This window comes from Prionailurus viverrinus, chromosome A2 (assembly GCF_022837055.1).
Source record: "Prionailurus viverrinus isolate Anna chromosome A2, UM_Priviv_1.0, whole genome shotgun sequence".
NCBI lineage: Eukaryota > Metazoa > Chordata > Mammalia > Carnivora > Felidae > Prionailurus > Prionailurus viverrinus.
This window is the reverse complement of record NC_062562.1, coordinates 4833961-4969086: the sequence shown is the minus strand read 5'-3', so window position 1 is coordinate 4969086 and position 135126 is coordinate 4833961. Positions and strand designations below refer to the sequence as shown.

At 57.1% G+C, this 135126-nt stretch overlaps 9 protein-coding genes and 1 long non-coding RNA gene across 19 annotated transcripts; 6 read left to right on the top strand and 4 right to left on the bottom strand.

Moving 5' to 3' along the window:
- Positions 1–17623: 17623 nt before the first annotated feature.
- CD209 (CD209 molecule) lies at positions 17624–21148 on the bottom strand. Its single transcript, XM_047826695.1, has 8 exons — positions 21003–21148; positions 20770–20844; positions 20549–20635; positions 19763–19840; positions 19383–19460; positions 19015–19166; positions 18452–18564; positions 17624–18077 (listed from the first exon to the last, which is right to left on the bottom strand). The coding sequence occupies exons 1-8, from the start codon at positions 21040–21042 to the stop codon at positions 17936–17938; spliced, it is 765 nt and encodes a 254-aa protein (XP_047682651.1). The 5' UTR covers positions 21043–21148; the 3' UTR covers positions 17624–17935.
- A 20340-nt stretch (positions 21149–41488) lies between these two features.
- EVI5L (ecotropic viral integration site 5 like) lies at positions 41489–70862 on the top strand. 6 transcript variants are annotated; one of them, XM_047849878.1, is made up of 21 exons: positions 41492–41562; positions 45861–45915; positions 53645–53828; positions 54990–55179; positions 55613–55837; positions 55941–56015; positions 56625–56750; positions 58101–58244; positions 58381–58470; positions 59614–59711; positions 59793–59853; positions 62879–62932; positions 63902–63934; positions 65013–65153; positions 66711–66857; positions 68191–68331; positions 68420–68575; positions 68678–68824; positions 68920–69015; positions 69096–69191; positions 69366–70862. In XM_047849878.1, exons 3-21 carry the CDS (start codon positions 53677–53679, stop codon positions 69648–69650), a joined length of 2457 nt encoding a protein of 818 aa, XP_047705834.1. In that variant the 5' UTR covers positions 41492–41562; positions 45861–45915; positions 53645–53676; the 3' UTR covers positions 69651–70862. The 6 variants fall into 6 exon arrangements, with proteins under 6 accessions (XP_047705833.1, XP_047705834.1, XP_047705830.1 ...); XM_047849874.1 differs by lacking the exon at positions 45861–45915 and adding an exon at positions 45753–45826 and having other exon boundaries at positions 41539–41562; XM_047849875.1 differs by lacking the exon at positions 45861–45915 and adding an exon at positions 45753–45826 and having other exon boundaries at positions 41548–41562; positions 66729–66857.
- A 2872-nt stretch (positions 70863–73734) lies between these two features.
- Positions 73735–85212, bottom strand: PRR36 (proline rich 36). The gene is made up of 6 exons (XM_047851038.1): positions 85208–85212; positions 84549–84736; positions 77353–77452; positions 77037–77149; positions 74785–76932; positions 73735–74586 (listed from the first exon to the last, which is right to left on the bottom strand). Exons 1-6 carry the CDS (start codon positions 85210–85212, stop codon positions 74075–74077), a joined length of 3066 nt encoding a protein of 1021 aa, XP_047706994.1. The 3' UTR covers positions 73735–74074.
- Positions 83245–89589, top strand: LRRC8E (leucine rich repeat containing 8 VRAC subunit E). The gene is given in 5 exon segments (XM_047850365.1): positions 83245–83305; positions 84622–84744; positions 86315–86457; positions 87221–89363; positions 89366–89589. Coding segments are annotated over 3 exon segments (2379 nt in total). The 5' UTR covers positions 83245–83305; positions 84622–84744; positions 86315–86319; the 3' UTR covers positions 89464–89589.
- A 2398-nt stretch (positions 89590–91987) lies between these two features.
- MAP2K7 (mitogen-activated protein kinase kinase 7) lies at positions 91988–101551 on the top strand. 2 transcript variants are annotated; one of them, XM_047849523.1, is made up of 12 exons: positions 91988–92171; positions 93871–93918; positions 96837–96978; positions 97164–97230; positions 97345–97458; positions 97536–97655; positions 97805–97912; positions 98002–98181; positions 98284–98364; positions 98472–98614; positions 99224–99269; positions 99380–101551. In XM_047849523.1, exons 1-12 carry the CDS (start codon positions 92048–92050, stop codon positions 99512–99514), a joined length of 1308 nt encoding a protein of 435 aa, XP_047705479.1. In that variant the 5' UTR covers positions 91988–92047; the 3' UTR covers positions 99515–101551. The 2 variants fall into 2 exon arrangements, with proteins under 2 accessions (XP_047705479.1, XP_047705480.1); XM_047849524.1 differs by lacking the exon at positions 93871–93918.
- Positions 101552–102414: 863 nt separating this feature from the next.
- On the top strand, positions 102415–105519 carry TGFBR3L (transforming growth factor beta receptor 3 like). The gene is given in 7 exon segments (XM_047849528.1): positions 102415–102848; positions 102850–102997; positions 103080–103397; positions 103977–104109; positions 104213–104371; positions 104564–104631; positions 104991–105519. Coding segments are annotated over 7 exon segments (969 nt in total). The 5' UTR covers positions 102415–102726; the 3' UTR covers positions 105012–105519.
- An 810-nt stretch (positions 105520–106329) lies between these two features.
- Positions 106330–108860, top strand: SNAPC2 (small nuclear RNA activating complex polypeptide 2). Of its 2 annotated transcripts, XM_047849526.1 has the most exons (5): positions 106330–106542; positions 107131–107250; positions 107436–107504; positions 107784–108084; positions 108173–108860. In XM_047849526.1, the coding sequence occupies exons 1-5, from the start codon at positions 106360–106362 to the stop codon at positions 108502–108504; spliced, it is 1005 nt and encodes a 334-aa protein (XP_047705482.1). In that variant the 5' UTR covers positions 106330–106359; the 3' UTR covers positions 108505–108860. The 2 variants fall into 2 exon arrangements, with proteins under 2 accessions (XP_047705482.1, XP_047705483.1); XM_047849527.1 differs by lacking the exon at positions 107131–107250.
- A 1250-nt stretch (positions 108861–110110) lies between these two features.
- Positions 110111–111718, bottom strand: CTXN1 (cortexin 1). The gene is made up of 2 exons (XM_047849230.1): positions 111538–111718; positions 110111–111164 (listed from the first exon to the last, which is right to left on the bottom strand). Exon 2 carries the CDS (start codon positions 111142–111144, stop codon positions 110896–110898), a length of 249 nt encoding a protein of 82 aa, XP_047705186.1. The 5' UTR covers positions 111145–111164; positions 111538–111718; the 3' UTR covers positions 110111–110895.
- A 548-nt stretch (positions 111719–112266) lies between these two features.
- Positions 112267–126502, bottom strand: TIMM44 (translocase of inner mitochondrial membrane 44). 2 transcript variants are annotated; one of them, XM_047850361.1, is made up of 13 exons: positions 126416–126502; positions 124144–124245; positions 121564–121734; positions 120506–120586; positions 119573–119722; positions 118677–118816; positions 118279–118364; positions 117539–117631; positions 117326–117450; positions 115953–116003; positions 113877–113966; positions 113167–113277; positions 112267–112836 (listed from the first exon to the last, which is right to left on the bottom strand). In XM_047850361.1, exons 1-13 carry the CDS (start codon positions 126458–126460, stop codon positions 112717–112719), a joined length of 1365 nt encoding a protein of 454 aa, XP_047706317.1. In that variant the 5' UTR covers positions 126461–126502; the 3' UTR covers positions 112267–112716. The 2 variants fall into 2 exon arrangements, with proteins under 2 accessions (XP_047706317.1, XP_047706318.1); XM_047850362.1 differs by having other exon boundaries at positions 124144–124248; positions 126416–126472.
- A 1868-nt stretch (positions 126503–128370) lies between these two features.
- Positions 128371–132163, top strand: LOC125148173 (uncharacterized). 2 transcript variants are annotated; one of them, XR_007145446.1, is made up of 3 exons: positions 128371–128605; positions 129259–130275; positions 132029–132163. It is a non-coding gene; the product is annotated as an uncharacterized LOC125148173 (long non-coding RNA). The 2 variants fall into 2 exon arrangements; XR_007145443.1 differs by having other exon boundaries at positions 131931–132163.
- The last annotated feature ends 2963 nt before the right edge of the window (positions 132164–135126 follow it).

The following is a 135126-nucleotide window of genomic DNA, read 5'->3' as shown; positions in this document are numbered from 1 at the left end:
AGAATTCCACTTACTACATTACTAGAATAAAATGTCCCATAAATTCATTTCTTTTTCTAATTAGTGGCTTTCTCCCTTACTTATTAGCAGGCAGCTCAGATTTTCTCTCTTGTCTCTTGAGTTGTCCAAGAATTTGTAGGGGCCCGAAAAACCAAATGTCCGAGGAGAGGGAACAGAACGGCCTTTCCCCTCAAATGGAAATTGGCTTATCTGTCCCCTCCTGCACAGTTTCTCTCCAAGACATATGGTGGTGCTACTGAAGCCTGGTGCCCGTGGTCTGATCAGTGAGTGATACAGACAGCCTTTCTGGGCCCAGATACCTGCATGCCAATGCTGTGTTTCTTTGCAGGAAGAAGATTCATTCCCTCTACCAGCACGTGGCCTGCTACCCCCCCCCCCCCCATCCCTGGTACTCATCCTCGTAGGTCACACACAGCAGCCCCTCATTAATTCATTCAACAGATTTGACTGCTAGTGTGTATCATGCCCTGTTGAAGGTCCTGGCCATGGAATGGTGAATAAGACAGCCAATCCCAGCCCAGATGGCTCTAAACCTACATATTTGAAAAGCAAAACTTTGGGGGGAAAATCCAGGTAGGAAGGGTTTCTTTTTTAAAAAAAATTTTTTTCTTTTTGATGTTTTATTTATTTTTGAGAACGAGAGACCGAGCACGAGCGGGGGAGGGGCAGTGAGGGAGACCCAGAATCGGAAGCAGGCTCCAGGCTCTGAGCCATCAGCACAGAGCCCGATGCGGGCTCGAACCCATGAACCACGAGACCATGACCTGAGCCGAAGTCGGACGCTTAACCAATTGAGCCACCCAGGCACCCCAATAGAAGATACTATTCTTAAGTAATCTGTACACCCAGTGTGGGGCTTGAACCTATGACCCTGAGATCAAGAGTCGGTCAGTTACATGCTCCACCAACTGAGCCAGCCAGACCCCCCTGTCTTGTGTTTGTTTTTAAAAACTAATTTATCGGGGCGCCTGGCTGGCTCAGTTGGTTAAGTGTCTGGCTCTTGATTTCAGCTCAGGTCACGATCTCACGGTTTGTGAGTTCAAGCCCCACATCAGGCTCCGTGCTGAGAGCTGGAGACTGCTTGGGATTCTCTCTCTCTCCCTCTCTCTCTGCCCCTCCCCTGCTCGCTCTCTCTCAAAAAATAAACTTAAAAAAAAAACTGATTTATCAAGTGAAATCCTTAATTCCTTCATGTTCAGTCTCTTGTTCTCTCTCTCCCTCTTCCTTCTCTCCCCTCTGCTCCTTAGTTCAAGAAAGTCTTTAAACTTTGAGCTACTTTTACTGCTTCTCATTGAATTTCACTGTGGCTTCAGATGGTTTCCCAACTCCCGAGATTTTGAGTATCCACTGGATGTTGATACATTCTTCTGTTTTGCTTTCCTGTAAATTGTTTGTATCCTTCCTCCATTGTTTCCAGGAAGGGGTTTGTTTTTTTCTTATTCATTTATAGAAGTTCTGGGGGGGGGGCGGGGCGGTGCCTGGGTGGCTCAGTCGGTTAAGCATCTGACTTCGGCTCAGGTCATGATCCTGCGGGTTTGCGAGTTCGAGCCCCGCGTCGGGCTCTGTGTTGCCAGCTCAGAGCCTGGACCTGCTTCCAGTTCTGTGTCTCCTGCTCTCTGCCCCGCCCCCTACTCACCCTCTCTCTCAAAAGTAAACATTAAAAAAAGTTTCGTTTACAGAAGGTCTGTATGTATCACGGATAAGAGATGCGAATATCATCTCCTGGGTGATGGCTAGTGTTTCCATCTTCCTTATGGTGTCTCTGAGTGCTTGTCACTAAGTCAGACTTGGTGGCTATCTACTCTGAAGCAAACGAACGAGAAGACCTAGTCTCTGGATATCAGTAACCTAGGGTCTCGCCAGGCAGCACGTGAGACTCGCCGTCCTGTGACATCGATGTGAGTCACACACAACGACACCACGTACGGATGTTTAAGTACGTGTGTCACACACCATCACAGAGGTCGGAGTAGATGCCCACGACACAGAGCGGGGAAGAAGTCAGGCGTCAGAAGTCAGCAATGCTCAGAGGACAGTTCAGGACCGAGGAAGTCTCTTTTCCCAAAAAACGGGAGGGTCTTGCTGCTTTTCTCAGAAGTCCCCTTCTTCCGAGATGCAAGGCTCGTGCTTCCTTTCTCATCAGAAACGGAGCCCGCGTCAACAGGCACCGACAGCTGACTTAGCAGCAGGATTTCACTGTGGGGCAGAACTTTCTGGGAGGGCACACCCTCCTTCTGGGGCTCTCCAGGACAGCAGTACTCAGGAGGGGCGTGGGCTCAGTGGGAGGAAACAGGAAAAAAAAAAAAAAAAGCCGCAAAGGATTGCACAACCTCATCCGAATAAGGTTCTTGGGAAAGGGGGTAGATAGGATTGATTCATCAGCCCTTATGGAGGGAGACACAGTGAATGCTGTTTGGAGGAGCAGAGGTGGCCTTCTGGAAGTGGGCATCGAGGACACGTCCACTGGCGAGAGAAAAAGGAAGGGTCTGTCATGCAGAGGGCACGGCCAAGGCACAAGAGGCAGGAAGTTGGGTCTCTTTTGTATGTGGCTGGGGCTGAAGCTGCCTTGGGGAGCCAGGGGAAGCTGTCCAGCCCAGCGAGGCAACCAGAAGGCGACCCACCCCTGTCCCATGCCCAGAATTCACTGAAAGGGGAATTAAAAGGAAAGGGAGGTTCTTGGCATGAGGCTGGCCACAGACCTTTAACCACCCAGACCCAAAAGAGCCCTGGACCCAGAAGAGGGAAGGGAGACCCACTGGGTTGGGGTGGGGAGGCAGAACATGTGACCAGGGATTTGAAAACAATGTCATGAGTCTCAGAAGCACAGGGAATGTGAGGACCACTGGAGGCATCTGACTCAGCCTAGAGGATCTGGGAGGGCTTCCTGGAGGAGGTGGTGACATCTGGAGGAGCCAGAATTATTCTGGAGGGGATGTGTGGATGAAGGAGCATCCCCACTGTGATATTAGCACGTGCAGAGTTTGGGAGTGGGACTCTTGGAAAGGCTGAGACTAACTCAGGGGCAGTAGTCTGGGGCTGGACCACACAAGGACTCAAACAGGAGGGACCAGGGGTTTGGACTAAGCAGGGGCACCTGAGGGTGCTCAGTCGGTTGAGCATCCGACTTCGGCTCAGGTCATGATCTCGCAGTTCATGGGATCGAGCCCCGTTCCAGGCTCTATGCTGACAGCGTGGAGCCTGCTTGGGATTCTCTCCCTCTCCTGCTTCTCCCCCGCACTCACATCCGCACGTGAGCACACACACACACTCTCGGAATAAATAAACTTAAAAAAAGAAATACGTAAAAAATAAAGTGGGAAGAAGGCAGAAGTCCCAGGGTTCAGCTCCACGGCTAAGACCACTCTGTGGCTTCCATTTTCTCCGGAGACGGGAGGCTCGCCACTCCCCAGGGAACCTGGCTGAGTGCAAAGGCTGTGTTAAGCATTGGCTGTGGCTGTCAGTCTTGGCTCTGCTTTTTTATTATGAGAAAACGTGAGCACACACAAAGGTATGCAGAGAAAAAGTAGAAACACGAAAACCCGCGTGATCTCCACTAGACTTCACCAGGTTTTGACTTGGTCACATATTTCGGATCCTCTTAAAAGGAAATAAATTGTGCTCTCTCTTTCTGATCTCCGCCGTAGCGGATCAAGGTGAAAAGGGGAATCCCACGTGCGAACTTCTCATCCGCAAGTTCTTGCCTCAACCTCTGTGGTCGGAGGGGGCCGGCAGGGGGGGGGGAGTGGGGAGAGGGGAGACAGACTGACCGGGGTGGCCAGGGTGCTGGAGCAGTGCACAGGCCAGACCCCCGTGCTCTCCAGAGCTGGATATGCCGTCAGAGCCTTTGGCAGCAGGAGAAATGAAAAAAAAGATGGCCGTGCACTGCACAGTCCGTGGGGTCAAGGCTGAAGAAATCCCCGAGAAAGTTCTAAAGATGCGGGAGCATGAGTTGAGAAATACTAACTTCTCCGGCACGACAAACTTTGGTGTGGGGATCCAGGAGTGCGTCGATGTGGGGACCCAAGCACCGGTATGTATGGCCTGTGTGTGCTGAGTAGGTCGGGCTTCGGCATCGGATGAGAAAGTCCGGACGCTCTGTGTGAGGGCCAGACATGGAACGATCAAAGAGGAGGTCATGGCGTTGGTCCCAGCAGAAGGATGATGGGACCACCCTGCCCGACACGTCAATTCCTGCTTCGATCCCAAAAGGTCCGGAAAAACTTTTCAGTGGGAGCGGGGCAGTGGGGGCAGATAGTAAATAAATGGTAACCGGCAGTCCTGTGCACCTTCTCTCTTTTCTCCCCCCAGGCGACTGCCATCTCAAACTTGGTGTTTACTAGGTTAAAACCCACTTCAACTGCGCATTTATTTTTATTTTTTTTTCAACGTTTTTTATTTATTTTTGGGACAGAGCGAGACAGGGGGAGGGGCAGAGAGAGAGGGAGACACAGAATCGGAAACAGGCTCCAGGCTCTGAGCTGTCAGCACAGAGCCCGACACGGGGCTTGAACCCACAGACCGTGAGATCATGACCTGAGCCGAAGTCGGACGCTTAACCGACCAAGCCACCCAGGCGCCCCAAAACTGCGCATTTAGACAATATATTGGGTGGTTTTACACATCCAGAAGCTTTCTGTAAGTGGTGCCCTTGTTTTGTACCCTTCCACAATTTACCTTTTACCTCCTCCACACTACAAGATATATCTTTTCAACACTCACTCTTCATTAAAAAAGAAAAAAAAAAAAGCTAAGCATTTGTGCTTAGTAAACAAAGGACAGGATAAAACTTCCATAATTTGATAAGCAGCAATTTCCAGGAACCCACAGCGGTGTCTTCCTTTTTAAAAAAAATTTTTAATGTTTATTATTTATTTTCGGAGAGAGGGAGACCCAGAATCCGAAGCAGGCTCCAGGCTCTGAGCTGTCAGCACGGAGCCCGACACGGGGCTCGAACTCACGGACTGTGAGATCGTGACCCGAGCCGAAGTCGGACGCTTCACCGACTGAGCCCCCCTGGCGCCTCAGAAGTGTCTTCCTTGGGGCACCTGGGTGGCTCAGTCGGTGAAGCGTCGGACTTCGGCTCGGGTCACGATCTCACGGTCCGTGAGTTCGAGCCCCGCGTCGGGCTCCGTGCTGACAGCTCAGAGCCTGGAGCCCGTTTCAGATTCTGTGTCTCCCTCTCTCTCTGCCCCTCCCCTGTTCATGCTCTGTCTCTCTCTGTCCCAAAAATAAATAAACTTTGAAAAAAAATTTTTAAAAAGAAGTGTCTTCCTTAATTGTGAATTCTGAGGACCATTTCTGGTAACAATCAAGGAGAAAATAAAGGTGCCAATGCAATAGGAAAAAATAAGTAAAACCTGTACATATTGAAAAGGTTGACAGTATTTTGCAGCCCTGCTTACTTTTCTCAAAGGTCCTAGGGATGTAATATCTGGATTCATTATAGGGTGAAGCAAGATTGATCTATAAAGGGCGTGGCCTTCTTATGTCTGAGCAATGAGCGTTTGGAAAAGAATGAGGAAGGGAAAACATCCTTTTCCCAAGATAAGAAAAACTCTTGGATATTAATTCTTCCCAAATTAATTTATAAATCCAGCAACATCCCAATAAAAATCCCAAGTAGATTTTTAAAAACACTTTTTAATATTTCTCTCTTTTTCTGGGAGAGAGGGACGAGACAGAGCACGCGTGGCGGGGGGGGTGGGGGGCAGAGAGAGAGCGAGACACAGAATCCAAAGCAGGCGCCAGGCTCCGAGCTGTCAGCACAGAGCCTGACGGGGGGCTCGAACTCATGAACCTCGAGACCATGACCTGAGCCGAAGTCGGACGCTCAACTGACTGAGCCACCCGGGCGTCCCTAAACATCCCAAGTAGGTTTTTGACAGAGTTGTTTTATTGTGGTAAAAAACACACATACAACATAGAATTTTTCGTCTTAATCATATTTAAGCACACAGCTCAGCAGCATCAATCACATTCACGCTGTTGTGCAACCATTTGGATTTACAGATTAATTGCAAAGATAGTGCAGGAAGTTCCGTATACACTTAACTCAGCTTCCTCTCCTGTTAACATCTTAAATTACTGTCACTTGTCAAAAAGAGGAAAGGAACATTGGTGCAATACCATTAGCGAAACAAAAGGCTTCGTTTGTGTTTCACGTTTTTCCACGGGTGTCCTTTTCCCGTTCCAGGATTGAATCCAGGACCCCACGTGGCATTGAGTCCAGACCCCCCGTTAGCCTCCTAGGACTGCCGCGACAAAGGACCACACACAGGGCGGCTAACACACCGGACACGTGTTGTCTCACGGCTCTGGAGGCTGGAAGTCTGAGGTCCAGCCGTGGGCAAGTTGGTCTGGTTCCTTCCGAGGCATCTCTCGTGGGGGCATAGACGCCGTCTCCTCCCTGTGTCCTCACACGATCGTCCCTCTGTGTGCGTCTGTGTCCTAACCTCCTCTGATAAGGACCCCAGTCATACTGGGTTAGGGTCTGTCCTCATGACCTTATTAAAAAAAAAATTGTGTGTGTGTTTACTTTATTTTTGAGAGTGAGAGAGACAGAGCACGAGCGGGGGAGGGACAGAGAGACAGGGAGACGCAGAATCCGAAGCAGATTCCAGGCTCTGAGCTGTCAGCACAGAGCCCGACGCTGGGCTCGAACTCACGGGGGCCGCAAGATCATGACCTGAGGCAAAGTTGATCGCTTAACTGACTGAGCCACCCAGGCACCCCTTACTTCTTAATAGTGGATATAAGGGGGCAAGGAGGGAAAATATTTAAAAGGCTATTTGGTGGTGGCGGTGGGGGTGTGTGTGTGCAAAATTTAAAACAAGGTTGATAAACACTGCTTTATTCCTATGAGGTGAGTCCCTAAGCCGGCCCCACTCCAAGGGGAAGATAATTAATTCCCTCCTCCCACAGGAAGCACTCTTAAAAAATGTGTAAACGGGTGCCTGGGTGGCTCAGTTGGTTAAGTGTCCAACTTGATTTCAACTCAGTTCACGATCTCATGGTTCATGGGTTTAAGCCCCACATTAGGCTCTGGGCTGACTCTGGACTCTGCTTGGGATTCTCTCTCTGCCCCTCTCCTGTTAGCTCTCTCTCTCTCTCTCAAAAATAAATAAAAACTTAAAAAAAATTTTTTTACACGTGTGAACCTGTGTGTTTTTTTTTATTTTTTTTTTACATTTATTTATTTTTGAGAGACAGAGCACAAGTGGGGGGAGGGGCAGAGAGAGAGGGAGATACAGAATCTGAAGCAGGCTCCAGGCTCTGAGCCATCAGCACAGAGCCCGACGCGGGGTCGAACTCATGAACTGTGAGATCGTGACCTGAGTTGAAGTAGGATGCTCAACCGACTGAGCCACCCAGGCACCCCGTGCGAACCCATGTTAAAACCAGCACAGTAATTAATAAATATTTTTCGGGGGAGATAACACAAATTGGAAATTATGCAAATATCCTGCTTCTCTCATTAGAGTAGCACATGTTAACTATAAGCATCTGTCTGTGGGTTTTGCCTACAGTGGTTGTTACCATGGTGTTCAATGTTTTTAATGTTTATTTATTTATTTATTTATTTAAAAAATTTTTTTTCCAACGTTTATTTATTTTTGGGACAGAGAGAGACAGAGCATGAACGGGGGAGGGGCAGAGAGAGAGGGAGACACAGAATCGGAAACAGACTCCAGGCTCTGAGCTATCAGCCCAGAGCCCGACGCGGGGCTCGAACTCACGGACTGCAAGATCGTGACCTGGCTGAAGTCAGACGCTTAACCGACTGCGCCACCCAGGCGCCCCATGTTTATCTATTTTTGAGAGAGAGAGAGAGAGAGACAGAATGTCAGCAGGGGAGGGACAGAGAGAGGGAGACGCAGAATCTGAAGCAGGCTCCAGGCTCTGAGCTGTCAGCACAGACCCTGATGCGGGGCTTGAACTCACAAACCATGAGATCGTGACCTGAGCCGAAGGTGGACGCTTAGCCGACAGGGCCACCCAGGTGCCCCAATACGCTATGTTTTACAGCACTCAGGGGCACCTGGGTGGCTCAGTCAGTTAAGCGTCTGACTCTTGATTTAGGCTCAGGTCACGATCTCACGGTTCGTGGGTTCGAGCCCCACATCGGGCTCTGCGCTGACAGTGCGGGGCCTGCTTGGGATTCTCTCTCTCTTTCTCTCTCTCTCTCTCTGCCCTTACCCAGCTTGCTCTCTCTAAGTAAACAAATAAACTGAAAAAAGTTTTTTTCAAGCATTCACCTGGACTGCAAGCTCATCCTGGCTGGAGCTCTGATGGTAGAATTTGGGGCACCCGGCAACCTATCTGAGCCGGAGTATGTGAGCACCGCCTTCCTCGACTCAGTAGAAATCCCAGATTCTTAGGCCTACGGGGTCAGGGAGCCCGGGGAGGATCCCCGGGGAAAGCTCATGTCAGGGTTTCGCACCCGCACCCCCACTAGAGCGTTTCCTTCTCCCGAGACTCGCCTGGGCAGCACGGGGTGATTTGTCCATCCAGTGGCTTCTGTTCCACGTCTGAGAGCCCCTGGCAGGTGAAGCGGTTACTCTTGAAAAGTCTGCAGTGGCAGAAAGTTCTGGTGTCTAGAGAAGAGTCCGGAGGGGGCTCTGACCCCCCACTTCTTGGGCTCAGCGTCTCCCGAGGCACTTGGCAGGAAGTTCTTCTTTCAGTCTGACCCTCTGGCCTGAGCAGCTCTCCCATCACACACACTGGGTCACCAGGCGTGCGCAAGCGTCTCCCAGGCGCCCAGGACGGACTACTCGCGAATTTACTCACGACTATTCCCTGAGAGCCGGTCTCTGTTCAGCTCCGCGTGGAGGGGCATCATGTTAACAGCTTGGAATCAGCCACAGCGGCAGGATGTACACGAGGGAGACTGGTGGACGCTTCGCATCAGGACTCGCTTCCCCCCTCACCACCCACCCCGTCCCCCCTGCAGAGCGCAGGTCGTTAAACGTTCGTTCGTTCGTTTGCCTGGGGCTTGTTTCCGGTTTAGGCGTTCCCCAAACACAAGTGTTGCACCTCCTTGCCCGGTGCCTGGTTCGTTTCCTTCTCTTCCTCGCCTTTCCAAGTGGAACAAACAGCCTGTCTTCCAGAAAATCCTGTGGCCAGGTGCATGCCCCAGGGTCACAGTGTCTCCCTGGACAGGCAGACCTGCTCCCCGGCATTTTTTTTTTTAATGTTTATTTATTTTGAGAGAGAGAGTGCATGCACAAGGGGGGGGAGAGGGGCAGAGAGAGAGCAAGAGAGGGAGAGAGAATCCCAAGTCGGCTCCGCTCTGTCAGCACAGGGCCCGACGCAGGGCTCAAACCCACAAACGGTGAGATCCTGACCTGAGCCTAAATCAAGATGCCTAACCGACTGAGCCACTCAGGCAACTCCCCCCCCTCCCCCCCCCGCAGTTGCAATTACGATGAATCAAGTCCCCACTTCCTGGCAGGCAGTGACAGAATTGTGTCCGTTGTGATGGGAACTGGAGAAGTAATCGTTTCCCTGGAAGAATGTCCACTCCCAGGGCTGGACCGGCACAGGCAGGCTGTTGGGGCAGGTGGGACAGGGCTGGGACTCAGGACACCCCTATCCCTGTGTCTGCCCGGTCTTCAGTCCCTCGAGGGTTGGGGGTCTGTCCTGGATTCTACACCCCGAACGGCCCATTTCCCTCCCTACTTCCGGCCCGCCCCCCCCTCCCCCCCAGCCCAGGAGAACTCTGGAGTCCCGACCCCCATCTCTTCCAGACTGGGACAAGCAGGGAGCTCAGAACAAGAGACTGTAGTGCCTGCTGTGTGCATGCCCCACACTGGGCCCTCAGGGAGCTTGTTTCTCAGTCTAGATCTTGGTTCATCCCGTCTGAAGATGCCCGAGGAGGGCGGGGGTGGAGCCTCCTCCACCCCTCCCTCCCCGCCCCTGCACCAGAGTGGGGAGAGGCTCTGGGTGGGCCACCAGGGAGGGCAGCTGACCAGGAAAACAGCCCCATCTCTCTCTGGGAAGTGCCCCCCTCCCTGCCCAGGCAATGTCTGCCACCAAAGACCAGGCTTGGAAGCCCATGGCCCTGGGGGCCTATAGCTGACCTTGGACAAGGACAGCCACAGCAGCCCAGTAAAGAGCAGGAGAGGGAAGAACAGACACCCTGAGGGAGCGGAGGATGGGTGCTTCCAGCATACCTGTGTTCCTGCCTCCGCCTGCCCCAGGGAAGCCTGTCCCCCAGCCCCCACCTCCCGGGGCCCAAGAGCCTGGCAGTATTGGTCACCTGAGCTCCGTGCCCTAACCCTGTTGTACCTGTGAAGTTCTGGAAACCACGGATTGTCGGAATCCAAAGTCTTTGGGGACAAGTGGTTCCGCTGGTTATCAGCCCTTCCTCCTCTGAATGGGCAGAGAGGCAATCAGAGTCTGCCCAAGCCGAGACCAGAGAGGGCCAGCCCCTGCCGCCCTCCCCAAGATCCGAGTCCCAACCCAGCCTCGCCCAGGGTGCCCGGCTGCCGAGCCATCCCTGGAGTGGCGCATGTCCACCTACGGTCCCCAAACGCCTTGTCCGGGACTCCTGGGGACCCACGGCTTTTCTTTCTCGCCCCGTGGTGCTCACCTCCAAAACCTACTTTCGCTCAGGAAAAGGAACGGGGCACCGGGCTGAGACACATCACTGTAAGAGGCCGGAGGGAGAGGGCAGAGCTTCTGATGCGGAATGAGACGGGCTGGGCCTTCCAGGAATTCCAAGAGGTGGTGCAGGGTGGTCTGGGGGCAACAGCCAGGCCATGGGATGCTTTGGATGAGATCCGACAACGTGGAAAGTAGGGCTAACTTGTGATGCCTCCTTCACTGAGGGCAGCTCGGACCGTGCCCCCCTCGCCCTGGAACCATCACCTCCCTCTGACTTCCACTGTGCCCTCTTGGCTTCCTGATGGCCTCCTTGATGGCGATTTTGGGACTGACTTCGGGAGTCCGGGCTGAGTCACAACTGCTTGTTTATTTAATAGCTGCTATCGTTGGGCATTCTTCTAGCTACTTCATATACGAGTTGATTTAATCTTCCCACGTTGGGGTAGATAATGTCACCTGCAGGTTACAGATTAGAGCAAACCGCCATAGCCTGAGGGGTTCGGGTCCAGGCCCCTGACGGAGGTGGGGCTGCAAGCCAGGACTCATCTCCCTCCTCTGCGTTTCCCTGGTCAGCTGTCTGGTGGCCTCTCCCACAGTCCCTCTCACCTCTGGTGCAGGGAAGGGGGAGGGAGGACAGAGGCAGGGTGACGGGGAGGCTGCTTTTGGAATCCTTGCCCCCTGGCCCTCCAGCAGCAGCTCTCTCTGGGGGTCAGTGTCCTCATCCTCAAAGGCTACTGGCTGGACAGTCAGGAGCCTCACCGTGGCCTCTGGGTAGGGCTGGCATCACCAGGCATTTGATAGGCGATCGTATTGCAAAATATGCGAGACACTCACCACATATAATATAATTATATATATATTATATATATATAGTAATATATATAAAATATAATTGACACATAACATTGTATTAGTTTCAAGAATGCAGCACAATGATTCAATATATGTATATATTGCAAAGTGATCGCCACAATAAATCTAGTTCCATAGTTAACAGTTATACATTTTTTCCCCTCATGATGAGAATTTTGAAGATCTGCTCTTTTTAAAAAATTTTTAACATTTATTTATTTAGAGACAGAGAGAGAGAGTGCACAAGCAGGGGAGGGGCAGAGAGAGAGAGAGCAAGACACAGAATCCGAAGCGGGCTCCAGGCTCTGAGCTGTCAGCACAAAGTCAGACGCGGGGCTCGAACCCACCTGAGCCGAAGTCAGACGCTCAACCGACTGAGCCCCCCAGGCGCCCCTGCTCTCTTATGAATGTCTTCTAAGTTTCCAATTTCTGCACATCCCTGACAACATTTGCGATTATCTTTTTTATTCTAGCTGTTCTAGTGGATGTAAAGGGAGATCCCATTGTGGGTTTCATTTGCATTTCCCTGGGGGCACTTATTAAAATGCAGATCCTTGGGGTGGCCGGGTGGCTCAGTCTGTTCAGTGGCTGACTCTTGATTTCTGCTCAGGTCATGATTTCGTGGTTCATGGGATTGAGCCCCGTGTCTGGCTCCGCGTTCAGTGTGTGGAGCCTGCTTGGGATTCTCTCTCTCTCTCTCTCTCTCTCTCTGCCCCTCCCCCACCTCTCAAAATAAACTTAAAAAAAAATGCAGATTCTTAACCCACACCCAAGAGAGTCCAATTCAGTGAGTCTGGGGTGAGGCCCAGGAAAATCGGGGTGGTGGGGAGTCTTTTGTGATAACTAGATTTCACTTCCGATGCAAGCCCTGTTTTCTCCTGGCCCTTTCCTCCAAGCCTGTCATCACAATTGACCACACGTTCAGCCCATAACTTGGGACGGACACCATAGGAAGTAGAGATGGGCAGGCATGGGGTCCTCAGCAGCATCTTTGGGTTCGCTCCGAAACAGGACTTTCAGTTACCTGAGCCAGTTAGTCATTTGTTCATTTGTTTATACCTGTCTGTGTTGTTGCCTCTTGCTAACAACTTCACACATCCTAACCCATACACACCCTTACAGCTGAAAAGGACAAAGCCAGTCCTGGGCCCTGAACAGGGAGATCATTTTAAATCCGTGCTTTTAGGAATGGGGTGAGAGGCATGTGTCTTATTCGGCTCAGGCTGCTATTTTAAAAATACCATAGTCTGTGTGGCTTATAAGCAACAGGGGTCTGGAAGCTGGGAAGTCCAAGGTCAAGGTGCCTGTAGATATGGTTCCTGGTGAGAGCTCTCTTCCTCGCTGGAAGATGGCTGCCTTCTCGCTGTACCTCTCATGGAGGAGAGAGGGAGCTCTGGTGTCTCTCCCTCTTCTTTTTTAATTTTTCAAAAATGTTTATTTATTTTTAAGACAGAGAGGGATACAGAGCGTGAGCAGGGGAAGGGCAGAGAGAGAGGGAGACACAGAAGCTGAAGCAGGCTCCAGGCTCAGAGCTGTCAGCACAGAGCCCAACGTGGGGCTCGAACTCATGAACCAGGAGAACGTAAGCTGATTGCCATTTGCAACTATGTGGATGGAACTGGAGGGTATTAAGCTAAGCGAAATTAGTTAATCAGAGAAAGACAAACATCATATGACTTCACTCATATGAGGAATGTCAGATACAAAACAGATGAACATATGGGAAGGGAAGCAAAAATAATATAAAAACAGGGAGGGGGACAAACCATAAGAGACTCTTAAATATGGAGAACAAACAGAGGGTTACTGGAGAACAAACAGAGGGAGCATGGGCTAAACGGGTCAGGGGCATTAAGGAAGCTACTCCTGAAATCATTGTTGCACTATACGCTAACGTGGATGTAAATTTTTAAAAAAGTTAAAAATAAAATAAAATAAAAATAAAAAATAATAAAGTTAAACAGCTACAAAAAAAGGGGGTCTAGAAATTTCCATCTGATTTTGACAAGAAAGGATGAAGTCAAAAGAACAGATGTTTCCACATAACAAGCCAGTAGGTGATATTCATAGTTGATAACTTGAGAAGAGTCTCATAGGCCTATAACCAAGAAGCAATGGCACTGGCCACAAGATCGCCCAAGTGGCCATGAAGGTGGACAAGAGAACCACCTCCCAGCTTTTCCACATTTGCCAGGAACCTGTCATTTGGGGGATACTGAGTGACAGATCCAATCCCCTCATAGATTCAAATGGACAGAACAGAATATTTAGTGAAACATTAACTTCCTTTTCATTGGGGTAAAATACACATAACATAAAATTGACCATTTTTACCACTTTAAAGTGTACAATTCTGGGGCATTGAGCACATTCACAATGTTGCGCAACCATCCCCACTCTCTGGTTCCAGAACTTTTCATCACCCAAAAGAGGAAATCCTGGACCAATTAGCACTTACTCCCCCCTCCCCTCCCCCAGTCCCTGGCAACCACGAATCTGCTTTCTGCCTTTACGAAGATTTGCCTACTTTGGACATTCCATATATGTGACATTTTGTGTCTGGTTTCTCCCACTGAGCATAATGTTTTCAAAGTTCATCTATGTTGTAGCAGGTGTCAGTACTTAGTTCCTTTTTATGACTGAATAATATCCCATTGTATGAATATACTAGAGTTTGTTTACCCGTTCATCGGTTGATGGGCATTTGGGCTGTTTCCTCCTTTTGCCTATTGTGAATAGTGCTGAACTGTTAGCTTTCACTTGACCTTTCCTTAGTACCCTATATATCTAGTGATAGCAGTTCTGTTTACTGATGCCATAACCTCTGTTGTCCGCATCCCACCCTCCACTGAAGACCACCATCTTGGCTGTGGTTTGGCTGTGGTCAATCTTCAGTCTGGCAAATAAGGTCAACTCAATTGGGAGTCCCCTGTAAGCCTAGAAAAACAATACCAATGCCACTCATGTCTTTTGGTGTTGACAACATTATCCATTAGTATCGGAACAGTTATGAAGAATCTCAAGAGGGTCCCACCATGGGGAGATCTATCTGTTTCCCAAATATTTCTTCCCAAAACAACAGAACACAAGAGGGGGAAGCAAGGTATGGTATAGCTTGGACACAAAGAATGCCAGAATGTAAAAGGATCATGAGGAAACGTGAAGAATCATGGAATTGAAATATGAGGGCTCCACCCTTGTGCTTCATGCTTGAATCAAAGGCAATGGAGGAAAACTACAGTGGATACAAAAAAGGGAAACTAGCAAAACAATCTGAGGTTGATCTAGAACTAGCTCTGGATAGACTAAGCTCACCCTACGCCTGAAAATACTGCAGTGATGCCTGAGCAGATCAGAGAGAGTGCAAATTCTAGAAAAGGAATGAATATAAGGGACAGTCTTCAATACGCATAGCTTCCGGAGAAAGAAAGGGGAAAAAGGAAGAGAGAGGAGCTGGTTGGCAATCTGGTGGTGAAGAGGAATGGAAGGGGGAAATGTAGAGCCCTTCAAGACAAAAGAAAACTATGAATTGGAGGTCTCTCAACCTATTCCTGCCACCAACAAAGCAGAACAAAAAATACAAAAGTAAGTCCCTTTGCTGTGTTGACAGAAGAGGGCGCCATCAAGCCTCATAGCTCATGGACTGTTCCCGGTAACAAAAACCCGAACAAAAGGAACATAGTTAAGTCCACAGAGAGTAATTGCAAAAATTCAGGAAATGAAAATCCACACAAATCAACAAAGGAAAAACGACTCCCAGAAAGGAGTCAAGATGTAGAAGGAAATTGTAAGTCAGCGCTCCAAACAGAATTCAATACTGTGTAGTCAAACGGGCATTTGCCCATATGAAAAAAAAAAAAAATCTCCTTACATCAAAAATTCAAAAACTAAAATACTGACACGGACAGGGATAAATGAAGGAAATAAATAGAAGAAAAGGCAAAATTATCTCAGACCTGTAGAATAAATTATAAAGTACTCAAGAGAGAATAGACTCCAATGAAAATTTGATAAAGCATAGAAGAAAAAAGACAGGAAAACAACAACAAAAAATAATAATGACTTGAGAAAGAAGCCAAACAGGGTCAGAGAGAAATGGATTAAAATGGAAGTCCAGACTGAAAGAATAATGTGTGTATTTTTGGAGTCCCTGGAGAAGAAAGACAAAATAAAACAGAGCTAAATATTTAAACCATACTCAAAAAAATTTTTTCAGAAATAGAAAATCACCTGAATTTACACATTGAAAAGGCTCAGCAGGTACTTAGGAAAATTAACTCAGAGTGGCCGCCTCTGAAACATATTTTTTAATTATTCAATTTCAAAGATTAAATCTTTAAGTCCTCCAGATCAAACAATTTACCAAGTCAAAAGAATTCTACTGATTTAAGACTTCTCAAAACTAACATTCAAAACAAGACAACAATGAGTGTCATGTAAAAAACACAGCAAAACTGGGCACCTGGGGGGTTCAGGTGGTTAAGCAACCACCAACTGTTGATTTCAGCTCAGGTCATGATCTCACCATCTGTGAGATCAAGCCCTGCATCAGGGCCCTTAAGATTCTCTCTCTCCTTCTTTCTCTGCCCCTTCCCCATTTCTCTTTTTTAAAAAACCCAAACTTTAAAAAACAAAACAAAAACTCAATGAACAAAAGCACAAACCTAAGATTTGATACCCAGCCCAGCTGTCCTCCAATTACACACAAGATGTTAAGGAATTCTGTACCCATTAGTCTTTGCTGAAGAATCCATGAAAGGATATACTTCAACAACAGGATAATTGTTTCTCACAGAGATATGAATTATAAATTCTGAAACTACTTCCTGTGTATTCTAGGATTGAGCAAATGATTAGCAAATATATTGTGAATAATGAGAGCCAGGTCTCTCACTGTTGCTGAAAGATGTTACAAATAAGGACAGGGGAGGGGCGACTGGGTGGTTCAGTCGGGTAAGTGTCCGACTTTGGCTCAGGTCATGATCTCAAGGTTCATGGGTTTCAGCCCCACATCAGGCTCTGTGCTGACAGTTCAGAGCCTGGAGCCTGCTTTGGGTTCTGTGTCTCCCTCTCTCTCTGTCCCTCCCCCAGTTATTGTTTCTCTCTCTCAAAAATAAATAAACATTTAAAAAAATTAAGAAAAAGAAATAAAGGGCACAGATGCCATTTAAAAAATTAAAAATTAAAAAATAAAGTTAAAGAAATTAAAAATAGGGGCGCATGGGTGGCTCAGTTGGTTAAGCGTCTAACTCTTGATCTCACGGTTTGTGAGTTCGAGCCCTGTGTTAGGCTCCGCACTGACAGTGTTGGGCCTGCTTGGGATTCTCTCTCTCCCTCTCTCTCTGTCCCTTCCCCCCACCTTCAAAAGAAAATAAAAATAAACTTTAAAAAAAGGAATAATTGACTAGTATTTGTCAAAAAGGTTAAGGACACGAAGACAATTAAGACACTGAATGTCTGGAGCTGTAAGAGGTACAGTTGTGCTGTTTTAAGCCACAAAGTTTGTGGTAATTTGTTACAGCATCAATAGCATACTAACACATGCATTTAGTAATAAAGTTTTTATGAAGAAAGTCACAAAACTTTACTGAAGGACATTTAAAAGTGCCGTATAAAGACATGATGTGTTCAGGAATGAATGAACACATAGATAGATAGATGATAGATAGATAGATAGATACATTGATAGATGATAGATAAATAGATAATAGATGGATAGATAGATGGATAGAGGATAGATAGATGGATAGATAGAAAATAGATTGATAATAGATGATAGATACACTGATTGATAGATGATAGATGATAGATGGATAGATAGATACATTGGTTGATAGGTGATGGATAGATAGATGATAGATAGATAGATGATAGATAGATAGATAGATAGATAGATAGATAATAGATAGATAAATGATAGATAGATGATAGATAAATAGATAGCCAGACACATAGACATGTACATACTTATATGTATATATGTATATTCCCAACCCAAATTACAAATTAATCCAAAACTGTATCTGAGAAATAAAATACACAGTAGTAGAGAGAAACCGAGTGAAAGAAAACAATACCCTCGTTTATATCAAATATAATTTAACACTATAGTAAGTGAAACAGTGGCCAAAAAAATAGACAGAAGTTCAATGGAACACATAATGCAGTGTGTGACTTTATTAAGGGGATGTCATGGGGGGTGTTGGAGAGGGGCTGAGACCATCAACAGAAGAAGGGAGACGTCTACAGCCTACAAAGGGACAGATCTTAGAGGAGAAGGGGGTCTCGGAATCTCTCTCAGGATCTTAAAGGCCTCCATGCAGGAGAAGGATGGGAGTCCACCAGCAGGAGAAGCAGAAAGAATGAAGCCCGAGAGAAACAAGCAGCATGCATGCATGAGCTCGTTGCCTGATCTCTGGAGACGGGGGGGGGGGGGGGGCATGGGGAGCACTGGCCCTCAGAGGCCTGGGCAGGGGGACGAGGGCTTCTTACAGATCCAGAAGTTTTCTGTACTACATCTGTTGTCATTCCAGCCGTCACTGTACAATTCCACACAGTCCTCATCCCCGTGGTTGTTGGGTTCCCCTTCTTTCCAGAAGCTGTGAACACCATCAAAGCCATCGGCCCCCCTGCTCCACCCAGAGCCCACTCCCCAGCCCACCCTTGGAAGAGCTGGTCCCTGGCCTTTGGTGGCAAAAGCCCCAGGAGCAGTCAGAGAGTGGCGAGGATTCAGAGGCAGCGTTTTCAAAACGAGGGTTCAAACACCACTCCCACTGGAATCAGCGCTTGCAAAGTACAAATGCAGATTCCTGGGCCCACACCTAGATTTATAGAATCACCCTGGGATGGAGTCAGGACTCTGCATCTCCACCGAGCAAGCCCATCAGATGATGCTTTCCAATTCCAGAGTCTGAGCATCCAGGTTTGGGTTTCAGCGCCCACCCTTCCCAGGCCATTGTCTCCGGGAGATCACCTGAGTTGGAGGGGAGTGTCGTCCACCCATCTCCAAGAACCCTCATTGTGGTGGTCACTGAGGCCAATCCATGTGCGCTGGCTATTTTTCGTATTCCAAGACTTCAGAAATTTCTGGGGCGGGGGAGGACGGGCAGTGAGACATCACCCTTCCCCATGTCTGCCCACATTCCCATGGTCCCCTGCCCCCCCCGCCCCATGGAAGACCTGTGGTCCAGCCGATAGCCCTCACTCAAGTTGTATGTGTTCACACGCGCGCGTGTCGTGGCTGTGTTAATGTGCGTACACATGTGGAAACGTGTTTACTTGAGCCTCGGCTTCATGTCTGGGGAGAGATTCTGCACAGTCTCGAGAGGGCTCTGAGTTCCCTTTCTGTTCACACATGGGTTCCTCTTGGGCATGTTCTTCTCTCACATGACCTTCCCAAGGCCACCTCTTCCAGGAAGCCTTTCCTGCCATCTCCCCGCCCCAAGCCTCCATCTTGGGGAGGGCAGAAGAGGGACAGAAGGCTTTTCGCTGGCCTTCCCGAGGTCCCGCCCCAGTCGGGCGCTCTGCTCAGCTCACCTGCTCCTCAGTGCTGTTGATGACCACCAGCTGGGCCCTCATGTTCTGACACGCGGCGATGGACTCTTTCCAGGTGTTCTGGGTCAGGGAGAAGAAGTAGCAGCTTCCCTGGAAAAGTTCCCATTTCCAGGGGCAGTGGCGGCACAGGCCAGCTGGGGAGGAGAGTGGGGTTGGGACAGACAGGCCCCCAGCAGGTGCATCAGATCTTGGGAACCCAGGGCCGGGCCCCTGTGTTCAGCTGTCGGCTCAGTCCCCAGGAAATCCGTGTGATGGACCCCAGCCTGAGGAAGCCAGGAGCCATAGAAGGTGGGCTCCAGCCCCACCTGGGATCCCCAAACTCCCTCCCAACCTTGGCGTCTGACGCTTACCCAGGGTGGCATTCATCCAGGTCAGCTGCTGGAGTATCTCCTCCAGGGATGATTGTTTCTGGGTCTGAGAAACATCCCCTGGGAAAAGAAGACTTCAATTATTAAGCACCTAGGGTGTGCTTGGTGTGGAGAGGGCCCCGTGACAACATTATCAGTAGATTTCACAATGGACCCCGAGTCCATTATGCACACAACAAAACTGAGGCTCTGAAAATGACTTGCCTGACATCGTCCCCAGGGTCTCACCCGGGGATCCAGTCTCCTCCCCCACCTCTACCCTCCCTCCTTCACCCCTGCGGGGAGGGGTATGCGGTGGCTCATCCAAAGTCACACAGCCTCTGAGCCCTCTCCTGCCCCAAACCCAGCATCTAGCCCTTCACCGAGGCCGGGGCTCTCCTGATGGTTCCTCTCCTGATGGTCCCCTGTGTCTCTCTGCAGGGATTGGTGGATCCTGGAGACTGCAACAGACCAGAGGATTCCCCTTTATTTATTTTTTATTTAAAAAAAAATTTAAATATTTATTTTTGAGAGAGGAAGATAGAGACAGAGTGTGAGCAGGGGAGGGGCAGAGAGAGGGAGACACAGAATCCGAAGCAGGCTCCAGGCTCCGAGCTGTCCGTACAGAGCCCGACGCGGGGCTCGAACCCACCAACCAAGAGATTATGACCCCAGCTGAAGTCAGATGCTTAACCGACTGAGCCACCCAGGCGCCCCAATTTTTTTTTAATGTTTATTTATTTTTGAGCGAGAGGGAGAAACAGCAAGTGGGGGAGGGATAGAAAGAGAGGGGGTCGGAGGATCCAAAGCAGGCTCTGTGCCGACAGCAGGGAGCCCAATGCGGGCCTCAAACTCATGAACCATGAGATCATGACCTGAGCCGAAGTAGGACGCTCAACCAACTGACCCACCCAGGAGCCCCGAGAATTGCCCTGCATCAGCACCAGCTTCAGGCCTGACCTGGTGTCAAATCTGGTTTCAAGGTCTCTGGGAGCCTAGGTCCCGTGTGGAGGAAGACGAGCTACACTTCACAGATGAAGAAACAGGCTCAGAGAGGGGTAGTGACCAGCCCCCAGCCACACAGAAGGCGATGCGGAATAGCACCGAGACCTTCCCGGAGGGACAACCTAAAGCGACCCAAGACTCCGAGCCCCCAGCCTCCGACTCACCTTGAACCAGAGTGGTCACCAGGAGCATGAAGAAGCCCAGAGAGACGAGAAGCAGCAGCAGAGGCAGGTGGGCCTGGGTCAGACACCCTGAAGGACCAGCAGACAGGCAGAGCTGAGGTCCGCAGGGACGGACCCTGCCCCACCCCACCCTCATGCTGGAGCGGAGGCCTCTCGGCTGCCCCTTGCCCGGATGCCCGCTCTAGACACGCCCACCTCGGTACCTGGCAGGCTCCGTGAGCTCCTGAGCAGGCCGGTGTATTTCTTAGCCAGTCTCTGGTTCCCAAACACCTCCACCTCTGAACGGGACAGAACACACTTAGCCGAGCTTTGAAGCCGAGCCTGCCCGAGCCCCGCCGTCAGGACTGCAAGCCAGAGGCCAGACCTGACTCCCCCGGGAGCCTGGAGGGAGCCCGGCCCTCCCTGCCGTCACCCCAGGGTGGGGGCTCAGCCTCACCGGGGTCATCCGGCTCCTTGGGGTCACACATCTCCGCCATCCTCCTCTTCTCTCCGGCTCCCCTCCACGCGGTGGTTTTTATAACCCCACGTGCTGCCCCAGCAGCCCCTCCTCAGGAACATTCCTCCCCGATTCAGGAAGAAGAACACAAAACAGGACACTGCTTCCTCTCGGAAAAGAGGGTGGAGGAATGAAGTGCTGACACAAGTAGGAGAGAAGGCACGGAGGGTGGGGGCAGGAGCCGCACGGTCAACCCCGGGGTCACAAGGCGCTGTTCCAACCCTATCCAGTCCTGCGAGCGCTGGCCCGGCCTGGTCGGAGTCTCAGCTTCCTCGGGTGGGAAGCGGGACAAGCGCCCTGCCTCGAACTGTTTCTGTGAGGTTTACCACGGGGTGCTAGTGCTGGGTATATACATCGCCTATTCTAATAATAGGTGCTCAGTAGCAATAGCGTTTGGCACGTGCCTCGCAGTTCCCCAGGGTGTGTGTTCCCCCTCGTGGAACAAGCAATAAATCTGGATCTGTTCGACCGCGAGTGAGTTCCTGGTGGTCTTTGGCTGCGGGGTGGGGGCGTGCCCTGAGAGATCTCACATTTGCCCTATGAGGAAGACACGGTGTTTCCGCTGCTTTACAGATGAGGAAACTGAGAAACAGAGAGGGAAAGGAACTGCCTGAGGTCACACAGCTTGTAAGTGGCGGTACTCGGAATAGGACCCTGGCAGGTGGGCCTCTGGGTCCCTGCTTAACCACTACTTAACGTTCCCTTGATTAACCAACTATTAAGCAATTACTCTTTTCCTCTTTTTGATTATGAAGCATTTTGCAGAGTCACTCTGAAACGTGTATATCAAACTCTCCTTTTGCATATGTATGGACCCCTGGTTTCCAACCTGATTCAATTGGTTGTACGTTACTATCTCTCTCTCTCTCTCTCTCTCTCTCTCTCTTTTTTAATCTAAAGTGAGTCTCTTGGGGTGCCTGGGTGGCTCAGTTAGTTTTAATTAAGCGTCTGACTTCCCCTCTGGTCATGAACTCCACGTTCATGAGTTAGAGCCCCAGGTCAAGCTCGAGGTTGTCAGCAAGAAGCCCGCTTCAGATCCTGTCTCTCTCTCTCTCTCCCTCTCCCTCTCCCTCTCCCCCTCTCTCTCTTTCTCTCAAAAATAAACAAACATTAAAAATAAGCAAAGTCTCTTGTAGACAGCATACAATTGCATCATCTTTTTTAGGCCATTCTGTCAATCTCTACATTTTATTTATATTTATTTATTTTTAATTTACACCTTAGTATATAGTGCAATAATGATTTCAGGAGTAGATTCCAGTGACTCATCCCCTATGTATAAACACTCAGTGCTCGTCCAAACAAGTGTCTTCCTTAATGCCCCTTATCCATTTAGCCCATCTTCACTCCCACAACCCCTCCAGCAACGCTCAGTTTGTTCTCTGTATTTAAGGGTCTCTTATGTTTTGTCCCCCTCCTTGTTTTTATATTATTTTGTTTCCCTTCCCTATGTTCATCTGTTTTGTATCTTAAATTCCTCATATGAGTGAAGTCATATGATATTTGTCTCTCTCTGACTAATTTCACTTAGCATAATACCCTCTAGTTCCATCCACATTGTTGCAAATGGCAAGATTTCGTTCCTTTTGATTGCCGAGTAATACTCCATTATCTATATATATACACCACATCTTCTTTATCGACTCGTCCATCAATGGACATTGGGCTCTTTCCATACTTTGGTTATTGTTGATAGTACTGCTGTAAATATTCGGGTGCGTGTGCCCCTTCGAAACAGCACACCTGTATCCCTTGGATAAATACCTAGTAGTGCAATTGCTGGGTTGTAGGGTAGTTCTATTTTTAATTTTTTGCCAATCTCTATATTTTAATTGGAGAGTTTAGTTCATTTATATTTAATGTAATTACTGGTAATGTAGGAGTTACATCTCCCATTTTGCTATTTGTTTTTTATATGTCTTAGGTGTTTCTTGGTTATTAGTTTCATTTACTATATATTTTTGAATTATTTTTTGGTTGCCCTGGGGATTACTATTAACATATTAATTTATCACAATCTAGGTAGGATCAATACCAATTTAGTTAAAATCACTGATTTAGAATCATTGCCTAGTAATTCCAACATCTGTGCTCTCTCAGAAACAGTTTTTAGTCACTTTTTCTGCCCCACCCCTGCCTCCCTGCCCGTGTATGGGTAATATTTCATTGTTTCTTCGTATGGCCCATAATCTTTTTGTTGAAAAATGGACACTTTAAATAATACGGCAGCTATGGAAATCAGAGTTTTCCTCCTCCTAAAGGTTTGTTGTCACTGTTGTTTGTTGTTTTTTGCTTATTTAATTACTTTTCTGAACTAATTCTGTAAAGTCTCTGTCATGTAAGCCCACTAAAATCTCTACTCAATTAGCTTAGAAGTTAGCTGATGGCTGGACAGAGATTTCCTTGAATGCCTCTAAAAGTCTCCCAGTCTCTGCTGAGGGACTTTGTGTGTTCAGACACACCTTCAACACACAGCCAGAAAGTTTGAAGCTCTGTCTTAGCCTTCACTTCCTGCTTTCCCAGAGCCTTAAAGCCAGCCAGAACTGAGAGCTTAGGGCTTTCTCAGATCTTTCCTGGGTGTGCACAAACCCCTGTGCGTACAGGTGACCTTTCAGATCCCAAGAATATATCAGAACTTTTCAAAGCCCCAAGGACATCTCTCATTCCTTAACTTTTCCTTTTGAGACTTTTGATTAGGCTGGTATTTGCCTCATTGCCTCAGGCAGCTGTCCTGTTAAAACGTTTGAGGAGTGTCCCCTGGAGAAAGGCTTTTAGCACTGGGCAAGTTCAAGCAGGGTCAGTTGAAGACTAGCCTTTCAAGTGTGGGCTTCCAGGGAAATCAGACAGATCAAATGATGACTCCTGCTCGGCAGTGAGGATTTTTAAGAGCTCCAGCTACGTTCTTCTTCCTCCAGAACCAGCTATCCAGACTGTTACTTTTCAGGGCTACTTCTGAGTTGGAGGGTGGGGAATCGAACCAGAGTAAGTTAAGATTCTCCTGAGCTCACTGTTCTTTACTGAGATTCAGCTCTTTTTCTTGACTACATGCTCCCTGGATTATTGTGAGATTTTGGTTGATTTCCAGAGTTCTAAAAATGCTGATTCTGACAAATTTTGCAGTTTATTCCATCGCTTTCCTAGAAGGACAAAACTTACTGTGGCATTTTTGCTGATGTTGCTTCTTCCTCCCATATTTTTGATGCTTAAATTGTCTTTGATTTGGCCAGTGGAAGCCTTTCAAACCGGCTTCTGTGTCCTCTTGACATCTGCTTATCCGTTTTCTTGCCAATCAGTTTTCCTTCCTGTTGGTCTGCAACCTCAGGACTTTCCCTGGGTGAAATCTGAAACTAGTCCCCATACATATAGGGCAGGAAGAAAGAAGAAGGCCACTCCAGATCGGTAGGTGGCACTTTTAATAAGCAAAGGAATGACATTCGAGGCTTGTCTTGGGTGTCTGCAAGACGAGTAGATCTCCACACCTGCCCACCAGAATCTTAAAAGTTTATGTAGAGACCTTAATGGGACCCATTCGGGGCTCCTGGGTGGCTCAGTCAGTTGAGCGTCCGACTTCGGCTCAGGTCATGACCTCGCAGTCTGTGAGTTCGAGCCCCATGTCAGGCTCTATGCTGACAGCTCAGAGCCCGGAGTCTGCTTCGGATTCTGTGTCTCCCTCTCTCTCTGTCCTTCCCCTGCTCATGCTCTTTCTCTCTCTCTCTGTCAAAAATAAATAAACATTAAAAAAAATTTTTTTAAAGGGACATTCATATATACCATCCAGATGGTATATCTCAGCACCACATTGCTAGCTCAAGGCTATGTCCTTGGGGCAGCCTCTGGGAATAGAAAAGGCAAATAGAACCCACATTCCAAAGATTGAGGAATGGGAGAGGAGCCTCTGAGTGCCCAGGTCCGGCTCACAGGTCAACCAGTGGTCCTCCTGATGACCTACTCCAACACTTCCTTTCTATTCTAACTGGATGTTCCAGGCTTTCCCTGTCCCAACTCTGGAGTCAGCCATTTCCCAAAGAGGCTGGGTTGCTTTTAAGCGGAGAATGGCATTTCAGAAACCAGGACCTGGGTGTTAAGTGTGGTCATTTCTTTGAAGTATCACTGGTCCCAAGACCTCTCAGTAGACAAATGGGAACACACACGTGTGCACTTCTCTAAATATTTTGAAAGCCATGATTTTATACCAACACCTCCAATTAAGTACAATAGGGTTCATTCTAGTTTTCTTTCTGTCCAACTTGGCAGCACCCTGATATCAGGTGCTGATGTCTGATATCGGGAAACCTGATTCCCATTATCCTGAATGAATGAATGCCCCGCTATATAATCAGTCTCCCTTTCTGACACCATTCCTCTACCTGTATGGATGTCTTCCTTACTTTGCTTGGACATTGACTCCTCCCACCAGGCAGACTGACCACCGTGTTGCCCTTACCTCGCCTGGGTTCTGGCCCCCCCATACCAGTACAACCCTCCATGTGGATGTCCCCCTCACCAGGTTTGGACTCCAACACTCTAGTGGCCGCCACTTGAAACATTAACTCTCGTCTTCCAGTAACTGGCTGATTTCCTCTGTCCCTGAAACATGTCCTTATCTCTGCAAGCCTTCCCATACCCAGAACTGGCGTCCGCCTGCCCCTGGGTATAGAAGATGCCACTGCTCTTGACTCACCTACAAAGGGCTCATTTTATCTCTGAAAACCAGCTCATCAAAACTCCCTTTCATCCACCACTCTGAACTAGCTCCATCGGAAAGAATGGGTTTTTCTAGTTGTCGCCATGATAGCGAGGGTCTTTTGGGTTGTTCTACATTTTTTAAATTTTTATTTTTTTAGTGTTTTATTTATTTTTGAGAGAGAGAGAGAGAGAGAGAGAGCACAAGTGGGGGGTGGGCAGAGAGAGAGGGAGACACAGAATCCGAAGCAGGCTCCGGGCTCCGAGCTGTCAGCACAGAGCCCGACGCGGGGCTCGAACTCCCGAACCGCGAGATCATGACCTGAGCCGAAGTCGGACGCTCAACTGACGGAGCCACCCAGGCGGCCCCGGTCCTTCTGCATTGTAACCAGAAGTGAAAATCCTACCAGCATTCCTTGAACACTTAGTGCTAAATGCTTTTTTGGACGTGATCTCAGTCAATTCCCATTTCGCAGCCACTGTTGTTCCCACTTTACCTGGGAGTAAAAACAGGACTGTGTCACCTGCCCATGAATGCTGGAACTGCAGGACAGACCTCCTCTTCATTCGGCTCTGTGCCCCAAACTCCGGCCAGCTGAAAAAAGCGGGAGGCGGGATTTGATAGCGCTCTCAGACTCAGGAAGTCTGAGGGAAGGAGGAAGGCAGGGGGAGGGGAGGCGGCAGATTCAGCCTCCAAACTTGTGTATCTGTCAACTACCTGTCTCCCCCAGAACGGAACTTTCTAGACCAAGGGGGCACCTCGTAAATACTTGCTGGCTTTGCAAGGCATACGGTCTCTGCCACAACCGCTCAGCTCTGCTGCTATGACGTGGAGGCCCCGCTGACAATATGTCAGCGAATGGAGGCGGGGGGGGGGGGGGGCTGTCTTTCGCCAAAGGATTTATAACAACAGCGGGGGGCTGGCTGTTCAGGGGGAGGAGACTGAGTCTGTTTTCTTCACTGCTCTGTCCCCAGGGTCAAGAACTCTCATTCCATCCGTGGCTGTTAAAGGTCTGCCTAAATGAATTATTATCGCTTGTACATTTCACACATGGGGACGGCCGGAGGCTCAGAGAGTGGAGGAGACCTGCCCGTGGCTGCACAGCAGGAGAGGCAGGGCTGGGGTCCAGGTCTGCCTCGGTTAGCATCTTCTTGGTGCCCAGCTGGACTTTCAGAGGAGACGCTGACTTCCCATCTGCAGACACACGAGCGGAGCCGTGACATCAACCCCTCGTCCGAACGCCAGACAAGATGCTCTCTCTTGGGCGGGCCAAGTCCTACCACCTTTGTGATTAACCCTTCCGTCTGCGGCTGAACACCTTGTGATGGATCCCAGACTGGCCATCCAGTTTTCCCTCCTGGGACTTGGAGTCCTGCTGAAAGACTTTCAGTTCCCCTGGGAAGTCACATTCTGCCTCACTTCCTGATCTTTGCGTGTGCCAGTCGCCCTGACGACACTCCTCCTCCCACCTCCCCATTCCGTCTCTGCGCAAGCAGTTCGCCCTTCAGAGTGTAGCCTTTCCCCCAAAGCACAACCGCCTTCTCTCTGGAAGTTCTGCGTGTGCTCCAGCGTCACCAAACTGTGTTCTAAGTCTCAGCTGACACCAACTGGACGTCCCACAAATTTCACTCCGTGATGACATTATCAACCTGGAGGTAGCATCGGATCTGATTAAAAAAAAAAAAAAATTCAACTGAAGACCTTATTGCCTTTATCCAATTAGTCATGAATTGAGCAGCATCTAATATGGGGGATAGAAAGGAGTTTTGAGGAGCTTAAAGGGCAAGAGACTTTATAGGCAGAAGAGGGAAGAACAAGGAAATTGTGCCAGGCCAAAAAGCAGGTTGATTAGGGGCAGCTGGGTGGTTCAGTCGGTTAAGCATCCGACTCTTGATTTCAGCTCAGGGCATGATCTCACAGCTCATGGGTTCGAGCCCCGCATTGGGTGCTGGGTACTGACAGTGCAGAGCCCGCTTGAGCTTCTCTCTCCCTCTCTCTCTGCCCCTCCCTCACACACTCTCTGTCTCTCAAAATAAATAAATCCACTTAAAACAACAACAACAACAACAACAACAGCAGGTTGGTTGCTGCAAGTTTCCTTGCCGTGTAGGGGACAGCAGGGGTCCATGAAGCAGGTCACCTAACTAGTGCTGATCAGGTGATTCCGGACTGGCTGGTTAAGATTCCACTTCTGAGATGGGGCGCCTGGGTGGCTCAGTTAGTTGGGCGTCTGACTTCCGCTCAGGTCATGGTCTCACGGGTCGTAAGTTTGAGTACCGCTTTGGACTCACTGCTGTCAGTGTGCAGCTTTCTTGGGCTTCTCGCTCTCAATCTCTCTCTCTCTCTCTCTGCCCCTCCCCTGGTGGATCTCTCTCTCTCTCTCAAAAATAAAATTAACATTATAAAATTTTCCACTTCTGAGAGAGCAAAACAGTGATTAAGTTAAGCTTCCATCCCGTGCCATGGGGCTTGGCGTGTGTGGGGCCTGTTGCCTTGTTTTTAACAGATCCCACGGGTTAAGGGCTCAGTGTCACTGGACTGTCCCCAACTTCAGACACCAATTGTAAGCCCAGGCCACCCATACCTCTGAGCCAGTGGCTATAAATCAGGGGTTCCTATGACCCCTTCCTCAGGACTCTTCAAATAACTTGCCAGAATGACTCATAAAACTTATGGGGAAACTTACATATACTTCCTGGTTTATTATAAAGTATGTTATAAAGGACACAGATGAGCAGGCAAATGAAGGGGTGTCCAGAATGAGTCCAGAGGGTCCCCATGGAACTGAGCTGCACAGCCACATGCGGACACCTCACTAACCAGGAAGCTAACCAAGTCTTGTTGTTCAAGGATTGTTGTAGAGCTCAACCTCCAGCCCCTAGAAGCTCCAACCTTCAAATCCCTTGACCTTCATGGGGACCAGGCCCATCCAGGCCCTCTGCTGAGTCATCTTGTTAACATAAACTCAGGTATGATGCAAAGGGGCGCCTTATAAATAACACATGATCCTTTTATCACTCAGAGAATTACAAAGGTCTTAGGAGTTTTCTGCCAGGAGCCAAACACAAAGACTAACTATATTTCTTGTTCTATCGGAGAAGCCATCTTAGATGCCCACCAGGCTGGGGCAGGTGCGTCCTCCAGGCTCTTCCTGGGTCTGTCTTTCAGATCTGCCTCCCCCCTGCAGACCGAGTTCCCTGTAGAGAAGCTGGCTCAGAAGAGGTGTTCCGTAAATGACAAACGGAATGAGCAAACGTTGGCTCTCTCCACTGCCCAGTTCAACTTCAACACCTCACGTGGCTGCTCAGTCCTACATCCCCACCCACATTCTCACCACTCTTCCACTAACGAATCTCATCACCTTTCAATTCCACCTCTTCCAGGAAGTCTTCCTTCCCTACCTACTTGCAGCCCATTCCCAAACTAACTGGGCTGCACGGACTCTGACACACCCTGTAAGCTTTGACTTGATACAAAATCTTCCCCCCAAGATCTACCCCAGGTCAGAGCCCACTTAACCTCTCATGGCTCAGACAAGTGACACCTGTGCTTTTAGAGATGTCATTCTCTCCTTCTTTGAAATGTTGGCCAGGCTGGGGCTGGCCTCTCAGGAACTTGCCAGCAGCAGAATTCCGTGAACCTCAGCTAACAGCCACAGACCAGAAGGAGACCACCGAGGGCTGTGGTCAGGAATCAAGAAATGGGCAGCCCGCTGGGTGTCTCACCAGGCTGGACAGTGCCACCCAGCGCCCAAGGCGGCTTCAGCGCTGGTTTACAGAAGGCATGACACACGTTCCTGCCTCCTTGCCTTCGCACTGGCTGGGACCCCTGCTTCCTCCGCGTCTCCTATGTTTGCAAGTTCTTGAGAGTGACGTCACAGTCCTCTGGGTCTGCTCATTTTCCATGGGTGTTAGTCCTTCCTGGGCACTGCTGCCCGTGACAGCACCAGGAAGAAGGGCGTGGCCCCACCGCAGAGCTCTGCCCTGCAGGGAAGCCAACGCCTGGGTCCATTCTTGCTTCTGTCCTGAAAACTCGTTCCTGGGGATGCGGATGATCTGTGCCTCACGTCTTGGAACAGAGAGACTTCCAGGAACATAGGCCTGGCTTCTCTCATCACCTTTAGTCCTCTAGGTGTCACCAAACTTCTTGGGAAAGGGTTTTCTTCACTGCTGCCTCCCCCCACTCCGTGAACGCGACCAATGATGGTATCTACGTTTGCCTAGGGAAAACCGACAGACCCATTGTTGTCGTGGTCCCACCCCCTAAGAAGAGCTTCTTCCTTCCTGCTTGAAACTCCACTCTTCCAGGACTTCCCTCCCTGGTCACGTCCTCTCTGGGGTCTCCTCAATCTCCCCAGCCCCTCCTCCATCCCCTTCACAGGCTCCTCTTCTTCTGCCTGACCTTGAAATGCGCCTGGCATTCATGAGTCTTTGCTCTCCAAATCCCCTTCTGCTGTTGGGAGGTTGAGGACAAAAGGCAGCCAGAAACTGGTCCGGTTTCCAGAAACTCCAGTTTCTCTAGACTGAAGTCAGCCTGGGTCTACGGGGACAGCAAAGTCAGAGGGAGGCACCAAGGCCATTACTGAAGGAGAAACTCTCCAAGATCCAACAGGTTGAGAATGAAAGTACAAACTGGTCATAGGAATCAAATGGTCAAGCTAGGGTATAGGGAGACCAAGGTGAGGCTATAGAACCACCTTGGCCCAGTGCTATTTCTCATATGAAATCTTCAATTACCTTCCTTTCCAATGTTTCCTGTGATGTTTAGTCTGTTCAGGTTTCCCCACTTCTTGGGTCCTTTGTTTTGTTTTTAAGTTTATTGATTTATTTTGAGAGAGAGAGAGAGAGAGAGAGAGAGAGCGAGCAGGAGGGGCAAAAAGAGAGGGAGAGAGAGAGAGAGTCCCAAGCAGCCTCTGTCAGCGCAGAGCCCAAGGCAGGGCTTGGACTCACGAACCACGAGATCATGACCTGAACTGAAACCAAGAGCCAGATGTTCACCTGACTGGGCCACCCAGGCACCCCATTCTTGTATCCTTTGGATAGCTTGTATCACTCTGTGATTTATTTCTGAATTGTTCATTTATTTATCCCAACTCCCCTCACATTGTCCATTACTGTAAAAGAGATTGCTACAAACCAAATGGATTAAAACAACACACATTTATCATCCCAGGTTTTTGTGGGTTGGGAATCTAGACATGACTTTGTGGATCCTTTGCCTGGGGTGTTTCATGAGGCTGAGATCAAGGGAATGGCCACGATTAGGATCTGATCAGAAGGCTCACCTGGGGAATGATTTATTTCCAAGCTCACTCACATGGTTTTTGGTTGCATTCAGTTCTTGTTGCACTAAGGGCCTCAGCTCCTAGCTGACTGTTGGCCAAAGGATGCCTTCAGGTTTTTTTTTTTTTTTTGCCACATGAATTGTTCCAACGTGGCAACTTGCTTCATGAAAGCCAACAAGGGAGAAAATGTGCCAGAGAGATAGAAGTCAGAATCTTTTGTAACCTAGTCACAAAAATGACATTTCTTTCAATGATGAGGTATTATATCAGTTAGAAGCAAATCACTCCTTGGAAGAAGATTACACAAGGCCATGAATACCAGGAGGTGGAGACCTCTGGGAACAATTTTAGAAATTGCTTACCATATCCCACCAGAATACAAATTCTATTACAGAAGCAACACTTTTTTCATGTTAACTATCACTTCTCCAGTATTTTGAAGGGTGAATGGCCTGTTGTAGATGCTCCTTTAATATTTGTAAAACGAAATACTGAATGGAGCAAGCTGTATGGATCAAGAGTAGAATAGTTAGGGATTGTTCAATTCAACGTGTCTTTTATTATGTTCAGGGGTTCTGTTCAAAGGATATTGAAATGAATCAAAGAACAGTGGGATGGATGGACCTTTTATAGCAGTTAAACCAGGGGTGGCAGACTGTAGGGTGAACACAGACAGGGAGGAGCCACTGGCCTACAGAAGCCATGGGTCTGCTCACCTGCATCACCTTGTAGGGCTCCAGGAAGTGATCAGCTGATATTAGGCTTGATGAGTGTGCTTTACCTGCCAAGATGTGTCAGTTAGCTATTGCTGCCTAACAAACCACCCCCCAAATCAATAGTTCAAAATAAAAACTATTTGTTTCACATTGTGTGGTTCAGAAATTTGGGTCAGGCTCAGATGGAAAGTTCTGCTGAGCATAGCAGGGCTCATTCACACATCTGTAGGTTAGCTAAGTTTGTTTACTTAGCCAGTGAAGTTTTTTTTTTTTTTAACTTTTATTTATTTTTGAGAGACAGAGAGAGATAGAGCATGAATGGGGAAGGAGCAGACAGAGCGGGAGACACAGAACTTGAAGCAGGCTCCAGGCTCTGAGCTGTCAGCACAGAGCCTGATGCGAGGCTTGAACCCACAAACTGTGAGATCATGACCTGAGCAGAAGTCAGACGCTCAACTGACTGAGCCACCCAGGTGCCCCGCCGGTGAAGTTTTAAAACATAACTGAAAATACTTTAACCACGAAAATACTTAGACAATCAAGAGAAGAGGTCACCTTGAATCTGAGTGTGGTTGGACTTCTTCAACCAACAGGTATATCAAAAGCAATACTATGACTTCCAATGCTATATCATTAAAAACCATGCAAGCGTCTCCCTTGTTTGCTGGAAGATTCACTTTCAGAGGCTTGGGGCATCATGTAATAAGTCCAACTACCCCAAGGCTGCCATGCTATAGATGTCATGTGGGGAGACCGCATGGAGGTTCCTGAAACTACAGAGAGAGTAGTACAATGAGACCCCAACCATTTGAGCAGTCCCAGCCAGGAACCAGACATGTGAATAAAGATGACCCCCAAATAATTTCAGCCCCAAACCACTCAGGAATGCCAGCCCTTTGAGTCTTCCCAGCTTAAGCCCTAGATGCCATGGAGCCAAATAAACCAGCCCCCGCCCCCCACCCCCCACGGAATTCTGTCCACAGAATCCACAAACATATTTAAAAGAAAAATGGCTACTGTTTTCTACTGAGTTCGGGGGTGGTTTGTTACACAGCCATAAAATATTGGAATAGATGGCCTCATTCATAGCTGGAGGTTGACTGGCTGGTGATTGAGGCCATAGAAGTGATGGAGTCATATATCTTTCACGACCCAGGCTAGCTTGGGCTAAATCAGAGTAGGCAGCCTTCATCCATCCCCAATAGAAACAGCAAAAAACAAGTATAAATTGTCATCACCAAATTTTCAGAACTCTGGAAAACAGTCAAAGATTTAGAGCAACCAAGTAAATCCTGAATTAATAATAATAATAATAATCATAATCATAAGGGCAACTCCAAAATGGTAAAAGGCTTTGTGGCATTTTTATTTGCCCTTGTCCCACCCTCTCCCTGGTATGGCATTGTCTTAAAAAGGGAAGCCCATATTCCCAGTGTGAGACCCTTGTCCCTGGTTCTGGAGGGAACAGAGGAGGCTTTATTCAAAAATTATAATGAGTGCCTGTTCTAACCTGTCTGGAAACTACCTGAAAGACTGACACAAAGTACACATCTCTGTTTTACTTACTTGGCATTCAAGTAAACTTGGCTTAACAACCTGTAGACATCTGAGGCAAAGATTATGGTCAAACCATACACTACATTGCCTGGGGCTCAGGATCAAAAGCTGGGGAGAGTGTTTTTGGAAAACTGGGATATTCAGAAACACCTGTGTATCAACTGGGATGTAGAAAGTCTGGTGCATGCCCAAGGCAAAATACATGCTCAGAAAAGACCTGAGAAGACCCCAAGGTTTACTTCAGGCTGATTCTAGGCTCAGTGCAAGCCTGGCTAAGTGTTGAAGGAGTGCTCTGGCACAGAAGCCATTTGTGAAGACAGAAAGGTGGGGTTTTTGTTTTATTTGCTTGCTTTTTTAGCTCCTGGTGTTTAAAACAAATCTCTGCAAAAACACCAGCTGAACCACAAACTAAGCAACAGAGACTTCAGTGACCATGCACATGAAGGAATATGGTATTTGCAAGAATTGTCAGAGGAAGTCACTTACTTAAAAAATGCATTACTGGAGCTCTCACCAATCAAAACACAAAAACAATAACATCCAACATCAAATTCGGGAGCCAAGGGAGAATCTGATATCCAAAGTTATCACATTATAAACATGCAAATGTCCAGTTTTCGACAAAAAAAAAAAAAAATCAAAGGCATACAAACATAAAAGTATGGCCCATTCAAAGGAAAAAAACAAATTGACAGAAACCATCCCTGAAGAAGTCCAAACACTGGACTTACTAGAAAAAGATTTCTAAACAACCGTCTTAACTGGTCTCAACAAGCGAAAAGAAAATATGGACAAAGATTTAAAAGAAATGGGGAAAACACTGTATGAATAGAATGAGCATGTCAATAAAGAGATAGGAATTATAAAAAAGGAACCAAACAAAAATCATAGAATTGAAAAGTTCAAGACTGAAAATTAAAGATCACTAGTAGTGTTCAACAGTATATTTAAGCAGGCAGAAGAAAGAATCAGAAAAGTTGAAGATAGCACAATTGAGATTATCAAACCTGAGGAGCAGAAGGAAAAAAGAATGAAGAAAAATAAACAGAGTCTAAGGGACCTTTGGGATACAATCAAATGGACCAATACACACATTATGGGATTCCCAGGAGGAGAAGAGAGAGAGAGAGGTAGAAATACCATTTGAAAACAAAAACAAAAAGAAAGCAACAACAAAAAACAAACAAACAAAAATACACAATGATTGAAACTCCCCAAATTTGGTAAAAAACATGGATCTACAAATCCATGAACTTCAACGAGCTCTAAATAAGATGAAACTCAAAGAGACTGAGACCCATCGTAATCAAACGGTCAGAAGACAAAGTGAAAATCTTGAGAGCAGCAAGAGAAGTCATTCATCATCTCCAAGGGATCCTCAATACTAAGAGCTGACTTCTCACCAGAAGTCATGGCAATCAGAAGAGACTGTGGTGACATATTTAAAGTGCTGAAAGGAAAAAAAAAAAAACTATCCACCAAGAATTCTATATCTGGCGAAACTATCCTTCAAAGATAAAGAAGAAATCAAAATATTCTCAGACAAACAAAAGCTGAGAGAGTTCATGACCACTAGACTTGCCCTGCAAGAAATGCTAAAGGAAGTCTCTAGGGACTGAATCTACCACTACCTTGATTTAATTTCCAGCCTCCAGAACAAAAGAGATAAATTTCTGTTGTTTATAAGCCACCCATTCTATGGTATTTTGTTATGAAAGCCTAAAGGGACCACAACAATTCTCAACGGTGAGAGACCAAAAACTTTCCCCCTAAGATCAAGAAAAGGAGGGGCGCCTGGGTGGCTCCATCGGTTAAGCACCCGACTTCGGCTCAGGGCATGATCTCACAGTCCATGAGTTCGATACCCACGTCAGGCTCTGTGCTGACAGCTCAGAGCCTGGAGCCTGCTTTGGATTCTGTGTCTCCCTCTCTCTCTGCCTCTCCCCAGCTTACGCTCTGTCTCTGTCTCTCTCAAAAATAAACATTAAAAAAAGTGTTTTAAATAAAAGAGTAAAATACCTGAGAATAAATTTAACCATGGAGGTGGAAAGTTGTACATTGAAAAAACTACAAAATATTGCTGAAAGAAGTTAAAGAATACATAACAGGTGGAAAGATACCCTGTGTTCAAGGATAGGCAAACTTAATATTCTTTTTTTTTTAATGTTTATTTATTTTTGAGAGAGACAGAGACAGAATGTGACTGGGTTAGGGGCAGAGAGAAAGGGAGGCACAGAATCCGAAGCAGGCTCCAGGCTTCGAGCTGTCAGCACAAAGCCCCATGCAGGGCTTGAACACACGAGCTGTGGGATCATGACCTGAGCCAAAGTTGGACGCTCAACTGACTGAGCCCCTCAAGCACCCCAGCAAACTTAATATTCTTAAGATATCAATACTACCTGGGCTCAGTTGGCTAAGTGTCCAACTCTTGATTTCGGCTCAGGTCATGATCTCACGGTTGTGATCACACTGAGCGTGGTGGAGCCTGCTTAAGATCTCTCTCTCCATCTGCCTCTCTCCTTTCCGGCTTGTGCATTCTCTCTCTCTCTCTCTCTTAAAAAAAAAAAAAAGTCATTCTTTCCCAAAGCTATCAGCAGATTAAAAAATACCAAACTTCCAACAAGTCCTTTTAGCAGACTAGAGATGCCAATTCTCAAATTCATATGAAATTGCAAGGGGCCCCAGAAAGCCAAAACAATCTTTAAAAAAAGAGACACAAAGTTAGAAGACTCACATTTTCAGATTTCAAAACTTAATACAAAGCTACAGTAAGCAAAACACTGTGTCCTGACATAGGGATAGACATATAATCAATGGAATTGAAATAAAAGCCCAGAGACAAACCCATACATCTATGTTCGGTTGAGTTTTTGCAATGGTACCAAGTCCATTCAATGGGGAAAAATAGTGTCCTCAATAACTGGGTGGGACAACTGGATCTCCAAATGCACAAGAATGAAATTGGGCCCCTACTTCACACCAGATATAAAAATTAACTGCAAATTGATCAACAACTTAAATATAAGAACAAAAACCAAACAACTTGTAGAAGAAAATGTAAGGTTAAATCTTTATGATGCTGGATTTGGCAATGGATTCTAAGATATGATCTCAGAAGCACAGACAACAAAAAAGAAACAGATTAATTGGACTTCATCAAAAATTAAGATCCTTGTGCATCAAAGGACGTTCTCAAGAAGGTAAAAAGACAACTGACTGAATGGGAGAAAATATTTGTAAATGATATATCTCATAGGGGCTTAATATCCAGAATATATAAAGAGCTTCTGCAGCTCAACAACAACAAAAAGACATACAACTCAGTTTAAAAAATGGGGAAAAGACTTGAACAACATATCTGCCAAGATGCTGTACGAATGACCAATAAGCACATGAAAAGATGCTCTCTCCCTGTTAGTCACTAGGTAAACACGAATTAAAACCACAATGAGATAACATTTCACACCTACTAAAACAGCTATAAATTTTTTTCAATGAAAAAAAAAGCAAGTACTGGCCAGGATGTGCGGAAATAGGAACCTTTGTGCATTGCTGGAGGGAATGTAAAATGATGCAGCCACTGTGGAAAACACCCTTTGGTAGTTCCTCAAAGAGCCAAACACAGAATTACCATATGATCCAGCAATTCCACTCCTAGGTAGATAGCAAAAGAATTGAAAGCAGGAACTCAAGGAGATATTGGCATGTCCATGTTCGAGGCAACATTATTCACAAAAGCCAAAAAATATGGGAATGCAAGCTGGTGCAGCCACTCTGGGAAACAGTATGGAGGTTCCTCAAAAAACTAAAAATAGAACTACCCTACGACCCAGCAATTGCACTACAAGGCATTTATCTACAGGATACAGGTGTCCTGTTTCGAAGGGACACTTGCACCCCCATGTTTCTAGCAGCCCTATCGGCAATAGCCAAAGTATGCAAAGAGCCCAAATGTCCATCGATGGATGAATGGATAGAGAAAATGTGGTCTATATACACAATGGAGTATTACTCGGCAATCAAAAAGAATGCAATCTTTCCATTTGCAAGTACGGGGATGGAACTGGAGGGGATTATGCGAAGTGAAATTAGTCAGTCAGAGAAAGACAAAAATCCTATGACTTCACTCCTATGAGGACTTTAAGAGACAAAACAGATGGACATAAGGGAAAGGAAACAAAAATAATCTAAAAACAGGGAGGGGGACAAAACAGAAGAGACTCATAAATATGGAAAACAAACTGAGGGTTACGGGAGGGGCTGCGGGAGGGGGGATGAGCTAAATGGGTCAGGGGCACTAAGGAATCTACTCCTGAAATCACTGTTGCACTATATGCTAACTAATTTGGATGTAAATTTTTAAAAATAAAAAAATTAAAAGCCAAAAGATGGAAACAACCCAAGTGCCCATCAACAGGGGAGTGAATAAACAGCACGTCGTGCACACACACAATGGAATATTACTCAGCCATAAAAAAGGAATGGAGTTCTGACACATTCTACAACATGGATGAATCTTGAAAACATTATGCTAAGTGAAAGAAGTCAGGCACAAAAGGGCAAATATTGGGTAATTCCACTTATATGAGGTAACTAGGAGAGCCAAATTCATAGAGACAGAAAGTAGAATCGAGGTAACCAGGGGGCTAGGGATGGGGGGGATGGGGAGTTAGTGTTTAATGGGGACAGAGTTTCCATTTGGGAATGATGAAAACATTTTGGAATGATTTGCAATGATTGCACAACATTGTGAATGTACTTGATGCATCGAACTATAGTCTTAAAAAGGGCAAGTGTTGGGGTGTCTGGGTGGCTCAGTCGGCTGAGCGTCTGACTTCGGCTCAGGTCATGATCTCTGTTTGTGAGTTCAAGCCCCGCGTCGGGCTCTGTGCTGACAGCTCGGAGCCTGGAGCCTGCTTTGGATTCTGTCTCCTTCTCTCTCTGCCCCTCCCCACTTGTGCTCTCTCTGTCTCTCAAAAATAAATAAATGAAAAAAATTAAAATTACAATTAAAAAAAGGGCATGTCGTATTATATATATATATATATATATATATATATATATATATAATCACAATTAACATTTTTCAAAAAAGAAAAAGAAGTCACAACGCCTGTTAAGGTCTAGGCTTAGAATTACCCCAGGCTTATTTCTGATGCATTCTGTTGGTCAGAGCAAGTGACAAAGCTAGGTCAGATTCAAGTGATAAGAAAACACACTTCACCTCTTCATAAGAGGAGCTACAGATACTGTGGCTTTCTCGGCTCTCTTTGAGACAAATAAATTCTAGGCTCCCATGGTCAGTATTCACAACAAATGAATTTTGAGTCCAAAGTTTAACCCAGAAAAAAATTTTTATTGTGCTAAAACTGGTTATCAGAAAAATACTGAGCGAAGAGTCTTTTAATAAACTTGAATGTGCAAAAATCGACTCTGAAGATATGACAGCCACACACCAAAAAAATCACAGTGGTAGAATTGACAGTTGGTAAAAATTGGACAAAATGAGCCTCATTAATGAATCGAATGTTTCCAAAAATCACATGGTAAAAAATGTTCCCGATAAAGATGATTTCAATCAAGTAAAAATGAGCATAGAAAAAAAAAATTGGGAACGGTTTAGCTCCACTAAATAGAAAAAGGATCCAGGAATCTAATTGGCTAAATGCAGTTTGTGATTCAAAAGTATTTTCCAACAGAAATGTGTTGGATTTTTTTCCACTGTGCTTATAAAAATGGAATCAAAGTGTCCCCAGAATAAAACCATCCTTTGTGAGAAAATGGCCATGTGAGGACAAGAGGGTCAAATATCCTGTGCATCCTTCTTGTATTTGACTTTATTCACCAGACACCAGATGCTGCTAATCTCCCAGGAAAGACCCCAGAAATGAGCTGGTCATGACTCCTTTCCGGGGTACCCCGGACTCCACCCTGACATGTGCCTCCGCAGACCTTTTTGTTTCTCACATCCTGGCTACCTGTCCAGGTTTTTCTGTCCCTCGGAAGGTATGGCTCACACCAAACTGTTCTTTTCTGAGGGGATCACTAGTGGGGAAGATCTCTGGAAACCGGGGCAAATCCCAAGACTTTGGCCCTTATGATGGCTCCTCAATCCTCCTCCCCCCCGCCCCCACCCACTGAGGTACCATGGACAGCCAACATAAGGATTGTCCCTTGCTGGTCAATTGATCCTTATCATGTCCTGGCATTACTCTTATCCTCCTGACTTAACATCCTGTATCACATTTCTAACCATGTTCATGCAGGTCTGTGGCCCCCTCTCAAGCCCACCCAGGAAATCAGGGGACAGTGTCGATGAGATTCATTTCAGCTTCGTACCCTGCAAGTCCAAAGTCACCTTATAACTTTCTCAAGACTATGAAATGCCCAGCACATAAGCTGACTTTAAACGAAGGGAGGTAAAGATCTGTTCTTAAAAAAAATTAAAAATTGGGAAAGGGGATATGGGCATGTGGGGAGAAGGAATGCATTATATTTATTTTTACCACCAGAGTTTTTAGAAATATGTTTTGGGGCTTTTCTTACAGTTCCAGAATTTTAATAGATGTAATGTAGATAGTAAGAGAGAGAGAGAGAGAGAGAGAGACAGACAAAGACGGTGTGGACAGAATCAGAGTGTTAGGCAGGGACAGAGAGAATACACAGTGGCAGGGAGAATGCAGGCAGAAGCAAAATGTAGATAGAACAGAGCGTAGACAGAGGCAAAGAGAGATGACCAGGGGCATGGAGCGAACAGATGTCAGTCATGGCTCCCAAAACCGGATAGAAGCCCCTGGTATTTAGAAGGTTGAAACCTCAGATCTTAGAAAGTCCTGATAACGGCCCACTCTCCATCCCAAGCCCCCCCATACCCATTTCTGTCTCCCCATTTTCAGCCCCCATTCGGAACCTACAATGTCACCCTCTCTTTGGTGACAGGGTCTTTCCCTACCCCACCCCCTCCAGGGTCCATCCCTTGGGGTGGGAACGTGTCCTTCTTGCTAAGTCTTGCCTGCCATCAGTGACTGTCCCTACATGCTCCTCTTCAGCCTGAGTGACACTCCCCCACCGTTTTTCGTCCTTGTTGAGAGTCTGGGGGCTACCATTCATTCATCCCTTCATTCATCAAGCATTTATACTTAGTTTCCAGGAGCCAGGCCCCTTGCCTACGCCCTGCATCATCCACTCACGCCCACACCCCACGTGGGGCGTGGGAGGGCCGTATAAGCAGCGGTAACAGCCTGATCAGAGTTTTGATGGGTGAACATAAAGCACGGTGAGCCCCAGAGAAGATACTTAACCCGGCCTAGACCAGGTTCGGGAACCGGCTGGAGCCTTGGATGTGACCCCACCCCCAACAGTCCCGCCCCCCAGCCTAAAGCCGGTCTCAAAGGTGCGGTCCCATCACCGCCCCCTCAGCCTGCCAACGCCCCTTCTCAGACCCAACCCATTAGCCTCTCCCTTACTGGCCCCGCCCCATTGTTGGTCCAGGTCACGCCCCTCTCAGCCCCTCCCCTATTTCATTCAATCCAGGCCTCAAGCCCCACCGCCCGGGAGACCAACCTCAAACCAACCTCACGATCCCATTGGCCAGAGAATGTTAGTGCACCGCCTTCCATCGGTCTTATTGGGTCCCGAGGTGTCAATCTTCTTTATAGAGTCCCAACAGTTGCCATGGCCGAGATTTGAGGGGCAGATAATAATGGACGTCTCAAGACGTCTCGTTATTGGGCAGAAAGCCCGGCTCTGGGCGGGGCTTAGAGCCAAACGCTTGGCTGCCTCTGCCTGGGGTTCTTCAAGGCTGCAGCCTTTCCTCGGAGACACACCCCTCCCTCCTTGTTATTGGTGCCGCCAGGTGTTGCTCAACAGGATTCCACATGTCGATAGGAAAAACTGCCCGTCCTTCACAGCTTTCCTAATTTCAATTTGCTTCTCTCCTTAGAGGCGGCAACCTTCTGGCCGTAGCCAGGGCCCTCCTCACGGAATGGCCACGGATTGGCCCGGCATCCCGTCACTCCTGGACCGTGGGCGGAGCCAGGGTGCCTGGGGGCGGCGAATTGGCTGACTGGGCCTCGGGGGCGGGGCAGCCGCTCCTGTCAGCGGGTGAAATGGCAGCGGCAGAACCGGCGGCGGCCGCGGTCCCGGGGGGCGGCTGAGGGGGCCGGGCCGGGGCTGCGGGGCGAGCGGCGCGGCGGGGATCCAGCGGCGCGGCCCGGGACGGTGAGGCTCGGCACGGCGATGGCGGCGCGCTCGGCGCAGGTAGGCAGGCGGCGCGGGCCGGGCCTCCCGGGCGCCTTCTCAGGCCGCCGGCTCCGCGCTGCGGCCCGCGGGGGGCCCGGCAAGACCGGGGCTCGGGCCGTCTCGCCGCGGAGCCCGCGCCGGGGGCCCTCGGCACTCCCGGCACGGACCCCGGCCGTCGGCCTTGGGCCCCGGCCCCCGCCCACCCTCGTTCCCGGTGCCTCCGGACCCCTCGGGGCCCCTCCCCGGGCCCTTCCGGGCGCCCCCTCCCCCATCCCGCCCCCTCCCCAAGAGCCTGCCCCCCTCGGCCGCGAACTCCCGCCCACCCTTTCCACAGACGCGCAGGACTCCTCCCGGACCCTTCAGGGCTCCCCCAGCCCCCACCCCGCAGACCCGCCCCCCACAGGCGCCCCCCCCCCCCACTCCCTGCAGGCCCAGGACCCCCGCCCTCCCTCTGTCCGGATCCCTCAGGACCCCTCCCATCTGCAGACCCCTTGCCACCCCTCCCTCCCCTCACTTGGCATCCTATCTCAGGGCCCAGGCCTGCCCCCAGCCCCAAGGGTGTTAGCCTCAGAGCCCTACCCCTCCCTTCCGACCCCACAGGACCCCTCCCCTAGCCTCTGTGAATCAGGATTCGTACCCACAGGCCTGCCCTCGGCCTGCTGGCCCATCTCCCACCCCCAGCAACCCCATGCCCAAGGGCACCCGGAAAAATCACTCCTCAGGCTCCTCCCAGCGCGCTCCAGCAGCTGCACACACACCCCTGAGCCTGCTTCCTGAGCATCCACCCTCCCCTCGTGCTCAGGACCTCCCAACAGATAGATATTCGGAGCCCTCCTCCCCTCCCAGAGACACATCTTTCTGAGAGCCCCACACGCGCCCGTGCGCGTGCACACACGCACATCTGGGAGCCAACAGTTCTCTCGCGCAGAGAGATGACCACGAACCCTCCACAACGCGTCCGGACAGACGTCCTGCCCCCCAACACACAGGCATCCAGGAGCCCCCTGGTACGCGGGCGTGCGCGCTCTCGCACACGCGCGCGCACACACACACACACACACACACACACACACACACACACACACAGAGCTAGACGCTCGGATCCCCTACGCACACAGAAAAACTTAGGACCTCCAACACAGACGCAGACAATTGGTACCTCCCCCCACACACTCGCACACGCAGGACTCCTTAGCACTTTCACACGCCTCCGTAGACGCCACCTGCCCGGGTTCTCCCGTAGTGCCCAAAGCTCCCAGCGCAGGCAGACTTGGAGACATGAGCTGTTTGCCCTGCCCCAGGCAGCCAGCCTGCCCGGCGTCCCCGTTGGGGCCCTGAAGGGTGGCAGGGTGACCCAGAATCTCCCAGCACCCCTGTGGACACCTGCCCCGGGCCTCTCTCCCCGTACCCGTCTCTCCCTGCTTTGCCCTTCTTCAGAGGGAAGGACACTCACGCTCCCTCCTACACTGAAGTCTCCCAAAGGGAAGCCCCCCCCCCACGGCCTGCCCCCTGATTTATGCCACCCCCTGGTGGGGAGGGGGAGTTCAGGCTGCTCCTGAAGTCTGACCAGACCGGCAGGACCAGCTTCCGGACCCCATCATGCACGCGCCAGGGGCAGCCCCTCATAGCCCGCGTGAGTTCCTTCACCCACCACCCGCGTGTCATGCCGAAATGAAACGGCTCCCTTCTCCCCTGGCATTTGGGACCCGGTGGGGCCAGGCTGGGGCCTGCCAGAAGCACACAGCTCTTTGTTAAGGAATATTTTCAGAAGGGAAGAATGTGCTGAAGAGGCTCGGGTAGAACACAAGTGAGTAGTCAGCTTGGTTTGTCCCAGGGCCGGGCTTGGGTCAAGCTAGAGGCCCCAGCATCCACGCGTCTTCCCGGGTCGTGTTGGTTCCCTCCACCCGTCCTGCCGCCCTACAGCTGTCACCCTCAGGTCCAACCTGTGGGCGCCCCTGGGCTTTTGTGGTCGCCCCTGTGGGCGGTTTGGAAGGAGCCGCAGGTGGCTTGGCCCTGGCACAGAGATGAGGAAAGGAGATCACAGAGCGGGCACAATGGTGTGGCCAGGACTGCAGGGGTGAGGAGGAGTCTGGGTCCGGCCCGCGCCGAATCCAGATCAGTCCAGGCCCCGCACTGCCTGTCTGGACTCCTTTGAGCGACATTAGCCTGGAAAGCCCCAGAGAAACAAGCCCAGGCTTCTTTGTGGGTATTCACCAGTGGACTCTGGACGGCCCTGAGAAGGAGCCCATATTGGCTCGGGGCGTCAACTTCTCCATCTGGAAAATGGGGGGGAAAGATCCTTAGATCCTCGCTTTGTACTGCAGGGGAGCCAATGAGGTTAGGATGTAGTCCTGAGTGTCCCCCTGGGCGCCATGTGGAAGGGGCCGGTGGGGTCCAGCAGGGCAGTCATCCATCCATGGGCGCTGGCAGGATCACTGGCCGCCCTCGTCCCCTGGTTGTAATTCGTTGGCACCTCTCTGGATGATGGCCATCTCTCTGTGGCCCAGCTGCATCTCAGGAAGCCGGCTCAGGTGGGGGTTGAGAGATGGTCTGTTGTGGGATTTGTGGCCACACAGAAGCCTCCCGTGGGGACGGAGGGTAGGAGGGGGACGGCTTGCTGGCAATGCCTCTGGCCCGCGTACACCTCTGATGCATAGACCCGGGTGGGGAGAGGTTTGCTCTGCCCACTTGCTGAAGGGAGGGGTGGTGAAGACTCCTGAAGGTCACGAGGTACACAGGAAACAGTCTCCACCTCCCCAGGGTGGGACCTTGTGCAGATCCAGTGGGGTCAGAAGGCTCCTCAGAAGAGGCTGGGTACGAACTCCTCGGGAAAACACGAGAAAGCTGCCAGGGAGGGCTTGTGAACAGCATCGGTGCACTTTTACCCCCGCTTGGGATACAGGCCTGTGTCTTTGTGTCTGTGTGCTTTGGCAGGTGCAGGGGGGCAAGGAGGAACGTGATCTCAATTTCCTCTTGCAAAATAGAGGCGCTGATTGTTCTAGGTGAAGCCCTACCAAGTATTAGGCACCGAGTCAGCTGCTGGGGTATGAAAGAATGTCACATGTGGTCCCTGCCCCGCAGCTAAAGACCCTCCTGGCATCGGGAGGCAAGAGCTGAAACCAGCGGTGTGCCCTGCGATCAGGCCCGTGCCACATGCTAGGCCCTGTGCCAAGCACCATTTACATACTATCTCATTTAATCTTCCGAACAACCTGGAGGAACCTAGATTCCAGTGTGTGCCCTTCCCACCACGTCCTGCTGCTTGCCGTGTGGAAGCATGAGATGGAATTATGCACAGCGTGCGGCGGGAGCACAGAAAGGGTCCATCGCATCCCTGGGGCGTCAGGGAGGGTGGAGCAAGGATGACGTAGAGGCCCAGAGAAGAGCTCACCGGGCAGGCATGGCAGGGAAGGGCGTGCCAGGCAGGCAGAGTGCTTGGACAGAGGCCCACCAAGCAGGAGCCAGCGTGGTGCATTCAGGAAATCGTGCCTTGTTTGGTGGGCCTCATCCTGCAAGCCCTGTGTCCCAGATGCTATCCACGGGGCACACCCTGTGTGCTGCTCCCTGGGAAAAGGGACCCGTAGCTGGAAGAACTTGGACAGGCAGCAAGCCCCACCTTGCCCAGGGGAGTCTGTAGCACATGGGCTCCGGTAGCCAAACAGGGGCAGTGAAAGGAGTGAGCACGAACTCACCAGACCCAGGGAAGCGATGTATCCCTTCCAGGGAGATTTCGAAGGCCCCATCCGCACAGCACAGCTCGCCTGCACTTTTCCTGCATGGCTCAGCGTGCTGTGATGTGTTGTGAGATGGTTTCATTGAGGTCTGCCTCCCACAGGAGACCACTAGTCCCACGAGGGCAGGGTGCCTCTCTGTTCATGGCTGAGTCTCAGGCAACTGGATGCTCGGTAAATACTTGCATCGTTTCAGGATCTGACAGTCTTCCCTACTCAACCCACTTACGAAAGAGCACCTAAATCTCTTCCCCAGAAAGAAGTCGACCTGTTGGCCTTGGAGAGCCCCCAAAGGCAGGGCGCACCCACCTTGCCCCTGCCCCCTGGCCCAGAGAGCCTGTGCAGCTGACACGGGCACCAGAAAAGCTATCATCTTGGCTTTGAAGAGCCAAGTGCCTTGCAAGATGCCACTTGTCTTATTCATGGATCCCTGGAAGGCTCATAAGGGCTTTAAATGTTCCCCTTTGTCATCCTCAGGGACCTAGAGGAACGAGGGGTTTGCAGGAATGAAGCTGTTTTGGTGGCAGTAGGAAAGTTGGAGATGATACAGGGTAGTAAACATTTTATTATTTTTTTTTTTTTTAGGTCAGAAGGGATTCCACAGGTCATACTCTTCCACCTCTCAGATTTTAATCTGAAGGTATTTGCTGCTGCTATTATTACCAATAATGATAATGATAGTTTTACTGCGTTTAACTTTTAAAGAGGGCCACCACACTGGGGGTGGGCCTGCTGAGGAGGGGAGGTTTGTTTATTCATCCCACAAATATTGGATGCGTGATGCTGTGATGGAACTCTGGGGATCCAGGGGTGGGCTAGACAGCCCCTGCCCTCATAGAACTTTCCATCCCGCAGGGAACAAATACTATGGGCCGGCTCCTGTCCTAAGCACTTGACAGGTTTAGCTCAGGTGTTCCTCGCAACAAAACCTGGGAGGCAGGTACTGTTTAACAGTTAACCCTGTTTTCAGATGACAAGACTGAGGCAAAGTGTATCTCAAAGATAGAAAGGGATGTAGGAGGGATTTGAACGCAGGCTTCTGGCTCTGAAGTTCTCCCAGGAGGCCAAGAGATCTGGGAACAGTTATACACACACCCACAGAGCCATGGAAGAAGAGACACGGATATGGAAACATCTAGAGCAGCATGGAGTTGCAGCGAAAACTGGGGAAAAGAGGAGGATAGACAGTAAGCCCTGAATTCCAACTGCTGTTCTTGTTATCCAAGGTTACAGATCGGTTGCCCGCCCCTCGCCAAGGGAAAGGGCCCAGACACCAGGCCATTTCCCCAGGAGCTGGAGCCAGCCAGGACCATGGCGGTCTGCGGGCCCACAATGACCGTCCTGGCAGGCTGGGCATCTAGGGTCACATGGCATCTCCTGAGGCATCAGATTCAGAAGTGATTCTGTGTCCCCCATAACCATTCCAAGAAGAGGATCAGAAGCCGGCGGGGGGAGGGGAAGTGGGGAACCAAACTGGAAGGAAACTTGGGGTCTTTATTCTTGCCTCTGAAAATGCCAGGCTCTGAGAGAGGGCGCATACACACTCACCCCCTCTCCCCATTGAAAACCAATGACTACACTTTCCTCAGTGCCCAGTAAATTGGGCATTCGAGTTTTATGTGTATTATTCCTAAAGTGAAAGGAAGCAGAAAGAAGGCAGAGGTTCTGGAGTCAGAAATCCAAGCACAAGTCCTGCCTCCCCCCCGCGTCCTCGTCGGGGGCCCTGGCACCTGTCCCACTTGCTATGGCACCTGGCATGTGTTACAACTGTGCTTTACTTTTCTGTCCACGCTGATATGGCATCTTTTTTTCAAATTATCTTTCAAATAGGGTTTACTTTTTCGAACAGTTTCAGCGTTACAGAAGAACTGAGGACAGTGGAGCATCTTGTTGGCTCAGTCAGAGCATGTAACTCTTGATCTCGGGGTCATGAGTTCAAGCCCCACATTGGGCATGGAGCCTACTTTATTATTATTTTTTTAATGTTTAATTAGTTTTGAGAGAGAGAGAGAGAGCACGCTCCAGCAGGGGAGGGGCAGGGAGAGAGGGGGACAGAGGATCCAAAGCGGGCTCTGCACTGACAGCGGGTGAGCCCCATGTGGGGCTCAGACTCACGAACCATAAGATCATGAGTCAGACCCTCAACTGACTGAACCACCCAGGCTCCCCAAAGCCTACTTTATTTATTTATTTAAAAAAATTTTTTTAATGTTTATTTTTTCGAGAGAGAGACAGAGACAGAATGCGAGTGGGTTAGGGGTAGAGAGAGAGGGAGACACAGAATCCAAAGCAGGCTCCAGGCTCCGAGCTGTCAGCACAGAGCCCGACGCGGGGCTCAAACTCACGAGCTGCGAGATCATGACCTGAGCCAAACTGGGACGCTCAACCGACTGAGCCACCCAGGCGCCCCTCCCCAAAGCCTACTTTAAAAAAAAAATTGAGACAATTGTACAGAGAGTTCCTGTAGACCCCACACCCAGTTTCCCCTATTAGTAAGTCTGCCACATTTGTTATGATTAACAGACAGATGTTGATACATTAACTACAGTCCACGCTTTATTCAGGTTCCCTAATTTCCTTGTCCTCTTCCAGGATCCCATCCTGGATCCCACGTGACATTTTGTTGTCAAATCTCCTTAGGTTCCTCATGGCTGGGACAGTTTCTTAGGCTTATCCCTACTGCTGATGACCTTGACAGTTTTGAGGACTGGTCAGGAATTTTCTAAAATGTCCCCTCGTCTGGCTTTGTCACATGTTTTTCTCGTAGTTAAACTGGGGTGATGTGTTCTGGGAGGAAAGACACAGAGGTGACCATGCCCTTGTCGTCTCATCACGGGCCCAAGCTCTCAGTATGACTTATCACTGTCCGTGTTGACCTTGATCACTTGGCTGAACAGCACAGAGATTTTTGTCTTCGTTTGGCAAATGTTTACCGACCACCTGCTAAATTCCAGATGTGTTAGGATCTTGGAGTAGAAAATTAAAGAAGTTAGGCCCAGGGCTCCTGGGTGACTCAGTCAGTTGGGAGTCCAACTTCGGCTCAGGTCATGATCTCACGGTACGTGAGCCCGAGCCCCATGTCGGGCTCTCTGCTGACAGCTCAGAGCCTGGAGCCTGCTTCAGATTCTGTGTCTCCCTCTCTCTCTGACCCTAACCCACTCGCATTCTGTCTCTGTCTCTCTCTCGAAAAAATAAACATTAAAAAAAATTAAAAAAAAAAAAAAAAGAAGTTAGGCCCTTGCCCTCAGCACGTTCATGACCCAGTAGGGCAGGCAGGCACGTATAGAAGTAATTGCCATAGACTGTGCCTTGGGCTGGGTTGTAGGAGATATTTGCAGAGAGGAGAGAAGTGAGCCAGCGTGCTGGAGGTGGAGGTTGACAGGAACAATTTCACAGGAAAAAAAATATTCAAAATGTTGGAGAATGCCTTTCCAGCAAGAGGGAACAGCATGTGCAAAGACACAGGCAGAAAGAAGCAGGTGGTCACAGAGGGCTGAGCCTGGTGGGGCTTGGATAACAGAGAAAGGGAGGCCGGCAGGGCTGTGCACACCGGGCAAAAACATTTGGTCTCCATCTCCAAGTAGGGAGTGGCTGAAGGGTCTGGGCAAGTGCAGAGGGCTAGCAAGTGCAGAGTGCTCAGGCTTGGCCTGAGCAGGTGGGTGGAGGGCAGCACCACAGACCCAGCGAGGCCCCTCTGCATCAGGAAGAGCAGCTGGCTTTAGGGAAGGTCTTCCTAAAATGCAAGGCCAGCCAGGCTCCTGCCTTGGTCCACAGGACCCAGTGGGGGTCTGGCCTCTACAGAACTCTCCAGTCTCCTCTAGAGTAGCATGCCTCCCTCCTGCTTCTGCCCTGTGGTCCCTCTGCCATCCCACCCCACCCCATCCCATCCCTATCATCATTTTCTCTGAGCAATCATTCACATAACATAAAAGTCACCCTTTCAAAGCGAATGGTTCAATGGGTTTCAGTATATTCACAACGCTGTGCAACTCTCCTCACTGTCTAATTCCAGAACAGTTCCTTGCTCCAAAAAGAAATCCCCCATTCCCCCGTTCACCCTAAGCCCTGGCCCCCGGCCACCACTATAGATATGCCTCCTCTGGACATTTCGTATAAATGGAACCATGTCACTTGTGGTCATTTGTGTCTGACTTCTTGCACTGAGCATAATGTCTTCCGGGTCCGTCCACGTTGTAGCAGGTGTCAGAGCCTCCTTCCTTTTTTATGGCTGAGTAATATTCCATTGTATGGATGGACCACATTTTGTTTGTCTGTTCATCCATCAACGGACATTGGGTTGTTTCCACTTTTTGTCTGTTGCGAATAACACCGCTGTGAAGAGTCATGTGCAAGTTCACGTGTGGCCGTGCGGTTTCCATTCTTTTGGGTAGATATCTAGGAGCGGAATTGCTGGGTCATAGGGTAACTCCGTGTTTAACTTTTGAGGGAACTGCCAGATTGTTTTCCGGGCTATCTGTTCTTCCAGGCGTGCCTCTCAATCTGTAATAGAAAGTTTGGATGGTCGTTTCTTATTCTCTATGCTCTGTACGCTCCGGGAGGGCCGCGACTGCGTCGGTGTTTGCCCAGTATGGTGCCCAGCACCTCGCAGGCATTCAGCAAATATGGGTGGGTGGGCAGGTGGGTTCAATTTCTCAACTCCTATGTTGTAGGCTCAGTGCAGGGCACCACACTGGCAGGGACCCAGACAGTGGCGATTTTTACCCTGGTGGGTAATATTCAGGAGCCAGTTGGCAATCTTGGCTGGTGCTCAGGAGAAAGGGAAAGCTGGGGAAAGGAGAGTGTCCCAATTGGTGGCATTTATTTGATCATTTAAGCCTCGACAGTGAGACCACCAGGGGCATGAAGGGACAGGGGCCGAGGCAAGGCCCGTGGAGGAAGAGGTGCCGTGTAGGACACTGAGAAGCCCAGGAAGAGAGGTGGGAGAGAAGCCAGGAGCCTGACCTGTCTGAAGCTGGGTGGAAAAGGACTTCAAGAAGGAGGGCGCATGGCTGGCAGTGTCTAAACAGCCCGGAGAGGGGGAGGGAAGTAGAAAATGCCCAGCATCTGGGCCCTTCTGCCCCCGCGCCCCCTGCCCCCAGCACACTGGCAGTCTCTTCCCACCCCTCTAGGTTGGCTCAGCCATGGGCTCAGCCTCATAAGCCATGGGCCACCCTGTGGGCGTGTGGAGGGTGGGAGTGCCAGCAGGCAAAGGGGTAGGCGGCCCACTGCCTGCTCTGCAGGGTCCAGGACCCCATTCAAGTGGCTGAGGTGGGGTAGAGGCAAAGGGGCTTGAAGTGAAGGATGCTGAGAGACTGGCACGTCAGACCCACTGGACCTGCATGTACATCTCAGGCTGGTGGCCCCTCAGCCCTCAAAGGGACTGCCCCATCTGTGGGTCTCTGTACCCATCAGGCAGGGGAGGCGGTGCCTCATCCGCCTATTTCCCCCCATTTCCCTGTGCCCAGAACAGTGCCTGGCCCTCAGACGGCCCTCAGTGAGCATCAGGGAAGGACAGTGAGCCGGGAAGAGTTGGGCCTCTCTGGAGGGGAGGCAGGGCCACCCGCAGAGCTAGGAGGGTGGCGGGCCGGTGTCCGTCCCAACCTACTCAGTCCCAAGAGTGGCAAGATCTGGTCCGTGCAGGAAGTGCGTGCATGTGTGTGTGTGTGTGCACACGTGAGAATGCGTGGGTGTGAGACGGACTGTAGATCGTGTGAGTGGGCCCTGTGTCCGAGTGTGTACACATGGGTGTGGGTGCAAGATCGTGTGTGTCGCCGTGAGTGCAGGGGGTGTGAGGTAGTGTGTGAGTGTATGTAAGTATGTGTGGGTGTGTGCGGGTCAATTACATGAGTGTGTTAGTGTGTATGGTGTGTGTGTGTGTGTGTGTGTGTGTGTGCATCAGGAGGATGGCTTCCAGCGCCAGGCAGTGTTTAGAGAATCTGGCGACGAGTCAAGAGAAAGTTCCTGAGGGATCAGAAGGTTCTGCCTCTCGGACTGCAAATTTCAGCCGTGTGTATTGAATCAATTTTACTTCCTGTGTGAAGTCCTCGTTAATATGTGATAAATATCTGGACAAGCCCTGCCGGTGGCTGGTTTTGTTTTGAAATCAGAAGGGCAGAGTTGAAGCAGTCCCTCGGGTCCTTTGGGGGTGGCATCGTGGACACCAGGGCACTCCAGGCCTCCTGAGATGGCGGGCCCGGACCACCACCCTGGCCACGTGTGGTCTCTTGCTCCAGGGCTCCCACTGCTCCCCCACCCCAGCAGTGCTTAGGAGGCTCCTGTGCTCGCCTCCCCCACCTCTCTCCCACCTCCCAAGCCTGCCTTCCCAGCTCCTCCCCTCCCAGAGAGATCCTTCCAGGTCAGGGCTTCCTGTGCCACAGCCTGCCTCTGCCCTGGCCGGTCACAGACTTTGACTCGGTGGTAGGCCCGGAGCGGGCCCCACCTCTCTCCGGAGAGGTTAACTCCTGGCTAGACGGTGCAGAGTGGCCCGTTTTCTGGGGCAGTTGTCACTGGCCAGCGAGGCCATAGGAGGCAGAGATCTTCCAGTTCTGCTGGGGTTCGCCACCCAGAGTTTGTACCGCCCACCCAAGCCAGAGCCCTCGGCACCCAACAGAATCGGAGAGCCTTGGGGAGCCAGAGGCAGAACCAGGGGCCCTGAGGAGCCACAGAGACCTGGGAAGGGAGGGTTCTGGGCCCCCTACAAGGTGAAAAAAGAATGATGCCCCCTCGCTCCCACCCCGTGACAGGGCAGCACAGGGCAAGGAGGCTGGAATCAAGTGTATGGCCAGGGTCAAGCCCAGCCACCCAGTGGGCCCTCAGGTGTCGGTTGGGGTCTGAGTTTAGGCTGCAAGTAGGCGCCCAGTGACCTGATGGCAGGTGTGAAATGGTCTACTCTTGTCCTGTCATTGTCCTTCTGCTGCCTAGGGGACCAGATGCCCCCTCTCTGGGGCCTGGCCAAGGACCCCTCCGGGGGGAGCTGTCAGAGCCAGGTCACGTGGGGTCCAAGGGCAATAGTGGATTCCTGTCACAGACAATGCAGGAGAGTAGGGGAGCGTGAAGGAGCCGTCCAAAGCGACAGGGAGGGGAGGAGCACTTTCTTCCCGCCTCCATGGCCCTGGAGATCCCCATCCTCTCAGACCGTTGATGCTTGGGCTTACCAGAAACATGCCTGAGTGGAAAGAACACCGCCCCCAGCCCCTGCCTTCGCTCCCCTAGCCATCCCCCACCCCTAAAACCTCCCACCAGGGTGATGGCAGCTCCTGCCAGCAGTTCCCACACCAGGCATAGCAGAACCCTGGAGGTCAGCTAGACGTTGGCCCTGGCCCTGGAACGAATGATCAAGGCCACCGTCTAGAGAGCAGTCATTAAGTGTCAGGCGCCGTTCTCCCACGTTCCATGCGGTGGCACACTCAGGTTCACCGCCACCTTCTGGAGCAGGTCCTGTATGATCCTCAGTCTTTGGAGACTCAAAGAGGCCAGGGGACTGGCCCAAGGCCACCCAGCTGGTTGAGGGGGAACCACGGTTCAGACACAGATTCGTCTGAGTCCAGAGCCCTCGCTTTCGGCACGGTGCTGAGCTGCCTCTCCTGAAGCCGGCAGAAAGCAAGAGGCTAGTGTTCTGGAAGCCGCCAGGAGGGCGGGGCCAGATCCTCCCCAAGAAAAATCAGACAAATGGGCCTGGCACCCGCCCGGCCAAGATCGGGGTACTGATGAGAGCCTGTGGCTCTCGCTCTGCATCCACCGGGCCACACATTCCCAGCACTTTGACGCGTCCATCCCTGGCTTCCCAGCCCAAGGGGAGTCGACTCTTCCGGCCGTTGGCAACACCAGCCAATCAATGGTAGAGAATAATTGTTTCTGGCTGTGCCAGCCACCCACTTTGGTTGATGAGACGGGGAAGGTCGGATGCTGAGGCAGGGCTCCCAGGACAGGATCTAGCCAGAGACAGGGACCAAGGCCGTCAGGAAGGGCCACTGGAGCAGGGGCTTCTGTGCCTCCAAGGCCTGAGTGACAGGGAGCCTTTGCCCCTGGTCCTGCTGAGGACTCAGGGATGTCAAGTTGAGACCTGGCCTTTATGCCCGGGGACAGAAGGGCAGCTCGGGCCCTGGCTGCGGTCCTTCTGTCTCCGTCCATGCATCTGGACCCAGGCAGGGATCATGGTAGCTGGTGTCTCGCATAGAAGGAGCCAGCATGGCCGTCCGCTGGGCTGGAGTACGTGGGGTTGGGGGGTGCACCGAGCGGACAGACCAGAGATGGGCAGCCCGAGGTGAGGAAATGTCCGCAGGCGAGCAGCAGGCTCAGCCGGCCCAGAGCCAGCCAGACAGGGTAGGCGCCCCCACCCAGTGCTGACCATACATGTCTCCGGCCCCCAGACAGAGCTGTGACCTGGCCCTGCTCGCAGCAGATGAGCCTGCCCACCATGGCGAGCCCCACTCTGAGCCCCGACTCCTCATCCCAGGAGGCCCTGTCGGCCCCCACCTGCTCCCCCACCTCTGACTCCGAGAACCTCAGCCCCGATGAGCTGGAGCTGTTGGCCAAGCTTGAAGAGCAGAACCGGTGAGTTGGGGCCTGGGGGGCGGGGAGTGGCCTCAGGGGTGCAGCCTGGGCCCCACACAGAAGTTCCCGGGGGCCCCCCCTCACACTAAGAGCTGGGCCCGGCCCTCGGCAAAGTAACAGCGCCCACCGGAGACTTGACAAGGGACGTCTTCTGCCGTCCTCCAACCCCGGATGATCGGTTTCCCCATTCCGATGAGACCAAGGTTTCAAGAGGGCCAGTGAACCTGGCCTTCGCTGGCTGAGCCTCTGTTGGAGGGAAGAACAAATCTTCTGACTCTGGAGCCAGGCCTTCCCACCTTTCTCCTCTGGCCCTTCCCCTGGTTTCAAAATGTAGGCGGTATTATTATTCGGATACAACGAGGCCAATGGACAGAGAGTTTGTGAGTCACCGCCTCTAAGAGGAGGGGGCCCGGCACACCATGTGGGGCTAACCAGGAACGCACCAGGGTCGGTGAGGGAATGAGGCAGGACGTGAGCAAGAGCCTTCGTTGTGGTTCCTGTAGGAAGGAACAGCGAGGCCGACTGGCTAGCTCGAGTAATCTCAGCGGGCTCGGGGGTGCAGGGCCAAGCCTAGTTGGCCTGGCAACTGGCCCGGGGTGATCAGAGCAGGGGAGGGGGTTGGTTTGGGGGTTCTAGATTGGTTGGTCTGCATAGGAAAACTGCGCTTGGCAGGCAAGTCCTTACCCATCTCTAGGAACCTGCTAGGCTGCCAGAGGGTGGTCCCCCCCGGGGTCAGCAAGGCCCCAGATGGCAGAGTAGCAGAAACACACGGCCACACAGCTGCTTGCCAGCTGGCTGAGTGGCTCGCCCTCCCTGCACCTGGTGCATAGAGCGTAGATCTTAACCAACCCTGCCCTGCGGTGCTGGTACGCGACTGAGTCCGCCAATGCACGGGCTTCTCAGCGCCGTGCTGGACACAAACGGGACACAAAGATGTTAGCCTCTCTGGGGACCCGGGAATGAGGACCATGGCCCAGAGAGGGTAGAGCACCGGCTAAGGCCCCCCAGTGAGAACAACTTAGACCCAGTCTGGGACTCCTGAGAGGAGGGGCCGGGCTCCCCCGGGGGTGCCCTGTCCCCAGAGAGTCACTAGAGCCCAGGGGCGGGGGCAGGAGTTGGCCGCAGCCGGGGCCCCGCCCCCACCAGCCCCTCTCTGCCCAGGCTCCTGGAAGCCGACTCCAAGTCGATGCGCTCCATGAACGGCTCCCGGCGGAACAGCGGCTCCTCGCTGGTGTCCAGCTCCTCGGCCTCCTCCAACCTGAGCCACCTGGAGGAGGACACGTGGATCCTGTGGGGCCGGATCGCCAACGAGTGGGAGGAGTGGAGGCGCAGGAAAGAGAAGCTGCTCAAGGTGGCGGGGCCTGTGGGGCTGGGCGGGGCCGGCCGGGTCACTGGGCCACCGGAGGGCAGCACCAGGGTCCCAGGGCCGTCCGGGGGGGCCCCCGCGGGCAGAGAGCGGAAGTGGAGATGAGCCTTGCCAGGACACGGGAGGGCCAGGGCCACGGTGCAGGGTGGGGCCGGCCAAGCTAGTGGCTGTCACGCCGGTGTCTCAGGTACCCGTTTGTTTCCCGCCCGCTCTGTTCCGTGACGGACTGGGGACCGCGCATTAAGCAGCATGGCTTCTGTCCGCAGCACGGGGGCTCGGCCAGCTCTGGGCCGCAACCGAGCCACAGGCCAGCCCCAACTCAGGGCTGGACCGGTGGCCGTGGGGAGGCCGCCCTGGGACAGGGTCCAGCCCGGCCTCCCGCCCCCCCCCTCGCCCCCCCTCCCCCCCCCGTTGGCAGGAGCTGATCCGCAAGGGCATCCCCCACCACTTCCGGGCCATCGTGTGGCAACTCCTGTGCAGCGCCACAGACATGCCCGTCAAGAACCAGTACTCGGAGCTGCTCAAGATGTCCTCGCCCTGTGAGAAGCTGATCCGCAGGGACATCGCCCGCACCTACCCAGAGCACGAGTTCTTCAAGGGCCAGGACAGCCTGGGCCAGGAGGTCCTCTTCAACGTCATGAAGGTGAGGCCCGGGGCCGGCAGGTCTCCACCGCCCAGACCCCGGCCTGTGAGGGCCTGCCGGCCCGGAGGGCCCCTGCGGTAATGAGCATGTGTCCCCTTTGCAGGCGTACTCCCTGGTGGACAGGGAGGTGGGCTACTGCCAGGGCAGCGCCTTCATCGTGGGTCTGCTCCTCATGCAGGTAGGCCAGGCACCAGCCACAAGCCCGGGAGGTGGGCCAAAGCAGAGCGTGCCCCCGTCCAGGGTCCTCCTGGGGTCAGACCTCCCTCCCCACCCACCTACGGCCCCCGCCAGGCCCCAGGCCAAGCCCCCCGTGGGTGGGCTCGGAGGGGCTGGCTGCCTGTCCTGGTCCACCGTCCCCTCCGGGAGCTGCCCGGTCACCGCCCAGGGCTGGCACTCAGGCGGAGGGCTTAGGTCAGCCAGTGCGGTGTTAGCTGGGCCAAGGGTTTCCTCCAGAGAACCCAGCAGACCTAGGAGGGGAGAATGGAGACAGCTGGGGCTAAACCAGAGGGTGTCTCACCTTGGGCGCTGGGGGTGGCCAGCCCTGGGCTTCAAGTCCCAGCTCCCTGTTTCCTGCCAGGAGGCCTGTGGTCTCAGCCTCAGGAGTTTTCCCATCAATGAAACCGGGATGATGATATTTACCAGGGGTTTGTTATGAGGGTCCAGGCAGCCTACGCAGTCCGCGTTCTGTAAGTCTAAACGTAACAGAGGCAGGCGAAGCACCACGCCCCAGGGCCATAAGAAGAGCCGCGAGCGCACCCTCCCACCCTGCCTGTCCCCACCCACCCAGATGCCCGAGGAGGAGGCCTTCTGTGTCTTCGTGCGGCTGATGCAGGAGTACCGCCTGAGGGAGCTCTTCAAGCCCAGCATGGCCGAGCTGGGGCTCTGCATCTATCAGTTCGAGTCCATGCTACAGGTAAGCGGAGGCCTGGTGGTCTGCACCCACTCACCCCACGCCCGTGGGTGCTAACCTAGACCTGCCCCGTTCCAGTCTCTTTAGCTGAAAGTTCCAGGGCTGGGAAATCGCACACAGAGGTTCCAGCTCAGAAGGGGGTCCTGTGCTGCGACAGGGCCGGGGCGGGGGGCGGGGGGCGGATGGGTACTGCCCCAAAGGGTGCTTCAAGCAACGGGGCAAGGGCCAACCATTGATGGTGGGCACCCCTGAGAACATGGGACTCCCAGAGCCACCAGGGCGAGAGGGGTCGGGTTGGCTCCTGTCAGGTACACCCGCAGCCCCTCCTTGTCTGCTCCCCAGTGTGGCGGAAGGAGGGAAAGTGTTGTCTGCCTGCCTTTGCCGATACTGGAGAGCAGCCGCCTCTGTTTATAAATAGCAGCCCCCGCAGGGCCCGCCCCTGGCTGGCAGACAGAGACTGGGCGTGCGTGTATGTGTGCGTGTACACACACACACACACACACACACACACACACACGGCCTGCTTCAGAAGCTGGTCACAGGTGGGGCTGTGTAGCTCTGCATAGCAGATGGCAGGGAGGTGCTGTCGCTTGAGGGGACCGGGTCGTGTTGGCAAGCAGGTGGCCCGGGGCCACGGAGAAGAAGTGACCCCACCCTGGCCTGGGTGGCCAAGGCCTTCCCGGGTGAAGTAGCTGGACAGCACCAGAGAACCCCCAGCTGCAGAGGAAGCCCCAGGGCAGGTGGGGAGACAGCCCCAGAGTCTGTTTTGTCTTGGCGAAGGACATCCAGGGGGTCCTAACACCTGGTCCAGCCCCAGTTTCCCCGGGTCCTGTCACTTGCCAGCTGCCTGAAATTCAGGCCAGGCAGACAGGCATCCCCTGAGCGTTGCTGGGCACAAGTACCACGCAGGGGGCGGTGGGTGGACACAGCAACCGGCGGGTCACAGAATATGGGGCTCACGCCACAGCCCACCTCTCGCTCTCTGGGTGAACTTGGGGAGTTGTGTAACCACCCACCTCCCCCGAGCCCCAGAAGCTCCCTCTTGAGGCAGCGGTGAGGACCCCACGGGTGGTTGTGCCAGTGCGGCCCCCCGTGCATCCCCAACACCCAGTAGCTGCTGCTGCACCTGCCGCCCCTGCCGGTGTCCCCACCTCGTGCTGCTCAGAGCCCTGGGGTACCTCAGCCTCCCCCAGACACAGTGCCACGGGTTGTCAAGGGCAGGCGGGTAAGACCCCCTGGAGGCCGGGGCGCCGAAGCCCGGCCCTGGCTGGTGGAGGGGGCCCTGGGGGGCACGGACAGCCATTCCTGGCGGCCTCCTCACGGGGCCTGGCCTCCCCCCCACCCCCACCCCAGGAGCAGCTCCCGGATCTGAACACCCACTTCCGCTCCCAGAGCTTCCACACATCTATGTATGCCTCGTCCTGGTTCCTCACACTCTTCCTGACCACCTTCCCGCTCCCCGTTGCCACTCGTGTCTTTGACATCTTCATGTACGAGGTGAGGACGCCAAACACCCCTTCCTCTCCCAGATCCCCAGCCAGGCCCCGGCTGAGGGAGGGCCGGGACTCGGGGAGGGGTCGGAGACCCCTGGGACGACAGGACCTGAGATGCACCGCCACCATCACCTTTGCAGGGCCTGGAGATTGTGTTCCGGGTCGGCCTCGCCCTGCTGCAGGTGAACCAGACGGAGCTAATGCAGCTGGACATGGAGGGGATGTCCCAGGTGGGCCAGAGGGGCAGGGTGGGCGGGATTCCCTTACACTAGGGGCACCAGGGCAGGTGAAGGCCTCCTGAGAGATGGCGGGGGGGGGGGGGACAGTTGCAAGGGCGGAAGGTGTCCTGAGCATCCTGACCCTTTGCCATGACCTCTGTTCCCCGAGGCCTTCCTGGAGGACCCAGACAGGCTCTGAGGAGCAGCCTGGGGGAAATGACGGAAGGTCTAGGCTTAAGCCAAGCCCTGGGCGGTCCTCCTAACCCCCCCCCCCCCCCCCCGCCCCACCGCCCCGACCTCCTGCTCCCAGCCCTGGGTCCTCCAAAGTCTAACCCGGCAAATAGTAATACCAGCCAAACTACAAGGTCTTGGGTGTGGTTTTGGTCCCGGCACGGCACGTGGGCCAGGCGAGGGCCCGGGAGGGAAGGAGGGGTCCGGGCAGCTTCACACCCGCCCTGGCCGTCCCGCCTGCTGGAGAAGAGGCCAGCCTGCTTTTCCGCCATGTCCCCATCATGCAGGCCCCTGCCCCTCCCCGCGTCTTCCAGCTGGTGCTTCGGGGAAGAATGCACAAAGGCCACGGCTGTGTCCACGAACACGGGCATCCATTGTGCGCAGCTGCCAGAGGGGGCCAGCTGGGCTGGGGAGCGGGAGCCAGCCTGGCCCCGAACCGCAGCAAGCTGTGTGCTCCGTCGGGGCTTACGCTTAACCCTTTGCCCGGGCTCCCGGGCGCAGGCGTGCGGGCCGACCAGCGAGGGGGTCTTCCCTCCAGGCTGCTCCCGCCGCCCTGATTCCTCACACTCTTCGGCCTCCTCTCACTGCCCCCCGGGGGCAGCGACATGCCTGCCCCTTCCCCTGCGGAGGTCCCTGTGCTCAGACCCCTCTACCGCCCGGCCTTTGCCGGCAAGAGCTCCCGAAGCCCTGCTTTTTCCCTTCGAACTGAGGTCCGGGCTGTGGATGCTGCTTCCCCGGCCCCGCTTCTCACACTCACTCGCTCGCTCCACACACCCTGACAGAGCGCCCCCAACAGGCTGCACCCTGAGCTGGGCCGTGGCCGTGCCCCTGGCAGACCAGCTCCTCCTGCGGGGAAGCAGCATATAGCTCTGGCGGCCCCCGCACTCGGGGCCTCTGTGTCAGTGACCGCCTGTGCCCCCACAGTACTTCCAGAGGGTGATCCCCCACCAGTTCGACAGCTGCCCGGACAAGCTGATCCTCAAGGCCTACCAGGTCAAGTACAACCCCAAGAAGATGAAGAGGTCAGTGCCGGGCGGCCAGGGGACTGGCACAGAGGGGGTCCCCGAGAGTGGGACGTGGCCTCATCTGACTCCCCTCTGCAGGCTGGAGAAGGAGTACGCAGCCATGAAGAGCAAGGAAATGGAGGAGCAGATCGAGATCAAAGTGAGTCGCGGGAGTGGGGGCAGGGACAGGGTGCCCTTGGGAGGGCAGCCTTGCCCAAGCCGCACACAGCCTGTGCTTCGAATCCGAGGCGTCTGCCTCCACACACCTGCCCTTCCTTCACCAGCGGGCTGGCATGTTAGCGAGGGCCCACCCCACTGTCAGAGACCGGTGGCAGATAAGGTGGATAGGTCCCCACCCTCATGGGACGCCCTCCTCATTATCGTGGGGAGATGGTCGGGGAACAAATGGTACAGACTATGGACTCCAGAAAGTACTCTGGATAAAAACGCGCAGAAGAGAGGCAGAGCTGACCCAGGGAAGATTGCTCTGGGCCCAGGGAGTCAGTGCAAAAAGGCCGAGCAACAGCAGGCCTGATGGACCGGAGGAATATCAGGAAAGCTGGCCCTGATGGGCGGAGCCCTGAGGTCAGGGGCAGGCACGGAGGACCGAGGACGGTGCCCACTGCGGCCCCTCAGACCCAGACTCGCCTCTCTCTCCTTCCTTCTGCTTTCATCCTTCTGCATGTGATTTTAGTTATTCATGCAACAAGCATTTTTTGAGCATCTACTGCGTGCCAGAGTCACAGCAGAGACTGAGGGTCTCCCCAGTCCAGTGAGAGGGACAGACACAAACCCAAACCCCAACACACCTGGCTTTGTCCTCTTCAGAATTCACTTCCCAGCTCTGCCGTGGACCAGCTGTATGACCTAGGAAGGTGGATTCACCTTTCTGAGCCTCTGCTCAGTGTCCCCTTCTGCAAAATGGGAATAACATTTGCTCTGCTGTTCAAATTATTATCATTATTGTTAATTTTAGTTTTATTATCATCACCACTATCAATGTCTCTACCCCCTTTAGAGAGGCAGAGGCAGAGGCAGAATCTAGATTAGAAGCCAGGTCACCTGCCACCCATACCTGAAGGGGAAAGAGGGCATCGGTGTCCTGGTCCTGTTTGTTGGTTTTCCAGAAAGTTTTGTGTCCCGAGTTTGCAAGCATCCCCCTTTCTCAAGAATGGCAGCTTGACTGATGCACCAGTCCCAACGTGTGTGCCTGTCTTGCTCATACACGGTCATGGGCCTGCACCCATCTGGTGACTGTGAGGGCCCAGTGGTAGGTACGTAGGGACACAGCAGACACTCAGACTACATGCCCAACCTGGAAATTTCCAGGAGAGGAACCTGAGAGCCCACAGACCTTAAAGGATCCAGGCAGACACCTTCTTTCATGGATGGCCCTGCCCTTGGTGCTTTCACTTTTAGCCTGTTTCAAAATGTACCTGAAATTTGTTTTAATCAGGTGGTCAAGTGACAGACACAGAGACGACACTGCCCTTGAAAGAAGAATTTATTACTCCTAGTTGCCAAAAGGAGGGGGCACGCCCCACCACACCTGGCCACGTGGGGAAGCACCCGAGTGGGTCAGAGTGGGTCAGGATGCAGAGGGTGAGAGAGGGTAAGCGTGGGCCAGCTCCTTTATTGGGCATCCCCAGGAAGGAATGGGCAAGGCAGGCAGTCAAGTTTGAGTTCAGGATTGGTTGTCTGAACAATTTCAGCAGAAGCTGTGGGCTACAGGAGAGTCCTCGGCTGCCCTGGGACAATTTGGGGCAGGGAGAACGCTGGCTGGGTGTGCGAGTGCTATAGGGAAGGTGGGTGGCTGTGGGCTCTGTATTGGCTGGTTTGCATATGAAAGGCTAGTTGAGGGCCAGGCATTCTCTCCAAGATTAGCAAGGTGGCTGGATATCAAAGCATCAAAAATACAGAAAATTTAAAAGAAAAAAAAAAAAAAGCCCAGCGTGTGCATTGACCCTGTAGTCCCTGTTCACTCCCTGTCTCTTATTTTCCCTTTGGGGTAAGCAGGAGAGAGGGGAGTTGTCAGTCGGGCACATGCGGCTTCTCAGGGATCTCTGCGATTCTGCAATTCTGCGGTGGTGGGTCGTGGCCGGAGAGAAGACAGAGCAGTGCAGGGGCCGGGGGCGAGGATCAGGACCCTGGAGCGCAGATATGGGGCAGAGAGCCTGCCCGAAACAGATCGAACCCAGGCCAGCTGGGAGGCCGGGCAAGCCACCACCCCCTTGGGACTCAGTTTCCCCACCCGTGACATCAGTGAATGACCCTCAGTCGAGTCTATGATTCTCTCTGACCGCAGTTGCCTCCTGGGAGTGTTCTGTTTCCATCACCTTTTTCTCCCGGGAAGAAACGAGGAAAGGTTCTTTGTGATCCACAGGGAGACGGGGCCCTCATTAATAACGGATGAATGTGGGGCCTGGGGGTTCAGGAAGACGCAGGATCTGGTCGGTGTTCATTCAGCACACACTCTGGGTCCAACTATCTGTACCCGCTTCGTAAGGGGTGCCTAGCAGAGGCTACGATGCAAGGCATATATAAAGCTCACCTGCTTCCCAAAAGGCCACGGGGAACTTAAAACCACAAATATCTAACCCAAATCCATCAGTGCAGGAGAGAAGGCGGAAAGCGAGGGAAACTGCCTCCAGAACCGCCCCGCTGGAGGGAAGTGACAGCTTTTGAGCACAGCTGATTTTTGGTGGCTCACAGAAATGTAGCTGTCCCGCTGAAGGAAGCGTGTGTGTTCAGCAAGACCCCCTCCCCTGGACCCAGACTCTGAGAACAGTTCGTTCTGGTGCCCGAAGCAGAGCCATGAGGGGCGGGGACTGACAGACCCAGAGGAAGGGTCTGCCCAGTGATAGGTGTCACATTGGCCTTTGGCAGGCCCCCGTGTGGGGTGGAAACAGACTCCAGAGAAAGTGGGTGTGGGTGCTGACTGCTGACCCCTGAAAGCGATCACATTGTTTTAAGTGAACCAAGGATTCTTTAAAAAAAAAAAAAAAATCTAATGGGCCATTCTGAACAGGGATTGGCCCTGACTGTTTTCTGGAATCACTGACCCAGAACATCTGACCACGACTCCATCTTGCCCGGAGGCGACCTGGCCCTTAAGGGGACAGACCTCTGTGTGTATGGGGAACGGGGTGGGGTTCTGACACACTCCCCCCCCTCTCCCCACATAGAGGCTTCGGACGGAGAACCGGCTCCTGAAACAACGGATTGAGACCCTGGAGAAGGTTAGGAGCGTGGCCACCAGCCTGTGGCACCAACTCCTCCAGGCCCCAAGCAGGACCCAGCAGCCAGAGGGCCGGCCAGCCCCCCACCCGGGCCAGGGCCAGGGCCCAGGCCCCACCCTGAGCCAGCAGGCCCCGAGGAGCATGGTGTAAATCTCACGGGGCCCCCACCCCCAGCCCCACCGAGATGGGGGCTGCCATATACTCAGGGGTTCTAGGGCTGCTTCGCTTGGGATCGGGTGTGAGGTTACAACCCAGTTCACTGCACACACTGGTCCCTCCTGGGCGGCCTGCATGGGGCGGAAAGAGGCAGAACCGCAGCTTTGACTGAGGTGCCCCGAATTAGGCCGCAGGCTCCCAACCGTGGAATTTGGAAGCCTCCCCCTCAAAAGAAAGGAGAGGAGAGGGGAGGCCTTACCACTGGCGCCGTGGTGGGATGCCACAACCTTGACCCTGGCCCCCAGCCTGCTTTTAAGGACAGGAGTAAAGGCGGGGGGTCCCACCTTCCTGCTCCTCTCCCCCCCTCACTTGGCCCTCCACTGCCCACAGAGAGTAGCCCCCCACCAGATTTTACTGCCCTTGGCCCAAAGTCTCAATTCTTGCTTAGACTCCACGGGAAAACACTTCGTCCTGGCCCAGCGCTGCCACCCCGCCCCTCACCCTCCGGGGATGGCACCGCCTCCCACGCTGAGTTTTCTGGGCCCTGGAGGGTGTAGCCGTGGGCACCCCCACGTCCCCACCCACACACAGACCCCTCTCCAGGACGGAGCTAGCTCTGGCTTTGGTCTTCCTCCGGGTCCTCTCCTGCTGGTTCTTTGGTTCTCTGGTCTCACTCCTCTCTCCCCTGCTTCTAGAGATAGTCCACTGCATTAGTGACAAGTCGTTCTTGTCTGTCTCTCCCCCTCTCCTGTCCCTGCGCGCCTTCCGCTCTGCCTCCTCCCCCTGTTGCTCGGAACCCCCTCCGCCGGGTAGGAGAGCGCTGCTCTGGCTGATAGGTTAATCCAGGTACCGTAGCTCTTCTTCGTCTCCCTCTCCCGCTTCCTTCCCCGTCCCTGCACACCACAGCCAGGGACGGCCTGTTCCTCGGCCACTGCCATGGTTGGGGGGGGGGGCATCTGGGGCGGGGTGGGGGCAGGCCTGGCACCGTGCATGGGGGTGGCTGGGGCTCGCTTCCAGGGGAAACAAAGGTTTCCCTAGGGGGGAAGAGGGGTGTGCGCGTGACAGCACAGTGTGTGTGGGTGCGTGTGAGCGTGTCTGAGTGTAAGCCCATGCACGTGTGCAGAAAGCCTCCGCCCTCCGGGGGACACAGGTGGGGGCCCTGAGGCTATATCAGCAACAGGCCCTGGTGTGTGCACTGCACTGAGCCTCTCTACCACACACACACCACCACCACCACCACCACCACCCCCACCACCCCCCTTCTGACCCCTCACGCTCCTCTCCGCTCCTACCTGCAAGGCCTACCATCTCTCACCTGCTTCTGCTGCTGCCTCACCTTGAATGGCTTTATCTGGAAGCTTCTGCCCACCACCTGATGGCTCCGAGCCTGGAATGGGGGGCAGCCCGAATTGGTTGGGGTGGGGGGGATCAGGCTGGGGGCGGTTCTTCGCCCTGGGTAGATGGGGGCCCCAGATGCCAGGACCGGAGAGTTGTAGGAGAGCTACGTCCCACCTCCCAGCCCTGCCCTGAGGGGCTGTCCCTGAGTCCCTGGGGCCCTGGCTGCCTCCAGACCCCCACCTTCACCAGTGGGGCCCAGACTCTGCTGTGCCATCGGCCTAAGTAAGGATCCTTTCTCCCCACCTGGGGCAGGGGCCGAGAGCCAGGAGCTGGCAGGGGAAGGGGCTGCCATTTGGGCTTTCTCCAGGCGCCACAAAGCCTGGGCCCCGGGGTGGCTCTCCCCCTCCAGGCTCCTCCCTGTGCCCTTCCGCACGTGCCCAGGCCCGGCGGGGCTCCCCATCCCAGGCTCTGAGTGCGGGAGACCTCGTCCCCTTCCTTCCCTCTCTGGGCCGCCCCCTGGGGTGGGCCCGAGGGGGGGGCCATATGTGAGCGGAGGGCCACAGCATCCGGTCCTCGCTGTGCTCAGGGCCAGGTGACGCGGGCGCAGGAGGCCGAGGAGAACTACGTCATCAAGCGGGAGCTGGCAGTGGTGCGGCAGCAGTGTAGCTCAGCGGCCGAGGACCTACAGAAGGCACGGAGCACCATCCGGCAGCTTCAGGAGCAGCAGGTACCCGGCCGGGTGGGGCCCCGCACCACAGCCGCCCGGCCTTCTGGACCCGCCCGGTTACTTCCTAGCAGGCAGGGTAGGGGGGACGGAGAAAGCCAGGGGGGACGGAGAAAGCCGGAGGGGACGCGGCTCCCCCCACAGCCCCACACCCACGTCCCACCCGCCGGTGAGGCATCTGGCCTGCCACACTGAGCACGAGGCGGCCTTGGCGCAAGGGCCCCTGGGAACCAGGCTGCACCTGCAGTGCCCCCTCCCTCAGCTGATGTGGCTGTGATTCCCTAGGGGAATGTCCAGCATGTCCCTGAGGTCTGAAGGGCTGTGGGCTTCCCCGGGGGCCAGCCATGCGGGATGGGAGCTAGGACGAGAGACAGAGAGGGTTCCCCGCTCCAGTGCCCAGCACTTTGTCCTCAGAAGAGGGTCCGGTCTGTGCTCACCGCTCTGAGCTGGCGGAGTCGGGGTGAGGGGGCAGCCCGACTCTGTTGTGGGTCATGAACTCTGGGTCAGTGGCGGGAGTGGGGGGTGCTCAAGCGAGAGCACCGTGAAGAGTTCACTTCTCCAGGAGGTGGCTTTTCGGGTTTTCCTTTGGCTCTGCCCAGGCCACCTTCCTTTTGCCATGACCTGCCAGCGGCACCGTAGCCCTGGCGGCAGCAAGGCCGATGGGGAAACAAAGGCTGGGCTCATCCCGGCCTTGGCACGATGACCCCTTTCAGGCCAGAGAGACCGCCACCTGCCACCCCTGAGCTGCAGAGGCGGGTGAGGCAGGGAGATAGCTGCTGGGGCTGGAGCTGAGGCTCAGCGTGGGGCCCGGGGCCCACGCGAGCCAAGGGAGGGCCCCTCGAACCCGTGGATCTCGGAGACCTGCGGTAGCCAAGGGCGGCGAGCGGGCCCTCCCCTGGGAAGGGGCCAGCAGCCAGGAGAGGCTGGGACCACCTCCTGGAGAACCACCCTCCCGGGCCTCCAGGCATCGAGATGGGGCCATGGCTCCAGCCCCAGGGCTTGCTTCCCTCACCCACCAGGCGGGTATCCACTCCCCTGGGGCTCACCCTGGGGTACGTGCGTTGAGAAGCCTTCTGGGCCCTGAGCGAGAGCCTGATCCCAGCAGTCTCCCCACCCCTTTCTGTTTTGAAACGAGGGTGCGGCGAGAGGAGGGAGGTGGAGGAGGGGCAAGAATGCCCCAGCCCCACTTTGTGCTTAGGCGCCGACTTCACCTTGGGGAACGTGCCTGGGAGAACCCGTCCTCCACCCAACCCCAGCAAGCCTGGGAGCCAGCCTGAGGCCCTGGAAAGAGCCCTGCAGAAGGTCCCCACTTTGTGGCTTTCCCAGCAAAGAGGCTAAGCCAGGCGGGCTCCATCCCTAGGCACCGAGCATCAGAAGCCCCATGATGGTGTTCAGCTCCCTCCCCACGGGGGCAGAAGGCACAGGGAAGGGGATCCAGGGCTTCTCCTCACCACCGCAGCCGCGGCCCCCTCTGCCAGCCCAGGGGCTCTGAGGAGGGGGGGCGGGCAGAGCCCAGGCCTGCGGCCAGCTGGCAGGAAGGCTACTGACCCCCAGCTGCAGCCCTCTGCCTGCCCCCAGGACAACCCGCGCCTCACCGAGGACTTTGTGGCCCACCTGGAGACTGAGCTGGAGCAGTCACGGCTGCGGGAGACAGAGACGCTGGGGGCCCTGCGGGAGATGCAGGACAAGGTTCTAGACATGGAGAAGGTGCGACTGGGCCGGCAAGTGGGCAGGTGTTGGGGAGACCGTGGAGGAGGGGAGGTGGAGGGACCAGACGTGCTTCTGGAGGTGCATGAGCAGGCCCTAGTTGAGAAGGGGTGACCAGACAGACCCAGTGGGGCATGTCAAGCCCCCCTGCCCTGGATATCTACACACACACACACACACACACACACACACACACACATCAGGGCACACACAAAGCAGCGTGACTCCTCAAGGGACAGCAGTGTGGTGGCTTTCACAGGCTTCCTGGATAGCCAGTCCCACCTGCCTGTGTCTCCACAGGCCCTGGGGTCCGGGATGGAGGTGGGAAGGAAGGCCAGGGCCCCTGGGGGTTGCTCTCCCCCTCCCCACCTCCATACAGAGATCACCTGCTCCCACCTGCTACTCTGAAGGGCGCCCCAGACCTCCTGGGCCCTCCTCAACTGCTGTCACCCTGACTCCATGTTGACTCAACTCCCACAAAGCCCTGGGAAAGAGGTGCCCCAGCCAGCAGGGGGCAGCAGAACGCACTCACACCAGGCAGAAGCCATGTCCCACCTCCCTCAAGCCTGCACTATTTGGGGTACCCTCCCAAGTGGGGTGTCTCCACCCCCCCATGGGCCTCTCAGGCTCCACCAGCTGGCCCAGAACAGGGCTTCCCTCCCACCTCCCTCCACATCAGAGGGAAATGTGCACACCAGGAGACCCTGCCACCCTCCCCCCAGCTCCCAGACTCAAACTGGGGGCGGTGAGGACCTCTAGCAGCAAGCTGGATTTTGACCCAAGGGACTGGAGCCCTTGGAACCGCCAGGCCTAGGCCTAGGCCTAGACTGTCCCTCGGCCTGTTCCAAGGAAAGGGGCTGCCTGTCCTGGTCTGGGGGAGAGAGGAACAGGGACAGGGAGCTGTGACCCACACCTTCTCGGCTGTTGCTGGGGCAGGTTCCAGGTCTGACCACGGGCCCCAGGGGGTGATCTCGGGTTCCCACGTGGCGGGGCACCCGCCCTATCCCAGCCTACCTGGTGTTATTAGCAGTAACATTTATGGAAGACCCACGCATTAGGGGGTCACCCTGAGACAGTCCAGTGAGAGCGGGTGCCGTTTCGCCGGCAGGATTTCTGCGGATCTAGGCCCGGGGCCACGTGGGGTCGGGTCTGCTCCCCAGGGGCCTGGGCCGCCTTCCCAGTGTATCCCGGGGTCTGGGGGCGAACCCCTCCTCGCCGGGGTGCCCGGGGTGGAGCTCAGAAGACCGCGAGGGAGGGGTGTTGGTCCCGCAGGCAGGGCCGCCCGACGCGCGGCTTCCCCCGCCCCGGGCGCTGACCACCTCTCGCCCCGCAGCGGAACAGCTCGCTGCCCGACGAGAACAACGTGGCGCGGCTGCAGGAGGAGCTGAAGGCGCTCAAGGTGCGGGAGGGCGAGGCCGTGGCCTCGGCGCGGGAGCTGAAGCTACAGCTGCAGGAGCTCTCGGACACCTGGCAGGTGAGGGCCCCAGCCCGACGCGCGCGGAGCGGCCCGCGCGACCCTCGGGGCTGGAGACGCACCGCCCGCCTCTCCCCGCCCCCTCCAGGCCCATCTGTCCCGCGGCGGCCGCTGGAAGGAGTCCCCGCGGAAGCTGGTGCTGGGCGAGCTGCAGGACGAGCTGATGAGCGTGCGTCTGCGCGAGGCCCAGGCTCTGGCCGAGGGGCGCGAGCTGCGGCAGCGCGTGGTGGAGCTCGAGACGCAGGTGGGCCCGAGCGCCCGCGCCGCGGCGGGGGCCGGGGAAGGGGGTGGGTGGCGGGGTGGGCCCCGCCGCTGGGCCGTGACCCCGCCCCCCGGCCGCCCTCAGGACCACATCCACCGCAACCTGCTGAACCGCGTGGAGGCGGAGCGCGCGGCGCTGCAGGAGAAGCTGCAGTACCTGGCGGCGCAGAACAAGGGGCTGCAGACGCAGCTGAGCGAAAGCCGCCGGAAGCAGGCGGAGGCCGAGTGCAAGGTGCGCCCCCGCCCGCCGCCCCGGCCCGGCCCGGCCCCCGCCTCGCCGCGCGCCTTGACGCGCCCTCGCCCCCTCTGCCCCCCCCCCCCCCCCAGAGCAAGGAGGAGGTGATGGCCGTGCGCCTGCGGGAGGCGGACAGCATGGCTGCGGTGGCCGAGATGCGGCAGCGCATCGCCGAGCTGGAGATCCAGGTGAGCGGCGGGGCGGCGGCGGGGGACGGGCCCCGGGGCGGGCCCGGCCCTGACCCCCCGTGACCTGGCCCGCCCCGCAGAGGGAGGAGGGCCGCATCCAGGGCCAGCTGAACCACTCCGACTCGTCGCAGTACATCCGCGAGCTCAAGGACCAGATCGAGGAGCTGAAGGCCGAGGTGAGCGCGGGGCCGCCCCGGCTGGCGCGGGACGGGCGGAAGCCCCGCGTGTCCTCGGCGGGTGACGCTCGGGCGTCGGCGCCCGGGAGGGCGCGGGAGGAGCGGCCTGGCGGGCCGGGCTCCGTCCGTGGGCGCGTCCGTCCGCGCCTTCAGCGCGCCGGTTCCCCGCCCCAGGTGAGGCTGCTGAAGGGCCCGCCGCCCTTCGAGGACCCGCTGGCCTTCGACGGGCTGGGCCTGGCGCGGCACCTGGACGAGGACTCGCTGCCGTCGTCCGACGAGGAGCTGCTCGGCGTGGGCGTGGGCGTGGGCGCGGCGCTGCAGGACGCGCTCTACCCGCTGTCCCCGCGCGACGCGCGCTTCTTCCGCCGTCTGGAGCGGCCGGCCAAGGACAGCGAGGGCAGCTCAGACAGCGACGCCGACGAGCTGGCCGCGCCCTACAGCCAGGGCCTGGACAACTGAGGCCGAGCCCCGCGTGCCGGAGCCAGGGGGCCACCACCCGCTCCGCCGCCGCCTGGGGCCACACCTGATAAACTCCGTGCGCTCCGTGGTCCCGCCCACCCGGGGGCTAGGCCCAGAGCGGCGCGGCGCAGAGGGTAGGGCCGCGGGCTGAGGATCCTCAGGGTCCCCCGACAGGCCCACTCTCCACAGCAGTGTTTACCCATCTTGGTCTGTACCCCTCCGGGTCCAGTTCCCGGGAGGGTCTGCCCCTCTTAACAGCCAGGGCAGGGGACGACCCGGAGGTCCCAGGACTGGACGCGCAGGAAGCTCCCTCCTCCCAGCAGTCCCTCTTCTGGGACACGGGTGGCCCTGCTGGGAAGGGCCCAGGGGCTAAAGGAGGCCTGAAGAAGAAGGGGGGCGGCTCTGGGCTGGACATTACCAACCCACGATGCCCCTGGGGACCCTTGGCGGCTGGGCACAGATGGCCAGGCTGGCCTTTCCTGCCTGGTGCAGGCATCATGGCCCCTGCAGCAGAAACCAAAGTCCCCCCTACTGTGTGCAGGGCCACCTGGGGTGTGAGCGGACAGCGGAAACCAGCCCGGGCGTGGGCAGTGACTGTCCCTGCTTCTTGGGGGCCAGAGCAGCTGCAAGGAAGTGAAGAGACCCCCCTCGCCCCAGCGCCCCCCCATATTCCTGTGTGAGACACTCCCATCACCTTGTCTTGGCCAACGAGGGAGAGGCTCCCCCACCCAAGCTAGCCTGCTCTCCAAGGGGGTCCCCAGCCTCTTCATCCCTTCCTTCCCTGTGGCCCCAGCCCCACCCTCCCCAGGGGAGGACTCTTCCCAGTGGTTACCTCCCCTCCGCTGCTCATGGTGGTCCCGTGGTCTTTGCAGAGTCGGAGCTGAGAACGGTGCCAAAGTCCAACGATGCCCCCAGCCCCTTGCCCCCAGGGCCTTGCGACCCTCGGGCCTGACCCTGTCGGTGCTCCTGGAGCCCGGAGCAGCATCAAAAGCAATCTCCCTGGCGCTTCCTGGGGTGGGGACCCATGGTCAGTTCCCCCGTCCCGGTTGCCCACTCCTCAGTGTTACAAAAGCCTGGGGACCAGGGTGGGCGCCCACGGGGCTCTCCCACGCGCCCCCCACACTGCCCACCACCATTTTGCACACTGCCTGTTCACACTCCACACGTCGCCCAGGCGGGAAAGATGGAAAATAAAGTGTATTTACACAGTCACAGACAAGGTGCGACAGGCCTGGGGGGCTTGCAAGCAGCCGTGAGCCCCTTGTCCTGAAAAGCAGTGTAGAGGACATCAGACTGCCCCACAGTTTAAGAGAATCAGGGGTAGGGGACCAGCAGGGGTGCCAAAGAGGCTGCCCGGGTTGGGGGACAGCAAGGGAGAGGAAAGGTCACTCGTTGGCTCAGTGTGAACAAAAGTGTGGGGGCTGGGAGAGATAGTACGGTGGGGGGGGGGTGGACAAGTTGCAAAGGACTTCAGGTGTCAGGCTGACAGATGGATGCTTATGTCATGCTATTTTCAGAAGGGTGGCTCTGGAGACGGTGACAGGGGGGAGGTATTGGATGGGGGGCCTGATTTTCCACCTGGACAATATGCTTGGGCCTCCCAGGAGAGACGTGGAGGCATGTGGGGCCCCAGGGCTTCAGGAAGATACAGGACCTGGTTGGGGTTTGTTCAACCTCACACCCTTCCTCAGGCCTTCCACGTGCTCTGCCTTGTGCCCAGCTCTGCGGGGTCCCCAGTGTGGCGGAGACAGACAAGGGGGTGGGGGTGGGGGGCTGAGCCTGCCTACCAGTGGGGTGAGTACCCAAAAGAATCCAGGAAGACTTCCTGGAAGGGGCGGGGTGGGGGATGGAGTTCTCTCCAAAGGCAAAAGCAGAAAGCGAGACTTGGCGAGGTCAGAGGAGGCACATGATGCCTATGAGGAAGGAACTGGAGAGAGCGGGCATGGCCAGACTGAGAAATGCTTCTCCAGTCGGGAGCCAGAATTTGTGCTTTGAACTGAGGGCACTGAGGAGCCATGGAGGGCTTAGGTAGGGGAGGGGGCACCATCAGATGGACCACAGTGTTGGGGGTCAATCAGGAGGCCAGGGCAGAACCCAAACAGCTGGACAGTAGGGACAGTGAGTAGGCAGGAGCTCTCCTGGGGGAAGGAGGCCTGGAGAGGCAGAGTCCGTAGGGGGGTTCCGCACGGAGCTGAGGCAGGTTCCTGGGGCGGGGGTGGGGGTGGGAGCGGCAGAGCCAGGGATGGCAAAGGGAGGCTTCCCAGGGAGAGAATCTTAATTGAGTCCAGGCAGATGCCAACCAGGCCCTGCCCTCTGCACCCAAAGTGCCCCTACCCACTGCCACCTGGTACCCGCCAGGGAGCAAGGCGTGACACCGGTTATGCACCAGGACAGCCAAGTCCCACATATTGACCCATGGCTCAACAATGGTGTCTCCACGCACCATTCCCAGCCTACAGATTTAACATTGAGACACCCTCCCCCCAATGGCTGCCACCCCTCCTGCTCCCACAGGGTCATCCACCCCAGCTGGCTCCGGGGGTGGGGCAGGGCCCTGGGGGAAGTGTCTGAGGTTCTGCCCTGCTCCATCTTAGAGGCGTGGTCTTGATGCCCTGGCTGCCCAACATGTCAGGATTCAGCCCCTACCCTTGACTTTGTCCTAGCATCTGGAAGCAAGGACACCTGGGTCCTTGCAGGGCCCAGCTAGAAAGGGAATCTCTGTGGCTTGCCACTGAACCGAGCTTGAGTGGGGGAGCGTGGCCCCTAGGGGTGGAGGTGCCCGGTCCCACTGGGAGAAGGCCGACTTTCTCCCAGGACTCCAGACTGACATGAGGGGTGGGGACAGGCAGGGCTTCGGGATTAGGTCTGACAGGAACGTGGCTATAGGGTGGACTACAGGGACTGGGTCTAGGGACAGAGACAGGGCTAAGGGTCCGACACAGGGTCCCACTCTGTCCTTTTACCTGCTCTGCGGATTGTGGTCCCCCCCACCAGGGAGGACCCTCAGGGAGAAAAGGCCTAGGGGCCTTTTTCTGGGCATTTTCTGGAGTGACACTGGGGAGGACGGGTCTGGGTGGGGCTAAAGGGGTCCAGGGTCGAGGTGACTCAGTTGCAGGAGGAAGGACAGGAATTCTGATGGGGGAAACAGGTGAAGACAGATTGGCGGTTTTGTTGAGGACTCTCGACTGTGGGCCCAGGCAAGGTTGTCTGGCTGGAGGGGCTTGAGGAGGACACCCTGAGATGGAGGGGAAGATGAGGCCCAGGGGTTGGGAGGCACAAAAGGGCCTCGTGAGGACTTCCTGGTCTCCCACCCGACCTTGGGAGAGGCTGCTCCTTTCCCGCAGAACCCTCCCAGCACAGTCGGCTCCCCAGGGACAAGGAAGCCTGACGCAGGAGGATCCCGTACCCTAGAGCCCCGGGGCCGGAGGAGTCCTGGGCGCAGCTGCAGACCTACCTTCTGCATCGGAATCTCCTCGGTGAGCGGAGGGCAGTGTGCCCGCGGGCTGGGAGGGCGCAGGAGGGAACGGAGATCGCCACTGGGTCTTAGACGACCCCCTCCCTTCGGCATGTGGGCACAGGGCGTGCGAGGCGTGCGAGGTCAAGGGGCGCGCACCGTGACGAGGGGGCCTCAGGAAGAGGTCCCCCACCCTCGCCCCCGGACCTGGGCGAGCCCTTCCTGCACGACTTTCCCCCTCCCCGCAAGAGCTGCCGGCTCCCTTAGGGGAGTATAGGAAGAGCTTCGGTCGTTCAACAACGCTGGGCACGCCTCAGCTCAGCCATCCGGTGGTCGGGCAATTCCACCGGGCCGCTCCTGCGCCTAACTTGTCCACCACGAGTCAGACAGGAAAAAGCCCACGTTCACGCACGTGCGTGGTGGCGCCGCGCCGGGGACTCAGCACCAGGTCCCACCCCAAGCCTGCCTCACGCGCCCATTTTCCTTAGCAAAGAGGCACATCTGCGTGGGGCGCGGGAGGCCTTCAGCCGGAGCTACAACCCGCTCGCGCACAGCCTCCAGCACCGGCAGGCCCAGCCCCTCTCGCCGCCCCGCGGCAGACCCCCTAGGCGACTTCGAAGGCGCACAGGCTGCAGCGTCCCGGCTTTTATTGCAAACTCGGGCAGCGCGTGGTAGACAAGACACAGGATGCGGGGCGGAGCCTAAGCGGAGGGAGGGGGCGGGGCTCGAGGGGAGTCGGGGTGTTTCCAGGCCAAAGGGGCGGGGCTCGGGGGAAAGACCTCGGCCACAGGCGTGGGTGGGTCGAGAGCCTGACCCAAAATCTAGGGCTCTAGGGGGCTACGTCCAATCCAACGGGAGCCAGACTCCCGAAGGAGAGCAGACAGGCGGGCAGTCTAAGACACAGAGGCGTAGCCAGAAGGGCGGGTCCTAAGGCAGGGATGGGTATGGTGGGCGGGGCTAAGGGTCTGGCTCAGTGGAAGGTCTCCACCTCTACCACCGTCCAGTCACCCTGCGGGGAAGCCACGTCGTCCGGGGAGAAGCTGGTGACCGAGGTGATGCTGGCGCGGGACTCGTCCAGGGGAGACAACAGTTCAGCCCAGCGGCCCAGTTCGGCGTCGCTGAGCGCAGTCCGGGCACCCCCCGCGACGCCACCAGCCCCCGCAACCCCTGGGCCACCGCCGCTGCCGCCCGCGGCGCCCTCGGCCGCAGCTAGCAGCAGCGTCCGGCTCAGCAGGTGCTGCACGACGCTCGCCTGCAGCGCCCCCAGCGGCAGCTCGCCCAGGCGCGCCGGCTTCGCGCCGCGCGAGGTCGCCCCCGCGCCTGCTCCAGCCACGACCTTCCCACCACCCGCGCCGGGCCCAGGACCCGAATCCAGCGCGTCTGGGGCGGGGGTCGCCGACTCGGGCCCCTCTGCCTCGTAGATGGTGCACAGGCCGTCAGCGGAGCCTGACCCGGCAGAAGGAGGCCAAGGCAGAGGCGCTCCTGCGGAGAGAGAGGCTGGACTGGGCTCAAGGGGCGGGCACCTGGGCTCCCGCCGCAAGGCCCCGCCCCTCCTCCCTGTTCCGCCCCAGACCCGACTGCCCTGCCCGCGAGCTGGAAAGCCCCGCCTCCCATCCCGCCCTCCTACCATCCCCGGACTTCGCTCCTCCCACAGCTCGGCGAGGTCAGGGGGCTGCTTACCTGGGGTGCTGCGGACAGCCAGCGGCGGAGGGGGACCTCGGCTCCAGGAGGCCGGGTGGCAGGCGGCGAGCTCCGCGTCGGCGGGAGGGGAGGCGGCGGCTCCGCCCTCCGGCCCGCTGTCGTAGCCGCGCAGCTCTTCCGGCGTGCTGGTGGCACTGCTGCTGTGGCCCGCCAGATCCGGGCCGCTCAGCGTACTGGACGGGCTGCGGGAGGGCGGTGGCGGCGGAGCCGGGGCCAGCGCCAGGGTCAGCCGTGGGCCCGGGATCGGGGCATCGGGACCTGGGGTCGGGGGGCGGCGTGGGGCCTGCAGAGGGGGTGAGTCCAGGGGAGAGGGAGGGACCTGCAGCGGGGGCAAGGCCAGGGAAGGTGGAGCCTGAGGGGGTGTGGCCAGGGGCGAGGGAGGAGCCTGCAAAGGGAGAGTAGGGCCCTGCAGAGGAGGTAGGGCCAGGGAAGGTGGAGTCTGGTGAGGGGGCGTGGCCAGGGGCGGGGGAGGAGCCTGCAAAGGGAGCGTAGAGGCCTGGAGAGGAGGCAAGACCAGGGAAGGTGGAGCCTGAGGAGAAAGTGTGGCCAGGGGAGAGGGAGTTGTCCGCGGAGGGGGTGAGGTAGGGGGAGAGGGAGGAACCTGAAGAGGAGGCAAGGCCAGGGAAGGTGGAGCCTGGGGAGGGGGAGTGGCCAAGGGAGTGGGAGGGTCTTGCAGAGGTGGTGAAGCCGGAGGGGGGAGAGGGGCCCGCAGAGACGGTGGGGCCTGAACTGGGAGGAAGGCCTGAGGGGGTGTGGCCTGTAGAGGGGGTGTGGCCAGGGAAATTGGAGTCTGTGGAGGAGGCGTGGTTAGGGGAGAAGGTGCCTGCAGAGGTGGTGAGGCCAGAGAGGGTGGGACCTCTGTAAAGAACCGGGTCGGAGAGGGAGAGGCCTGTGGAGGGGGTGTGGCCAGATGAGGTGGGGTCTGTGGAGGGGGCGTGTCCAGGAGAGAAGGCGGAGCCTGCAGCGGTGGTGAGGCCAAAGGAAATGGAGAGCATAGAGAAGGAGAACCCTGCAGAGAGAGGGTGGTCAGAGGGCAGGGAGAGGTTTGTAGAGGGTATGTGGCCAGAGAAGTGTCCTGCGTGGGAGGTGTGGTCACTGTATAGGGCATAGCCTGAAGTGGGGAAGGAGATAGGGAAGGACTGGTCCGTGGAGGGGGAGTAGTCAAAGCAGAAAGGTCCTGCAGAGGGGGTGTGGCTTGGGGAGAGGGCGGATTCAGCAGAGAAGTTGCTGGAGTCAAAGAGGCTTGTAGAAGGGAGGTGGCTGGTGGTAGAGGAGCCGTGGCTGGTGATCCAGGAGCCGACAGAGGAGGTGTGGCCAAGGGAGAGGGGAGAGTTAGAAGAGAGGGCAAAGCTGGAGAAGCTTGGGTTGGCGGCATACTCTGCAGAGGGGGTGACACGGATGGAGAGAATGAAGCCTGAGAAGCGGCCGTAGGAGAGGTGGATGCCTCCAGAAAAGAGGTACCCACGTGTGTGGGTGGGGCTTGCGAGGGGGGTGTGGCCGGCGGAGAGGGGAGGGTCTGCAGAGCGAGTGGAGCAGAGGAAGGCGGGGCTAGGGGAGGGGGCGTGGCCAAGGGGCAGGTAGGAGAGCGAGGAGGGGGCGTGGTCGGTGGAGATGGAGGGAGAGTGGCCGGCAGGGGAGTGCCTGTGATTTGCGGAGGCGGTGCCAGTTGTGCAGTCAAACCGGGTGGAGAGGGTGTGGCTATCGGAGGAGAAAAGCCCGGCGCGGGGGTAGCGCTCTTCCTTGGGGGTGTGGACTGGCGGGGGCGTAGAGCCTGCAGCCCTTTCGCCTTGGGCTGCGAGGGCTGCGAGGGCTGCCCGGGAGCCCGGGGTGTTCCACCCGGCGAGGCCCCGGAGCGGGCAGGGGAGGACAGAGGAGTGGCGTTGGAGCCTAAGGGGCGTGAGGCTGGCCTCTGGAGACCTCCGCCGGCGCTGGGTCGCCTCCTGGTGGCGGGGCTCGGCTCCGCGGCACCATGCTGCGGGGTACTGCTCACGGATTTCCTGGAGGCCTCGGTCGGAGGCCGCGGCCGGGCATTCGGAGCTGCCCGAGGGAGACCCACTTCAGCTCCTGCAGCCCGGGACCGACGGGAGGTGGCTGGGGAAGGGGCGCCTGGGGAGGGCCCGGAAGAGTCTGGGGACGAAGTAGAAGGCCAGAGGGTCACCGATACTTCCAGGCTGGTCCCCTTCACTGCCCAGGAACCCCGTTCCCCACCCCACACTCCCCAGGCCACGTACCTCTCCGTGCCCCGGCGCTCAGCGGGCTCCTTCTTGGTGTTTCTGGGGCTTTTCCTCTGGCCACGGGTTCCTCAGCTGGGGGCCGAAGCCCCTTCTGCGCAAGAGTGCCTAGCCTAGGGACAGGAGCGGCCGCGCTCAAGAAGGAACTCTTTGCTTTCTCCCAAGCCTGCATGTTCCCACCAATGCCCTCTCTGGGGACACGCAACCTGTGCCCAGCAACCTGCAAATGCACCCACTCCCCCAATTCATGTGTAAAATGGAAAGTTTCCAGTTAGTGACACTAGCCCTTGCCAAAGGGACTGGAGAGGCATTTTACCTGGTGGTCCCGCTGGCACGTCCCGGGCTAGAGACAGAGCCTGGGCCTGGGGTCTTGGCAGGGGCCCGCTCCCCTCTCCCAGCAGCTGGGGGCCTGGAGGCTGCGGGGAGAAGGCCAAGTCAAGGCGGTGCCTCCGGAAAGGAAGGGGAGGCAGCAGCCTCACAAGGAAAGGGGGGACAGAAAGACGGGGTCTGAATGGGGGCAAAGAGGGCGGGATACCTGGACTCCGGGGGCCTGTCCCAGCGCTCCGAGTTGATCCCACCCGGGGAGCAGCCTCCGGGAGAGCGGCTGCCCGGGTACTTCCAGCTCGCTCGGCCAGGGGCCCTCGCCCTGCAGCTCCCGCTGCCCCCAGAACTCGGAGCGCCGCGCTGGTTACTGGGGGAGGGGGTCGAGGAGACCCCGGGGGTCTGGGGGTGGGAAGGCCGGGAGGGCGAGAAGCCGGAGTCCTTGTGGCGGCCCCTGCCCTGCCCTTGTCCCTCTTGTCCATCCCGCACCTGATGAGGAGACAGACAGATCAGCATCCCAGCTCCTGCGCTGCTACGCTGCCTGCAGGGACCCGGGTCCCGGCACCTCGCTGCTCCTTCCCCACCCACAGGCGCCCACACTTCGGCTTCGATCCACTTCCCTCCCACCCACACACCCACTCACCAGCCCAGCTGCTCACGGTGGTCCCCTGGTCCCACCCCCACCGCCTTCCTCCAAAGCTGAGAGGCCCTGCCTGCCCCAGCCCACCCGCCTCGGCTCCCTTTCAGGACCCGAGACCCACGCCCCTACCCCTCGCCCCTTCAGAGACCCGGACCACCAGCCTCGGGGACGGGGGTCTGCCACAGGCTCCAGCTGAGGGGGACGGGAGCGCAAGCCCTCGTCCCCTCCCCGGCCCCCAGCGCCCTCCCCGAGGATGCGGGCACCTGCCAGGAGGAGGAGCGGCCCCGGCGGCCCGCGAAGGGGCTCGCGGAGACAAAGAGCCGCGTCCGGAGCCCGTCCCCCTCCCCCAGCCGGGCCCTGGTCCGCTCCGCCCGCTCCACCTGCTCGCGCCGCGCTCACCTCGGGCTCTGGCCGCCCGCCTCTCCACGCTGGGTCGCCTGGGGTGGGGCCGGGCGGGAGCGCCGGGGCTGGCGTGAGCCGCCGGCAGGCGAGGGGAGGGGGCTGCGGGCGGTGGCGCGGGGAGCCGGGCCCGCCCCTCGGCCGCGGAAGGGGAGACGGGGGCGCGCGCGCTCGATCCAGACCCGGGAGGCGGTGGGCGGGAGCGCGCCGGGGGCGGTAGGGAGAGGCGCGGTGGAAGGAGGGGCGGCTTCTCCGCGGCCGCGCCGCACCGCAGGGCCCCAGACTCCCAGCCGCAGGGGCTTCGGGAAGGAGTCCCTTGGGGTCCCGACGGGGCCTGGCCCCTTCCTCCCAACAGACACACCTGCCTTGGCCCCCACCCCAACCACCTGGCGACCGATGCCCGCCTGGACGCGGATAGGCCGGGCCCTGGCAACCAGGGGGCGGGACCATCGTGCCTCGTGCCCAGTCAACCAATCCTGCCGCTCAGTGTCCCTGGTCCCAGTCCTCGCCTTCTCGACAGCGGAGGCCGGGCCCCCCAGGGTCCCCGCGGGCCTCCGCCCCTCTCCTATCCAAGGCTTTTCCCAGACCCCAGGAAGCCGCTACATTGGTTGCGGGAGGCGGACCACGGAGAGAATGCAGCCGTGGGAATTTAGGGGTAGGCTCGGATTTGGGAGAACACAAGAAGAGAGGAAGGCTGGGGAGGGCGGGGAGAGAGAACTGTGAGAGGCTCCGAGCCCTCGGCAGGGCAGGGCACCCCCCCCCCCCGACATGCTCCTATGTCAAGTCAGCAAAAGCATTCAAGCAGAGCCGAGCTTTGGGGGGGGGGGAGTCAAATGGGGGGGGGGTGTCAAAACTGGTGCCTGAAGGAGCAGAGACGACCCTGTCCGAGGCTGCCCAGCACAGCCGGTGGGAGTGGGAGGTGCCTTTCCCAGCCCGCGCAGGGGTCTCCGTGGAAGGACCTCCACAGGGGACTGGGGCAAGGGGGAGGTAGGAGTGGGAAGACAGAGCCGGCCGCCCTCCTTCATCTCTGCTTATTGCTAGGACACCTACCCCCCCCCCCCCCACACACACACAGTGCTTTCTACCTCTGATACCTCCTCTGTCCAGACTGAGCCACCCCCTCCCCCATCCCAAAGAGCCAGCGCCCTCTGCCCCAACCCTTTGCCCATCACATGCCTGCATGCCCACACAGGAGCAGTTCACTACTGTCTGGAACTGGGGGGGCTTCGTGCACAGGACGGGGCGTGGGGGGCTTTGGCACCTGGCTGAACCTGGACAAGGAAGATAGACTCAACTAGGGTGTGGCTGGAAGCAGGGGTTTGGCTTTCTCCCCTCAGGAGTTGCGACTGAGTTCAGTTGAGGTTCGGGGAATGGAAGAGAGAGAGGCCAAGGTCAAAACCCTTTGGAATTTATCCTTTCAATGACCCCTCCCTCCAGCCTGGGAGAGGTGCCCCCTCACCATTCCTCAGGGCGCTGCCCTCCAGAGTAGATCATTCTGGCCTCACCTCCTCCCCAAGTCTTCCCAGCATCACCTGTGTGAGCCCCTTCTGGCATGACAGCAGCCTGGTCCCCCCCCCCCCCGCCCACCCACCCATTCACCAGCAGTGCCCTTCCGAGGAAGTCACATCCACTGGCCACCCCCAGATGCCTGCCCCTCACCTTTTATAGCGCAAGGCCCCTCCAAGGCTACTCTGAACCCACTCTGCATTTCACTGGGATCTGGGCTCCTCCTTCTTTTAAGAATGCTCTTCAAATGTCCATCAACAGGGACGGATTACGCAAACCAGAGAGTACCCGACAGTAGAATACTCCTCGGCCAGAAAAAGCAACAAACTACTGTGGCGCCTGGGTGGCCCAGGTTAAGCCTCGACTCTTGGTTTGGCTCGACATTTGGTTAAGCCTCGACTCTTGGTTTCGGCTCAGGCCATGATTTCACAATTCATGGGTTCAAGCCCTGCGTCTGGTTCTGTGCTGACAGCACAGAGTCTGCTTGGGTTTCTCTCTCTCTCCCTCTCTCTCTCTCTCTCTGTCTCAAAATAAATGAATAAACTTTATTAAAAAAATAAAATAAATAAATAAAAAGCAACAAAGTACCAAGCCACTCAAAACAGGGACAAATCTCAAAAATATCCTGCAGAACAAAAGAAGCCACACACACACACACACACACACACACACACACACACCACGCTGCATGATTCCATTTATATAACATTCTGGAAAATCCAGGCTAATCTGTAGTGTCAGAAAGCAAATCAGTGATATGTGGGGCCCGTGGAAGAGGGAGGTGTGACCCTCCCATGGGTGTGACCACCCATGACACTCACTCTCAGGTTCCCGACCCTCAGAGACTGTGTGAGACAATAAATGCTAGTTGTGTTAAGCTGCTAGGCTTGGGGGTGATTTGTTCGGCAGCGATCGGTAACTACCTCCCCTTCACAAAACCTTAAAAGCTGGCTGATAAATAACAAGTGTCGGTGAGGATGTGAAGAAATGGGAGCCCTCGTGCACGGCGGGTGGGAACATGGTGCAGGTGCAGCCGCTGTGGAAGACTGGGCGGTGGTTTCCTCGAAAAAATGAAACAGACTGCCCATATGATCCAGCAATCCCACCCCAAAGAATGGGAAGCAGGAACCTGAAGAGATATTTGCACCCCTGGGTGCAGAGCACCACTATCCACGACGGCCAAGGGGTAGAGGATCCATCGACAGATGAATGGATAAACAAAATGTGGTCCAGCCACACAACGGAATATTTTTCAGCGTTAAAAAGGAAAGATATTCTGACACCTGCTACAACACGGATAGACCTCGGCAACGCGTGCTCGGTGGCAGAAGCCGGTCACGGAAGGATGAACACGGTAGGATTCCCCTTACGCGGGCTCTCTAGGAGAGTCACATTGGTAGAGACAGACAGCAGGTGGCGGGAGGCAGGGGGCCGGGGCCGGGGTTTAACGGGGACAGAATCTCAGCGTTGGAAAATGAAAAGCCTTCTGGAGTCGGACGGTGGAAATGGTTTCAGAACAACGTCAGTGCACTCAATGCTGCTGAACTGCACACTTCACCGCGGTGACAGTGGTAAGTTCTACGTCATGGTATTTTACGACAATGCTTTTTAAAGGCTGGGTGTGATTGATGGGGGGGGGGGACACTCACGCGCCACCAATGGCGGTGTGAAGCAGACGGTCCTTCGGGAGAATCACTGGAAGGCGTGGTGCGTACGTGTGTCCCGTGACCTGGCTGTTCTCCTGGGGCGTCTACACCTGTGGCAGGTTCCCCAGAGTCCCCTCCGCCCCCCCCCCTTCTCCAGAGCAACCCGCAGCCTGACAGGAGCTGACGGTCAGTCCTTCTCAACCCCCTCGCCCCTTGGGTTGGACAACTTGGCGGTGTATCCTCCACTGTCTCCCAGAAGAACAGAGCCCCAGCTGCCTGTGAACCTGCTCCGTTTACCCTCATGGATGCCTGCTGGCCTCCTTCCTTTCCCGGTGTCACTTCCCAGTTACCCCCCCCCCCCTTCCAGGGCGCCCTGGGATCACCTTCCAGGTGGACCGTTTGCCTCCAATTCCCTGTGTCAGGGTCTGCACCTAAGACGACACCTCAGTCGTCCACCCACCTGTCATTTACTGAATGCCCCCCCACCCCGTGTGCCAGGTACCATCCCAAGGGTTGGGGACACAGCAGTCATGGGCCTGCCGTCACAGTGACCTCGGCGATTTGTACAAGTGTGCAAAGCCATGTGTATCAGGATGGTCACCCCGGCATAAAGCTGTAGACCAGGGCATGGGCGCTCTCAGAGAGAAGAGGGCCTCCTGTCTGTCTGTCTGTCTGTCTGTCTTCGAGCTGCCTGTGGTGGAGCCCACAGACACTTCAAAGAGGCCGGGTCTCCAAGGGTCGCGCCCACTACAGGGCTTCGCAGAGGAACCCAAGCTGAGGGGGTGGGGTCTCAATCCTCGAGGTTTCAAGCCTCGGGTCTCGGACGTCTCCAGTCTAGTGAACTCGTGAGCCTCCCGTGGGGGAGGGGTCTCATTCCCCCACTTTGTCAAGGTCCCCTCTCCCTTCAGTTTTGCAGACAGAACGGGTCAAAGTTCACCGGATGCCTCCAGGCCGAAAGGGTGCTTTGCCAGTGTAAGAGCCAGCTCAGGCCTTCTAGGCCAGGGAGGGATGAGTGGGGGTGGGGAGGCAGCCATCCTTTCTAGAAGCTGCCCTCCCAGACCGGACTCCAGCCCCAGATCCCAGAGCCTTCCAGCCCTTGTGCCGCCCCCAAGACCTGGGAGCAGCTCACCCATCCCCCGAAGTCCGGAGAAGGTCTCAAGGCTGGGCAGGGCCAGATAGGTAAGCACCCCACTCTGCTCATCCTCCCTTGGCTGGGTGGTCAGAGCAGGAAGGGGAAGCCCCCTCCCTTCCCCTGGACTCTGTTCCTCTGGATTTGGTTGTGCCTCAAGGCCAGGTGGCTGCCCTTGGGGTGGGGTTGGGGGCAAGGATGAAGAGGCCCTTCACCTGTTCCTGACAGGGTCTCTACAGCTTAGATCCTGGAAGGGGGCCCACAGGCCGGCTTTGGGAGCCACGCAGCGCCTCCGGGGGGCCCCCCTAGTTTCCCTGGCTGCAGCCCAGCCCAAAGTTCTAAGACCTCTGCCCTCCGGCCCGCCCCTCACCCTCCACGATCGTGGAGAGCTGGATTCGGATTGCCCTCCTCCCGCAATCCCTTGGCGTCTGGAGTAGGGGGCGACCTGGGAGGACCCAAGGGGAGGCGGAGCCGAGACGTCCCCGGGGCGGGCGGGCGGGGCGGCTCCCGGGCTCCTGTCCCGCCCGCCCGCCCTGACTCACCCAGGCTGGCCCGGGAACTCTGCGGGAGTCCCGGCTGCTCCGCTCCCAGGGACCCAGGAGTTGGGCCCAGCGTCCCAGCCAGAGCGGTGAGTAGGAGGCTCCCCGTCCCTGGGGACCGGGTGGCGGGGTGGGGGTCTGGCCCACGTGAGGACCGCCCCAGGTGCCGCCGGCACTGCCGCCTGAGCCCGCGGCCCGCCCGCCAGGGACTCAAGGAGCTGGGGAGGGGGTGGAGGCGGCGAGAGACTCGGCCTTGGCCAGACCTAGGGCGCCTGTCAGGGAGCAGGCCAGCCTGGCCAAGGACAGATCAGCAGGCTGGGGGAGACCCCCATGGGGTCTTGGCCATGTTCCCCTGGACGCCCCAGAACCCTACCACTGGGGGTCCCTACCAAGTTGCCCTCCCTGGGACTATTAAACCTCAAGACTCCCTGACTCCCAAGTCCTGGCTGGGCGGCTTGGAAAAGTACTAGGTGGAGAGTCCCCAGGCCTGGGGCCTGACCCAAGATCTGCTACTAGGGGACCCCTACCCCCACCCCCGACCTTAGTGTCTCTCTTGTGTAAAAGTCAAAGGTTGGACCTGTGTGCTTCAAAGCCCGTTTCAGGGCTGACAGTTACCCCTGTGTCCTCCTTGCCCTTTAGCAAGGGTTGTGGGTGAGGAGGGGGGCTGGACCCCGAGCACCCACCACTGCCCCCAGGAGGCAAGCTGGGAGCCTAGGGAGGGTCTGAGAGGGGAGACGCAGGGGTGAGGCATGGATAGTAGAGCTGAGGCTAGGTAGGGGGCACGACCCGGTCCCAGGCCGACCAGAACCCCCAGGGCCTGCCCTGCAGAGCAGCCCTCCGCCCATCTTTTCTCTGCTAGAACATTCTCTGCTAGAACACTCTCCTCCAGGCTCCTTTTGGCAAAGATGCTGCATCCCAGCGAGAGGTTCTCACCCAAGATGAAGCAGACAGGGCGCTAGGGGACAGATGAGACTTGGGAGTCACGCCTCACATACCGCTTGTAGCTGTGAAAGCTTCAGCTGGTTCCTTCCCTCCCCTTGAGTCTGGAAAATGAGGGTTGTGGTGCCCTCCCTCCCCCAGAGTGGGGATTAAAGGAGGCACCGGAAGCATCTGGTGGCCATAAGTTGCATATGGCCGTGCTGTTGTTTTCCTCTGGGCTCCCCATCCCTGGAGCCCTCTGCCCAGGGCCCTCCCGCCAGCCCTGCTCAGACAAAGGGGGGGCCAGCCTTGTGTCTGTGGAAGCTTAATGGCAGGTTCAGACCATCGAGTTTGAGTCATGGAGACAGATAATGATAACCCCAGTGTCTGCCTCTGATGGCGTTGTGTATATACCTTGTTCCGTGGGAGCCACTGGGCCATCCACTGGGGACCCTCGGTGTCGCCGCCGTCTTGCCTTTGATTGTAGTCTTGACCTGGTGGATACTGCAGCTTCCGCCACTGCGAGATGGACCCAGGCAGGAAGTTGGTCCTCGCCTGTGTACGTGGCATTTCTGTCGCAGCCCCAACAGCGGAGCCGTGTCCTTCACAGGTACCCGGGGCAGGGAGAACGGTGGCTGGCTGGAACAGGTCCTGGGTCTCCCCTCAGCCCAGTGTATACGGCTCTGGGTACCCACCTGCATCCGTATGCACACTCCAGAATGCCCCCAGGTGTCCCTTTTGGTGGCTACGTTGTTCACGTGGCCCCCAGGGTGCTGCTGCTAAGATTCCTGGCTGACGGCACTGATACGCTGGGGCACTTCTACTCAGCTTTTCTTTTAGGACAGGGCATCAAACTGAGAGTGAGGAATGGGGCATTGTGGGAGGGAGCCCGTGCTCTGTCTGTGCACCCCCTGCCTGTGCCCGGCTCTGGGTGAGTCAGGGCCTGAGTCAGGGGGGCCCTGCCCCTGCCATCCCGATGTGAGGGCCTTTGAAGGGATTAGAAGGTGTGGTGGACTACCTCGCCCTCAGCCCGGTGGGCAGGGCTTACAGCCCGCATCCCTGTCCGTCTCTACCTCATCCCCGCCCGGGAGTCAACCCCAGGCCTCAGGGACCTGGGGACTGCAAAGGGAGGCAGAGTGCTGTGAGAGGCAGTCCAGCCTGGGAGCCCCCTCAAAAGGCAGTGGGGGCCTTGTGGCCTCCCTTTCCTTCCGTCCAGCCTCCGGGAGAGGGGGAGGGAGGCTCCCCAGCTGCCTGTTCTGGGAGGGTGATGTCCCAGCTTGTGGCCCATGCCCCCACGTGACTCGCTCCTGGCTGTCCCGTATCTGAAATAATGATACCTTGGTCTAAAGTGAAACCCAGGGACAGACAGAGCGGGCTGGCCGCCCAGGAGCCTGGCAGCCCAGCCCCAGCCCAGACAGTAGGTGTCACTCTGGCTTTGTCCCTGAGTTTTCCATTTCCTGATCCTCTGCCCTCCGGCCATCCTGGCGACCCCCCACCCTCCCAGTCAGAGCCCAGGTTTCTGTCGTCTGCCTCAGCTTCTGGGCACCGATCCTTCTAGAAACCCAGGTGTCCTAGTCCTCCTTCCCCTCCACTGACCAGCCTTCAGCTTTGCCCCTCCCTGCCCCTCAGGCCCTGTAACCAGAGCCAGGCTCCAGCCGGCTTTTCCGGTTGGAGGTTGGAGGTGGTGCCCGGAGCGCCCCTGAAGGGGGTGGGGGGCCCACACCCCGGAAGTCCTCAGCCTCAGACGCTCTCTGGCCCAGTGGCAGAGACAGCAGAGGCTAGCGGTCCGGACAGCAGGTGTCTGGAGTCAGAGCGGCAGAGCGAGTGGTTTGGGCTAGTCATCAAGGGTGGGAGATGGCTGGGTTCTGGAAGGCCACTCGGGCAAGCTGGGGGACAGCGGCTCCGTGGACTGCCCTTCCTGACCTCTGAAAGGGCGAGCGGCGTCAGAGGGGGGGCAGGGATCCCGGGGAGCAGATGTGGTGAGACGGTAGTAGCTTGGCTTCAGGAAGGAGGTGAGGTCTGGGGGAGAGAGGGGGCACACAGCTCGTGCCTTCTGCCAGATTCGGGCAGGGCAGAGCACAAACTGGGAGCAGAGGCGTGTGTCTGGCTCCTCTGGGGGTCCACCACCAGACGCCCCTTCTTGAGGGTCTCTGCAACCCCTGCCTCCTCCTCTCCCATAGGAAAGATGATTCCGGTGGCCGAGTTCAAGCAGTTCACGGAGCAGCAGCCCGCGTTCAAGGTGCTCAAACCCTGGTGGGACGTGCTGGCGGAGTACCTCACCGTGGCTATGCTCATGATCGGGGTCTTCGGCTGCACCCTGCAGGTGAGGCGCGAGGCAGGAGCGGGGCCTGGATGGAGCGCGGCCTGCAGGGGTTGGGGCCTGGGTGCGTGGAGAGGGGCGGGGCCCGGATGAGCGGGTAGTTGGCGGGGCACGTAGGGGGCGGGGCCCGGGTGTGGCCCGCCTGTGGGGGCGGGACCTACAGGGGCGGGGCCTGTTTGAGCGGGTCGGAGAGGCGGGGCGTGTGGGGTCGCGGCCCGGATATTCCGGAGGGCTACCTGCTCTGGTCCCACGGTTCCGGAGACCGAGCGTGTGAGGTCAAAGGGTTGACAGGGTTGTGTGTTTCTCCGGGCTGTGAGGGAGCATGTATGTGTCCCATGCCTCTCTCCTGGCTTCTGGTGGCCTCAGGCCTTCTCTCATCTCCCTTCTGCGCACGGGTCTCTGTGCAAATGGCTCCTTTTTATACGGACACGGTCGCACTGGATTAGAGCCCACCTTAATGACCCCACCTTAACTTGATCACATCTGCTTTGCAAAGACTATCTGTCCACAGGTATTAAGGATTAGGAGGTCAGTATCTTTCGGCGGGGGGGGGGGGGGGGGGCGCGGGAGGGAGAAGGAAGATGCAATTCAACCTAACTCCTTTTTTTCAGACAAAGATTGAGTCTCAGAAGTTTAGTGACTCTTCCAAAGTCACAGCCCGCTGGGGACAGTCAGGGACTGGGGTCTCCCACCTTCAGCCTGCCTTTCTCCCCCCAACCGTGCAGGCCATCCCAGCTCCCTGGCCCTCTTTCCCCCTCATTCCCAGGTGACACAGGACAAGATCATCTGTCTGCCCAGTCACGAACTCCGGGAGAATTTCTCAGAGGCCCCCTGCCAGCAACTGCTGCCTCGGGGCGTCTCCGAGCAGATGGGGGGCCTCCGGGCGGTAAGCGGCCTCAAGAACAATCTGGACCTCCAGCAGTACAGCTTCATTAACCAGCTCTGCTACGAGACAGCCCTCCACTGGTACGCCAAGTACTTCCCCTACCTGGTCGTCATTCACACGCTCATCTTCATGGTCTGCACCAGCTTCTGGTTCAAGTTCCCCGGCACCAGCTCCAAGATCGAGCACTTCATCTCCATTCTGGGCAAGTGTTTCGACTCTCCGTGGACCACACGGGCCCTGTCCGAGGTCTCTGGGGAGAACCAGAAGGGCCCCACCACCGGACGGGCGACAGCGACCGTGGAGGCCTCGGCGGGGTCGGGAAAAGCCAATGAGGGTGAGAAGGAAAAGGTGCTGGTGGAGCCCGAGAAGGTGGTGACTGAGCCACCAGCCGTCACCCTACTGGACAAGAAGGAGGGTGAGCAGGCCAAAGCCCTGTTTGAGAAGGTCAAGAAGTTCCGCGTGCACGTGGAAGAGGGGGACATCTTGTACACCATGTACATCCGGCAGACGGTGCTCAAAGTCTGCAAGTTCTTTGCCATCCTGGTCTACAACCTGGTCTACGTGGAGAAGATCAGCTTCCTGGTGGCCTGCAGGGTGGAGACCTCGGAGGTCACGGGCTACGCCAGCTTCTGCTGCAACCACACGAAGGCCCACCTCTTCTCCAAGCTGGCTTTCTGCTACATCTCCTTCGTGTGCGTCTATGGGATCACCTGTCTCTACACCCTCTACTGGCTCTTCCACCGGCCCCTCAAGGAGTACTCCTTCCGTTCTGTGCGGGAGGAGACGGGCATGGGTGACATCCCCGACGTCAAGAACGACTTTGCTTTCATGCTGCACCTCATCGACCAGTATGACTCCCTCTACTCCAAGCGCTTTGCCGTCTTCCTCTCCGAGGTCAGCGAGAGCCGCCTGAAGCAGCTCAACCTGAACCACGAGTGGACGCCCGAGAAGCTGCGGCAGAAGCTGCAGCGCAACGCCCGCGGCCGGCTCGAGCTGGCCCTCTGCATGCTCCCGGGGCTGCCCGACACCGTCTTCGAGCTCAGCGAGGTGGAGGCGCTCCGGCTGGAGGCCATCTGCGACGTCACCTTCCCCCCGGGCCTCTCGCAGCTGGTGCACCTGCAAGAGCTCAGCCTGCTTCACTCGCCCGCCCGGCTGCCCTTCTCCTTGCAGATCTTCCTGCGGGACCGCCTGAAGGTCATCCGGGTCAAGTGTGAGGAGCTCCGCGAGGTGCCCCTGTGGGTGTTCGGGCTGCGTGGCCTGGAGGAGCTGCACCTCGAGGGGCTCTTCCCCCCGGAGCTGGCTCGGGCGGCGACCCTCGAGAGCCTCCGGGAGCTGAAGCAGCTCAAGGTGCTGTCTCTGCGAAGCAATGCCGGCAAGGTGCCAGCCAGCGTGACCGACGTGGCCGGGCACCTGCAGCGGCTTAGTCTGCACAACGACGGGGCCCGCCTGCTGGCCCTGAACAGCCTCAAGAAGCTGGCGGCGCTGCGGGAGCTGGAGCTGGTGGCCTGCGGGCTGGAGCGCATCCCCCATGCCATCTTCAGCCTGGGGGCGCTGCAGGAACTTGACCTCAAGGACAACCACTTGCGGTCCATCGAAGAGATCCTCAGCTTCCAGCACTGTCGCAAGCTGGTCACGCTCAGGCTGTGGCACAACCAGATCGCCTACGTCCCCGAGCACGTGCGCAAGCTCCGGGGCCTCGAGCAGCTCTACCTCAGCCACAACAAGCTGGAGACCCTGCCCACCCAGCTCGGCCTGTGCTCTGGCCTCCGCCTGCTGGACATCTCCCACAACGGGCTGCGCTCCCTGCCGCCCGAGCTGGGCCTCCTCCAGAGCCTGCAGCACCTGGCTGTGTCCTACAACGCCCTGGAGGCCCTGCCGGAGGAGCTCTTCTTCTGCCGCAAGCTGCGGACGTTGCTCCTGGGCTACAACCACTTGAGCCAGCTCTCGCCCCAGGTGGGGGCCCTCAGGGCCCTCAGCCGCCTGGAGCTCAAGGGCAACCGCTTGGAGGCTCTGCCAGAAGAACTTGCAACTGTGTGGGGCTCAAGAGAGTGGGGCTCCTGGTGGAGGACACCCTTTACGAGGGCCTGCCAGCGGAGGTGCGGGAAAAAATGGAGGAGGAATGAAGCGAAAGGTGGGGCAGGTTGGGGTAGAGGCCTTCTGGATGCTTCCACCCCAGAATCTCTACTATCGTCTTCAAGCGAGGTGGCCGAGAGGGCCCAGGCCAGGAGACGAGGAGCAGACACATCAGCCTTGGGGGGGGGGGGGGGGGGGGGGGAGGTCCAGACAAGATCCTGGGATTGGTTTGTCCGAGAAGAGACAGGAGGCTGTGGATTTGGGTGGACCGTCGTAGAGGGATCAACTCAGTCACAGGAGTCTCAGACCAAAAGCACACCTGTGTCTTTGGCTGGCTGTCCTGCCCTCCCCCCGGACATTCTAGCTCAATTAGTTGCCGTATGTGGGGGTGAGGCACATCCCAATGGGATTTCAACCCTTTCTCCCCCAACCCAAACAGCTTACATCTGCGGTTCTCTCCCAAGGAGGGGACACAGACACAAGGGACCAGCGACCCTGCCCCCAACTTTGATGCCAATCCCTATTTATAAGTTGTTTGCTATGGACACGTGAACTCAGTAAAATGGTCCTCATGTTTGGCCTTGCATCAAAATCAACAGCCCCAGAACAAAACATCCCAGGCCCCACCCCTGAAAGACTGACTCAGGTCTGGCTGGAGGCCAGGAACTTGTCTGTAAATCAGCATCCCAGGTAATTCTGATGCGGGTGGTCCTAGGCCTGTATGTTGGGAAACGCTGACCTACAGAATCTGGATGTTCAGAGCGGGTTCTGAACCCTTTTGAAGACCTAGGACTTTTGAACATCTTATAAAAGTTGGGCACCTCCTTGCCCAGGAAAATGTACACACACATGCCAAATTCCAAAGCTACTTCAGGCGGTCAACAGATTCCCCCAGATTTCCCAGAGGGCCATTCACGGACATCCTAAGGATAGCAGACTCCAGGGTTAAGAACACCTGCTGTGGAATTTACATGTTTCTGAGAACAGGCAGGGACTTTGTGTCTTTCAAATGTTCTCCGTGTGAGGGAGCATCTATCAGTGGGTGGTTAATAAATAATACTATGAGAACTAAAATTCTGATCTCTGGTATCCACTCCTGTTGTCTAAGCCTTCCATTTCATCCAGACCACCTGTCTAAGCCTTCCATTTCATCCAGAACACCTGCTGTGGAATTTACATGTTTCTGAGAACAGGCAGGGACTTTGTGTCTTTCAAATGTTCTCCGTGTGAGGGAGCATCTATCAGTGGGTGGTTAATAAATAATACTATGAGAACTAAAATTCTGATCTCTGGTATCCACTCCTGTTGTCTAAGCCTTCCATTTCATCCAGACCAACGACAGGCAAGCAGTGACACTAACGTGCCAGAATGAAGGGTATGAGATCCGTCCTGGGAGCAAAGACAGACCTCAGCAGGAGAAATTAAGTGGCACCTTCTGCTCAGCTTTTTTTTCTGGAGAACCCCTTTTCCTTTCCATTCCTTGTTATTCTCCGGACTCCAGTCTTTTATCTGTTCCACCCGTAAGTGGTCACCATAGGAGTCCCCACAAGCCTTCAGTGCCCACCAGTGATCCCGTGCGGGCCCGGGAGTAGGCAGGGCGTATGGCACAGCCTGCCTGACCCTGACTTCCTGGGACTGGACACCTCGAGATGCCTGCAAAATGAGAGCCTCTTCCTGGCAACTGAGAGCAGAGACAAGCTGCTTTCCGGAAACCAGGACTGCAGATGGGGACATTTTCCCGGCACCCACCATGCCAGTTAAGCCGCGAGGATGACAGGCTGAGGGGCATTAACACCAAAGCCCATCTACTGCACTGTCCAGACGCTGGGCTCACATTCCGGGGCGGGAAGATGAGGGAACGTCTTAAAATGTCCCAGGTGGGTCTGGCCTGGAACTCTCTGGCCATGACCCTGGCCCTGTGGTCGAGGTCAGGGGTCATGCCGCTGGACTCCTAAGGCCGCTACAGTGACCTGAGCCCTACCCCGTCCCTTCCGCCGGTCCTTAGCCACCCCCGAGTTTGCTGAAATAGAAAGGGCTCCCCACGGGTGCCTAATTATGGGGAGGAGGCAGCAATTAGGCATAACAGCGATCCTAATGAAACACTGTCCCGTAAGAGAAAGGCAGTCCTGAGGGAGCGTGGGTGCCAGAGAACAGGCCGGGCGGGGAACAGCGAAAACGAGGCTGAGGACACATAGCAAGAGCTACTCCCAGCAACAGCGGCAGCGGAAAGAGCCAAGGTTGCGCATGCGCAGCAAAGGCAAAGCGCGGGATTGCGTCTACCCCTCTGCACGCAGGCGCGCCGCTTTCCCCGCCTGCCGCGGTCTGCAGAACCTTGAATGGATTTCAACACAGTGCCTCTCGAGAAAGGGCTCCGACTCCGCGCATGCGCATCACGATGAGCCGCTTTGCACGTTGCCCGATGCGAACTCTAGGTGGCGTCATCTCTCCGGCCGGGAAGAAGCACGCATGCGCGGAGGTTAGCACGAGGGATGGGCGAGTGCGCGCCGCGGACATGCGCCGTGCAGGGAGAGACGGCGGCTCGGCGGGGTCATCCAAGCGCAGGCGCAGTGCGGTGTTTGTCTGCCGGACTGACGGGCGGCCGGGCGGTGCGCGGCGGCGGCGGCGGCGGGGAAGATGGCGGCGTCCTCCCTGGAGCAGAAGCTGTCCCGCCTGGAAGCAAAGCTGAAGCAGGAGAACCGCGAGGCCCGGCGGAGGATCGACCTCAACCTGGATATCAGCCCCCAGCGGCCCAGGCCCAGTAAGCACGGCGGCGTGGGGGAGGGGGCGGGCGGGCGGGGCGCGCGCCGCGGGAAGCCCCGCCCCCGCCGTCAGGCCCCGCCCTCGCTTCCGGGGCGCTCTTGCTCCTCCTTCTCTCCACCCTATACCCCCTGCTGTCGGCTCGCTGGGAGAGGGTCACGGTGACCCAGGGGGGCGTGGGGCCGGCGGGCTCCCGGGCGGCCCCTCCCCCCAGCCTAGGGGGATCCCCCTTACGGGGCCTATGAGCCTAGTCACCCAGCCCTAGGGCAAGGCCTCCCCATCTGATGACCCGCCCCCTCACCGTGATCCTCGGAGCCCGTGTCACCGTCACCTACTCTAGGAGCCGGGCTCCCCTTAATCCGAGCGACTGTGACCACATCCAGATCCCCCGCAAACATGTACACGTCCCTTCCGACCAGATGATTTCACTCCTGCCATCTCAGTGACTGGCAGGGGGCCCCTTCTCCAACCTCTGCACCTGGGTCCTTGTCATATGGTTCAGTGGATGGTCCACTCGCATTCATACACGCACACTTGGCCCGGCTGACCCCTGAGATTATTTGACCACATATAACCCCCTATTCCTCTGACCTCCTTTTCTGTGACTGTGTCTGGTGATCCCTTTTTATTAGGCTGGGACCTTGTCCTTCGGCCTCGCAGACCCCCTCCCGCACACACCCTACCCACATACACCAGGCCCCCTCCTACTTCATCTTGGCGACTGTCTGGCCTCTCCGAAAATACACACCCAGCCTCCAGCCTGGCAACGTCGTCACCTGGACTCAAGTGACTTCCTGCACACCCACATTCACCTGGCCTAGGGATACCTGAGGCCAGTGTGGTGCTATCCCAGCCCATGTACACCTCACCTCTGATCCCACCGTCTCTGTGACTACCTGCCTGGCATCTTATTGTTTGGAGTCAAAAGCTGCCCCTCCCCGGCACTCAGCACCTGGCCAGGGATTGCCATGACACTGCCACTGTCTAGTCTCTTTGTTTTGTCCCACAGAACCCCTTCCCCAAATCTCTCAGCTGGAGGGCATGAGGCCTTCACCCTCTCCCCAGACCTGATGAGGAGCACCCCGCTCTCTTGAGCTAACACCTGGCCCTCCTTTGTGATTCTTCCGCGATCCATGTAGCTTATGGAGCTCCCTGTGGGGTCATCCTGATAGGAGGGGGACATGCGCCCACATGGGGGTATTCCAGTCTCTCCCTGCTCACCCAGCCTGACCTTCACAGCCTGAATGCCCCCACCATCCCTGTGTGCAGTCCACTCCTCCCTTCCTCTTCTGACCTGGGGTAGTGTGGGCTCCTCCCTGGGGCAGATACCCTCCTGACACCGGAGGGTCCCTGCTGGGCTCTGCGATGCTGCCTCCCGCAGCCCCACCTTGGATGAGACAGGGCTGGGCATGGGGCCTGCGGTGCCTTACAGGGTGGCTGTCCCAGGTGCAGAGTGAGGTACGGTGAGGCCCGTGGTGGGCAGGCCCCGAGGAGCCCCCTCCAGGCGTCTGTGTCTGTGTCAGCTCCATCCCATCCTCCTGGTCCTCCCATCTCTGTGGTTTCTACCCGTCTCTGCACTTTGGTGCCTCGCGCCTCCCCCTCTTCCTTGTTATGATTTGATTTCTTTTCTTTTGGACAAATCAGTTGTTTCTGTTGTGATTTATCGTGTGTTGTTTTTTTTCTTCCTTCTCCCCATCCAGTTATTGTGATCACTCTAAGCCCTGCTCCTGCCCCGTCCCAACGAGCAGGTACCAGCCTTTTTATCATTGCCGCTTGGACATCTGCACCATTGACCTAACCGCTGCCCCGGCCGCAGAATGCCCTCCCCCATCGCCCCATGCTGTGTGTGCGGTGTGTGTGTGCGTGCCCGCGCCTGTCACTCTTACTCTCTGTCCTTCCACCCGATCCGTGATCAGTGATGTTCGGCCCACTTGGCCTCTTCTGTGTTCTCTCACCTTCTGCTCCTCCCTTCCTGGTGAGCTCAGGTTTGGACTCCCCTGAAGAGGAAATGGGCTCCTTCACCGGTCAGGAGTCTGCCACCCGTGAGAGATCACGTGTGTGTGTGTGTGTGTGTGTGTCTGTGTCTGTGTGTGTGTGTGTGTGTGTGTGTGTGCGTGCGCGCACATGTGCGCACGTGAGGGAAAGAGGGAAAGCGGGGCCAAGGCCATCGGGCTACATCTGTTGGTCCGTTCCGACAGTACGGCGAACATGTATTGCCTGCCGCGTGCCGTGTCTGTTTTAGGTGCTAGGGACACGGCGGCAGACAGAATATGGACCAAGACCCCTTCCTTCTGCGGCTGATGCTCCCTGACAGCGAGCATCCTCCTGGTCTGGGAGAAGTGGAGAAAGCGGTGATGCCTTGCAGAAAAGGCAGAGTAGAGCTGGGTTGGGGTTCTGCAGCGGGGGCCCAGTTGGGGAAGCCTCTGGAGAAGCTGCGATCTGAGCGCAGTCTCATGGGAGGTGGGGAGATTTGAAGGAAGGTAGAGAAGGCAGCCAGCTGAGGCCTGAGTGCAGTTGCCGGTGGGTCTGGGAGCAGACGTGTGTGTGTGTGTGTGTGTGTGTGTGTGTGTGTGTGTGTGTGTGTGTGTGTGTGTGCACGTGCGTGCACATGTGTTGGGCTGGCAGCCTAGTACATCTGTGGCTCCTGTTGGCCTTGTGCTTTCATGCCCTCTCTTGTTCTGTCTCATTCTCTCTTTCTCTCTCTTTCAGCCTCTTGCTCTCACTGTGCCCTCCTGACCTGCCGCGTGGCCTGTCCCCACCTCTGTGACCTCTGTTTTCAGGGCCTTTGTGTACCTGCCCCTTTCCCCCCACCTTAGCCACCCCACACTGGCCCCACTCAAATCTCCACCATGCTTCAGTCTGAAGGGCCCCAGGAAGCGTCTGCACCCCCCTGAGAAGTACGGAGAGGGTAGGGTGTGGTCCTCACCCCACACACCTGACAGTTCAGGGCAGAAAGGGGGCCCAGATGTCCTCCAGGGGGTGAGAGCCTGGCAGTGTCTTCAGAGAGCCCAGGTACAGGGACAGCATGGGGGGCCCTCGAGTGTCCCTGAGGTGGTTGGGCCAGGGAGGGAGGGATGAGGATTCTGCCTCTGGCCATGGCAGTGTAATGAAGCAGGGGATTACAAAGTAAGGGGCTGGAACAGCAGGGAGGGGGCCCAGGAGGTCAGGCCCCCAGGCCAGTGCAGGCTGATGGGCACTGGTCCCCAGGGCCTTTCCTTTGCTCTTACCAGCCCTTAGCAAGACCCGCATCCCCTTTTCAATTGTAGGCAAGGGTCACATGCCTGCCCCCTCACTCTAGATGTGGTCAGGGTCCCAGGCTGGCAAGGCAGGGAAAGTGCCCAGATGCCAGCAATTCAGGCATATTTGTCTCTGTACGTTGGTCACTGGGCCCACATCACCAGGTGCTTACAGAACTGGAGGAGGAAGGGGTGGGCCGTGGCAGGTGTAGGTGGGGTGGGGGGGGGGGGTGCCAGGGGCAGAGCGGCAGGCCCCAGGCCTCCTGGCCGTTCTCCACGAAACGTCCTCTTCTGGCCCCTTAGCTCGTGGAGCCAGTGCTCTACCCAGCTAGGGACCCCTTCTGGAGCACTTCCAGGGCCTCTGGGGGTATGAGGGTTGAGTGGAGGGTCATGTGTCTTCTCCAGGGACCACACCGGTCTCTGCTCCTCGACCCTATTGCCAGCCCAGCCAGGGAGGATTCTAGCCACTCAGAGAACCTCCTGTCCTGTCCCGGGCCCCTGTCTGGCCTGTCTCTGCAGTGCCTCCTCTGGGCAGCTGGGCTCCAAGTCTTGGCTCCCATTTGTCTGTCTGTCTCCTGCCCTCCCGATCCCCGAATGCCGCCTGCCCATCCTGGGGTGACCGCTGCCTGCCCGCTGCCTGCCTGCCTGCCTGTAGCATGCCCAAGCTGTCCGCATGCAGGCTGCTGAGAAGAACCAAACCCCACTGCCTGGCCCATTCCCCATCTCCCGTCCCACCAGCCCTTGGAGGGGCTGTGCCGCCTGGATCCCCTCACCCAAAGGACACAGGCCCAGCCCGGGGTCCTACCCCCACCCGTTGGCCCCAGCTTTGTAGGCCGAGCTGGGAGGCTCAGAAACGAGCCTGCTGGCTAGAGGATGGCCCTCCCTGACCCTGGAACAGAATGTGCGGCAAGGCAGCTGGAAGCTTGCATCCCTCGCTCATTGTCTCCCTGGGGTGGTCTGCTTGATTCTTATTGGGCAGCCACGTGCAGTGCTCCCAACAGGGCCAGAGCCCAGGCTGATCCTGGCGGGCGTTCCTTCCTCACGTGGTCTGGAGCGTGGGCACCGTGGCCCTGGGCCTGCTCCTGGGCAGAGGTGGGGCAGAAAGGGACACATAAGGAAGACTGCCTGGCTGAAGGGTGCCATCAGCCTCTGGGCCTTGATCCTGTGTCAGCATAGATTTGGGGACAATCTCTCAGCCTCTGGGGACCACCCCTCCATGCCAGCCCACTCCATCTTCTTCCAGGTCAGGGGGGCAGGAGAAGGCACCCTGAGAGTGGTTGGGGGTGGGAGGGAGACCTTAGCTCCTCCAGCCCATGTCAGTGTTGGCCTACCTGATGCCAGGGAGGGGAAGACCGGAGTCCCCCGAAGACCCCACAGTGCCAGCTAACCCCTCTCACCCCTGGCTCTCACCCCCCCCCCCCCCTCCCCAGCCCTGCAGCTCCCGCTGGCCAATGATGGGGGCAGCCGCTCACCGTCCTCCGAGAGCTCCCCACAGCACCCCACACCCCCTGCCCGGCCCCGCCACATGCTGGGGCTTCCGTCAACCTTGTTCACACCCCGCAGCATGGAGAGGTGAGCTGTCGAATGGGGCCAGCTGGCCAGTGCGGGGGTCAGGAGGTCAGTGTGGGGAGGCCGCTTTGCCCGCCCCAGGGAGGAGGGGGGTGAAATCTGTGGGGAACCCCTTTGTGACGGGGACTGGGGTGGCCTCAGTTTGGTTGGGACCGTCCTCCACCGGGACCTCCTCCCTGTTCCCTCAGCATCGAGATTGACCAGAAGCTACAGGAGATCATGAAGCAGACGGGCTACCTGACCATCGGGGGCCAGGTACCACCTCACCCTGACCCCTGGGGGGGCGGGCGGGACACGGGGTGGGGCTAGGTCTTTGTCGGGAGCAGGCGGAGACCCGGCAGAGCCTCCAGCTCTGGCTGTCCTCGACAGCGGTACCAGGCAGAAATCCACGATCTGGAGAACCTGGGCGAGATGGGCAGCGGCACTTGCGGCCAGGTGTGGAAGATGCGCTTCAGGAAGACGGGCCATGTCATTGCCGTCAAGGTGAGCCCCGCCCCCGTCCCCAGTGGGCGCCCCGCCCCGAGACCGGGCACTAAGGCTCCCCCGGCCGTCCCGTGCAGCAAATGCGGCGCTCGGGGAACAAGGAGGAGAACAAGAGGATCCTCATGGACCTGGATGTGGTCCTCAAGAGCCATGACTGCCCCTACATCGTGCAGTGTTTCGGGACCTTCATCACTAATGTGAGTCCAGGCCTCTGGTGTTCCCCTGCCTCTCTGTGGGCTCCCCAGGTGTCCTTGCTGATCTCCGGGTGTGCCCCCTGCTGCTGGTCTGTGTGGGGTGGGCCGGAGGGTGCGGCTGCCCCCCGAGCCGGCACGTGCCGCCCCCACAGACAGACGTTTTCATCGCCATGGAGCTCATGGGCACGTGCGCTGAGAAGCTCAAGAAGCGGGTGCAGGGCCCCATTCCCGAGCGGATCCTGGGCAAGATGACGGTGGCGGTGAGCAGCCCGACAGGGGTGCGGCCGGGCGGGTGGCCCCTGGGCCCCCATCCTCCCATCACGGGTGCCCTCCGCTGTCCTCGCCGCAGATCGTGAAGGCGCTGTACTACCTGAAGGAGAAGCACGGCGTGATCCACCGTGACGTCAAGCCCTCCAACATCCTGCTGGACGAGCGGGGCCAGATCAAGCTCTGCGACTTCGGCATCAGCGGCCGTCTCGTCGATTCCAAGGCCAAGACGCGCAGCGCGGGCTGTGCCGCCTACATGGCAGTGAGTGGGGGTCCGGCGGCGCCCCGGCGGGCGAGCGTGGGGATCTGAGCGGCACGCCTGCCGCAGCCCTGGGGGTACATCGTCCCCTTCTCCCACCGGCAGCCCGAGCGCATAGACCCTCCGGACCCCACCAAGCCAGACTACGACATCCGGGCCGATGTGTGGAGCCTTGGTATCTCCTTGGTGAGTTGCGGGGCCCCTGCCAGCGTCTTCTTGGGATACAGACGAGGGCGGTAAGGGAGGGCGGGGACCAGTCCTCGGCCCACCCAGCCCGCCTGCTTCTCTCCTAGGTGGAGCTGGCGACGGGACAGTTTCCCTACAAGAACTGCAAGACAGACTTTGAGGTCCTCACCAAAGTCCTGCAGGAAGAGCCCCCGCTCTTGCCCGGTCACATGGGCTTCTCGGGGGACTTTCAGTCCTTCGTCAAAGACTGGTGAGGAGCCCCCCCCCCCCCCCCCCCCCCCCAGTGCTGTGGTCTGGGAGGCAGGGCGGGGTCAGGTGTGGCCCTGCGCTCAGAACAGCCAGGGAGATTTGGGGCTGGCGGGACCCCCCCCCTCCCCGACGGGGGGTGGGGGCAGCTGTGGGCGAGAAGGCTGCAGTCAGGGCGGGGATGTGGGCGGCAGCTGGAACCCGAGGCCCGAGTTGGCCCTGTGGGCAACTGGCAGGATGGCCCTCGGGCTTGGCCACAGGAGGTTGTGAACAAGCCGATGTGCCCCGGGGCCTAGGGGTCTGTGTGTCCCGCGGCGACAAGCAGAATGATGCCCGTGTGGTGTCCCCATTTGATTGTCGTGCGGGAGAGCCCGGGTCCACCTCTCCCGTGGGCCCCTCCCAGCCCAGGTGGGGCTTCCACCGCAGGTGGGATTTGTGCAGGCCCTGGGTCCTCTGGCTTCTCAGCCAGCAGCACAGGGCTGTGAACACACAGCAGCCGCTTCCCTCCAGATTCTGAAGACCCCTGTCTCAGAGGGAGGACAGTTGTGTCCCCGGGACAGCCAGGCCCCTCTTCCCAAGCTCTGATTTCTGTTTCCTCCCTCTTCTCTGTTAGCCTTACTAAGGATCACAGGAAGAGACCAAAGTATAATAAGCTACTTGTGAGTATCTGGGGCCCCTGCCTCCCCCCCGACCCCATCTGGACATCCAGGGGCCTGTTTCCCCGCTGGGGCTCCTCCCTGGTCCTAAGCCCTACCCCTCGGGCCCGCAGGAACACAGTTTCATCAAGCGCTACGAGATGCTGGAGGTAGACGTGGCATCCTGGTTCAAGGATGTCATGGCGAAGACCGAGTCACCGAGGACTAGCGGAGTCCTGAGCCAGCACCACCTGCCCTTCTTCAGGTAGCCACGTGGTGGCGGCCAGCCCCACCGGGGGCCGGGGGCATGGCCACAGGCCCCCCCCTTCCCCACCTGGCCACCCAGCTGCCCGCCAGGGGAGACCTGGGATCTGGATGGCTGCTGAGGGCTGAGGACAGAAAGTAGGGGGCGCCAACCCACCCCCGACTCCCTGCCCACCAGCTGTGGACAGACGGGCTCGCCAGGCCCCAGCCCTTCCCGTCCCGGGGTCAGCCGGCCGTGCGCGTCCCCCTGACAGACACTGTGAACGGAAGACAGCAGGCCACGAGCAGACTCGCTATTTATTCAGTCGTAACCTCTGGGCTGGGGCGGCCCCCAGGGCCCGGGAGAGAGCCGCCCGTCCTGCCCCTTCCCTCCCCACCCCACCCGCTGTGTGTTGTCCCCTCTGCGAACACGTTCCTTGTGTCTATCCCCTCTCTCTCATCCCTTGTCTACCTCTCTGGCTTTCCCCACCTCCTTCCCTGCCTCTGCCTCTCTCCTGGCCCAGATCTGGGCTCTGCCACCCCCAGGGGTGAGGGGGGGGGACCCCTGGGTCCACTTAGGTCTCCAGCAACGGCGAGTCGGTCAGCTGGTGTCTTCGCCCCAGGAAGGCGGGCTGGGCGTTATGACTACAGCTGGACCTGGGCTGGTCTTTCTCTCTCTCTCTCTCTCTGTCTTTCTCTGTCTCTCTTTGATCTCAGGGGGTCCTTTTTGGAGTTTATTGTATTTTATTGTACTTGGTGGGGTGTTTGGGGGGTGGGGGGAGAAGAGCTTGTTCTCACGGGGTTTGTCGGTACCTTCAGAAACTTTTACCAAAGTCATGTTTAGCTGCTTGCGGTGGAGCCCCTGACCGCCTGTGGGCACGGGCGTCTGGGGCTGGGGGCCAAGCCCCAAAGGTGGGCTCTGGGGGCGTTCCTCCTCCCTCGGGGCCAGCCCTCGGGGCTGGAGACTGGCCACGGCTTGGGGGGTGAGTTGAGGACCTCAGGGGGCATGGAGGGAGCCCAAGGGGCCGCGGCCACACAAGGTGGCCTTCAGGGAAGGCGGGCACAGGGCACGCCGAGGGCAGCAGGCGCTGCCGCGGCAGGGAGGCAGTGGGAGGAGGCGGTGGCAGACGCGGGGCCGTGGAGCCCCGGGGAGGCAGGGATTGAGGGTGCAAGCGGTGAGCGTGGGGGTTCGAGGACGTGTGACGGGACAGAGGTGGGGCTGGCTGAGGGCTGGGCGTGTGCAGGCAGCCACGCCCTCGTAGTGCCCCTGAGCGCCCCTCGACTCCCCCAGAGCTGGCCAGTCCGCCCGAGCCCTGTGCAGCAGCCGGAATGGGAGGGGGGGGTGTTTCCTTTTTGTTGGTGATGCATGCAAACCAAGTGGACGACAAAACAAAACAAAACAAAATGAAAAAAAACAAAAAACCCACCAACACCAAAGGTGAGGAACTTGGCCGGATGTAGCTGAAGCAGTCTAGACCTAGGCATCCCTGTATTCTCTTGTTCCTGTCCATACTCACGAAATGCCGCATGTTTAAAAGTACGCAAGTTCTCTGCTCTTTGCCCCCCCTCCCCGGGAGGGGAACGGCCACCTTCTCCCGCCCCGGTCTCCTTTGTGAGGGGATGGGCGCAGGGTGGGGGGCCGACAGGCCTGGTCCCCCATCCTCCCTCGCCTGGCCCGGCCAGGGGGGCCTTTGTGGGTAGCTGGAAGGTTCCATGGCTGGTCCCAGGGCCAGCGCAGGCCCTAGGCCGGCCACCTGGATTTACTTTTATTTAACTATTTTCTGTTTTGTGAGTGTGTCTGCCCACCCCTGCCCTCCTTCAGTGTTAAGTGGGAGTTCTGGGGGAACCTCTTCCCCTCTGCCTCTTTCCTGGCCTGCCCTCCGTCACCGGTCACCAGCCCTCCCTCTTGACCAGGCAGAGGGTGGAGCGAGCGGGCAGGGGCCTGGGGTGGCCCACAGCCCCCTTCTCTGGTCGCCAGTATTCCCCTGTCCCTTTTTAAAATGAAATGCCCTCGTTTGTAAATCCTTAGACGCTTGAGAATAAAACCCCTCCCTTTTCTTCCATCGTGTCTCTGTGTGTCTAGAGCTCGGCAGGACCGGGCGGGAAGGGGCTGTGAGCCCTGAGCTGGGGCGCCGCGGGCGTAGTGCCTTCCTCTGCGTGGAGGGGAGACTGGAGCCGGGCCAGGGCCTGGTAGGGCGGTATTTGTAGTGAGCTGCCTGATGCCTAGCGACCGGGGTGAGGGACCTCCCCCCCACCCCCCAACCCCGATGGCCACAGGTTGGCCAGGGAGGAGCCCTTAATCCCCGGCAGGCCTTGGGTGCTGGCTCTGATGTACACCCTTCAGTCCACCGCCCCCGCGCCCTGCCTCCTGGGGTGGCCGCTCAGCCAAGGACAGGGCTGCCTGCCTACCTGCCAGGCCTGGGTGCCGCCCGCCGGCGCCTCGGCTGCTGGGGCACACCTGACTGCCAGTCCAGCATGCCAGGTGCCGCACTCCTGCTCCTGGCCCTGCTCTCGGGGGTCTCCACCTTACCCAGGGGGCCACCTGGTACGTAGAGGCTGGGGACGGGGCCTGTCGCGCTGCCATCCCTGTGCTGCCCTTTCTCATCCCTGCCTGGGGGAGCGGGTGGGGTCTGCCTCTGTGTCCAGATGCTCCTGGACCCCTGACTTCTTCAGAGTCCCTGGCAGTTAGGCTAAGGCCGATGGCTGTAGGGGAGGAGTGTTCAAATGCGTTTAGGAAACGGGGGTGGGGGGGGGTGTCCTGAATGAGAACACTTGGCAAGGATGCCGGCCGAGTGCCTCCCCAAGGCGGAGGGCGCGTGCGTGTGTGTAGCATGCTCTCGGTGAGGAACCTGGACGAATGGAGAAGCCAGAGACCCCCACAGCCTGGCTGAGCTTCAGCTGTGCCAAAGGGCAAGGGGACAGCACCCTCCCTACTGGTCACAGTACCCTTGGAAAGGAAGGGGTGGGGCCAGCACCCTTCCTGAAAGCTGCTGCCCCCACAGAGCTGCCTGGGCCCCTGGGGTTGCTGACCGCCGCCCCCCCCCCCCATCAGGCACCCCTCAACTTCCCAGCCAGGGATTCCCTGGCCCGCTCTGGGTGGAGAAATCGAGATCCGGGAAGGGGGTCTCCTGCAGAGGCGAGTGGCTTTGCGCCCAGCCTTGGTTGCTGGACTGTGGACAGCCCCTGGGTCTTCAGGGGACACACAGCGACTCTGCCAGCAGTGAGCCAGGAGCGGGGCATGGGTGCACCCCTCACCGAAACAGCACCCGTTTTCCCAAGGAGGCGGCAGACGCGGGGAGGTTGGGTCACTCGCCTGGAGGGTCTAAGGGAGAGCGCGGCCTCGTCCTTCGGGCTGCCCTTTCTCCCCGCCAGCGCCCCCATTCCCGGCGGCGCCCGGGCCCTGGCTGCACCGACCCCTTTTCAGCCTGGAGCTGTCCGACGCGGAGGACGCCTTCCCGCGCCGCGCGGGGCCGCTCGAGATCCCGGCCGACAGCCGCGTGTTCGTGCAGGTGTGGACGCGGGGTGCGCCGGGGAGGGGGGGGCCGGGCCTGATGCGGGGCGGCGGGTGCTGATGGCGACCCCGCCTCCTAGGCAGCCCTGGCCCGTCCCTCTCCGCGCTGGGACCTCGTCCTGCACCGCTGCTCAGTGACACCGTCCTCCCGGCCGGCCCCGGGGCCCGCCCTGGCGCTGCTGCGCGGGGGCTGCCCCGCCGACTCCTCGGTCGTCTTCCCGCCGCCGCCGCCGCCGCTCCCGGGTGCTGCCCGTCCCGCGCGCTTCAGCTTCAGCTTCCGCCTGCGCCCGGTCTTCAACGCCTCGGTGCAGTTCCTGCACTGCCAGCTGAGTCGCTGTCGCCGCCTCCGGGGAGCCCGCCGGACGCCCGCGCCTCTGACGCTGCCCCCGCCCTCGCTGGTGCGCGGGCACCCGGCCGGGAACCTGGGCGCCTGGGCCAGTCGGGGGTTGGGCATGGACCCTCTGGCCTCTAAAGGAGGAGCCCCTCGGAGTTTGTGGATCTAGGGGGCCGACGCTATGGAGCCTGGAGACAAGGGCCCCTCGGGGCTGGGGATAGTCACTGGGTCTCTCAGTCTGGTGGCTGGGCACAAGGACCGAGAGGGGGGCCTGTGGGTCTCTGCACAAGGGTTCCTCAGCGGGCGGGGAAGGAGCCCTGGGCTTGCTCTGGGAGGGGCTGGGTGGCTGGATGCAGAAGGCGGCTAAGGGGCCAAATTTCTGGTTATCCAATGTTCTCAGAGAATCGGGTCGTGTGACTTTGAGGGGCTGAAATTTGGAGTCCTCAGGCCGGGTGGCTGGCTGCTTGTACGTCTTGGGCGCTGGGCTCGAGGACCTCTCAGGGGGTCGGGTTTCCAGGGGCTTATTGGTGCGCCTCCCGGTTGCAACAGAGAGCTGGACACTTAGATCTCTTGGGGGCCCTGGGGACAGGCCCCTGAACCCTGGGGCCTGACATCCCCATCCCTTGCCTCCTCCTGCCCACAGTGTCTGCCTCGGGATGAGGCGTGCGCGGGCGCTGGCAGCGGCAGCGGCAGCGGCGAGAGCCCGGGTGCCGACAGCCCCCACCTGCACACGCTGACGCAGCCCATCGTGGTCACGGTGCCGCGGCCACCCCCCAGTGAGCGCGCAGTTCTCCTCCGCACGGGTCCTTGGGGTCGGGGGAGGGGGGTGGGAAGGACAACTGGGGCCCGAGCCCAGTCTCCGTGTTGTGTTCCCCACAGGGCCGTCCAAGGGCGTCCCCGGCCGAGCCGTGCGCCCCGAGCCGCCTGCGCCGGCCCCGGCGGCCCTGGAGCCCGCGCCGGTGGTGGCGCTGGTGGTGGCGGCCTTCGTGCTGGGCGCCGCGCTGGCTGCCGGCCTCGGCCTCGTCTGTGCGCGTTCAGGTAGCATCCTCCGCCGGGGCCCGCAGCCTATTCCAGCGAGTCCGGACCCCGGGGCTCCGCGACCCAGCGGGTGGGGCTGGACCATCCCTAGACCCGCCTCCGCTACGCCCGCAGCAGCCCCCAGGGGGCGCTCTTGGCCCGACCCAATGAGCGGCAACCCCTACCGCTCTGGAGCCTGCCTCTCCTTTCCAGCACCCCAGCCCCCGGCGCCCTCCCGAGAGACTCGGCCGGCGGCCCCCAGCCCAGGAGGCCCCAGTGAGGTAGGTAAATTTGGTGACGGGGGTGGGGGGAGGCTGTAACGTGGGGCCAGCTGGAAGAGGGGGGTGCTGAGAATGACTCTTCATAGGCTTTCCCTTGTGCCAGGGAGTGTTCTGAAGGCTTCACGCCTATTAACTTCATTCATCCTCGCAACAACTTCCAGGTAGCTCCTATCATAAGCCCCATATTAGAAATGAGAAACATGAGACACTCTCTGAAGTTGTCGAAGGTCACAAAATTGGGTGCAGCTGGATTCAAACTCAGGCACTGGGTCGCCCACGGCCAACTTAGGGCCCTGTGTCACAAAAGGGGTCCTCAAACCTCGGACAGACCCAACACCCGCCCTCACTCCGGCACACAGATCGATGGAGGAGGCCGATGATCAGCTGGGAAGGGGGTGTCCTCTACTTCGTTCGGCCTGGGTAGCCTCTCCCCAGGGCTGGCACACCCCCAGCGGGGTCCTGAGACACACCAGCCACGCCTCGAACCAGGTCCGCCAGGACTGGATCGGCCGAGGTCGACCTCTGACCCGATGGGACCGCCATCCCAGCGTCCTGCACCCTCCCGCCTCCGACCCGCTGCTCCGCACACCCTCCCACCTGGGCTCAAAATAAACATCTGGTCTGACCTGCTGAGTTTGAAGTCTGCGTGTGCGCTTGGCGCAGGTGTAGGGGGCAGGAAGCAGAGGCCTCGGGACCAGGACTTAGGGGGGTCTGGGCTGAAAGAGGTCCAGACTGATACCCTTATGTGCGTGTGCCAGGGGAGATTCAAGTGTTGTCCTAAACAGAAAGGGATACCCAACCCCACCTGCTTAAGTTTTAAGTAAGCCCCGCCTCCTTCCTCAACCCCTGCGCCTGCCCACCTGCCTCTTGCGATCTTCCCAAAGCCAGGCCTTCTCCGCTCTCCACCCCCACCACTTGGACGCTGCTCTCGCCAGGGCCTCGACCTCTGGCCTCTGCTCCAGGCTACTCTCCGCCTAGTCCAGAGCTCTTTAAAAAACAATTCTTACGTTTATTTTGAGACAGAGCGTGGGCGGGGGAGGGGAAGGGAGAGAGAGGCACACAGAATCCTCAGCAGGCTCCAGGCTGTGAGCTGTCAGCACAGAGCCCAAGGCGAGGCTTGAACTCACTAATCGTGAGGTCATGACCTGAGCCGAAATCCGACCGCTCAACCGACTGAGCCACCCAGGCACCCCTCCTCTCCCCCTACTCTAGAGCTCTTAAATAAACGTCTCCTGTCCCAGTTCTTCCCTTCCCTTGAGCGGGATACGACCTCATTTTACAAATGAGTAAACTGAGGTTCGGCTCGGCCAAATCACTTGCTCCAGGTCACCAGGGCTGGCCGACCCCACAGCCCAGGTTCTTGGCTACCACTGGACAAGCCGCCTTCCGGCCAGGGTCCACCCCTTTTGGAGAAGCAAAGCACACAGTAGGAGCTCCTAGACTTAGTCCAGGAATGGAAGGGACGGCACGAGATCTACGGTCTCGGCTCCAGTTCCCGAAGGAGATAAAATGCAGGCGGGGAGGGCGGGTGTGTCTCATTCGCCCCCGCCACAGTTCTCAGGCGGGTCCCTCCAGCCTCTCCCACCCAGACGGTTGCTTCAGGCCGCAAACGCGGAGCCACGCCCCCATCTGTTTCCGCCTCCGCGCCGCCCTTTCTGATCCCAGCGGCCTCCGTAACCCCGCCTACCAGGAAAGCGAGCCCGGAACGCCGACTCCGCCCTCGCCGGCATGAAGCCTCCACAGCGGCGGCGAGCGGCCCCGGCGCGCTACCTGGGCGAGGTTACCGGCCCCGCGGCCTGGAGCCCCCGCGAGAAGCGGCAGCTGCTACGACTACTGCAGGCGCGGCAGGGCCAGCCGGAGCCGGACGCCACTGAGCTGGCCCGAGAACTGCCGGGCCGCAGCGAGGCCGAGGTGAGGAATCCTGGCAAGGAAGCGGGGGTGGGGGCGGGGCTAGGATGTGGGCGGAGCATCCTTGCGGTCGAGGGGCGGGGCGTGGGCGGGGCGCGTGCGATGCTGGGGGCGGGACGAACTTGGGAGCTAGGATGGGGTGGGCGGGGCGTACGTGAAGATGAGGGGCGGGGCGAGGTGGAGGCCGAGAGTGCGAGAGGTTAAGTCGGACTCCTGATAAGGCGGAGCGGGGAGCGGAGGCCGGGGACCGGGCGGAAAGGGCAGCGGGACCTGGCGGGAGTGAGGCAGAAGTGAGAGTCAGGAAACGGAGCCGAATGGGTGAAGCGGGAAGGTGAATGGGGTGGTACTTAGCGGGGGGTGGACCCTGGCTGCGGGGAGGAGCCCGAGCTGACCTGGGTCTTAACACTTTATTGAGTGGCCTGTCACACCTGGGGCCTTGGCCCTCGTCCCCGTGCAGAGTCACTGAGACCCCTAACACCTAGCGGGAGGCTAGGGAGCGGTGCCGGTCCTGGGGCAGGCAGTCGGCTTTGGCTTCTCTCCCCAGCCCTGGGCGTATAGAAGGCTCATTTGGCCTCCTCCTCTCTTCCCCAGATCCGGGACTTCCTGCGGCAGCTCAAGGGCCGCGTGGTCCGGGAGGCCATTCAGAGGGTGCATCCAGGTGGCCCGCAGGGTCCAAGGCGCCGGGAAACACAGACCCCGGCCCCCATCGAGGTGAGGCAGGACTAGACCCACCCACCCCCCACCCCCCACGGCCGGGCCCTGGGGCATGGTGTGGGTGTTGCGGGGGTTGGAGAGTGATAATCTGGCCAGGGGCTCCCCAGGAGGGGCAGGGCTTGGATCAACCCCTGAGGGTTGATCCCTAGGCTGACCGTGTACTTTCTGGTCTCCCCATCCAGGTATGGATGGATCTGGCTGAGAAGATAACAGGCCCGCTGGAGGAAGCCCTGACTGTGGCTTTTTCACAGGTACGGCCCTCCCCCAGGCAGGATGGGGGTGTTATGTGTAAGGCTAAATATGGTGGATTGGGGTCTTGGAACCTTCCCCTGGCCAGCTCTGTGACTCCAGCCAGCCACTGAGCACCCTGAGCCCCAGTGACCCCGCTTCCGAAGCATCTCGTGCATGTTACGTCTAACAGGGGGGATTTGGTGAGCAGGTGGGGGTGGAGGGCTCAGCCTTGTGCAGGGCAGAGGGCTGGCTGATGGGAGGACTTCTGCCTTCCCCTCCCCGATCTCTCTTCCTGCCAGGTACTCACCATCGCGGCCACAGAGCCCGTCAGCCTCCTGCACTCCAAGCCCCCCAAGCCCACACAGGCGTGTGGAAAGCAGCTGCTGCTCAGCGCCCCTGGAGGGCGGGAGGACTCGAGCCCTGAGACCCCGGAGACCCCTGGCCCCGCCCCCAAGACAAGTGACCCCGCCCCTGAGGCGCCTTCCGAATCCCTGGCTGATCCCGCGGCTGAAGGAGATCTCTCCGTGGACTTTGAGAAGATCTACAAGTATCTGTCAGCCATCTCCCGAAGTTGCCAGGGCCCTGAACTTTCTGCAGCTGGTGAGGATAACGGGAAGGGGCTGTGAGGGAGTCCCAGGTAGCAAGCCCCGCCCCACCTCACTCTTCTCTCCTCTCTATCCTTTACCAGAGTCAGCTGTGGTCCTTGACCTGCTGCTGGCACTTCCGGAGGAGCTCCCCCGCCTGCCCTGCGCGGCCCTGGTTAAACATATGTCGGATACGTACCTGCGCCTGACCGCCCCCCAGCCGGACCCAGCTGGTGAGGGCCTGGGGCCCAGAGCTGAGAATGGCGGGACAAGCCCCAGGGGGCCGGAGGAGGCCAGCCAGGCCATGCCCCAGGCCCCAGAGAATGCTGGGCCCAGTGAACCGAGATCTGCTTGGCAAGCAGCTGGGGTCTGCCCCCTGAACCCGTTCCTGGTGCCCCTGGAATTTCTAGGCCAGGCAGCCACCGCTGCACGTTGAAGGCCTGGCAGGCAGAAGACACACCAGACATCTGTGAACCCCCTGGCCCTCAGTCCTGCGTGGGCCGGCACTGGGTTGTCATGAGTCGCGGCGGAAGGTACCGGACACGGTGGGCGTTATGGGGCGGCTTTTAAGATGACTGATCCCGCGGGGCTCTCCGAAACAAGCAGCACAGTTGTACAGGCATTTGGCCACAGAACTGAGGTGGGGGCGGCCAGGCAGGCTTGGCTAAAGCCACTGTCAAATCCAAACCCTCCCCCCTGGGCTCCCCCCCCCCCCCCCCCCCCAGCTCCTGTGTCTTCCAACATCCTGTATCCTGTGTCCTGTAACTGTGAGTAAAGTTCCTGTCAATCCTCTTGCTCCCTTTTTTCTGTGAGTTAAAGATGGGGGTCGAGGCCCAAAGTGCCAGAAAGAGAAGTCGGGGGTACGAGTGCCAGAGCTGGGTCCCAGGGACCGAATCGAGGGGCACACAGGGAGGAAGGCCAGCAGCTAAAGGCTGCTGCGACCAGGTCTGGTTCGGTGCCACCTGGAGTGACCTTGGGCTGGCCGTGAGAGGGACCTTTGGTGACGGTATGGAGGATAGAGGCCTGATCCTGACAGGTGTGAGTGAAAGGTTCTCGGAGCAGGTGACCTCACGTCACACGGATGAAGGGGAGAAGCCAGCAGAGTGGCCAGATGGGAGGAGCCAGGCCCCAGTAGGGGGGGGAGGGAGGGAGTCCCTGAGGTGGCCTTAGGGAAGCAAGGAGGGGGAGGGAGGGGGAGCTGGAGGGGCCTTAGGAGCAGGGAGGGAGGAGCTGAGCTGGGTAGAGGCAGGGGCCTGGCTGCTGGGTCTCCCAGCAAGGGGTCCCCCTTCATCAGGGGGCCTGAGGGTGTAGATTCAGGGGCAGGTTGGGGAGAGGAACTGCAGGGGAACCAAGCATCCTCCTACAGCACTGCCTCCCCCCCCCCCCCCCTCCCACCCAGCCTAACTAGTCTTCTGGGAGCTGGTAAATTTTGTTCGCAGAGCCCGTGCATTCACACAGCCTGCCTTTTATAGAAGCGCTCGCTTCTCCCCACACACATTGCACACGGCTCCCCCGGGGCACAAACATATCTCCCAGGCGGGTGTGGAGCTGAGCCAGCCCACTCCATGCCGCCAGTCCCACAGTTTCCAGTGTGCGCGTGTTCACGGTGGGCAGGAGGCACCAGGCTCGGAGGTGTTTCAGGCTGCAGATGTGGTCAGTGCCAGATCATGCCACCTCTTGGTGACACCCTCCAGCTCCCCACTCCAGCGAAGTCCATGTATTCCCCAGCCCCCAGTCCCCTCAAGTCAAGGGAAAGAAGGGGGATGGGTCTTGGCTATGCACGGAGCTGGCGGGATCCGGGTTGCACATCAGTCGCCCCCAGAATGCGGCCTGGGTGTCTCGGCAGCATGGGGCTCACGGACAGCAGGTGGAAATCAGGCCTGGGTTCAAATTCCAGCCACTCAGTACAAGCTAGTCACTCAGGCTGCCTGGACCTTCGTCCCCTTGCCTGTAAGACCAGGGATGCTAACAGGCCTCAGGGTCCTGAAGAAGGAACAGGCCATGCGCAGGACGCTGTAACTCACACGCTGCTTGGCCTGTAGTAAGCGCTCAGTAATAGCTTTTATTTTCACCAATGGCTCGGGGGCTGGGAGGAGGGAGAAGGCGTGGGTGAGGCCAGGCGGGGATGGGAGCAGGGATCCGGGGGAAATGGCAGGAAAGCCAGTGCGGGGCGGAGGTGGTGACTGGGGGAAGGGCGCTGACCTGTACTGGGGCCGGGGCTGGAGCGGAAGGGAACCTGCCCGCACTCTCCTCCCACCGCAGGCGTCACGCATCCTGGACACAACAGCCATTGTCGCTCTCCAGCCTCGGTCTCCGGGGGCAGGCCACGCAGGGCATATTGCTCTGCAGCGTCCACCCCGTGGGCCCAGGAGAGCCTGTCCCACAGGAGCAGCTCAACACTTAAGGGTGGGGGGCGAGGCGACGGGTCGGGGTTGGGGGAGTGAGGGTGGCCAGACCACAGGGGAGGGAGGGGGACACGGGGGTCCCCCGCATCCAGGAATGGACACGACAGTCATGCTCGGCGGCGGCAGGACAGTAGCAGAGCCACCAATACGCCTTGGGGTGGGGGAGGGGTCCTCTTCCCCGTCGGGGAGCCAGTAGGGGACCAGCCGGGCCGGTGAGTCACGGAGCGAGGACGGGGCGGGATAAAGGCACGAAGTGGGGCTCCGGCCAGGCCGGGAGGAAAGATGGGAGGGGTCTGAGGGGGAGGAGCCGGACTTCTAACGCCCTGTCCCCTCGGGCTAGGATCTGGGGTGGGATCCTGAGCGCCATCCCGGCCAGGCGGCGCCCCCGTCGGGTCGGCCCTCGGCGAGAAACCCCGCTCGGCTCAGACCAGCGCGTAGTCGAACTGCCCGCGCTCGAGCGCCTCCTTGTGGTCGGTCCAGGACGAGGCGGGCATGCGGCTGTAGGGGTCGAGCAGGATGCGCACGCAGCGCACCATCAGCAGCACCAGCACCACGAGCAGGCAGAGTACGAAGGCGAACACTGTGCGCTGCTCCGCGTCCAGGCCCGCGCCCACCGGGGGCCCCGTCGACGGCGGCAGCGGCTCGGGGGACAGCGTCCACGTCGCGCTCATGGCTCACATCGCCGCGCGCCCTGCGGAGGAGGGGCCCGCCCGGGGCGCGGGGATGAGGCTGCGCCTTCCTTTCCCCGCGCCGCCCCCTCCTGCCGCGGCCCCCTGACCTTGCCGGGATCCAGCCCCCGCCCGGGCCTCCGTCCCCCCGGCTACGCCCAAGCCCGGGCCGCAGGCACGCCACCACAGGCACTCAGGGACCCAACTCCGGCCATGCGCGCAGGTGGGGGTGCTGACAGTGGGGAGAGGGAGCCCGGGCCCTGCCGGCCCGCGTACAACAGGTGCGAACGCACAGCTCGGGCGGCGCGGCGAAACCCTGTCCCCCGCCCCGCTCCCTTTGTTCCCGGCGTCCCGGGGACCCCTCCCCCACCACCCCCGCCCCGCCGCGCCCCTCACCCTGGCCTCGACCGGGACGGGAACCGAGCGTCCGGCGGCTGCGCTCTCTTCCGGGACCCGCGCCGGCTCTGCTCTCGGCCTCTCTCCCGCGGAGGCAGCGGCGGCGGCGGCCCCGGCTCAGCCCACCCCACCCGCCCCTGGAGCGCCCGAGACCGAGGCAGGCGAGCCGCGCGCTAGCCGGGCCGCCGCGGCTGTTCCCATGGCGACGGGGGGCGGGGCCGCCGCGGGGGGCGGAGGCTGCGCAGGGAGCGGCGCGCGGGCTCGCGACCCCGCCCCGGCCTCCGGGAGAAGACCGCTCCCGCCCGCAGGCGCCTGGGAGACCCTGGGCGCGGGGCGCATCAGCACCCAGGACCTCGCCCACCCCACCCCGACAAGCACCCCTGGCAGCCCCAGCGCGACTCCGGCACCTGTCTATGCGATAGACCCCTCAAGCAGACGACCTGTTTGGGGAATCCCAATGCCTCCCGAATCACTCATACTGACGCTCAAGCTCCTCCAGTTGCAGGGACCCCAACCTTCCGAGATTCCAGCCAGGCCTCGGAAAAGCTCCCTAGCTCTTGTGGAGGACCCCCGACCCAGGGAGGGCAGGGTCCTGAGCAGGCAAGGTCTAGGGCTGCAGTTCCTTCAGTGACCTTGACCGCCTCCTGTGACCACCCGGCCAGCTCCCACCACCCATCCTCGGTCCCAGCTGCCCCCTACCCCAGTGACAAACACCTCAGACCACCTGAGTTGCTGTCCTGCACTTTGGCGTTTTATTATTATTTCCAAATCTCAGGCATATATACAGGATAATAAGGGCACTGTTAAAAAACGGAGCCAAAATGGCCGGGCTGAAGCGGCTCGTATGCTACTCTGAGCAGCAGGTCCTAGACCTGCCTCCTGCCCCCTGGATCGTCCCTGGGCCAGGGAGGGTGGCCTCTCGGCACCATCCGGCCGGTGCACCATATTGACCCCGGCTGCTGGCGGAGGGGCGTGGGAGCAGTGCAGGAGCCCCCCGGATGGGGAGCCGCCCCCCCTCATCCACCCGCCTGTCCCCATCCAGCTGGTTTTGTAGCGGCCCTGGTAGAGATCCGACAGTCCCGTCTTCCCCAGAGGTCTAGTTGTGACAGGCAGACACCAGTCCTGTGTGACCACCGCGCGCTGATCCAGCCCAGAAGCCTCTGCTCGTGGCCACCACGCTCAGAGGACCTGCTCCGTGCTGGACGCTGAGATGTCCAGGAGCCGCCAGGCCGCGTAGGGGTTGAGTTCGTCCTGGTCTCGACAGAGCGCCCACACATACAGCATGCGCAGCACCTTGTCCTGCAGAAGCAGGGACGGTGAGGGCCGCGACAAGGGACTGTGGGGAGGGGCAGGGCAGAACACAAAGGGGACACCAGGAGGGACCAGGGAGCAGAGCTGGGAGTCAGCCTGGGTCCAGAGTCGACAACTCAGGCCTCTGCACAGCCAGATGAGTGAGTCACCCTCCAACCCCCACCAGCACCCACAGGGCCCCAGGCTTCTCAAGACACTGCCCTGCTGTTGCTGCACAGTCACAAAACCTCCTGGCTCTGTCGGCGCGAGGTGGCTGGAGGCGGCCATCAGCCAGTCTCGCACCGGCCACCCGCGAGGCCCGATCCCTCCTGGACTCACCGGGTCGCCCTCCACCACCTCGCCTTTGGGGTTCTTGATCACCATCACCAGCTGGGCCTGGAAGGTGATGATCAGCACAGGCCCCTGCTCCATCATCTTGCCCATGGCCAGCTGCAGGGGGAGCGACAAGGTGGGCGGGCCTCAGAGAGTGGCCTTGCCCCTCCCCTGACAGTCGCCTCACGGCTGGTGCCGACCCTTGCTTCCCAGGAGGCAGTCCCAGCCACCCCACTTGTCCTACTCGTCGGGCCAGGCCCCAGAAGGACCTGTGGGGGGTTCCCGCGGGACCCCTCCCAACGTGAGCCAGAGTCTGAACTAACAATCCACGCAGCCTCCCTGAACCCTGGTGGCTTCGTGTTCCCCAGAGGGGGCTGGGTGGGCGTGTAAGGCCTCACAGAGGGACCCCTGCACACGGGCAGGGGTAACCAGCACCGGCACTCGTCCGGCTCTCCACAGGGGCAAAGCTCTCGCCCTGCCCAGTGAAGGCAGAGGGACAGCGCTGCCTCCGGGGGCCCCGAGGTCTGGGCGGCAACAGCACCCCCTGCGTCCGCCGCCTGCCCAAGAACTCTCCCACCACAGGCTTATGGGAACCCTCTGCTGAAAGGGACCCTGAGGTCATTTCACCCCAGTCCCTGTCTGTCCGTGCCGCAGCTCCCCCAGGGACGGGCGCCCCTCTGACTAGCACCCCCCGGACGCCAAGAAGAGCCGCTCACGTCGATGTTGTCGATGTCCAGAATGCGGGAGTGGAACTGCAGGCCCAGCGCCTTGGCCTGCTGGATCGGGTGCGCCAGCTGGCTGTAGGTCTGCAAAGAGAAGCCAGACACATCCCTGCGGCTGGACCCGCGAGCGCAAGCCCCACCAAGGTGCTGCGGTGCACCTGCTGGCGAACCCCAGGGGCTGCACTGTCCTGGGAAACTCTCCCCGCAGACAGGCTCACCGCCCTATCCCGTGCTTTCTGCACCTGCACCTTCCAGAAACGGCTATCGCCTGCGTGTGCTTTGCCAGGAGCAGCAGATGCCAGGAGCACAGGTCCAAGCAGGGAGGCCAGTGCCACCCATTTGCTGGCCCGAATCACACCCCCCTTGTTATGAAGACAGCGCTGCATCGAGACGCCCAAATGAAAGTGGTATTAATCAGTAAAGTAGGTAATTTTCCTGCAATGGGATCTGAAATACACGCCCAGAGGGAAGTTGAGGCCTCTCTGGCTGATCTTGGACTTCCCCATATTCACCGCACTCAGAATCTTGGCCTGGAATCAAACGCGTTTTCTAGGATTCGCCCTAACCCACAGCTGCTCTGAAATGAGCTCCCTCGGTCGGCCTCCTCCTCACTGACCAGCCTCGATGGGAGGCCGCTGGCCACAGGCAGCCCGTTTTTCCCGCGGGGCGGTGACACCCAATGACACCTCCAGCCCCCTTGAGCCTACTCCCAGGCCCAGGACACACGTGACACCTGGTACCTTTTCACTGGAGGCTTCTCTGGACTCAGCAGCTATGGTGGAAGACATTCCAACACTTACTTTTTATGGAAATAACTGATCTACCAAGAAAAAAAATGGTGCCAACCCTATTTCCTGTGTGGTTCTTAAAAATGGCATCTAAGAAACACCTCTGGGGGCGCCTGGGTGACTCAGTCGGTTGAGCATTCAACTTCGGCTCAGGTCACGATCTCACAGTTCGTGGGTTCGAGCCCCGCGTCGGGCTCCGTGCTGACAGCTCTGAGCCTGGAGCCTGCTTCGGATTCTGTGTCTCCCTCTCTCTCTCTGCTCCTCCCCCACTCACGCTCTGTCTCTCTCGAAGAGAAACAAACATTTAAATAAATAAACACACACACACACAACACACACATACATACACACATACACCTCTGTGAAAGCACCTGCAATTTCAGGAGCATTTCCAGGGGCCCCAGCAGCTCTTTGGCAAAGATAATCAACCACAGCCTAATGGTCCCAAAGCATTAAAAAAAAAAAAAAAAAACAAAAAAAAACCACACGCTCATAAATGCCTGCTGGATTAGTCACCATGCAGGGGAGTATTAAAAAAAAAAAAAAATCTGACATCTTCTCCTCTGCTTTCTCCAAGTTGTTTGTGAGCTGGAAGCAGAATAGATCAGCCAAAAAAGGCTCTGAATTGCTCAATACAAATAAGCTAGAAAAAACCCCATGAAGACACAGGTCAGGGAGTGAGCAGGGTGAGTCGAGGTGGCCGACAGAGTCCTGCAGGGCCGGGGAGGCTGCCAGGACCGGGGCGGACAGGGTGTGCTCCTGGGGACAGCCGACCTGGGTGCACGGCCTGGCACCATGGGGCCCCGGGACCCTGAGCACTGACTCTGGGGAGCAGTCAGGCCTCATCAGGACACACGGCTCCTCCCCATGCGGGAAATCTTATCACCGTCTGTTTTGATCTGTGTTTCGGGAACTCAAAGTGAGAACAGCTATAATGAGTCTGGCCAGCGCTTTGTGCATCCGGGAGTGCTGCGTCTGTGTTCACACTCTACCCTCATGACGCCTGTGACATGGCCCAGGGACGGGAGGTGGTGTGGGCCCGCAGGCTGCTTGCCGGCCAGCGCCCACAGCCACCACGTGAGACCCCTGAGCGCTGAGGGAAGGTCACACACACCCCAAGCTATTCCCGGTCCCTTTCCGCCCCGCCCCCGACCCCTGGGTGCCCCCACAACCAGGACACCGGGCCCTGTCATACCCTTCCTGGCTCTGCCCAAACAGACCTCCAAACTGATTCTTTTTAGGCCTAAATATAAAAAGTAGAAAGAAAAAGAGAAGGACTCACAGCTTCATAGCACCAGTCTTTGAGAATCTCAAGCTCTCCAGAAATCATGGCCTAAAAAGGGAAAAACAAACAAAAAATAAGTTCGAGACTAATAGGGGGCTATCTAGGCTGGAGACCCTACCCTATAGGCTCCAGCTGGGGAGCAGGGGGCCTCGGGTCAGGCCGCAGCACCGGATGCCCCTCCCCAGGCCCTTGGGACCAAGGGCCTGCATGTGTGACCCCCGGCAGCCCAGGGTGGCCCCAAGGGCCTCGGGTGAGGTGGAGGAAGGTGGCAGCATGCTGGGCTCAGCGGGGCTGGGAAGCTGAGCCAAGGAGGCCAGGAGCTGCATTCCACCTCCACCGGGGCTGGAGCTTTGCACAGCCAGAGGTCAGGACAGGGGCAGAGGAGGGGTCCTGGGGTGGCCTCCCAAGGTGCCACAGGGGATGCCTCTGCAGAAACCTGGAGGCGGGGCTGACCTGCTGAAGGTCAGAGAGGAGCCCAGGGCCAGAGGGAAAAAGAAAACTAGGGGCAGGCCGGGAGCTGAGATGTCGTCTCTAGAAGAATCCGCCTGTGCTGGGGCTGCCGTGTTAAGGGAGCGCCCCCTCTCTACCTCCTCCCGGCCCTGCCCGAAGTGGTGCAGGGAATGTGGGGAATTAGAGAGGAGGGGACCACAGGGAGACCAGTAGGATAGAGGAGACAGGGGTGGGGACTGGAATCTACCTTCGGGGCGGGGGGGTGGGGGGTAGTGGCGGGTGTGGAGCCTTTCTGTGATCTCATCAGGCCCTTCCAAAGGCCTGGCAGAGGCCCAGGTTCCGGCCACATCCCAGGGGCTGGAGAAACAGACGTGGCTGGCTGGAGGCAGTCAACCTTGCGCAGGGGCCCTGTGCAGTGTGTGCAGGGGCAGGACCCGGAGCGAGCCACCCCCTCCTCATTTATGAACCAGAAGGAGGGGCCAGAAAACGGGATTCAGGATTCCCACAGAGAGGGGACCTGGCCCCTGGGAGACAGAGCCACGGCCCTGGGCAGCCGCTCACTGTAGGCTCGAGGGAACTGCTTCAAGCAGATCGTGAGGGAAAGCAGACAGGAGGCTCCAGGCCGGCTGTCAGGAAGACGGAAGTTGCTGCCGGACCTCGTGAAAGGGAACTCCGTCCCTGGGAGCAGACACACCCCACAGGGAAGAAATCGGCCACCATCATGGGGACCAGCAGGGCCCACAGGTGACCCTGGGTGCCTTCTCAGAGGTGCATGACTAACGAGGGCCGGGCGTGGGGGCGCGGGGGCGCCAGGCCTCTGACGGCCGGAGATCTCTGCCCCTGGTGGCAGTTCCCAGGGTAACCTGGCAGGCGGGACAGCGGGGACCTGCTGGGTGGGGGCCCCAGGGTGCAGCACCCACCTCCAGGACGTTGGGGATGATGTCGCTCTCACACTGCTGCAGGAACCGCTCCTTGTCGAAGGCAGGGTCAACTCGCAGGATCTCCGTGAGCACCTCTGACATCTCCGTCTTCGAGAACAGGCCCCCTGGAGGCAGCCACGGCAGGAGTGGGCCAGGGCCCGGGACCGTCCCTGCGGCCAGCCCAGGCGGGAAGGACGGTCCGGGCCCACTCACCCAGCAGGTCTGTGACCTTGTCTGTCAGCGCGCGGGACGCCCGGATGAGGACGTTGTCGCTCTCGTCATACTTCACCTTCATCTCGAAGAACCCTGCTGGGACGTGGGCTGAGGTCAGGGGTCGCCTCCAGAAAGAAAGACACCCTTACTCTACGACTTCCGGGGGCTCGCTGCAGCCCCTGCAAGACCCACTCCCTGTGCAGACCTGGGCAGCGCGGGGCGGAGCCAGCTTTCTCGGGGGTGGGCTGAGGGGCGGGGCTCTCCCTACCAAGGAAACCGGCCTCTAGTGACCGTCACAGGACAAGGGACAAGGGTGTGTGGCGTGGCGGTGCTCTGGCTGGCACCTGGGAGGCCCACCGGCGCCTCCTGTCCTGCCCTGTGAGGGAGCCTCTCACGGTGGCACCCACAGCCCAGCCACCAGAGAGGCAGGTCGGCCTGGCCGCCCTCCTGCCAGCGGCAGCTCCGCGACCGCGAGGACGGTGACTCAGCCCCTGGGGGAGGGCCCCTGCCCGCCAGCTGGAGATGTACCGGGCTGCCCTGGAGAGCAGGGCTGCCTGGCGGCCTGGGCTCTGCTGCTCACTGGCTGGGTGATCCTGGGGAGTGGCTGCTCCTCTCTGACCCCGGTCTCCTCCTCTGTAAAGCGGGGGGTCTGGCTTGTGCCCAGTGTGCGGGGAGCACTCAGTAAGCGTCTGCTGTCACGGCGACGCTGTCGGCCGAGTGTCCGAGACGTGAACACTCACGATTAAATACCACGTTGTTGTCCCTGAAGTCTCTCCACTGCTGGTACCACTTGGAGTCCTTGTGCAGCACGACCCCCAGGGCCTCCCTGGGGAGATGGGGCAGCGGTGAGCGGTGGCGACGGGCCCCCGTGTGCCGGCCCAGGCACCCAGCCCTCCTGTCCCCGCGGGCAGTGCCCCCGTCCCCCTGGGCAGCCCGCCCTCCTCTCTCAGCCTCCTGCCTTCTCTCCCCACTTCCCACCGCCCACCATCTCCCCCACGTTCACACGGGAGCAGGGACTCTTGAGCAGAACAGACACTCGAGAACGAAGTGACTTGGGCAGGAACGTTCCAGGGGCGCTCAAACACAAACAGTGTCTGTGTGGAAGGGGGACACAGGCCCTGGCCAGTCTGCTACCTACTCGTTGGGCTCAAACACCTTCTCTTCCTTGAGCTTCTCTCCTGCAAACTCCTTCCTCTTCCTGAGGCGCTCTGGCCTCCGATAGGGCCCGGTCTGCCCCAGCACGCTGTCGTCGATCTCCTTCTTCACGGACTCTACCCCCTGGGGGAAAGCAGCCAGCCCCAGGGTGGGCGCTCAGGACCGTCCTGACACTGCGGGCCACCGCCGGGGGCCTGTGCGTTTGTGCCCCAAGTCAGGACAGTGTCCGCGGAGAACTCCAACCCAGGGCCCCAGCTTCCCCCGGTCTCGAGGTCACGTGGCTCTGAGCACCCTGCCTGACTTCCCTGCGTGGACCACAGGGCTGTTTCAGATGGACCCCGCTTTTCTCTGGCCGCCCCCCTCATTTCCCCCAACCTTGCTGCAGTGACCCTGGCCGTGTTGAGCTGGCTGTGCACGTCTCCCCACTGGAGGGGCTGCCCCTCCACCCGTGGCCCCTCCCCTGTATGTTCCCTTGTCACATGTCGCTCAGGAACCACTCATCCCCCTCTGGGTCCCCCAGACACCTCAGGAGCAGGAATTTGGACTTTCTATCCAGTGGCCCCTGTGGGTAGCAAGAGAGCCCAGCATGTGGGAAGATTCAACAGTCATTTCAGAATGAATCAGGACCTCAGGTTGCCTTGAGTACAACAGGTCCCGGGCTTACGGACACAAGCTAAGGGTGTTAGTGGCTGAGAGGCTCTCCGTGCATTAACCTGCTGCTTCCTAGGGGCTGTGACTTGTCCAAGGCCACCCAGCAGGGAGCGGAGCACCATCCTGGTGCCTCAAGCGGGCCCTCCCTCTCCAGGGCTGAGATCGGCAGTGAGAACTCCGGATCCCGGACTCAGAGCAGGCCAGGCCGTGAGCCCCAGGCCGACCCACCTGGGAGATGGCTCTGAAGGCGGCGGTCCGGCCCAGCTTCTCCCCGCCTTTGGACACCGACTCGGCCGACTGTTTGGCAGTCTTGGCAGCTTCCTCCACGCTCTCCTTGATCTTCCGGCCAAGGTCGCTTTTACCGACTTCATCAAGACTCTACTGAGACACAGGGATGGGGGTGTCAGCACAGCACCCCCCCCCCCCCAAGCTAAGACCAGTCTAGTCCTTCAAAGGTCAGGAACAGACACTCTGAACTCATCTGACCTATGGGGCCCGGACACTCGGGTGCGCCGTGTACAAGGTCTGCAGGGCTGAACCCCTGGGCTCCGGGCTGGACGCCAGGTCAACTGGGCTCTCCCCGGAAGGGGCACGGGTGGCCGCTTAGGGATAAAAGGTTCGAGGAGCCTGTGCCTAATGCTGGACTGGCCTGGAACCCTCGCAGGCGGCTCAGAACAGTGCAGAGCCCTGCCCCTCTCTCCTGCTCAGAACAAAGCAAAACAGGCAACAAAAAGGAAGCCCTTGGGCCCCCCCACGCTGCCCCATCTCCCCTCACCTGGGGCCAAGCAGTGCTTCCCTGTTTTGGGCAGGACGAGACAAGTCATTGGCCCTTCTGTCTTTGCTGGTGCCACGAAAGCGTGAAAGCTTCTACTGCCAGCGGTGAGCCGCAGGGCACGTGGGCTAGCCTGACTTCGCCCTCCTTCCTGGGCGAGGGCCGGTGGCCGGGGGGGGGGGGCTGTGCATCCTAACTCCGGAAGCCACCTGGCCAGGCTGGCTCTTCCCTGGCTCGCCACCCACGCCTATTCATCCGCTGTGCCAAGTCACGCCCTGCCTAGGCGCCAGCTCTGCCCGCAGCTTCCAGCACAGCTCTCCTCCCAGAGGCGACGAACAGATGGCCTGGCAGCCGCGGGCAACAGAGCGTGGGGGCCCGGAGACCATTACCTCCTTCACTGTGCCTGTGATCTCCCCCAGCTTCTTCTTTATCACCTCGCTCGTCCGCACGGTTTCGGATTCAATGCTTTTCTACGGTAAGGAGGTTGTTTCTCTTGGTTACGACACAGCAGTTGTCTTACAGGAAGCATTTTCTGAGCGGCGCCCTGCCCCCTCCACCTCCTGCCCGACCACCCCAGCCCCCTCCCCACCCCAGGGCCCCTCACTGCCCGACAGCCTTGCTTTCGGGAGCAGGTGAGGGCTGACGGAGGGAGACCCCTGAGGCCCAGCCCTGGCTCTAGTCTCTCGCCAGGTGCAGGGCTGATCTTGCCTCCCGCCCCGGTTCATCCACATCATCCTGCCTCGCTCTGCACCCCTGCAGCTGCCAGCCACTGCTGGATCTCCCACAGCCACAGTCCCACCCGACTCGGCTTGCTCTGCCCCCAAGCCGAGCCAAGCCACCCCTTAGCCCACTCCTCTTCCTTACTGGAAAGAAAGGGTCATCATCCATCAGGTCGAATCCCCCACAGGCCCTCTGAGCGAACGGGCCTCGCCCACAGCCCGGGACGTGGCCAAGAGAACAAAAACCCAAGGGACCCCGGAGCAGGCACCCGTTGGCAAGACGGGGCGGCTGTCCCCACCTCGCAGAGCCCTGACGCGGCAGCTGCCGAGCCCACTCCCCGCGGCGGGCGCCTGGCAGCTGCTTCGGTAAGAGACCAGGCGGTAATTAATAATCACACCAGCACCGCGACCCGCTTTCTACCTGCTTCACTCAAGGGGCCCCAACCAGCTCTCAGGAGCAGTGCATCTCAAACCTACAGCTCAAGGGGTGACCCGGGGAGCCCGTGCAGACGCACTCCAATCCAGCGGGTCGGGGAGGGCTCCGCGACCCCGCATCTCTCACAAGCTTCCAGAAGAAGCTGGCGCCGCTGGTGTGCAGAGAACCCCACTCCGTCTCACCGCAGAAACGGGGGGCTGGCGACTCACTCCTGTCCGCTCGCCCCTGTGGTCAGTGAGTGACGTCACTTCCCCCCCTGTGTCATCTCTGTGCGGGAAGCAAAGGGACTCACGTATTTCCTTCTGGCCTCCTGGAGCGCGTCAGACTCTTCTAGCTTGCGGGCCTCATCTCGGAACTTTTTTATACTTTCTTTCATTTCTTTGTTTTTGGCTAATTCTTGCTTGATATTATCTAGCAAGCCAGAGAGGAAGCCTTTCCTGTTTCCAGAAGAATAGGATTTGGACTGGAAAGAATGTAAAAGAAACAAAGGTTTTTACTTTCTCCTCTGTGCTGATACGGGTTTCACAATGAACAGCTACCTCCCTTATGAGCCAAGAAAGTCAAGTTAAGAAAGCATCAGGTGATAAACTGTGGGATGTCCAGTTTCTTTATTATCCAGTAATAAAAGGAAACCAGTTAGCAAGCTATGAAAAGATGTTGCGAGGGGCGCCTGGGTGGCTCAGTCGGTTAAGCATCTGAGTTTGGTTCGGGTCATGATGTCAGAGTTTGTGAGTTTGAGCCCCGCATCAGGCTCTGTGCTGACAGCTTGGAGCCTGCTTCGGACTCTGTTTCTCCCTCTCTCTCTGCCCCTCCCCCTCCCCAGCTCACGCTCTCTCTCTCTGTCAAAAACAAACATTAAAAAGAAAATTAAAAAAAAAAAAAAGATGTTGCGGCCTTACACAATTTGTCAATGACATCTCAATTTAAAAAAGACACAGGAGGGGGCACTTGGGTGGCTCAGTCAGTTGAGTGTCTGACTCTTGATTTCGGCTCAGGTCAGGGTCTCACGGTTTGTGAGTTCAAGCCCAATATCGGGCACCATGACAGTGAGGAGCCTACTTGGGATTCTCTCTCTCCTTCTCTCTCTGTTCCTACCCTGATTGTGCTCTCTCTCTCTAAAAATAAATAAACTTAAAAAAAAAAAAAAAGACACAGAGGAACCTTAAATTCATATTACTGAGTGAGAGAAGCTGGTCTGAAGAGACTCCAGGAGGCATGATCCCCACTCTAGGACATTCTGGAAAAGGTGAAACCATGGATAGTAAAAGGATCAGTGGTTGTCAGGGGCTGGGTAGGCTGGTGGGGGAGATGAATGGGCGGAGCAAAGAGAAGTTTCTGGGCAGTAAGACTACTCTGTCCAAACCCACTGAACGAGCACCCAGCATGAGCCCTAAGGCAAACTATGGGCCTCAGTTAATAACGATGTATCAATACTGGCTCATCAGTTGTAACAAAGGTGCTATACTAAAGCAAGAGGCTGCACCATGGGGAAAATGCAGGCCCAGGTGGGAGGAGGGGCCGCCAGGAGGTTGATGGAAGCTCTCAGTACTTCCTGCTCAATTTTTCTGTACATGTAAAAGTGCTCAGAAGGATAAAGTCTATTAAAAACAAAACAAAGTGCCAGGCTCCTTCTCCAACAGAGGGAGCCCTGGGTGAGAAACGGGCGGTTTGGAACCCTCATGGACATTCAAACATGCTCACCCAAGGCAGCCCCTGTCCCAGGAATGGAGTGGAAAGGACTCTATAGCCCCTTATCTGGAAGAAACTGAGATAGGGCCCTACTCCCTGGGCTTCTGGGGCCGGGATAACTTTGGGGTCACTCTCAAGTCCCACATTGGAATTCACATGTCACCCCAGGGCTTGGCACAAACCTCCGTCGTCAACCCACAGGATCACTGTCACCCAGAGCCTAAGCTCAGGGGTGCCCCTCGTAGGAAAACCCAACATACCCAGAAAGCCGGGGCCTAGGGAGGCCAGAAGAAAGGCCACGGTCCTCCTGCAGACACAAGAGCCAGAGTCGTACACGGCCCAAGACACAGGCTTCAGTTCAGGGTCGCACTGAGCCAGGTTAGGATCGCTGCTTCCCCACCACGTTGAGAGTGGGCTCCGAAAAGAGAATACTTGAAGAACCACGCGAATGGTGTGCCCAGCCAGCCTTTCTCTGGGGGAGGTCTAGGTTCTAAGACTGTCTGGGACTGCGCCACCTGGCAGCTGCCCCACCTCCCGCTCCACGGCCGGCCGCACACCGGGAGGTGGTGGCTAAGAGGAAAGGCCACAGGGCATGTGCCACGCCCACAAAAGCTCAAGGACAGGACCAGGGAGACCAGGCCTGTGAGAGACTCAGCGGGAAGGGAAGGGTGTGGGCTGCCCCAGTGTGTGCACTTGGGGAAATATACTGGTTTGGGGCTTTCCTCCCTGTGGTGGTAACACACCGCCAGAAAGCAGCACAGTTGAAAAGGAATGACGCGGAGGAGAAAAGCTCTAGAAAATGCTGTCTGTGAGGAACAACAGAGACAGGAAACTGAGCCCCCAAGGTGAGGTGACTCCACTCAAATGCCTGGAGGGATGTCACCCCGAAAAGGGAAGAGCCACAGGGAAATGGATTTCAGCTGAGTACAGGGATGCCTTTCCAGCCCTGAGAGCTGACACATCATCTACTTTGTCAGGCAGGAGCTCCACCCCTGGTAATGCCAGGTGCTGCCCGAGAGCCCGAGAGAACCAGCACGCTGGGTTCTGTGACCCCGCAGGTCTTGGATGGGGAACGCCAATCAGCTACCCTTGCCAGTGTGGGCAACGTCCTGCAGCTCTGTCTCCTGCCAACCAGGTCTGATCTTTCAGACTCCTCTCTGTCTGCTGGCATCCCGTCACTCACCAGAGGCAGCTCTCGGCCGGGCCGGCGTATCTGATAGGCACCATTGTGCAGTAGCATTAGGTTGTGGCTGGACAGGAACTGGACTCCATTGCTGAGGCATCTCTACTTAGGGAAGAAAAGAGAAAGCCATTCAGATAAGGTAACTAGGAAGTGAGTAAGCCCCACTAAAAAGTAGGGGTCAAGTCTCATTTGCCGATTTTTTTTAATGTTTATTTTTGAGAGAGAGAGGTGAGGAGGGAGGGGAGGGAGGGAGAGACAGAGCGCTAGCAGGGGAGGAGCAGAGAGAGAGGGAGACACAGAATCCGAAGCAGGCTCCAGGCTCTGAGCTGTCAGCACAGAGCCCGATGCGGGGCTCGAACCCACAAACCGTGAGATCATGACCTGGGCCGAAGCCAGATGCTTAACCAACTGAGCCACCCAGGCGCCCCATCATTTGCCGATTTTCACTGCAGGCCTGCTGCATGCTAGACATTCCTCCATCTTGCTAAATTCTGAGAAGCCAATGGAATCTCGTGGAAAGGAAGACACTGGATCTGCACCTCCAGGGTCCATCCCTACTTTCCTGCCTCTGAACCTGGGGGAAACCAGATGAGTCTCAGGAGATACCAACCTATGGTGGAAGAAGGCTAAACGTGCCTTCATCTGATTTCATCTCATTAGCCTGAAATGGGCCCCAAGCGCCTCGATGCTGGCCGTGAGCAGTCTTCTCTCACAAGCCTAGCCTGTTGCTGCCAGCCTTGGAAGACCAGAGACCTGGGCTCTCAGAGGTAAAACACAGATAACTTGTTCTAGGCACAACCCTGGAAGAAACCTAGCATGTCCTGTGCAAGAGGGCACACCTGGGCCAAGACACTACTAACATCATCACGTGAAAGGCATTTCTTCTCCTACCAAATGAAGGACTTAAGCTCCATAAGAGAAGGGCCAGTGCACGTCCTGCTCAACATTGCACCGTAGCACCCAGCACAGAGCCAGGCACATTGATGTCAATGACCATAGAACCACTCTTCCACTTCCATATTCCCTGGGCCTTTCCTCTCCCGTTCCATGCCTCCTATCTCCAGGAACTCTAAGCAACAGCCCAAACTCATGCAAAGGCTAGCATCTCCTACAGCTACTCAAGAGTAATTCCTGGGGTACCTGGCTGGCTCAGTGGGAACAGCATTTGACTCCTGATCTCAGGGTTGTGAGTTTGAGATGCCCACGATTGGGGTAGAGACTACTTAATAAACTTAAATATATATATATTTAAAAAAAAGAGTAACCCCTGAGAGCTGAAATCATTTGTTCTTCTCTATATGCCTACACCCATTGATCCTGGAACCACTGACTTCAGCAACAGTCTAAGGTAGCAGTGAACGGCTGTCTAACTTGGAAAAGAAATCCCATATTAAGCCCCAACCCGAGGCTGGTTCCCAACCGGTTTTGTGCCCAGATCCGAACATGTGTAAATTCAATCTCAAACCCTGACTTAAAACACAAGTAGCCAAGAAAAAAAAAAAATCAGCCTGGAGTCAAAGACAGCTTCTTCCTCCCCACACTAGGATCCCTATGAGATACTTTCCTTCATCCAGAGCCTAGCACTGCAGTCAGTTTGACCTGGGCTTTGGACCAGGTCAGCTTACCACGAGCTGAGGCTGTGGGCAGGTTGCTTAACCTTTCTGAGTCCCAGTTTCCCAACCTGTGAAACAGCAACAAGCAGCAGCAGTACATGAAGTACATGTAATCCACGAAGCTTGTAGTACATGAAATACTACTGTTTTCTGAGTGCACCATACACGCCTTAACTCCCACCACCCCTATGAGTTCAAGCTCTAAGCCAGGACGAGAACCATCTCCCGCACTTTCAGAGGACGAGGGGGAGCGATGCAGGAAATGCTCTCGGTAGAGGACCTGGCACATAAACGCGAGCCGTGACTGTCAACGGTATTTTGCCTTCTCCCGGCTGTTTCTCCACCGGGCGCGCGGGCCACCGTGCACTCCCCGGTGCACGTGGAGTCTGATCAGGAAGTGAGGGGCGATTCGCCGTCCGCCGGGCTCAGCGCATGGCCGCCTCGGACCCGGCACGCTTAGCTCCTCAACCACAAGCTTCGCTCCGGGACCCCGGTCCCGGCCTCGACCGACCCAACGACCCAACCCAAGCCTTCTGCCGAGCCCAAGAAAGGGCCGAGGGGGCCTAAGGCCTGAGGGGAAAAAGACCCTGGAGGTCGCGGGCTGGGAGCTCCCTAGGCCCGCCCCCTATTCCCCACCCTGACCCCGTACGTCTCCTTACCTGCGGGCAGCGGCACCAACCTCCCCGCAGCGCCGCCGCCGCCATGTTGCTGGATCCCTTGTGACCTTCTGGTGACGCGGCCTGATGGCGTCATCCGCCGCGTCTATGTAGCGCGGCGTGGGTCTGGGAAAAGCCGGCCTTGGGGGCGGGGTTTCGGGGAGGTAACGGCCTCTGATTAGACAGGGTTCCCTTGGGGGCGGGGCCTTGGAGAGTGGTCTGGCATAGGGGCGGGACTTAATGAGCTAGAGATTCCTAGAGAGCTAGGCCTCTGATAGGGCAGGATTTGGGAAGGCGGGGCATGTTGCTTGACGTCACCCGGGGGCGGGCACTTTTTTGAGGTAGAGACCTAGGGTTGGTTAAGGCTGCGAAGGGGCGGATCCTGAGGACGTGATTTCTGCCCCGTGCGGAGAGGCGATCTCCCAGTCAGGTCGTGCAAGGTTCCGTTGTCCGGAAGGATGAGTAGGGCGACTGACCACAGGGACAGGCTCAATTGGATTCTGACTGATTGACCCGCGGACCAGCCCAATAGTGACTGACCCTGGCTCTCACAGTGACCTACAGTGACCGACCGACGGGCAAGTGAGTTGCTCCAAGAGCGAGAGCAAAGGAGCCCACTTTGTACAGCACTTTGAGAAAGCGCCCATTGGTTTTAGTCCAGAACAGGAAGATGAAGACCAGGCTGGGTGGAGGCCACTCCCCATGGATTTCGCATAAATTGACACATCTTGCCCTAAAGATTAGGCCTATGTCTTTTTAGCACTTAGATACTATTTTCCATTTGGAGAATGCCGCCACCAAGTGGCGGTACCTTAGCATGGCCATGCAATCTGAGTCTAGGAGGGATGGGGAGCTGGTACCTTGGGGGGAGTTCATGTATTGAAGCCTTTTGAGTTACTAAGCTGTGATAAGGTCTGTGGGACTTGAAAGGGAGGCAACTTAACACTTCCTAGCTTCAGGGCAGGACAGATCCTGTGTCTCTCAGGAGCTCCACCTCGAGGTGGGAGTAAGGGACGAGGGCTTCCACTCTGGCTCTGTTTGAAATGTCTTTACTCCAAGAAGAGCAAACTAGTTACGTGGTTGGGATACATAGGTTGTTGCTGAGAAGACCTGGGCTTCTTCGTTGTTGGAGCCATGGAATTGGACAAGGGCACCCGGGAGTGTGTCAAACGGGCATATCAAAGGCCAAAAGTGGAGGAAAAAGAACCCTTCAAGTAGACTGGGCAGGACTGGGCAGCAGGTAGGAAAGGCACCTGGAGGGCCTCGGAGAAGGCAGGTGGAGTACGCAGTGTTGAATGCTGCACGGAACTCACGCAAGGCAGGCCAGGCCAGACATGTGTCCGTTGTCCTTGGCAGTTTGCAATATGGAGGTCCCCGGTGAGACCAGCAAGAGGGTTTTGGTGGAATGGTGGCTGTGGAAGCCAGATTTCAGTGGGGTGAGATTTTTTTTTACAGCGGTGTGCTGGAGCCAGCTTGTTCTGGCTAGCGAGAGCTAACAGTCAAATTTTTAGGAATTTGGGAGCTAGTTGTTAAAAACAGCCATTATTTAAAAGTTAATTATAGGGGCACCTGGGTGGCTCAGTCGGTTGAGCGTCCGGCTTCGGCTCAGGTCATGATCTCACGGTTCGTGGGTTCAAGCCCCTCGTCGGGCTCTGTGCCGACAGCTCAGAGCCTGGAGCCTGCTTCGGGTCTGTCTCCCTCTCTCTGTCCCTCCCCCCACTCGTGCTCTGTCTCCCTCTCTCTCAAAAATAATTAAACAGCAAACAAATAATAGAATACAAGTTAATTGTATAAACTTCTGACCAAGTGGATTATATTTAGACAAAGGTAATAAATACTCCAACCCCAACACCTCCTTTTCTTTTTAAGTTTATTATTTATTTTGGGACAGAAAGAAAGAGAGAACGGGGTGGGTGGGGCAGAGAGAGAGGGAGAGAGAATCCCAAGCAGGCTCCGAACTGTCAGCACAGAGCCCGTCTCGGGGCTTGAACCCAAGAACCGTGAGATCATGACCTGAGCTGAAATCAAGACCCGGATGCTTACCCGACAGAGCCACCCAGGTGTCCCAAAACTCATAATTATTTTTCCACATGTTGCTTCGCCATGCTACTGAGGGTATTTACATGTATCACATCTGTGTGCTGGAAATACTGTTACATGTGCTGCTACCAATTCAGCGTTCAGCGACACCACGTGAGTAGCCGTGAAATCAGCCGGGGTGGGAATATTTACACCACAGGAATTGGCAAACACTACTGATCAGGCGCCTTTGGTTTTGTTTGGAAGACCAGTAATTAAACATTTAGCCAGCACACAGAGAGAGTGAGTGTGGGCACCTTGGAGGAATCTTTGCTGTGTGTAGAAGGAAAAATGTTGGCAGGTAGGGGAACATATGGGGAGGAAGGAGGGTGCTTTGTTGGTTCTTCCACCTTGTCCTTTTGAAAAATTTAAAAGCTACCAAAAAGTTGCAAGAATGGCATGATGAACACTCACGTACGCTTCACCTAGATTCTTTTTTTGGGGGGGTATTTATTTATTTTTGAGAGAGAGAAACAGTGCGAGCAGGGGAAGGGCAGAGAGAGAGAGGGAGACACAGAATCTGAAGCAGGCTCCAGGCTCTGAGCTGTCAGCACAGAGCCCGACGCCAGGCTCCCGCTCTTGATCTCGGCTCAGGTCAGGATCTCGCGGTTCGCGGGTTCGAGCCCTGCATCGGGCTCTGTGCTGACTGTGCAGAGCCTGCCTCGGATTCTCTCTCTCTCCCCCTCTTCCTCTCTCTCTGTCTCAAAAATAAATAAAAATTTTAAAATATGAGGTTTCAGACAAGTATGTATGGTGTGCTCTCACAGTGTCTGTGGGCCCGGCGTCTTGGTGTGACCCAGCTGGTCCTGTGGTTCAGGGTGTCTCACAAGTTTGCAGTCAAGGTATGAGGTGGGTCTGTAATCTTCTCAGGGCCCAACAGTGGGGGTTGGGAGGGGGGTTCTGCTCCAGGATCATTCCTATGGCTGCTGGCAGGATTCAATCCCTTGATGGCTGTCGGACCAGGAGCCTCCGCTTCTCCCTGATTATAGGCTGGTAGCCCTCTTCGGTGTTTTACCCATGTGAGTACGTGCCCGCCTCCAACACGGCGACTGACTTCCATCCAAGGGTGTAAGAGAGGGCCAGCGGGGCAGAAGTGACAGTCTTTTGTAACCTAATCTCAGATGTGACATCCCATCACACTTACCGTATTCTGTTACTTAAAAGGGACTCCGTAGGTCCTGTCCACACTCCAGGGGAGAGGGTCAGGCAGGAGCCTGAACAGAGGAGATGGGAACCGGGGGAGCCGATGTAGAGCCCCTCCCCCCTTGATAAGTGTTAGAGCGATTTGATTATAAGCCCTGGGGAGGGCAAGACTCAGGGCTCAAGGGTAACGCCCCCTTCGTTTATATAGTTGTGCCGTTACAGAACCTGGGGCCTAGGCAGTGTCTCCTTCTTGTGTTTAGAGATTTCCTTCTTGGCCTACGTGTGTTATCATTCTTTGTTACTGTTCCTCGAAAACCCCTGTGATTAATCATGTTATCAGCATCTACTCTGCATAGGATGCCATATGATGAAAAGGGCCCTTCACCTCTGGGTTTTCCTCTCCAAACCCACCACCCTCGTCCACCTGTGAGAAGAGCATCAGGCAGGTCCCAACTGATGGAGATTCTCTGAAATTCCTGACCAGTTCCCCTCAGGACTGTCAAGGTCATCACAAACAAGGAAAGTCTGAGAAGGTGTCCCAGCCCAGAGGAGACTAAGGAAATGAGACTAAGTGACCATGTGTGACCCTGGATGGCCTCCTGGGACCCAAAAGGACATCAGGGAAAATTTGAAAGAATCTGGTATGGGCTTCAGTTGATTAAAATGCATCAATATTGGTTCATTAATTGTAACAAGCGTCCCATATCTTCATTCTAAGATATGAGGACTAGGGGAAAGATTGTAGGGTGTATGAGACTCTGTATCATCTTTGCAATTTTTCTGTAAATCTAAATCTTCTAAAAGGGAAGTTTTTTTTTTAATTTGTTTTTTACATTTATTCATTTATTTTTGAGAGACCGAGAGAGACAGAGCACAAGCGAGGGATGGGCAGAGAGAGAAGGAGACACAGAATCCGAAGCAGGCTCCAGGCTCTGAGCCGTTAGCACAGAGTCCGACGTGGGGCCCGAACTGACAAACCACAAGATCATGACCTGAGCCGAAGTCGGAGACTCAACTGACTGAGCCACGCAGGCACCCCAAGGGAAGTTTATTTTTTTTAAAAACCGACTTATTATTTGTAATTTATAAACCCGGGTATATGAATTATTCCATTAAGTATAACATTCACATTCTCTAGGTCATTACTTTTTGTGAATAAGTGTGTACCTTTAATATATTCATTTTCCGAAAGAGTACCATATTTTCAATATAGGCATTATTGTAAAAAACAATGACCCTTGTTTTAAAAAATTAACATATAGGTTAAGTCAGTTAAGCATCTGACTTGGGCTCAGGTCATGATCTCGCGGTTCATGAGTTCGAGCCCTGCGTCGGGCTCTGTGCTGACAGTGCAGAGCCTGCCTCATATCCTCTGTCTCCCTCTCTCTCTGACTCTCCCTTGCTCGTGTGCTCTCTCTCTAGCATAAATAAACATTTGAAGAAAATAAGTAAATAAAAAAATACAAATTAAAAATTAACATATAACTTATATTTAGAGCAGTTTTAGGTTCACAGCAAAATTGAGTGGAAAGTAAAGGAAGTCCCCATACCCTCTGTCGTCCCCACCGTCAACGTGGCACCAGAGGGGCACTTTTGTTATGGTCCGTGAACCCGCGCTGACACCTCATTACCATCCAGAGTCCATACTCTATTTAAAAACATTTTTCAGGGGCGCCTGGGTGGCTCAGTCGGTTGAGCGTCCGACTTTGGCTCAGGTCATGATCTCACAGTCCGTGAGTTTGAGCCCCGCGTCGGGCTCTGTGCTGACAGCTCAGAGCCTGGAGCCTGTTTCAGATTCTGTGTCTCCCTCTCTCTCTGCCCCTCCCCTATTCATGCTCTGTCTCTCTCTGTCTCAAAAATAAATAAACGTTAAAAAAATTAAAAAAAAAACATTTTTTAATGTTTATTTAGAACGAGAGAGAAAATGAATAAGCGGGGGAGGGGCAGAGAGAAGGAGAGAGAGAATCCCAAGCAGGCTCCACACTGTCTGCGTGGAGCCCTATGCAGGGCTCGAACTCACGAACCGTGAGATCGTGACCTGAGCCGAGATCAAGAGTTGGATGCTTAACCGACTGAGCCACCCAGGTGCCCCCAGAGTCAATGGTTTACGTTGGGGTTCACTCTATGGCTTTGGACAGATGGATAATGAATGTATCCATCATTGTGGTGACATACAGTGTATTTCACTGCCGTAAAAAAAATCCCCTGTGCTCCGTCTGTTCATCTCTCCCGCCTCCCCACCCCTGGCAGCCACGGATCCTTTTACTTACTGTCTTCGTGCTTTTGCCTTTTCCAGAATGTCATCGAGTTGGAATCATACCGTGTGTAGCCTTTTCAGACTGGCTTCTCTCGCTTAGCGACATGCATTTGAGGTTCCTCTGTGTCTTTTCACAGCTGGAGAGCTCCTCCCTTTTTAGCGCTGAATAACATTCCCTCGTCTGGATGTCCCATGGTTTATCCATTCACCCACCGAAGGACGTCTGGGTTGCTTCCAAGTCTGTGGGATTATGAATAAAGCTGCCATGAGCACCTGTGTGCAGGTTTGTGTGTGCTTGTTAGCTTTTCACTCCATGTGGGTAATAGCACAACAGTGTGACTGTTGGGTAGATTATTTCTATTCTTAAACCCTCAGTTTGCCATAGTTGATTAAGTTCTCACTGCAGTTACGTTTCTGCCAGTTTATTCTATATTTTTTCTTTCTTTTTTTTAAGAGAGAGAGAGAGAGAGAGTGCGCAAGCGGGGGAAAGGGGGCAGAGGAGAGACAGAATCTCAAGCAGGCTGCACCCTCAGCGCAGAGCCCGATAGGGGGCTTGATCCTACGACCATCAGATCGTGACCTGAGCCAAAATCAAGAGTCGGACGCTCAACCAACTGAGCCACCTGGGCTACCTTATTCTATTTCTAACATTTTTTTGTTTTGGTATTATATTTTATTTATTAAAAAAATTTTTTTATGTTTATTTTTGAGAGAGAGAGACAGACAGAGAGAGACAGAATGCGAGCAGGAGAGGGGCAGAGAGAGAGGGAGACAGAATCCGAAGCAGGCTCCAGGCTCCGAGCCATCAGCACAGAGCCCGACGCAGGGCTCGAGCTCACGGACCGTGGCGAGATCATGACCTGAACCGAAGTGGGACGCTTAACCGAGGGAGCCACCTGGGCACCCTTTGGTATTATATTTTATGAAGCATATAGTTTTAATAATGCCATGCCTCCAACTTATCGTCATGTTTATCATAATCAGGCTCCTTGTCTTTTTGGTCTACCTGGTGTTTTTTCTAGATCAACAGTCCTGGCCAAACCGTCTTCACTAACAATGAGAGCTGTGATTTATTAAGCTCTTCTAGGCCAGGCAGTGTGCCAAGAGCTTCACAAGACTGGTTTAGTTAAGCCCTCTTTAGCTGAGAAGAACCTGACGAGGGACTCTGGCATCTAACCAAGCGGCCGGGGCTCGTGGGCAGAACAGGACAGTCCGCTGGCTTCGAGGAGGCTGGATGGGGACAAGACAAGCCTACTGCTTGGAGCCTAGCGCCCCCCCTGCTTCCCTTCTCCCAACACCCCCCTCAGTGTCTGTTGTGGGCCGGATGTCATCCTCCCCCCAACTTCCTATGTCGACATTCTGACCCCAGCACCTCAGGATGTGACCCTTAGGAGCTGTAAGGCCTTTAATGTGATCATCGAGTTAGAATGCGGTCATCAGGGCAGATCCTAACCCAGTATGACTGGGGTCCTTAAAAGCAGAGGAGGTGGGGACACAGGCACGCGCAGAAGTTACGGCCACGGGAGGACACAGGTGAGACGGTGGCCGTCCACAAGCCAAGGAGAGAGGCCTCGGAAGCCCCCAGGGCTGCCGACAGCTCCATCTCAGGCTCCCAGCCTCCAGAGCAGTGAGAAATACGCGTCCCGTGTGTCGGCCGCCCTTGGCAAAGCACAGCTACCCCGCGTGCTCTCTTGGGCTCGGAGCCCCTGCCCACGCCCAGCTGCTGCTGCCCACAGGCCTCTGCGTTCTGTCTGCCTCCTGTCTGGCTTCCTTCCCGCTCCCGCTCCCGCTCCCTCTCCGACCGGCTGGCTCGCTCCTTCTCGAGGTGTAATAATAGCCACTGGCACGGGTGGCTCGCCTCCTCTGTTCCAGACAGCCGGCCCAGCCCCGGGAAGCGCTATCTTCCTTAGCACCCCCCACCCCCACCCCCGGGGCGGATGCTATCATGAGCTCTCGGCTTGCAGAGGGGAAGGAAGTGGCCCACAGCCACTGGCAGCGTCAGAGAGAACGTGGCTGGCCCGGTTAGGGCGCGGGCTGTCGTCCCAGGTCATGGCGCGAACTCCTGGCCAGTGGGCAGGGTGATGTGCCAGCAAGAGCTGCGCATATAGCAGACGCTGGCTTCTCCTTAAGATCTCTGAAGTTGGCCTCATTTCCCCCATTTTCTAAGGCAAGGAAGCAAAGGCCCCCAGAAGTCGAGCCGCTCGAGTGCTGCAATGGGGAGACGGCTGCGGTATTTGCGAGAAGCGACAAAGCAGCTAGGTTCTCGCGGGCTTGCCGCAGGCGGGGACGACAGGGCAGGGAGTAAGGACAGGGATGCTTCAGGGCGAGGGAACGGCCGTGCAAACGTCAGGGGTGCAGAAGGGCGTGGAGGGTGTCATCCAGTCAGTTCTGCTTTGCAGAAAGATCCCTCTGGCTGCAGTGAGGAGGCCACTGAGGCCGTCAGGAGAGACCACAGAGTCCCGAACCAGGCGACCCAGCAGGCGGGACTGCTGAGAAGCCAGGGGACAGGCTGGACAGGGCGTGGTGACTGTGGAATGGCAAAACCTGCCTGGTGGGGGATAAGGCGGGCAGCGCAATCCATTCCTAACCGCCTCGCTGTCTGCGCTCCCTGCGCTCCAAGACTATAGAGCAGGGCCCTTTGCTGCAGGTGACAGGGCCTTTGCTGTGCCGGGCCCACGGCGGGTGGACAGTCTGGAAAGGTTTCCAACTTCTGCGGTGGTCCTTTGTTCCACGCTCGTTGGGACCGTGCTGCGTGGCCCTCCTCCTGGTCAGTGGGACAGTCTCTCTCTTTGGAAGCTGATCTCTCTTCTGGAAATTTATTTGCAGTCATCAGCGTCCACGTGAGTTATGGGTAGAATGGTCAGTAGGCAGCAGGCGCACAGCCTGTGAGGCAATCAGGCCTTTCGAAGAACCGGGCCTGACCTGTTAGCACAACGGACTTAGCTATTAAATGCCTAGGACCACAATACTTTGGGGGCCCTTGCAAACGCTTCAGTTTCTTTGAAAATTAGAAGGAAAGGGGTGCCTACGTGGCTCAGTTGGTTAGGTGTCCGACTGTTGATTTCGGCTCAGATCATGATCTCGCGGCTTGTGAGATCAAGCTCCCAGTCGGGGTCTGTGCTGACAGCACAGAGCCTGCTTAGGATTCTCCGTCTCCCTCTCTCTCTGCCCCTCCCCCACTTATGCTGTCTCTCTCTCCCCCAAAATAAATAAAGAAAAAAATTTTTTAAAAAGG

What these genes read in the sequence shown, in the direction of transcription:
- SNAPC2 (XM_047849526.1), top strand. Translation starts at nt 106,360, where the DNA reads ATGAAGCCTCCACAGCGGCGGCGAGCGGCCCCGGCGCGCTACCTGGGC. An exon ending in TGACTGTGGCTTTTTCACAG is followed by an intron (nt 107,505 to 107,783) that starts GTACGGCCCTCC and finishes TCTTCCTGCCAG; the next exon opens with GTACTCACCATCGCGGCCAC. An exon ending in CCCTGAACTTTCTGCAGCTG is followed by an intron (nt 108,085 to 108,172) that starts GTGAGGATAACG and finishes ATCCTTTACCAG; the next exon opens with AGTCAGCTGTGGTCCTTGAC.
- EVI5L (XM_047849874.1), top strand. An exon ending in ACATGGAGGGGATGTCCCAG is followed by an intron (nt 58,471 to 59,613) that starts GTGGGCCAGAGG and finishes GTGCCCCCACAG; the next exon opens with TACTTCCAGAGGGTGATCCC. An exon ending in AGGTTCTAGACATGGAGAAG is followed by an intron (nt 66,858 to 68,190) that starts GTGCGACTGGGC and finishes CTCGCCCCGCAG; the next exon opens with CGGAACAGCTCGCTGCCCGA.
- CTXN1 (XM_047849230.1), bottom strand. Translation starts at nt 111,144, where the DNA reads ATGAGCGCGACGTGGACGCTGTCCCCCGAGCCGCTGCCGCCGTCGACG.
- PRR36 (XM_047851038.1), bottom strand. An exon ending in AGTGGCTCCCACGGAACAAG is followed by an intron (nt 77,453 to 84,548) that starts GTATATACACAA and finishes TTCTCCCCGCAG; the next exon opens with CCTCCAGGCCCCCAGCTGCT. An exon ending in CGTGCCAGCGGGACCACCAG is followed by an intron (nt 77,150 to 77,352) that starts GTAAAATGCCTC and finishes TCCTGTCCCTAG; the next exon opens with GCTAGGCACTCTTGCGCAGA.
- CD209 (XM_047826695.1), bottom strand. Translation starts at nt 21,042, where the DNA reads ATGGCGGAGATGTGTGACCCCAAGGAGCCGGATGACCCCG. An exon ending in GGTGACCACTCTGGTTCAAG is followed by an intron (nt 19,841 to 20,548) that starts GTGAGTCGGAGG and finishes GGTCTGTTGCAG; the next exon opens with TCTCCAGGATCCACCAATCC. An exon ending in TCAACAGCACTGAGGAGCAG is followed by an intron (nt 18,565 to 19,014) that starts GTGAGCTGAGCA and finishes CCCCCGCCCCAG; the next exon opens with AAATTTCTGAAGTCTTGGAA.
- MAP2K7 (XM_047849523.1), top strand. Translation starts at nt 92,048, where the DNA reads ATGGCGGCGTCCTCCCTGGAGCAGAAGCTGTCCCGCCTGGAAGCAAAG. An exon ending in TGCCCCGTCCCAACGAGCAG is followed by an intron (nt 93,919 to 96,836) that starts GTACCAGCCTTT and finishes CCCCCTCCCCAG; the next exon opens with CCCTGCAGCTCCCGCTGGCC. An exon ending in ACCTGACCATCGGGGGCCAG is followed by an intron (nt 97,231 to 97,344) that starts GTACCACCTCAC and finishes TGTCCTCGACAG; the next exon opens with CGGTACCAGGCAGAAATCCA.
- TIMM44 (XM_047850361.1), bottom strand. Translation starts at nt 126,460, where the DNA reads ATGGCGGCGGCGGCGCTGCGGGGAGGTTGGTGCCGCTGCCCGCAG. An exon ending in GTTGGTGCCGCTGCCCGCAG is followed by an intron (nt 124,246 to 126,415) that starts GTAAGGAGACGT and finishes TTCCCTAAGTAG; the next exon opens with AGATGCCTCAGCAATGGAGT. An exon ending in CCGGCCGAGAGCTGCCTCTG is followed by an intron (nt 121,735 to 124,143) that starts GTGAGTGACGGG and finishes CATTCTTTCCAG; the next exon opens with TCCAAATCCTATTCTTCTGG.